Source organism: Argiope bruennichi, chromosome 11 (assembly GCF_947563725.1).
Source record: "Argiope bruennichi chromosome 11, qqArgBrue1.1, whole genome shotgun sequence".
NCBI lineage: Eukaryota > Metazoa > Arthropoda > Arachnida > Araneae > Araneidae > Argiope > Argiope bruennichi.
In genome coordinates this window covers 27,396,888-27,520,851 of record NC_079161.1, presented here as the reverse complement: position 1 = coordinate 27,520,851, position 123,964 = coordinate 27,396,888, and the positions used below count along the sequence as shown (strand labels likewise).

General features: G+C 29.7%; 1 protein-coding gene across 2 annotated transcripts; it reads right to left on the bottom strand.

The window, feature by feature from the left end:
* Positions 1 to 4,644: 4,644 nt before the first annotated feature.
* On the bottom strand, positions 4,645 to 106,123 carry LOC129956876 (uncharacterized). 2 transcript variants are annotated; one of them, XM_056068854.1, is made up of 11 exons: positions 105,993 to 106,123; positions 63,255 to 63,384; positions 28,941 to 29,074; positions 27,049 to 27,157; positions 24,473 to 24,822; positions 18,533 to 18,668; positions 16,802 to 16,935; positions 14,408 to 14,504; positions 12,635 to 12,876; positions 10,959 to 11,079; positions 4,645 to 9,950 (listed from the first exon to the last, which is right to left on the bottom strand). In XM_056068854.1, the coding sequence occupies exons 1-11, from the start codon at positions 106,039 to 106,041 to the stop codon at positions 9,716 to 9,718; spliced, it is 1,737 nt and encodes a 578-aa protein (XP_055924829.1). In that variant the 5' UTR covers positions 106,042 to 106,123; the 3' UTR covers positions 4,645 to 9,715. The 2 variants fall into 2 exon arrangements, with proteins under 2 accessions (XP_055924829.1, XP_055924830.1); XM_056068855.1 differs by having other exon boundaries at positions 18,533 to 18,659.
* Positions 106,124 to 123,964: the final 17,841 nt, after the last annotated feature.

Genomic DNA, 123,964 nt, shown 5'->3' with positions numbered 1-123,964 from the left:
TTTCTGGGAATAGAAGTAATAAAAGATCTTTTAGATTGTGTTGTTTGCATATAAATTGTGTGCAAAGCATTGAGTAAATTCTCCTCTTTTTTTTTTTTTTTTTTTCCCTTCTTTTTCTTGTTTCACTTTTATTGAAATAATTTGTTTTCTGGAAATAATTATAACCTAATTTCATTTATAGTCTTTGATGGTAAAGATTTGTATCTGAAATTGCTCAAATACTGTTATATGCCTTATCAAGTTGATATTGAGTGATAAATGGTGATTTACTTGATAATAAATTAACATAAATTGAGAAGCAAAAATTATTAATATATGCAATATTTATCAGAATTTTTAGGCCATAAATTTTTGACATTGTGTATCAAATTTTGTTGAAGCTAATACCAAATGCATTCTACTACTACATATTCCTGTGATCATTTCTGAGCTAAGCTATATCTTGTTTTATTATTATTATTATTTGTGATATTTTTAATCAAATAACGAGCTTTGAATGCTGTATTAGTATAACTTGTAAGAGTTGTTGCAATCTATTTTCTGCTCTATGTGTGTTACTTTGTGCTACATTAATACAAGATGCCTGTAAATGTGTTAATGTTAAACAAGAATGTTAAATAAAGTGCATGTAAAGTGTATATATATGCATAGATAATTCTGTTTACATATTATTTAGATTAATTATGTATTAACTAATGTGTTTAGAAACTTAGATTTTTACTCATTAATTCAGTGTTGACACTTATAAATTTTGATTTAATTTAACCCTTCATTAGAATGTGTGATCACTCGGATTATCCTGGATATATTTTGAGTTCTTGTTTGAAATATTAATATTTGTTTTGTGCACTTATAGCTATCTATTTTTAAAAAAAATAGAGATTATTCAAGATTTTGCTTTAATAGCCCATATTTCAACATAAAGAAATATATATTATTATTTTATTTTTACTTTAAACAATTATTTATATTGTAGAGTTCAGAACTAAGAAAAATTATGAATTGAATTTATTTTTAAAAAGGCACTGATAATAGCAACTTTTTAAATTATTGATACCAAATTTGTCAGGTTTTTTTTTTTTTTTTTGCATTATTTATTTTGTTTAATTCTATTTACTACTTCTTTTATTAAGGTGAAGTTCTCTTTCAATTTGAAAGATTTCTGTTTAGTTGCCAAATCCCATCATAAGAAACTTTAAGTAAAACTCTCCATCTAGATAAGGAAAGGAAATCATAAAGCAGAAGGCAAAAATAACACAAGATGCATTGATAAGTGATTATTGCCTTTTGATGAGTAATTACTGGAATTCTACTGCTATAAAAGTCAGTGAAACACTTTTTTCTTATTTAATTAATGTTTTCTCTTATAAAAAAAATAATGGTCAATTTATTTACATTTGGTACATATTTTTTAGACAACATTTTTGTTTGCCATTTAAAAATTTAATTCAATTTACAGAAACTTGCTTCATTGTTATTTTATGTAAATAGCAGAAAGCAGCTCAAAATATAAAAATATTCGATTATATGAGTGTTTGAATGTAAAGTATTTAAAAAAAAAACAAATATGTTTTACGCTTTTAATAAACAAAAATTGAGGATTAAGACATAGTAAATAAATGATGATCTATTAGATCATTGCATCTGATGAAGGGTGAAGCCACATTGCTTGTTTATTTTATTTATTACAATTTTTATTGTTTACAAATCAGGATTTTTTAAAATTTTTATTGTGATTTTTGTATTAATCCAGAGAGGAATTTAAATGTTCTGTTTAATTTTGTACAAGTTAGGAATTAATTAATTTTTTTTCTGTATATTCTGCTTAATATATTAAATTTTTTCGTGAGATGAATGTGCTGCTGTTAGTTAATTACATTTCTAATTGTTTAAACATTGTTTTGAATACATCAATACATTCTTCATACATATATATTTAATAATTTGTCTAATTTGCTTTTAAAAATTGTTATAAATGTTAATGTTTTCAGAACTTTCATTGAATTCATAATGTGCATGAAATATTGTTCTCCATAATGAACTATAATATACCTTCATTATGCAGAAAGTTATTCTCAATGTGGATGTGGATTTTTTTTGTTTGTTTTTTAACTGTTGTAACATGTTACAACAGTTAAAAAAATATTTTTCTTCTTCATTTAATGAATTCTAAATGTTGACTAGTCATATTCTGCAATGAAGAACATGATGTTTTCTACTCTTTTAATATTTATGCTTCTTATCTGTTTGCAACCAATGAGTATTAAATGAATTGTATGAGCTGAGAATTGTATGCTTAAATTTCTTTGCTATGGAAAAGGTAATTTTTTATTTTATTTTGTGTGCTTTTAAGTATATTGTTTTAACTTTTTCACAAGGTATGAATTTTTATTCTGTATTTGTTTTAATTAAAAATTCTATGGCTTATGAAAACTATGTTAATATTTTACTATTGTTTTCTAAGAATATTTGTTAATAAAGCCAATGTGCGATGACTTTAAAGATTTCTTTATTATTTGTACGGCTTCGTATTTAATCCGCAAGATATGTAATTCATCTATTTTAGTCTTTACTGATAAACCAACTTTCAATACAGAATAAATTGTAATATTAATTAATGACTAATTAAAACAATAATTAAATAATCAAAGGAAAGAAAAATTGTTCCAGAAATAGCTACACTTGCAACCAATTTAAAACGTTTATTTCTAATCAGTTATATATGTACTTAAAATATTACAGAGGAAATTTAAATATGATTTTAATATATACTAAAAATATTTAACTTTAAATGATAGCTCATGATAAAGGCATAACTTAGTAATCTTAATCAAAGAAAATTTCTTTCTAAAAATAATAGCATTAAGAAATGACTTAACTAAACACTTTTTTTTAACAATTATACTTCTAAATTTTTCAGCTTTTATTCTGCAATGTTTTTGTTTAAAAATGCTTTCAGTGTATGTCAAGAGTGTCAAATTCAAAATGAGCTCTGGTAAAATAAACAAGACCTAAATTACACTCAAAATTATATAATACATTTAATTTGTAATTAATCAACATACAGAAAAGAGCTATTTAAACCAATGAAAGAAAAAATGTTTCCATTACTGTTATTGACTGCTTTGCAGAAAAAATAGTTTCAGTAGTCATTTTTATTTGTCATTTTACAAGCGACTTTTTTTTTTCTTTTCTTTTTTTAACACTGGATTCCGAGAAAGCAGATTCAATTCGAAGAACATTGAAATTCTACAATTTGGTAATTTTATAACCATTAGAAAAAAAGTTTCATCACTTGCATTAAATACATTTTACATAAACAGTTTTTTTTTTTTTTTTTTAAAGAATTTACGCTTAATCTATCATATAGGCTAATTCAAAATATTTTTTATGAATTAGAATACATGAATTTTGTATTTAGATTTTAGAATTTATTATTAATATAATATTAAGTCATCAAATTAATTTTTACGCCAAATGTTGTGAAAAATAAATAAATAAATATTTTTGAAATATTGTGGAAAAAAATGCATTTATGATGGAAATGTTCTTAATTATTTCGATAACCTTAATCTCCCAGTGATCATAAATGAATAATTATTATTATCTCTCCTTATTTAATAAAAAATGCAACATATTTAATAGAAAAGGACCAAAAACCTTTCAATTAAAAAAAAAAAGAACTCTTTAGAATAAATAGTAGAATTTACAGCTATTGTAGAACTAGCCGCATTGCCAATCAGTTGATTCTCCGGTATTAATGTTTGTTAATATCTTCAATTAAATATTTTATGCAACTTTAATGCTTTATTAATTTCTTAAGCTTCAAATTTTGATAGTCGTATATATAACTCACTCACACTATTCTGAAGACCTTAAGCCGTTCTGTTCAAGGTACTATGTATCTCTCACTAATTTTTTGTTAGTTGCGATAAAATTTCATTTTTAATTTAAACAGCAGTTATTATATTTTAATCATGACTATTACTTTATTTTATCAACTCAGCCTACTATTAAAACTAAATGCGGTGGCCTGGTGGTAAGGTCTCGGCTTTGGAGCCGGTGGGCTTCAAGTTCGAGACTCGATTCCACCAAAGAACTGTCGTATAAGAGGGTCAGGTTTAAGTTTAATTCGTTGGGACCAAACGTCCTCCCGCTGGTGTGGTGTAGAAATTTGGAGAAGGGGTGCCAGCTCAGGTGTGTCCTCGTCATCTGACCGTGGTTCAAAATTACGAGGTCCGTCCCTAAATGGTCCTAGTGTTGCTTTGAAATGGGTCGTTAATATAATTAAATTAAAACTTTTAATATGTTATAAATCTTTAAATCCGATTTTAATTAAAAAATTATATAATGAGCGCCAGAAGAAAAATATAAGAGCCACATTTCTTAATTCGAATGTTTAAATCAATCGAATCTACATTGTGATTCCGTTAACTTTGAATTAACTGTTATTCTTTATTTGTACTGTATTATTTACTGTACTGTAATAATCTGCCAAGCTCATTATTATGAGCTTTTTAATAAATCGTTGGAGTGCTCCTATTTCCATTTAAAATTAAAATTATTTAAAAAATGTGTCTGAATGTCTGCAGATAAAAAAAAATAATAAATTAGTAACAAATATTTTTATTGATATTTTTTCGTATAATAATATGAAAACAAAGATTCAAAAACATATATATCGTAAATCACACAGACAACAAAAGTACAAAATGAAAACTGTCTCTTAATATATTATAGACATTGTCATGTCATTTATGTTTTACAAAATTAACCCAACACTAAAAGAAAACCAGAAATCTAAACAAAAGAAGAAAAAAAATCAAAATTTGAAGCTACGATCATAATATATATTATCTTCATTTGATAGTCTAAACCGTAGAAAGATAAATGATTATGCACAAAAATAAAATGTATCCTAATGAATGTCATGTAAATATGAATTCATGAATGTGATAATGAATTTTGGACGGAATCTTAGCTTATGAATCTTAATTTACAACCAACACAGTCACATAGCCGCGAGTTTAAAAGCGATAAGAGTATATATATATTCATGCATTGTAAAAAGTCAAAATAATAATTATATAAGAAAAACATTTTACGATTCTTTCACTAATGAATGGAAAGCTACGAAAGAGGTAACTATATTAGAAGCACTGTTTTTTTCAGAACAGATAATTCTTTTTTCAGATTCTAGTGACGCATTCTTATGAATTATTCTTCAAAACAAGCAAAAAGTATAAGAATTAAGCATTTGTAGAGTACTCAGAATGCAGTGATGCACTCTGATTAACTATTCCACGAATTACTGCAAGAAGTATTAGCAAAAATTGAATGAATGCATATAAATAGTATTCCCGAAAGCTTTTGGAAAAAACAGTTTTCAGGGCCATTTTTTTCATTAAATAGGCAAAGTAAAAAAAGGATTGATAACAGGGTCCCAGCCTTCCAGTATTTTTTTTCGTGCATTATTTTGAAAGTTACTAATTTTGAGATTTCGTTTAATTGTAAAAGTCATACAATATCGAGCTTATTAAAATTAAAATCAAGTACTGTTTAAATTAATTTTCGAACATTATTCCAGTAACTTTCCTAATTAATTACATTTGAAAGTGTTATGTTATTTTTTGTTTCTAAAATTAAATATGGTTCTTTATAATTAAAAAAAAAGTTCAATCCTACAATTAAATAGTACGCAATAATATTAAATATTATTCAGATTGTGCTAAAAAAAGTCTAATTGTTTTTATTTTATTATTTTTAAAATTACTTTTAAATTTCACATGTACATTTTTAAATGTTATATACTGGCATAATTATAAAAGCCATATAATATCGAGCTGCTTATTCAAATTAAAATCAAGTATAGTTTAAATTAATTTTGGAATATCATTCTAGGAACTTTTCTAATTAATTACAGTTTTAATTTTTTATGTCATTTTTTTTATTTCTAAAATTAAATGTGGTTCTTTATAATTTAAAAAAAAATTGTTCGATCCTACAATTAAACAGGATATAATAATATTATTTAGATTGTGCTAAAAAAGTCGAATCGTTTTTCTTTATTATTTTGACAATTATTTTCAAATTTCATCTGTACATTTTTTTTATACGTGATATACTGGAATTAACTTTTGAGACCATTATCTGCAATGAAACTTTTTGCTCTATCAGTTAGTTAAAATTTGATACTTCAAATTAGAAATTAAATTTTAAATAGATAGAAAATATATTTGGTTTTTAAATTTTGGAAAGTAAATGGGACCACGAAATTTGTATTGCTGAAAGATCCCCTAGAAGGTAATGTAAAAATGTACACAGTTTATGATACATAAAAAAAAAAATCTGAAAATCGTTTTAGAATTAGAATAACAAAACTATAACCTATTTCCTTTACAAACAAATCATTAAAAAAAAGATGAGATTCTTATGAAAAATGGATTTTGTACTTTATATGACGCCATAAATTTTTAATTCGAGGATGAAAATGAAATTCTAGGCAGATACATAAAAAAAAGTCTGAATATGTTTGAGATAGTTAAAATGCTTAATATTAAAGATTTGAAATTTTAAAACTTTCTCTAAAATAATTCTTAATTAATTTTTTGGGCTGAATCAGATTATTTCTCATCAGTTATAAAAAAATGTGTGTGATCAGGATTTCTATTAAATTTGTCATATCTATCAATTTCTACTTTAAAAAATGTTTGTGCTTTGTCTAAATAACTGTTCTAGAATTCATGCTACATGCATGCTTACAAAAATGCAATTTAGACTATAAATAACTTTTCTAGAATCATTAAAATCATGCTAAATTCATGCATACAAAGCTACATTTGGGATTACAATTTCTTTTCTAGAATCTTTGAAATTAGTGTTAAATAAATGCAATACAGCTGTACACTGGACCCTAGTTGTCTTTTCTAGAATTATTAAAATTTATATGAAATGCATGCACATAAAATTGAAATTTGGACCATAATCGTCTTTTCTAGAATCATTAAAAATCTATGCTAAATGCATTCACATAAGACAATGTTTGATATTCTGTGTTGTGGTTTCAATTAAAAAATGAAGATGCGAGAAGAATATAATAATGAAATACATGGAATGCTCACACAGAAAATACGCTAAAATGAAATTTGTGTTCATTCCCACTGGCAGTATCATTTTAAGAGATTCTGTTTGATCTTAAATGCTTAAAGCTTCAATCAGAATTAAAATGAAGCAATTTTATTAGAATGATTTTTAAGGGTTATCAATATTTTATTTGAAACTCTTTAGATAAGTGCATATTCGGACATAATCCAAACAAGTGTAATCCCAACAAGTCAGAATCCAGAAATGCTCACAATTTTAACACTGTCTTGAGATAGGAACTCTATTTCGATTGTTCAATGGAATATAATCTTAATATAATTATCATTTCTTTTGCAATGTGATGCTCTTTTGGAACCTCTAGCGTGGAGATCTTTTCATTTGCCTTCCCCCCAAACCCACTCTTCTTACACATACTTGCCTATAGTGACCAATAAAAAAAAAAGTAGTAGCTTTTGTTGTGTAGAGATGATAGATTAACAGACTTCCAAGCACAATGTAATAGTAAGTGCTCATTTGTAAATTTGTTTTTGCTTGTTAAGGTCCAGTGCATATATCTGATGTTTTGTCACTAATCATTTGTTTGACATTTTTACAATATTGGACATCATATCAAGGTAACTTGTGCACTACTCAACTATTTCCTACTCTCATAAATTCAACACTTGCAAATCAATGTAGTTGCCCCATAGGTACTGACAGCCATGACTGCAATCTAGTTCTGCCCTAATTTCTTTCTGGGCTTCTAGGGAAAATGCCAAGGAAAACAGTCACTAATAACTCGTCCGACATGCTGCGTTGTAGGAGGTATGTGTGCACTTTTCTAGTTGTTTTCAATGCACTTTAAGACACATATTGCTTATCTGATATTTTATCATTTATTACCTATCTGACAACAAAAAATTGGATGTATGCACCTGGATTATTATTCCAAAATATTGGGTAGTTATATTTTTCATCGGAAAACAAAAAAAACTGAAAAGCTACTAAATAGTAGCATTTTACATATAATTTAAAATGGTATTTAAAAAGTCATATTGAAGGTTTGAATATGGATATTTAATTCACTGGATTCTGGATTGTTCAGATTTCAGCTATTGGGATTATGATCTAAACCCACATATGGGATCTATAAATATCATATGAAGGCATTTTTTATTTTATTCACACTAAATTGATTTTAAAAAATGTTAACTCTTGTACATTCATTAAAGAATTTATCATAAATAATGTTATTTTGATAACAAGCATAAGAAATGCTTTTAAAGAGAATTGGAGCCCTAAACATAATCATTACAATAAAAATAAGAGATAAATTCAAATTTTCACATAAAGAGAAAATAATATTTTGTGAATGAAAATATCTGCAGTTGTATTAATTATACAAAATATGAATTTTTCTTTATCTAAATAGTTTGTAATATTTTATGAATTTTCACATTACAAATTCAAAATAAATGTATATCAACTCCGTGAAATAAACTGTTATAACTGAATATAGATGAAATAAACTGTTGTATTTATAAATTCTGTATATTTTTCAGTATTAAATTCTTTTTAGTCAAATTATTTCCTAAATAATCAGATTCTATACATTATTTGAACTATAAATGTTTTAAAATATCAATTTCTGAAACAAAAAATTCAAATACCTGTAGAACAGAAATTTCCCCTTAGACAATTCGCAAAATATTAAAATAAATAATTAAAAATCTTCTTGCTATCTTCACAACAATAAATAATTATTATTATAATTATAGAATGAGTTTTTTAAATTAGACTTATAAATTTACTAATCAACTTATCAAAGATAAATTCATGAACTACATAACATGATTTCAGCGGTTATGGGCCATTATATTCTCAGAATTCAAATGCTGAAAAAATCAGTGTCAATGTTAAAAGATTAAATTTGGCAATTTACTGCAAAATGTAATAGAAAATCCTTGTTGCTTAAGCCTGAAAGCTTAATATCAAGCTTAAATGATAAATTTCTCAAAAAAGTAATCACAAAACGTTCAGCTGCTCCAATAAATATTTGTCACAGCAAGTATGGATAAAAATTTAAAAGAAAAATGGTAAATGTATTCACAAATTACCTGGATATATATTTATTTTTTTTGTCTTTAATGTTTAAAAACTGGAATATAACATACAATATTCTTATACTTTCGTAATTTATTCGAAAATAATAAATACCTAGCAAATATATTTTTTGAATAAATTATAGTATTTCTATGGTTTCCTCAAAAAAAATAATAATAATAATAATAATAATAAAAAGTGCACACTTTTCATTTAAATTTAAATTATTTACAATGAGAACAAATTTAAAACTATGGGAACCATCAGCATATATAAGTGAAACCATTAGAAAAAAATACAATAAAACTTAATAAAAACACAGCCCTTTTTCACACAGGAAATATATGTACATATATTTTTTATATTTGTAAAATGGAATGTCTTTTTTACGTCATACTCACAGTATTATTTTAGAATTAAAAACCAATGTCCAACCACATTTCTTCAGATGATTTAACGAGTGTTCAGCTGACTGTTTTACCACACTCGAATATACATATATTTAACTTCTTTAACAATAAGTGAACGCTCATCGCCTGACAGAGACGAGAGCGGCCAAGACAGCAAGACAGGCGATCAGCAAGGTTATAGACGCTGGTCCCTGAGGTCCGGCGCTGCATTCGTAGTCGTAGATTCGGACACAGCTGTCGCTGGTCAGGTGGTGTCTGTATCCTGCCATCAGGGAATCAACCACTCGGCTACGTTCTCCTTGACAATAGCGGCGAGTTGCTTCGTACAGGCAGTTTCTGTACTCTCGAACAGAGCTGGAAGATAAATTCAATAAAAAATTAAAGAAGATTCGAACTTTTAATCCGAAATGTCGTGAAGGATTTGCAACTAGGCAGCTACCTAGGCAGAGAGAAAATTGGATTGAAAGGAGGGAGGGAGGAGCGCAAGTAGATCGATTAAAAAATATAATTAATTGCCAAATAAATCAAGTTACAAAAAAATGCTAATTCTATCAATTATAAAATATTTATGATAATATTAGAACTTTGTCAAGAGTAATTTATGAGATTCTAATCTGCTTCTCTTCCAAGAAGCGGATCGGGTTGATATTAAATCATTCGGGACTAAATATTTTTCCGTTGGTGTGATGCGGAAGTTTGGAAAGTAATTAATTACCCCCTCTCCCTCTTTTTTTCTGCGCTTCTTTCCTAAGCTGACGAATCGTCATTCATGTTAGCTCATGATATTCTAAAAATTTACTTTTCCAATTTCCAATTTTTAAAAAAAATTTACTTACAAATTACATTCTGATTGGATTGAATTGGAAAATAGGTTTTAATGGCACAAGAGCCAAACCTGTTCATGCTGCTCCAAACATGCAGTAAATACACATAAAAAAATTTATTATAATTTTAAGAAAGTCTATAGTAGGAAATATATGCGGAACTGGCATTTTGCATTACAATTAAAAATATTAAAACATCTAAGATAATTTGAATTCTTTCAGAGTGATATATTTTACACAAATGCAGAAAATAATTACTGGCAGCAATGGTTTAGTTAGATTTACTTTCAAGTGATACGAAGACGCAAAAGGGATCCAGTTTACGCTGAAAGTCTCCAGAAAGGCAATACTGGAAAAAAGGTTAGGTGCTAACTAGGAGTTACAAGTTAGCGTTGCCCAACAGAAGGTGTCACCTTTCCCTCTTATTACCAATCTTTGATTCTTAAATTTGACAAGTTGCACTAGAGGAAGTATGATACAGGAACAACTTATCTACGTAATAAACAAAGCGTATCTACGTAATGAAAGCATATCTTACCAGCATTGTATCTTCGTCCTCCTCTCGAAGTCGTTTTCAATGTATATTTCTCGTCTTTTCTCGTCCATATTGGTCTTGCACTGGTCAGTGTATGACTGTGCTCTGGACAGACACATGGCATCTGGAATGATGACGGAAAAACATAAATTAATAACGGAATAACATAAATTTAATATCAAAAGAACGGTATCATTAAAGTATTAGAGATATGTTTGAAGAAATGGAGAAAATGTGTATAATCTTATTGTAAGTTTTACTTTACCATTCTGCATAGTGCAATTTTTTGTATTAAATGCATGAATATGATTTCATCCTCTTTTAACTCTTTAATTACCAATGAAATTATTAACGACTTGCTTCACAGAGCCTTCTGATCTTACATGATATAGCTTAAGTCAGGTGCATGTATACGATTCGTATCGGACTTGTCGTTAGGTTGGAGTTTATCAGCAAGTTTGTTATTTAAAGTCGGATACACGTATGCGATTCGTATCGGATGAACCATTAGATTGGAGTTCCACAGCAAGTTTATAATTTAAATTCAAGTGCACATATGCGATTCGTATCGGACGAGTCATTACGTTGGAGTTTTTCAGCAAACTTATAACTTAAACTTACGTGCACTTATGCGATTCGTATAGGACGAATCATTAGGTTGGAGTTTAATAGTAAGCTTGTAGCTTAGTCAGATGCACCTATACGATTCGATCGGAAGAATCATTAAATTGGTGTTAAATAGCAAGAAAAGTTAATATTCAAGGAGAAAAAGTTAATCAACAAAAGTACTTACAAATAAATAAAACAACAGCAGTTTACCATTTTCTTCTAAAAGTTATTTTACCGATTTCTCTGACACTAAGACAATACTACGTTACACTCGTTCTGAAGGGCACATTCGGTCTTATTTTGCAGGAACATTTTACTTTGTCACGAATAATTCAGATTTACTTCTGTAAAATAATCACATATACTTTATGAATCCATTTTGAAAAGTATACGGGTTTCAGTAAAAACCAGTCTTCAGCTTGGTTTTCCCAAATCTAGAGTTAAAATTATTAAAAAAATCGCAGATTTAAATTTCTAGGAAATGCTATCCCCTACTAAAATTTATAAAAGTAAAAACGACCCCTTTTTAAAATGGCGGATTCAATTAGTCACAGTCATTTCTATTATTAAACAACTATACACATGTATTGTATTAGTTCTACAATCGTTTATTTGGCAACAAATTTGGTTGGTGATCTTAATGAGGGATTATATTACATCCTCCTGAAAAATCATGCTAGGGTCTATTTCTAAGGAAATACGATAGCCAATATCCAAATCATCCAGCAGGTAGGTGGCATTGCAGGACATTGTAATGGTTCAATATCGTTTTCCGGATTGGTACATTAAATGCTCCAGCAGGTAGGTGGCATTGCAGGACATTGTAATGGTTCAATATCGTTTTCCGGATTGGTACATTAAGGTTGCGAGGTCGAGTTACTTCCATAATGGGACATATCTCCTACGGGGAGGATTGTAACAGGAGATGGCCGTTAGGACTCAACATTAGTTTCCACCTCTGTGCTGTTAGACTACGGTCGTTTAACAACCCCAAGTGTCAACTGGTAGAACAGGAGTGACCATTTCCGTGAGCGGTACAGAGGATGTTAAGTTATTATCAGGGTCCTTACCTTCGTCTTCGAGATGTACGGGACTGAATTCACCTTGTCTGCCGTACTGGTCATCTTGCCTGTTATTCCTGTCCCACGTGTACGTGTTGCGGCCATTGCTCAATGATGACTGTTCAACGCCACACTGCCATGACATCTCTTGGGCTTTGTCCACTAAGTAGGCCCCCTGGTAGAGATCATCTTCCCGCGTGCAGCTTCGGGCGATTTCATCGGTCATGCACTCGCGGAAATTCAAAAAACTCCTGTTAATTGGAAAAAACAATATAAATATAAACATATAGAAATATCCCCTTGTTCCTTATAAGCTGTCTAATCTCTCATAAACAGAGTTTTTTTCTCTGGCTTTTTTTTAGTTTAGTTATATTGACGTCCCGTTTTAAAGCAACTTTAGGGCTATTTTGGGGACGGACGTCATAAATTTGAACCACTGCCAGATGACAAAGAAGACACCTGAGCAGGCACCACCCCTTCTCCAAACGTCCGCATAACGCCAGTGAAAGGACATTTGGTCTTGATGAATTTAATGTACACCAGACCTGCTTACGCAGTATTTCTACGGTGGAACCTTCTGGTCCCAAAGCTGAGATCTTACCACCAGGCAACCGCGGTCCCTCTCTAAATATAACTCAATAGTTAGTTTCTAAATTGTCAGAAGCATTTCTAATCGAAAAAATGCTTTAAATAATAAAAAGAATCATATTTTTCATTGTTTGAGTCAATAAATGTATTAGCGAAACGATTGAAATCTAAACTCTGGTGTATTACCTGGTCTTATCAGTCATAGTTTACATAAAGTATATCAGATACACTAATCTTTTAAACAAAGTAAATTTAGCAGATACGCGGCTGAGAAGTAGAAACTTTTGAATGTTTAACTTCGATTTACTCCATCAAGGGAATCAATTTTTGTACAAGAAATGAAGAAAGAGTGTCGTATTTCTAAATTGCGATATAAGAACAAAGGCATTTTTCCCTTCAATGATTTTACTACGAGATTCTGATAGGGATTTCTTTGACACATGTCGAATTGGACAAGGGAATCTTAGGCATCTTTAAAAGAATGTTTGTAAACATTAAGGGTCTTTATCCCTTCGTTCTTGGTGTAGGAATGACGGAGTCGTCAGTTTTGTTAAGCGCGTGTAGAATTAAATAATAATAATAAAAAAAAGTGGGAATTTGGATTAGAAAATAAGAGAACATCTTAGAATGAAATTAACATGGACTAATTTAAGATAAAAATTGGGAAATTAATTAGAATTTAAATACCGAGATATCATTACACACATCTTTATTATAAGTATAAATAAAGATGACCATTGTTAAACTATATTTTTCATATAAAGTTAAATAGAGAAAAGAACTAACTCACAAACGAATCCCCTACTCCTATCATATTAAAAAAAGTGAAACAACATTAGAACAGTTCATAAAGATAAAACTGTTTGTAACGATAAGTTTCATCCCATTGTAGAACAAAGCTTCTTGCTGCTTTATTACACAATATCATGAAAGGTATCTTGTCCGTGCGTGCGACTTCCTTTTTGCTGCTCAATCTTTTTCATCGCAGCTTGAAACAACTAATCCTTCCTTATTGGCGTTTTTCACATCATCGGTCTCACTTGGCCATGTTCCAAGCACGTTCTTGTCTTGGTTTGTTTACAATATGAACTATTTCATCCGTTGTCGCTTCGTACTTGTTCACCATCAATGGCTAGCAAGTTTTTAATCGTTACAAGTTAATAAATCCCAGTTCATTTGTTCATTCTGACTCACCTGCATGCTTCGTAATTGGCACCTCCCCTAGTGTTAGAATTAAGAGCCTCGCATCTCTGCATTTCAGTCGTCTTGTAGCAATTGTTCTCCTGCCATCCTAAAAATATAGAATAAAAGCACATGAAACAAAATGAGAGCATAGATGAGGATATAAATGGAAGACATCATCTTAATTAGTTTTGTTTTTTTAGCTGAAAATAATTTTTTTTGCATGAAAAATAAAATTGATTCAATAATATGCGGATACGGTTCTGAGTTATCAGGTTATTAATAAATGACAATTTGTCATCTTTTGAGAAGTATCTTTTATTCACTCTCGTGGAACGTCATTCGGCATATCGTTAACCAGCGGGAGTTGTCTCCACAAAACTTTCTCGCATACTCTGTACTAAACCTGTCATGCCAGAGAACGTCTTGCATGGCACTGGCATACAATAGTTGCAAAATATTAACTTTTGGCGTGAATTCAGCCTTTTTACTCAATCCATTGTGTCATCCTCGGTGAGGTATTTGGCGATTAATTCTTGGAATGCGTTAATAGTATTCAAAAATCGAATCTGTGCTTTTGACATGTTTTTCTCAACCGACTGAAACAAAGTTTTGACACAAGACTACACTTGTAGTCAAAAAACCCCACACCAAATGCCATAGATTTAAGTCATTGCGTTTTTGAATAATTGCGTTTGCATGTTTCTGAAAGTTCAGATCCAAAGACAGTCAATCCTTAATTGGAATTTGCTCACAGTTTTACAAGTGTCTATGCTATAGATGTTAAATCTGTGTACCGAATGTTATCTATCTAGTCTCTTCGTTTTGTAGTTATTATGTTAAATTATATTCGAACAGCCGTCAACTTCCACTGAACAGAATTTATAAAAATTGCAAATTTGGTGTAAAGACCGTATACCAAATTTCATCCGTCTAGCTGACGTTTCCTAATTATCTTTGCCACAAACAGACATAGGGACATAATGTCCAAAATGTGTTTTACGAACTCCGGGATGCCTGAATTGTGAAGATTCGTCAAAATCTCGAGTTTGAATTTTTTTGAAGATTACTATCTCTTTACTACGTATACGAGAAAGTAAAAAAGTACTCAAAAGTGCTATTTGTAAACCTTCAGATAATTCAAAAATTTTCGAAGAGCGGTAGCTAGAAGATACCAAGCCAGGATTATAAAGAGAATAGAATAAAACATTCCAAGCAAGACCCAGAAATTTCTTCACAATGGCCAAAAACATTTGTGGTCTAGGTTTATATTTATGAAAGAGCAAGCCCCCCCCCCCTAAAGACCGGCACCTGCTTCAGTTGTTGCACTACAGCTACATTTCACCGACTGAATTCATTGTTAGACGATATTAGTTTATAAGACACAGTTTTCTTTCAATCTTACTATTAACAAAGCCTAACTTGCCGATTTCTAAAGCAAATTTATTTAAGTACCAAAAACGCATGTTGTCTAGTGTTATCTTGAGGATGAAGTTATTTATTGTGTTACTATATTTAACACTGTTTATTAGGATACTATACTTATTGTTTGCTTGTCTACTATACGTAATAGATTTTTTTTGCCATGCACCAATATCTCGCAATAGATCATTCTCTTTCATTCCACCAATAGCAAAGCATAATCGTCTGAGAATGGATAATGGACTCTGGGATGGGAAGTAAAAGGTGGCTCATTTGAATGATTCCATGACAATTTTTGCTCAAAATTATGGCAGACGATACACTTAGCATCGTGTGATATCATTCATTAAAAAAAAATGAATAATTTTCAATACTTTGAGCATTAAATCAAACAGTGCACTTGCATTTCTCTTAGCTCAATGAAATACCCTAACATCAAGGCAATTATCGAAACAAAGTCGCATAAAATAATTATAAATAATCAGTCTAAACATTTCAAATTTTCAGTCGATTCCACAAGTGAAAATCACAGATTCCTTTTTTTCTTCTTCCCATCATCTGAGCTTCAAATATTATCAACCAGCAAATCATCAATAGCATTATTCATTTTTTCCAATCAAGAAAATAGCGAGAAATCGCATGAAATGAGTTCATGACTGTAAGATGATTTTTCTATTGATTCTAGATGAATTTAGAGAAATATACATACATAGTGCTTTGTAAAAGATACGCAATAAGTAGAATTATATAAATATAATTCCGCTTATTAGGCTTATTGACAATAATTTCATTATTGCGTATGAACCTGGTTTTCGTATAAACCTGATTTTCTTATTCGAATGAATATGTTCTATTAAAGAGACAGCAGCCTATTTGGTGAGGAAAAACTACTTATAATAGTATATAAATATAGCCATAACATATACTTTTATAGTTTCCTTTCCTATAAAAGGAAACTATAAGTTTTGAATGCTTTGTACTCACTTCCGTAGGTGTCGCAGTTTCTGGAGATGAAGTCTCTGGCTCTTCGGAAGATGTCATTGTCTCGGTCTCTTTCCTCTCTGCTTACGCAATTAGATGTCTGCCACATCAAGCAGTTGAAGTCGTCGCGCGTCTTTCTGTTTAACAATTTAATAAAGAAAAATTCATTTTTAAGGTACAAGAAGAACAATTTTAAGACATATTAAACACAACAATAATAGTAAAGAGGCTGAACCATGATTATAAAATTTCCAGCTGAAACACAGCGGACTGTAGTATAATATGAATTTGCATACAGCGAAACGAAAACATTGCGACTAATTCTCAAGCTATAAATAGTCTGCTATGAATGCATGAAGTATTAGCATGTTTATAATCCATTATTTCTTGTTTGTTTAGAAAAGTACATTTATATACGTAGACTATTCAATAAAGAATGACCAATAACGAATAATTATCAGGATTTATTCCCAAAATTTGATGGTATATTTTAAAATATTCCCTATTCCATGCAATGCATTTATCCAACTTTCTTCAAACTTACATCAGGGGCTACTTTTTTTTTTTTTACAGGCACTTCAAAATCTAATTTGTAGCTTTTACCACTATTGCTGACGGGATAAATTCTTACCTCGGATGTGTTTCTTCGAATTTGTGAAAAGAATAAAAAATCGCATTGTGCTAAATCAGAGCTATAAAGAGGATGAGGAATACATAAGATGCTAATTTTTGAAAGATAATGATGCAAAATAATAGAGGATGTCCATAGCCCAATGTAATGTAACGTAAACGACGAAAAAAAAATCATTATCTAAAAACGTTCCTCACCCTCTTTAGTTCGGTTAACCGCGGTTGTAGTGCAATACTATTACAAAAAGTTCTACGCTTTCACATTTAAGACTGGGATTCATATTGCAACACTTTTAATGTTCTAGACCAGTTACCCAACACTTTTAATGCTCCAGACCAGTTTCCCAACACTTTTAATGCTCCAACACTTTTAATGCTCCAGACCAGTTTCCCAACACTTTTAATGCTCCAGACCAGTTTCCAAACTCTTTTAATCTTCTAGACTCGTTTCCCAACACTTTCAATCTACTAGACTCGTTTCCCAACACTTTCAATCTACTAGACTCGTTTCCCAACACTTTCAATCTACTAGACTCGTTTCCCAACACTTTCAATCTACTAGACTCGTTTCCCAACACTTTCAATCTACTAGACTCGTTTCCCAACACTTTCAATCTACTAGACTCGTTTCCCAACACTTTTAATCTACTAGACTCGTTTCCCAACACTTTTAATCTACTAGACTCGTTTCCCAACACTTTTAATGTTCTAGACTCGTTTCCCAACACTTTTAATCTTCTAGACTCGTTTCCCAACACTTTTAATCTACTAGACTCGTTTCCCAACACTTTTAATGTTCTAGACTCGTTTCACAACACTTTTAATGTTCGTTTTACACTTATAATATTTCAGAATTACATCCCGTAATTAGATGCAAAATAGTGATGGATTTTTATGACCTCATATAATGTAAACTTAAACAAAAAAAAAAAAATTATTATTCGAAAACGTTCCACGCCCTTTTTAGTTCAGTTAACTGGGTTTCTACTATACTTCGATTACAAAACGTTCTATGTTTTCACATTTAAGACTGGGATTCATATTGCAACACTTTTAATGCTATAATCCCGTAGTAGTAAGAACAAAACCATAAGATGCACTTACCTGCATTTCTGGGAGTCTTGGTATCCTGCCATTCTGTTGTCGATGGTCCTGGACAAGGAGTCCTTGCACTGCTGCATCCTGTACCTGTCGCAACGCTCTTGCCGACAGCAAGTGACGTCCGAGCTTCCTGCATAGTCTGATCATGAAACGCCAGTATAAGTCCATAGAGACCCTTCACCACAATTTAATTAAATACCAGGTGCCTCAAAATGACCATCAATCTCCTATTTTTCTTGACTTGGAATGGCGGGCGAAGCCCTTCAGTATGAATCTCTGTTAGTGAATATGGCTCAGTGTGTAAGGATTTTAATTTATTCGAGCAAGTGTAAAATTTCCCATCCGATTAAGTTTTTGAATCAGTCGTAATTTAATGATATGCACTTAATAAAATCTATGCTCATTGTATGAATGTATTTTTCAACTGTTGCAAAAGCGCCGTGCAATGCACACTCAATGAAATTAGTATTTATTGTTAGTGTTATTCAATTGTTGCAAAAGGGCACTGTGGTACTTATATAAAGGGGTCTGTATTTATTAAGTCAATGTATTTTTCAGTTGCCGCAGATGAACCGATTGATGCACATTTAGAGAGATATATAATATTATTCAATGCATTTTCCAATTGCTGCAAACGTCCTAGTGATGCGGATTTAGATATATATTTATATATATTAAGCTAACATATTAATATATAATGTAAACCCTGACACTCACTTAGCAAGATCTATGCTTATTATGGCAATGCATTTTCCAGCTAATCTTAAATGTGGCGCGAGGTTACACGTAGCGAGATACTTACTAAGCTAACTAAAATTCAGTTGTCGCAGATGTATTGTATCATGTGAACTGAGTAAAGCATGCTTATCATGTCAATTCATTGTCCAGGTATTGCAAATTTATCATGAAGGCAAACTTTGGATTCTATGAACTCACCCCTCATGAAACAATACTTAGTTGAGACGGTTTTATTACAAACATCATCAGAGTATGGCATACTTATGATATCTGTTCACTTTGAGATAATATTGGAGCAGAGGAACAATTCAAAAAGCAAATATTAGATAGTAGTTAAAACACAAAGACCAATAGGATATTAGAAACCAAGATGGGACAGACTGAGTTCCTGTAAAGCGACGTTTCCGAAGATTAATTTATTTTGAAGACTGGCTTCTATCTGGAAGATCATATATCATTTGTTTTGATATGTAACGAAATGTGGAATCCGGATTAAGTTCTCCTTCTCTTACAGTTAAACTTAATAATTTTTTTTCTGATAGCTTCTTTTGTTTGATGTGAATTGAAGTGAATTGACTTCCTAAATTAAAATGTTTCAATAATAAATAAATATTGAAATAGACAATTAACCAGAGGAGGGGGTCGAGGAAATGGAAGATAAAAACAGGCGTGGGACTAATAGCCACATAAAAAAAAAGAAATATTTATAATATTTGTATTTATGAAATTAATAGGAAACTACGAAAATGATAAATTCGTTTGCTAATGAATATAACAGGAGGTGAGAAATCTTCAAATGTCTACAGATCCAAATGTCAGCATAGTATGCAAACATATCACAAGCATGGAACAAAGAAACAAACAAAAAATAAAAAATAGCTTCATAAACCCATGAATTGTGCCAAGTACCAAAGAGTAAAATAAATACGATTAATTGATAAAAAATGATTGATTGATTGATTAATTGAAATATGATTAATTATGCAAAATGAATAAATTCGATCCCGAAAAACTTGAAATCCGCGTTTTCGCGGAAATGTGTCACTTCTGAATGTGGGTTAGTAAGTACAGGCAATACCAAGAATATCTATTATAATAAAACAATAAAAGAATGTCAGATAAACAAATAGTTAGAAATTTGCACATATCAACGTAAAGTTATCTATAACTTTCTTGCACAAAAAATCAGATAAAATCACGTAATAGCACGTTCAGATTTGAAGGATTATATTTGCTGAGAATAGGCACCATTATTGAAAATACCTCTTGACAATTTTATATTTATTTATTTAACTCACCAGTTTCACATGCCCATATAAGGTAAAAGGAACATGGAAACAACAAGGTTAATGCAATATATCATAAATTATAACAGATTTTTGAAAAATATAAAGTGAAATCAAACTCAAAATACAGAACACTAACACAGAAATAATACAAAATAAAAAAAAGAATGAAAAATAACGAAACAGATATATAATCCTCAAGAACTGAAATCCAAACTCAATAATTTGATTGCAGATTTTTCTTGATATTTTACAGCATCCTCTGACCCTTACTGAAGAATTCTTTATTATTTAGAACATTCCAATTCAATTATTTGCATCATTATAAGGCAAACATTACTATTTATTCAATAACTATCAATATATTTGAATCCCGTCTACCATAACCAAGCTCTTGCTCAGAAAAACTCTCAGTTCCCTTCAAGATCTTTCTCGCACAAATTCAAACTACTGCATCCTCTTGTCTAGTTTTTATCGACTGTGGATAACAGCGTTACCGAGCTGTATGAACCACTCACCTTTTATCTACCTATAAAATATTTGATGAGAAAAAAAAATCATTTCTACTTTTTTGGTATGAGTGCACATACTCTAACGGAACAAAACATAAAATGTGGCGTTTACTTTTTTCCCCATAAACATAAAGCAAAAATGAGTTATATCACTTATATTCTACGCAAGACATCCTTGGGAATCTGGGAATATCTATTTTTAGACATGTTTAGCACATCATAATTATCTTTCTAGTTATGTGTCACAACGATTTTATTCTTCGGAAACCAACAGAGCGTCAACCAGGGTCTAAGTAATTTTTTTTAAAAAGAAAGCTAAAATGTGGTATTTTTTCAGAAGATTGCGATCATATCAAGGCACTTGGTACATGAATTTAACCATATAACAGAGGATATCCAAGAGTTTCGTTTTACGTGAAACGTTTAAAGTTGTACCAAAAATACGAAACAAAGTTTTTTGCAGTATTTTATTGTAAATAAGTTATCACACTTAACTATATGTTTACTAACCCAATAGTTATTTTCTAAACTGTTAGAGATATAAATATTTCTAATTAAAATGCTCTAAATGATTTAAGTAGTTCTATTTTATGTTGCTTCATTCCGATAAATATATTTCTGGAAAATTTCGATGTCTAAATTTTTTTGTAGTATTACTTCTTTCTTTATAAAATATTTTTGACACTAACATTCTAAAAAAAACCCCAACATATTTACACTTTCTGCAATTAGAATTGGTGATGACAAAACTGCGAATAATAAAGCCTTAAATGTCACTATTTCAAAATATTTAATGCCATCTGGTGGAAGATCCAACAATCAAATGAAGGCATTTCCTCAAGATGGCCATTGATTAGTTTAAAATTTGAAGGGGGAAAAAACGAAGCTTCATAATTCGGTCAACTTTGATCGTTAAAGAGAGGAATTTATTTGCTAGTGAGTCAAGAATATTTATACTTACATATGATGGTTTAGAAATTAACTATTGGGTCATAATTGGTCATATATATATCAACGCAAGAGCAAAAAATCAAGACACTGCTTGAAGACTTTATTTTTTCTCATAGATTTTCTGACATTTAAAATATTTTAAACTATAATGAGATTGATATACAAAATGAATAGTTTTTATTATTAATTTCAAGAAATAATAATCTTATATTTATAATAAAAAAGAGCTTTTCAATCAAGGGTCTTCATAAATATGAATATAAACACAAAAATCTAAAAAGTTTATTTTTTATTGTCTAAAAACTGTAGGATATCCTCTGTTATAAAATATTATTACTAAAAAAGCATTTAGATATATTAGCACATGAAATACAAATTGATAAAACTGATTTTTATCACAAAATATATTTTTATTATACATATGGGCGTCTATTTCAACACGTTTATTTTTTTAAATTGTTATCCGTAATAATAATAATACGAATCTGTTTATTCGGATATTAAAGCACACCGTTGATGAAAGAAGTATTTATAGTGTGTGCATCTTGGTGATTACAAAATATTTAGCATTATTCTTTAATATGTGATTATTTCCTTTAAAATATCGAGCATGATAATAGATTTTGCCCAAAACAAAATTTCATGAGATAAAATTCTTTTTTTTTTTTTTTTGGATTTAAAATATGCCAAAATACAATAAGCAATGAAATAGAAAAGGACTGGAAAGTTCGCATTAAGTAAGAATCATAAGGGTGATAACGATTAATTTCTGTTTTATCGATATCCAATGATATTCATACTTGCAGGTTATCTTCGATAAAAAATTAAAAATTGGTAGAGGAATAGATAATTTCCATTTCTAAAAACCATTTCAGGTATTTATTTCCCTTGTCATACTCTAAATGATTATGCTTTGTGAAAACAGATATTTTTTTATTTATTTTAATTTCCAACACACTTCTTTGCGATTCGGAATAAGTTCTGTAATCCTAATTCTGCTAGATAGCTGGAACTTTTTTCATAGGAGTCTTCTTTGTAACTTACTGGGCTTGTTTAAAATACTTAGTATAACAGAATAATTTAAATATTATATCAAAGTAACTAATACTGTCTAAAAAAAATCTAAAACCCAATTCAAATTTTAAATACAAGTATACAAGAAAACACAATAAAATAAAATTTTGGCTGAAATATCAATACATAGCAACCTCATGACTAATCAAGTTCTAATAAGTCTACTGGCACAAGATATTTTAGAATATTCTGAGTGGCAGCAATACTGCGGGAATATCGTAACTATACCGTAGACTATTTTGTGCTAATAGGAATTACGTGTGTACGATTTCAAATGTCCAACCATTTCTAAATGACAGACAATATTGTGAGAGTATCGTAACGATATTGTAGACCGTTTTGTGCCATCTGGGATTACATTTGTGATTCAAAGTCTACTCCAAATATCAAATACAAGTACTCTTTTACATCTCCTGATTCTACTCAATAAGAGGCATTTCAAATTTCTTACCATTTTTCTAAGTGGCAGATAATATTTGAAAATATAGTAACGATATTGTCGACCATTTTGTGCTAATAAAGATTACATTGGAGACGAAAAGTCTACACCAAATACAAGTATTCTTTTATATCTTGTAATTCTAATCAATTAAAGGCATTTCAGATTTCTTACCGTTTTTGAGGAGCAGACAATATTGTGAGAATACCGTAACGATGCTGCAGACCATTTTGTACTAATAGGAATTAAATTTGAAGCTCAAAGTCTACCCCAAAAACAAGCATATCTTGTAATTCTAATCAATTAAAGGCATTTCAGATTTCTTACAGTTTTTGAGGGGCAGACAATATTGTGAGAATACCGTAACGATGCTGCAGACCATTTTGTACTAATAGGAATTAAATTTGAAGCTCAAAGTCTACCCCAAAAACAAGCATATCTTGTAATTCTAATCAATTAAAGGCATTTCAGATTTCTTACAGTTTTTGAGGGGCAAACAATATTATGAGAATACCGTAACGATGCTGCAGACCATTTTGTACTAATAGGAATTAAATTTGAAGCTCAAAGTCTACCCCAAAAACAAGCATATCTTGTAATTCTAATCAATTAAAGACATTTCAGATTTCTTACTGGTTTTAAGGGGCAAACAATATTATGAGAATACCGTAACGATGCTGCAGACCATTTTGTACTAAAAGGAATTAAATTTGAGGCTCAAAGTCTACCCCCAAAACAAGCATTCTTTCATATCTTGTAATTCTAATCAATTAAAGGCATTTCAAATTTCTAACCATTTCTAAATGACGGATAATATTGTGAGAATATTGTAGTGATATTGTAGACCATTTTGTACTAAAATCGATTACATTTGAAGCTCAAAGTCTGCCACTAATACAAGCATTCTAATCCTAATCAATTACAGGTGTTGCAGATTACTCACCGTTCCTTCCATATCCATTGTTGTATGATCCTCCACTTGGGTATCTGTCATGGCTGTCCCGGTTCATGTCATATCTGTCCCTGCCTCTGTCATTACCGTATCCCCCTCTTCCATAACTGTCCCTCTCTCTGTCATTGCTGAAACGATCGGAATTTCCGCCGTATCTTCCGGAGTCGTACCTCCTGTCGTCCCTGGTCCTGTCGTAATCAGAAGAGGAGGTGCGGTCGCCGCAATTCCAGGCCAGATCCTGGGCACTGTCCACCAGATACTGCCCAAGGAGGCGGTCATCGTCTGGATGGCACCTGCTGCGTATTGTGTCCATCACGCAGTCATAGAACAGGTTGTACTTTCTGAAAATATCGAAAAATTTGAATTAATGGTTGAAAATAGTCCAAGTGTTTTCTGAAATTGCTTCTTAAGAATATGAAAAGGCTTAACTTAGAAATAAAGGAGAATTTAAAACATAACTGCTGTTTAATTATCTTGTTTCTAAATCTCATTTATAACGTGAAAATACTTTTAGATTGCCATATTTGAAAATTTATTTTTAGAATATCGATGCAGAAATGGCCAAAGACATTCAACAATGCAGATTACTGGATACAGGGCTATCAAATTTTGTAATTAGCTCACTTTTAATTAATTAAAAATCAATCAAAATTTTAATACATTTCATTAATTATATTATAGCATAAAATCCATATTTTCATCACTTTAAAATTAAAATCAAACAGCCTTTAGATTCAAAGCAATTTTATTTTACCTTTTTCGCATAATTAATTCTTAGTTTTTAATAAATTCTTCAAAACTGGTTTTTAACATACTTTATAATAATTCTTTTCATTGTTGTAATGAAATTCTGATTGTTTCATTAAATTGAAAGAATTCGCGTGTTTTTGCCAATGTCGAAGTTATGGGTTTTAAAAAATGCATAGAAAATCCCTAGAAACAGATCTAAAAATGTTTTCGTATCCTGTTTCTAAAGAAGTAAACGGCTTGGAAAACATCTGCAGTAAGGTTTGTGATTTACGATCGAACTTCCCATCCGTTTGTTCTATTGAGGCGTGAAAATCTTTTCTGCAACTGTACTTTCTCTCCAGCTTTGGTGTGTGAAATAGTTCGACCGAATCTTTGATTTCCTTTTTGGAAACTATAAAAATCATGAATAGAGGAATTGTTTTGATTTGCCAATTTAGAAGTAGTGTTATGGAATGCTTGAACTCATAGTTCTTAACCTCTGGACATTATAGTTGAATAAGGTAATTGCATGATAATGAGACTACTTAGTAATGGAATGCTTTCTGGAGGAAAGAAGCTGAAATCATAGTATCTAAAGTATATTATAGTATATTTGATACATGTACATGTACAAATGTATTTGTACATGTTAATATTGTACATAGTATAGTATATTTGATCAAATATCACTATAAATTTTTTTTCCTAGAAATGAAATGGGAAAGTCAATTCATGAGATACTACAATCACGTGATGACCATAGCTACGCATACCATCTAATATATAAGTACATCATGGTCTATATTACACACAGAACATACGCCTAATCTTTTACAATATATTACAACATTGTCTTTATATTTTGAGAATAAATCTCAAAATTAACAAGTAAAAATATGAGAAGTTTATTCAAAGATCAAAGGCCCAACAACATTTTAAAAAATTTCCACGCTAACAGTCTTAAGTTGTTAAAAGTAAGGACGGGTTATGAAATAGCGAGAGCCCGCGATTTCTTAGAAGCCTCGCAACTTTGAGAAACTAGTTATTTATGTTTTTCATTCATATACTAGCCGTCTTTAGCAACCAGCTTTTTCTCCTGACTTAACTTTCTTGACTATTAAATATATTAAACTGGAATGTATTTATTTGAAATTTTATCTTATTATTTGCTAATATTGTAGAATCTGTATTTAATGGAATTAATCTACTCAAAATTAATGAGTGTACAACTTAAAAAAATGTATGTATGACGAAATAAAAGTTGAACTAATGATCCTAATTAATAGTTAATGCCTAAAGAAAGTGATTTTTTAAATGTAAACTTTAGTGAACAATGAATTGAATTCATGGAACCATGGAATTAATTTAAATTATTCATATCATTAAAAATATTATTTTTCATTGTGTTTCAAATTAAAATTTTAAAATTATTAAAATTAGGAGAGAAATGAAACTGATGTGATTTTTTTTAAAAGTATGAGTGTTAAGGTATTGAATTTTTTTTTCTTTTGGGGTAATATTTTCAGATCGCATAGATGTAAAGCACCAAAAACTTATTTAACTTTCAACTGATTTATATTTCAATTAACTGTGGACATTCAAAAATTCGCAGTTACTATCCTTTCTCTTGAATAGCAGGTGTGTTAAACTTTATCATTCAAGAACAAAACCTGTAAACTTCAATAAGAGACAAAACAAAGGAGGATCTTTTATGTATAAAGATATTTAAAATGCTTCAAAAAATCTTGGTACAAGCTGTACAAAACTTCTAAAATATTGTATAATATCTTTGAGCTAGTAGGGTTTAATGCCCCGTCTATTATCCAGAGTAGTCTTACCTGCACGTCTCTGGATTGTAGGAGGCGTACTGCGTTCCGCCCAGTGGAAAGGAGCTTTCGCAGGTCTTCATACCCTCGCCCACATAGCAGGAGCTGTCCCGCCAGCTGGCTGTAAAAGAAAAATGCGATTGCAATGATTTTTTCAGATCAAATTTCACTCTTTGGTGCAGAAAGCATGTATAAAATGCTTGCAAACATGAGTGCATTCATTTTATCATTTTTTTTTTCCTCCCCATGCATACATTTTCACTTATTACAAAATATACTTTGGCAACGAATTGAAATGGTAGCACAGACCAAGTAAGCTAAGTTTAAGTTTATGTGGTTTCAAAAGAAATTATTATAAAAGCGAGGCTTATCTCTAAAGCACATTACAAAATAAATAATAACGAGAAGAGTAAAGTTAATGTACATTTTTCCAAACACATAGCACTTCTCTGTTGTATTTTCCCGATTTAGGAAATATATTGTTTCCAAAATACATCCGAATTAATTTGCAATAATCACTAATTTGACAGAATAACATACAGAGACATATTCCGATTCATAAACAAAAATAATATCTATTGCTATTAAGCATATATGAACATGGAAATAATTTCATATTCTGATTTCCAAATTATTTCAAACATGGCTGGCAAAAATTTGAAAGATTCAGGCACTCCAATTTCATTGATATCAAAAATCTGAGCAGCACTTGATCTCGATAATTTCCATTTGATTATGGTTAGGTATAGTTCTATACTTATGGGGGGGGTGTGAATGAAAGAAAAAGAATATTTTCCTTCTAAAGATTTAAAAATTGCAAATCTAGTTACGTACATCTATGTTTACTGAGCAGCTGGGTGAAAAATCAATTTCAAAATTTCAACTTTATGAACATGAAGTAAGTCATGTTAGAAAAAAAGTTATCTCGATTGCAACTCCAGTTGCATATGGTTCGATATTGAGTCTGTGTCTATGATTTAAATGAAAGAAAACAAAGAAAACTATCCTTCCAAAGACAGTCGCCAAAATTTCAAATATTTCTTTCAAATTTTATCAGATATATCTCTGTTTGCTGAAAGCTAAGAGATAAATGAATTTCAAAATTCTGTTTTTACAAACCTAACGCAAATGATGTCACAAAAAAAAAAAAAAATTGCAAGAGTACTAAATCTCCATCAATCACATTCGCATATGGTTAAAAATTGTTTTTTTATTAAAAAAAAATGGTTTAAATGAAAAAAAAAATAAAAAAAAATTGTTCTTTCAAAAATAGTTGTCAATGCTTCAAACCTTGTTTTAAATTTTGTCAGAAGCAGCTATGTTTGCTAAACAGCTGGATGAAAAACCAATTTCAAAATTCTATTTTTACAAATATGAAGCAATGCAGTGTCGGGAAAAAAATTACAACAGCAAAGTATCTCAAGTACTTCCATTTGCACAATGATTAAATATTGTTTCTGTACCTATGGCGTAAATGTAAGAAAACAAAAAAATTTATCTTTCCAAAAATAGTTGCGAAAATGTCAAATCCTTCTTTCAAATTTTGTCACATGCAGCTATGTTTCTAAGCAGCTAGGTAAAAAAAAAAAAAAAAAAAAAAAAAAACAATTTCAAAATTTCAATTGCACAAATATGAAGCAAGCAATATTGGAGAGAAAAAAAAATTAACAACACTGTATCGATAAGCCTACACCAACGATGTGCTTCGCGCACGGTGTTGGGGTGGTAACTCCGTACCTCAATGTATCGATAAGCCAAGTTTAAAATAGTTTTATTTCAAGCAATAAATTAAATTAATCTTTCGATGAAATAATAGCTAGGAAAGTAATTTGGATGCTTATTCGACCAGAACAGGTAGCGACACTTTAATGGAACTTCAGGGCGAGAATACAATGGTTGCTTACCTCCGGCAGAGTCGCATCCATCCCTGATATACCTCATGGCATTTCTCAGGGTATCTCCATTACGGTTGCGGTCAGTTTCGCTAGTTACACACCTTGTCTCACGCAGAAGGCAATTAAAGTCATCACGCACGTTCCTGTGAAACAAAACAAAGAAATTAGATTTATTATCATCGTTAATTGATGACATGAAAAATGCATTCATTTACAAGATGAGAGATGCACATTAATGATAGATTCATAAACTGTCACTATTTCCTTTGTTTGATTGGCTATTTATTTTGAATTGTATTATGAGATTCTCATTAATAAAAGAGCGGTAAGCTCTTGCAAGTTTTTTTATTGCCTTTTAACTTATAAATAATGCAAATTGAAAAATAGGTTGAAAATAATTGTATTACACATGTAGGAAGAAATTATGCTTATGAAAAAGCCCACGAAAATTGCATAAAAGGAAGAACAATTCTTACAACATTAAAATGAAAGAAAGAATGATTTCAACACTAATCAGTTTGTTAGAAATTGCAGCATTACAAAGATTAGGTGGCGCTGCAAGCAATCCTGTAGAGCCGTAAATAATTTCCTTGTTTTTCCTTCAATCAAGATGTGTGATAGTGAAATTATCAAACAATAAATAACGTGACGTGCCAGCTGTAGGAAGTGAATCGTTTTTGCACTTCGTCAACAGATTTTGGAAATGAAAATTAAGTTTGTTTCTTTTATACAGGATTTTTTAAAGACATAGTAAATTAGAAAGCTGAGATTATTCAGTTTATGAAAATTTAAATATGGCTTTTCAATAATGGAATATGGAGAAGCGTTTAAAAAAATGATTCGCTCAAAGAATATATAAAAGGATTTGAAGATATTTTGACAGAAGGCGCAAACATTCTTTACTTTTTGTCACTAAAAATACTCTTACTTTTTCATATTAATATTATCTGAAATAACTTATTAAGAGCAAATTGGATTGCAAATTGAATCTGATAATTTTTATTCTGGGATTTTCTTTAGTAATCTTCTAAAAACAAATAATTTTAAAAATCTTGCACTTACACAAATGCAGTTGGTGCGCCAACATTACTTTCGAAAGAGCATTTTAAACGCATTTCAATGGATAATTTAATTTCTTACATTTTCGTATACGAAGGAAAATAAAGTAGTTATTTATCATTAAAAAAATCCCTCAAAATTTCATAGAATGTTCGTTTTTTAGACTACCGTGAGTCGAAAATCATTTATGGAATTACAATTGTCTGTGGACATGATAGCTCGAAAACGAAACAGTATGTGGTCTTTTTAATAAAACTGTAAATTTCTTTAAAATTGGATTAGTTCAAAATCTCTTGCTGGATGACAGGCTTCCCAGCAAGAACATCAGCTTTCTGAATAAACGTTTGCAGATAATTCTCCTGAAGCTCAAATTCTCAGACAAAATGAAATTGGTCATATTTGTCCCGCTTACAAATTCTCTGAGCAAGATTCAAGAATTTTGCATTAATAAGGCCCTCACTTGGTATGTCTCGACGATCGAAACCTGATAGAATATTCTTCATTCTCCGTTGACATTTGTATTTCTTTGAAGTGGTTGTGTCATATTTTTATCTGAAAGATACCCCTCACACACACACACAGAGAGAGAGAGAGAGACAGAGACAGAGATTCGCTTCCGAAGGCTTATGAAATTTGCAGTAACGTTATTCAGCTTCTAAATTTCTTTTCAAAATTGAACATTTCAATGATGATGTCTTAAATGTCCTAAATCAGCAGATGTCTGCTGGCTATCATAAAAATCAGGCATATAGGCAGAAAAAAATTCAGGCATATATAGAAGAGTCGCCTCATACTTGCATCAAAACACACTTTCTGGTTTCATTTGTTTACGCATAAGTAACTGTGTTTGAATACTTTTTGAAGAAATCTAATAAATAGATTTATAGTGCATTATAATTATTTTAAATACTCGTCAAAAATAATTCCCTTTAATAAAAAAATAAAAAAAAATGAGATTTTAAGAGTGCACAAAACATGTACTTCTGATTTAAATTGTTACAATAATCGAAATTTTCTCTCGGCACCTGCTGTACATCTGCATGTCAAGTGAAATTACAAATGTGATATTAATTAACATATATAGAGATTTGTAATTAAATATATAAATTTGATAAATGTTAAGGAAATATTTTAAATCAAATTTATTCTTTAATTTTTGTTTGATGATACGACGAACGATTTTTTTATAACACTTTCATGCTTTGTAAACAACTGCAGTCTTAATTACAATTGAAAAAATATATTTATTGTAACATATTTATATATAACAAATAATTTAATTATATATAACAAATAATTCATTTATATATAACAATTAATTTATTGTAACATATATAACAAAATATGTTACAATAAATATATTTTTTCAATTGTAATTAAGACTGCAGTTGTTTACAAAGCATGAAAGTGTTATAAAAAAATCGTTCGTCGTATCATCAAACAAAAATTAAAGAATAAATTTGATTTAAAATATTTCCTTAACATTTATCAAATTTATATATTTAATTACAAATCTCTATATATGTTAATTAATATCACATTTGTAATTTCACTTGACATGCAGATGTACAGCAGGTGCCGAGAGAAAATTTCGATTATTTATGGTTTCGAAGAATGTTTTCCCGACCCTAAATACGTCAAAAATGGAAAAAAGTATAAAAGTTTATGCATTATTAAAAATAACCCTGAATCATCATTTCTAACAAAAACAGCAATAACATATGAATGATATCTTTGTTAGATAAAACCAACTGTTATGTAAATAGGTCTTGCCAACCTTTCATCAACAAGTCTGAATTATTTGAATTGCAAAATAGCAGCTGAAGGTCAAGGTAAAAAAGGACATTAGATGATTGTTGTGAGAGATTTTTCTAGAATATTTGTTTCCGGTTTTGATGCTATAAAAAAAGATGCTTTTTTTTTGTTCTTTTTTTATGAATTAAAAGTATTTGAGAACTTTACATGAATTCATTTCTAATTCCCGGTTTGAGCTCATTTCTTAAGTTCGAAATCTAAACAAAATTATTAGGTAATTAAAACTCTATAAACCTCTTTAACAGCAGAAAGCTTTCTTTAAAAAAAATTCTTTGGTGATATAAGGTTAAGTCCACATTCGTTATCTTTGCTGCTTTTTGAATTAGAAAACAAATTGTACATTTGCCACATAAACACTTTCCTTTTTTTTCTTTTTGAATTCATTTCTACGAATTAAAAAAGAACTTAAATTGTTTCACAGAAATTCGTTGAAGCATAAAGAAACAGACTTATATCCAAATATGCAGAAATCAAAAATCGAATTAAAATGCATGATTAATCTTTATATAGAAATATAATGCTATTTAAAAAAAAAAAAAAAAGAGCTAGCAATATGACAACAAACAAAAAAAATGAAAACTGCTTTTTCAGAAAGGATATTTTTATCTATAAAATATGCGGTTTAAGATATGTGGTTAAGACTTAAATTAATATTAATAATAAAAAAAAATCTGGCTTTGTAAAATTATTCGATTTTTTCATTCACGTCTAGGTCGTTGTTTTATTCTTTTTAAATAAAATCAATTTAATTTTATCTTTCGTCTTGTTTCACTTTTTTAATTATATGTTTCGCTATTAGTTGGGAAAAAAAAACATTCTTCAAATTTTCAGACGTATCTCTTAATGAAGTTTTGCCATTTAAAACAATTGTAAAACTAATCAGTATTTCACAATTTTTATATTCTTGCATGGTTTATTTCTAAAATCTAATTCAGTCCTCTATACGTGAACCATTCAAAAACATGCATTATCCCGCACCAGTTATTATTAGAAATACTCTACTGCACAGCTTTTATTTGCCTACACACGCTGATTTAAATATGCTTACATTTTTCTGTGAATCATCGGAAAACGCTGCAATTGAAGTTAGCTTCATTCTAAGGAATATGGTACAAAGTGTGTTGCCATTCCTGATAAATTTTATATTTCCTGTTTATTTTCATTTTAGAGTTTGCGTCGCATCTTATTCCAGCTTGGAATCTGGCAACGCAGTTTTGAATTAAATGGAATTATGTCGTGTTTATTTTAACAAAAGAAATTTTTACTTTAAATGTTCATCAATTGATCAATGTTTGATCAATTGTTTTCAACATTAAATGTTTGATCAAACAATCAAATGATTGTTTCAACATCAAATGTTTGATCAATTTCAGTCTATTTCGTCTATAAATACTCTGATCAATTTCTATCATTCATATGTAAATAGCCTCATGAAACTATCTTTTGTTGTGAAAAAATAAATTGATACTAAAACGAAAGTAAGAGGTTCAAGTCATAATAGCCTGTATCTGAAAATATTGCCATATTAATGCGTGTAAACGGGAGTATGAATCAGTCTTTCAAAATACATGTACTATAATTCTAATATGTTGACCTAATATAATGTTCACCTGTAATTACAGGAATATATTATTATTTATTAAAAAGCTTTTAATAAAAGCAATGATATATTGATATTTGGATCATAATGTACAGAAACCTTTGAAATAATGGACCATAATGTAAAAAAGGAATTATATTTATGTTTGGATCTTGGTATCACTAGAAAAGTGGTTTAAGATATTTTGAACAATATATTACTTATAGAGAGAAAGTATTCCTTATCTGTCTATAAGTATTATATTATTTATTTTGCTACTTAGATAATTATTTATCTAAGTTAAGAAGAATACTTATAGATAGATAAAGTATTCGTTCAGTTATCTATCTATATTCTATCTGAAGCGTTCAGAAATTTTATCTATTATTATGCTGCAGCAATGCTCAGATGCAAAAACTCAGATAATGCTAGTTTTTCCCAAGTATATAAGTATTTCCCAACAGAAGCGAAAATTCTTGTTCAATATAGTGCCAATATAAAGTCAATTAACAGGAGGGCAACTTTCAGTAAATAAATGTTCATTTAGTAAAGACAAATAAGAATTCCAGTTGTATATTTGTACTAGAAAACTGTAGAGGTATGATCAAATTAGTAATACTGTGGATTTCAAAATATTTTATTTATTAGAAAAAAAAACTTGTGTAATGTGTTTACCTACGTACTTTCATTCCGAAATATAACATTATATGACACTATCATTTCTCGACAAAATCCACATAAAAGAAATGTGAATGAAAGTTTTTTTTAATTTTCTAATCAGGTATATAATTAGAATATAGCCTCTTCGCTTGATGAAAGATAACGTCTATATTTAAGATATAGGTTTCAAATTTCCAATTTTAAGATAAGTTTCAATTTCATTAACATCACTTATGAGCAGTTTTTCTGGCACATATATATTCTTTATATTAATTTGCTGGATATATTCAAGAAAATACCCCGAACTAGCCAGTGGTCATGTCAAAGAGCAACCCAATCTAGCTGGAAGGAACAAATGACACTTGATGATATTGGGCACTTGCAAATAACAGAGGGCCCTCTACAGAAAACGCAGATTGGTCGAGAGAAAAAAAAAAACATTATATTTTACATTACACATTAACTTGTGAAACATTGAAAATTTTATTAAATGCATTAAACGTGCGTTAACTTTTTACATTAGGAGAGAACTAAAGAAAAGAGCTTTGACAAAACGTCCTTAATAGAAGATTTAAATGACTGGAATTTTTAAAGATCATTCGACTTCAAGAGACATCCAATTTCTTGGCCATCTGAGTCTGTGTTCTTGCCATAGTGAACAGACTTTGATCATATGATTTATAAAGCAGTCTTCAGTGCCACAATGACAAGTCAAACTTTGGTCAAAGAAATGGCTTTGATGTACAGAAAATACACCATACTCATTTTTGTTGAATGTTGGTTTATAAAATAATTTCTTTGCTGAAAACAACTATATTCAAGCAAGTTTTTAATTTCAAAAAAATGTCGTCCCACTTAATGCAACCAAGATTTAACAATGGAGGCTCCATAAAAATTTTCTATAAAAAAAAACATTGCTTTAAAAAATATCAAAATTTCGACCAATGCATTTAAATTTTGATTCTAACACTGGAAAATGCATATTTAAAAAGAACTGGAAAAAAAATGAGTTTGATGTCCGCTTGAATAAATACGGAAAACCTGCTATAAAAAGTTAAATTCTTCAGTTGAAGTTCAAGTACAGAAACAAAAAAAGAAAGGAAGAACAAAGTTCATCGTAGTTTGATTTTTAATTGTAATAAAGCAAAGCTAAAAGAAGTAATTATCACGTAAAAAAATAAATAAATCGCCAATGCATGATGAGCACGTGTCTTTTCTGTGAGATTAAAACTCTCTTCAGAGACAAAAATAAGAAAGGACATCGAGTCTCATCAGACTTTCTCTTAAGAAAATGGTATTTGAAGATAGCTATCAAACAAAAAAAGCCTTTCCACAGACAAACAAAAGATTTTGTTTGGCCTTGGGCCTACCGGACCGTGAAGGCTGTTGCAGTGGCCCACTTTCACCACACTGCCGCGAGTGGCGCTGTAGTGGGGTTGCAGGAAAGCAGGATAAGTATATGGAATTGGTATAATAGTGTATTTTGTAAAGAAAATAATGACATAAATACTGAATCATTAGGGATAAAAGTTATTTTCTTTTGTATCTGCCGTTTTTTGTAGCCAGAGAGGTTGATTGTTGCGCCTGTATTCCAACAATTTCAGAGCCCATTCGGAAAAAGCAATGTCTAGTTTTTTGCAAAATTGGGGGGGGGGATAATATCCATGCACCGCTAATATTCAAAAACTGATCATAGCTCAAAAAATGCCAGTTTAAATCGTTGGTAATTACCAATTTTGGTGTGAAATCAAAACTCTAATACGGATATCTTTCAAGCGAAGTGTTTCTATTAAATTATTTAAGAGATTTTTTTAATCCTTAAATATTTCGAAAATAAGAGAAATTTCCAATGAACACCTCATTAATTTTGATGACAAAATCTTTTTCCTGACAGTTTCACTAAGGATCGATTTCTTCACACAACTTATCATGATTCATAATTTTAACGTCACACTGGCTTAACTTTTTAATTTGATCTCTTGTGAGGTGGCGCTATAGTCGGCAGAGAATGCAATGCTAAATGACTTGAGATTAGCGTCTATTACGCAGTGATATCACTATCGCTTTCCTCATTACTATTAATTAAAATAAAAAATTAAAAGAATTTTAAGTAATTTTTAATTCGCATTTTGAAATGATATTCACTTGTACATTAATAAACCGAGGATTGAAATTTCACCTAAAAGTGCATAAGCATCATGACTTCAGTCAAAATGTATAAACGGGTAGACATCTTGTGTTTTCCTTTTATTAAAAGACAGAGAGACGGAAATGTTGATTTAAGCAAACACTATTAAATTTAATTGCTTATGCTTTGAATTCGATTATCCATGTTAAAAAATTTACAAATATACTAATATATAATTTCATTTACAAATCGATTTCTTTTTCAATAATGTATCGATAATCCGGTTCTTGAATTATTTTTTTATAAACACTAAAACATTTGTTTTATATCTTCCTTTGCTGATTTCTTTTTTCTTTGTATGCGGTATTTCTTCTTTCTTCTTTCGTTTTGTATCTTCCTTTGCTTCTTTGATTGGACAACAAATTTTTTAAAAAAAATTGATTTCTAAAAAATGAGTGTCGGTTTTTCTTTATTTTGATTTCATATGTGGATACAACATTGTTTGAAGAAACATGAGTAAACACATTGTACGATTTTAAACACTATTCGCAATATTGTGGAATACGCGATAACATATATACTGAGTAATAGATTAATGCCACACCATATTGTGCAAATTGTAATTTTCAATATTGTGCTCTGAGCTATGCTAATTGGATGAGAGACGAAAGTAATTAGACAGATTTCACGCATTAACATTGTATTCGATCTAGGGAAGAATTGGCTTGAAAATGTTCGATTATACAAGATACGTCTTTTTAATAGTCTATTAATCAGAAAAGCATTCAGTAACCCAAGAAAGATTACTGTTATTGAATACCTGTTAAAGCAGATAAAAACAAGAATTATCCCCAGGAAAAAAAAAAAATCCTTTCAAAGCAAGTGTTTGATAGGAACATAAAAGAAACAATGCTTGGTACATTCCATAAATACTCATTCAAACTGGTAGTTATTTAACAATTTGAGGATAACTGTAGTCTAAATTGATAATGTGTAGTCTAAAACGTATTGTCCTCAGGACAACAAACTTTTCTATTCACAAGAAAGTGCTTGGAATATATTCGCGATAACATGAGACGGAAATTGCTTACAGCCTGTTTTTTAAATGATAGGTAAAAGAAGAGAAACATATACTAATTCGTAAAATAAAATAATGAGTGTTTTTCGAAACTGGGATTACATATAATCGTTTTCGCATTTCATTTACCATTTCCCCTAAAACGTTTCCATTGCATAAAATAATTATTTGATTGACAAATGCCGAAAGAAAGTAAATAAGAAGGTAATATGGAATTTGAATTTTGTCACTAATAATTCAAATGAGTATTTACGTACTATTGCAATCATGTCAACTTCCAGGATAATTCACCAAATTGGCAACCTCGAATTCGCACGTGTCTAAAGCACTGAAGTGGGAACTTCAATACTGGCGACATTGAATTTTATCGCCAATATGGTTGCGATAATATATAAATACCTTCAATTATAACAATTATTACAGCCCATTTGAATGATGGAATTGTAATCGAGTTAGATGATTACACAGTTAAAATCAAACTATTTTAGATAATTATCTACAGTTGATTAGTACTACCTTGGCAATATGACTGAATTAATGACCCTTCGATTGTAATCATATTTGTAACTGACAAAAACAGGATAGTTGTATATTGTTATTAGAAAGAGAGCGAATACATATGGGGGAATGATAACAGCCAGTTTTAGAACTAAAAATAAAGTACTATAGAATGCAAGTTACGATGTATAAACTAAGTTTCTAGTTCGTTTTTAAATATTTAATAAATATTTTAGTTTCATATTTGCTTAAAAGAAACAGCTATTCAATTATTTAATTGAATAGCTGAATACATAAAAAAAATAACACAATGAAATTTTTATAATGTGATAATATTGATGCCAATAATTGTATTATGAGAAACTAATTGACTGATCCTAGGTATCTATTTTCTCCCATATCCATGGCACAAAATATGTCTATATATTTGTATATCCAAATTATCGTTATTATTATATAGTTTTAATTCATTAACTTTTATCATCATGGAGACAATTTTTAAAAACTGATAGTATTGAATGCGATGCAATTTATACAGAGAAATAATCGTTTTAAATAAGCAAATTATTATGTAATTACAACTGTAACTGCTTATGTATTCAAGGAGACAAAATACATCTGTCCAGAACACAGCCTCTTTAATTATTACACCTTGAAGTACGTAGAAATTGACGTCACCAAGAAAAAGAATATTCAAAGAGAAATTTACGCGGAAGCTTCAGTTACGGCAACAAAAATAAATTTTCAGTAGCAAGTGTAAACAACCCCAGCTTACTCAAGCGGAACATATCATTTTCCAGCAAAGCGGTTTCAAACAGTTTTTCAACCCGTACTTTTCACGTTTCAAGCGATCTGTAATGATACTGGTGAAATCATAACGGCTATTTGCTCCGTTGAGTTTTAACATTAAGGTCGATTTTCATACATATAATTTAGCGCCTTTTTGATATAAAAAAATGCTGGGAATTTGTTTAATTCGAGCTCTCGAATTCGTGCTTTCACGGTTTCATTATTTATGGGTTTAATGACAAAATAGGTAGTTCCCGATTATTTTTTTATACGAATTCCGCGGAGTGTACAAAATGTCCGATTTAATCATAGCCCAATACCTCATTCAGAAACCCTCAGAAATATATACTTCGATTTGAAATGATGCTTTAAATTATGTAAAAAGTTATATTTTATGTTGTTTGAATCAACAAAGGTACTTTTGAAAAAATTAAGATGCCTAAGTTTTAATACAGCTCACTAGCGCTAAATACCTTGTACCTTCAGTAAAATATTTTTCATACCCTACCATTTTAAACAAATTCAAAAACTGCACAAAATTGCTTAAAAGCCACATGCCAAACTTCATCGGCCTATTATCAACGCCTTTTTTAATAACCATGTTCACATATAGACAGATATAATTAACAAGCATAACTTCGCAATTATAACCTTATAAACTTAAAAACAATGTACTTACTACAGTTAAACAGTTACTTAAACAGTGTAATGGGCATAAAGTGAGAGACGCATCGGAATACGGTCCTGAACTACTTATCGCTGGGACTATTGTCCAAATTGATTCAACATCTGACAAATTCAAATGAGAAATGGCAGTGACTTTGTGAACAAGCTATCAATGGGAAACTAAAAACCTATGCTATTCTATAGGAACAAATAATTAGCAATTACGTGGAGTGGTCCCACCGAAACTTTCTCGCATATTCTGTACTAGAGGTGTTATTCTTCCATATTAGCATAAAATTGTGAAATTTCGAGAAGGCTCTGAATGTTATAATTGCTCAGATGTTTATTTTTGCATTTTAGTGTTTAGTACTTCATAGTATAGAAAAGAAAACTAGTATTTGTGAATTAACTGCATGTCATTGACTAGCAATATTAATGGAAAATAGATCTTTGGCTCAAATCCAGGGCTTTTACTGAATCTAGTTTGGCAATTTTCTGGCCGATTTATCGTTGATATGCGGTTAATACACGCATATAATGTATTCGATTCTATTTGGACAACTAGACAGATTTCCTCTGAATAGATTTCGTTCAAAATTCGACAAAAATCTACAAATTTGGTATAAAGATCATACACCAAATTTCATCCTTTTAACTAAAATTGTTTTCGAGTGTTTGTGCTCGAAGATAGACATAACTCCAAAAATGTGTGTAAATCTTCAAATTTGATGTAAAGACCATACACGACGTTTCATCCTTTTAACTCAAATAGCCTGAGTTATCATTCTTGAAGACAGACATAACTCCAAAAATGTTTTTTCTGAACATTAGAGGTCTAAAATGTGGAGATTCATCTGAATTTCGCGATGCAACTTTGTCTATTTTTATAGTTTTCTTTTGTATACTGTACAAAAAAATATATATATATATATATATTTTTGTACTATTATTTCTTGCGTACAAGATATAATAATAATATAGAAATTCGGAACATTTTTTTTTCAGAAATCTGGATCATTTTTGCAATCTTTGGACAATGAATCGAAAAACAACGACTGATCAATGATATTTGGCCTTTTTATCGTTATAAAAATCCAATACCGAAAAATTCATTATCATCAGAAAAATAAGAAACCATCTTTAGCCAAAACGTGAAGACAGACGCTATGGATTTGGCGACAAACCCCCTATCTTTCAGAAGCACGGGTCAAGTTCGGTTCAAACAATAGCGGCACGATTTTTCATTCCGTTCGACACCAAAACAACCGTGACCCGCTTCTTCATAAAGAGGCGGAACAGATTAGAGACCTGTCCAACGGTCAATGCCTACGTGCATCGGAATAGCCGGCATTTGAATATCGTTGAGCCAGCTGCAAATAAAATGCGCTGACACCAATAGCACTTTCATTCTTTTCCAGTGGGTGGTCTATTTTCTTCTTTTTTAGGTTAAGCGTGCATTAGAGTGAGCGATTAGAGGAATCGCCCGCATTATTAGCGGCGTAAAATTGAACAGTTTACTTGGCGAACAATTTTGCTCAAAACACTTTTTGCTAAATGTCATCAGTACAGTATGTATAGGAGATAGAGTTTATTCACTATTTCAGGATCCTTACTAAAGGACTTTTGGTGAATAAATTCTTGATTCCTTAATTTGCGAATTCTTTAGTCAGTTATTGTAGAGTTATAGAGCAGAACTATATTTTATTTATTACTGTTTATTAAAGGATATCTGGTTACACTGTACCAAATATATGATAGATAAACTGGTCCCTTTTAGCATATTAAAAGGTACTTAAAATTCTAAAATGTTTATTAATTTTCTCAAGGGAATAAAAAAAAAAAAATTGTTTAAAAACACTAGGCAATTTGAAGAAATTGCGAATGGTTTGGAACTCACAAACCCAGGGTTTCTGAGGGTTTCCACATTACTAGTTAATTCTGCAAACGGAAAGTGCTTTCATTCTTTTTTGTTTTAATTCAGATATACATATTGTTAAGAATTCTATAAATAGAATTTTGGCTTCTTTGCAAGCGCTTTGGCAACAAAATCTGGCGACATTTCTTGCAAATTAGCTCAGATTCTTCTTCTTTCATACTTTGCAAACGATTTTGTTCAAAACGGTTTTCTCCAAAATATCATCATTTCACTATGTATTGGAGATAAGAGTTTATTCAATATTTCAGGATTCTTACTAAAGGCCCTTTGAGGAATCAATTCTTGATTCGTTAATTTGTGAATTTGTTATTGGAAAGTGACAGAACAAGAACTATATTTCCTTTATTACTGGTATTTATTGTGGGAATTGGCTACTCAGTATCAAATATATGATAGATAAACAAGACAATTTTAGCATAATAAACGGTGCTTAAAATTCTAAAATGTTTGTTAGTTTCTAAAGGGAATAAAAAAATAAATTATTTAAAAGCACAGGACAAGTCTGAGGAAATACGAATGGTTTGGAACCAACGAAGCTAGGTTCCTGAAGGCACCCACATCATTGGCTGATTCTGCAAACAGCTGTAATTGGTTAATTCTGCAATTCTAATCCAGATATACATATTGTTATAAATTCTGTAAATTGGAAGTATTTTGGCTTCTTGGCAAAGGTTTTGGCAATAAATGAGGTGCCATTTCTGACAACTCAGCCAAGTCCAGCGGTAAAACATCGATTATTACATGTCATACTTACTCAGTTTTTTTTAAACCGACTTGAAATTAAATTTTGATGCAGAACTTCAATTGTAGTCACAAAATCATTCATCAAATTTCATGTATTTAAAGTCACTGCGTTTCTGCCTTATTGCGCTTTCATGCTTGTAAAACGATAAACCTCAGGTGATCAATACCTAGATGGATTTGGTTCAAAATTTGACAGATGTCTGTCTGCACTTTAGATGTTAAATTTGTGTACCAAATTTTATGTATCTAGCTCTTTTCGTTTTGTAGTTAGCGTGTTAATTTATATTCAGATAACCTGAAAATAAAGACTTTCCAGGAGTGGAATTTGCTCAAATTTGCCCAAAATCTGCAAATTTGGTGTAAAGACTATATACAAAATTTCCTCCGCTTAGCTCAAAGCGGATTTGAGTTATCTTTGTTACAGGCAGACATAATGCCAAAAATGTGTGTGTGTGTGTGTTTTTTTTCATGATTACCATAATTTCTCTATACATCGTGTACGAGAAAGTAAGGGGAAAAAAATGAGTAAATGTGCATTGCCCAACTACTATCAACGCATTTCAAGCCACTAATCTCTTCCCATACATTTTATGTTTCTGATGATTTGTCCAACAAAACTGCTGTGTGCACAAGTTCTAAGTCCTCAGCATGGCACCTGCTCAACTCAACATGGGCATCTACGCCTGGGGATGGTACATTTTTTCCACAATAAGAAAATACTACAGATTGAGATTCAAGGACAGCAGAAAGATGTAATTTTCTAGCAGCAAACATATTTGTGATGGTATTCCAGCAAGTTCAAAATTAGAGACATTACCGTCTTGCACTGGAAAGGAACTGGGAACTCAGCAGGGCGAGGTTAAATTTCCGGATTGCGTTTTCTGCATTGTATGGATTCGGCGAGGTTACAAAACTATTCTTGTTTTATTAACCTTGTAAATTTAATGAAATTCTTGCAATTTTTTTAATGTAAATTTTGTTGACCTTCCTTCCAATTTCGTCATTTCTGTGTGTCTACTGTTCATCTCCATCCGGCGATTCATTTTTTCCCCAAAAACCAAAAAAATTGAGCTGACTTCACAGGTTGTTGAATGACTGAAAATGAAGGTTCGTGATTACACACTATTATATAAATGATGTTCAAATCTCAAAACCTCAGGAAGATACGAATGTTGACATTTCCAGCCCTAAACTTTCATATCAATAAAAATAAATTGCTACCTTATAATTTATGAATGGAACAAACAACACACATAGCAAATAATGGATTGAAGCTATATTTATGTCTACAGTGATCATATAATTATGATATGATTCGCAAGGATAGACTCACTGTCTTAGGAAATAAGAATATTCATTATTTAATACCCCCTTAACCAATAAAAGATCTGATAATTAAGTAAAACTCTGTTAAAACTGTAAGAAGTTGAAGGAAAACCTTAAAATCTTGCAAACTCCTCTCTTAGTGAGCATTTCATAATCAGGAAGTAATTTTCAGCCAAAATCGGTAGCTCTAACTCCAATAGTTTGCACTGGAGAATGATTTGAACGTTTTTTTTCTTCTTAATCATGTATGTCACAATTTGCAGCTGATATGCTAATTTATATACAGTGTAAAGTTAAAAAAACATTTAATAAAAACAAAGGCTGAAGTTGAATGACCTTCGAAGGAAAGGGTTAGGCACAAAATCTTAAAGTTTCCGTCCGACCTCTGGTGAAGTTGATGATTCATGCTACTGGATTGTTCAAATAACCACACCCTTTATGTTACAGTATTAATGCTAGAAATCTCATTTAATACAAATCTCTACAAGAGACTGCCTACCTACCTTTTTCCTTTTAAAATGCAAATAGACTTAAGAAAAATAAATGGCCTGCGTGGGCGTTCGAACTTGATCTGACTTCGACCAGAAACAAGGCGTGCACACTCGTTTTCAATTTACGTGTGGCAATCGTATCTTTCCAAAAAGTTACATATGTTCAAAACATGCAACAGAAGAATGAACACCCATTTTTTAGTTTTAATTTGATTAATAATCTTTAGTATTCTGGATATATATATATACTGATATCCGTCCAATATACTGGACATCAACTTTAATCTTCTTCTATTAATTCTCTAATAGATCAAATTACACGTAATAGTTTCAGTTCATTTCCAGCTTTTACATTATTATAATCAGGAGTGATCATCCAAAAACGTTCTCGCATATTCTCTGATAAAGGTGATGTCTTGCCTGATATTGGCGTACAATAGTTACGAATTATTAACTTTTGCAGTGGATTTAGCATCTTTTTTTAATCTATCATATGACACTTGGCGAGATTTCAGGCGATTTATCTCAGGCATGCGATTAAAAGCATCATAAAACATCGAATCTGTGTTTTAGACGCGTTCTTTCCGACCGATTAGTACAAAAATTTAATACACATACATATAAACACATACTAGATTTAATAATATTTAAGTCATTACGTTTTTGAGTGATCGTGTTTACATGCTTCTGAAAGTACAGACCGACAGACAGTCAATTCCTCTTTGGATTTGGTTTAAAATTTGATAGGTGTCTACATTATAGATGTTAAATCTGTACGCAGAATTTTATTCATTTGATTCTCTTCGTTTTGTAATATCGTGTTAATATATATTCGAACAGCCGGACGGACGGACATTCTCTGAATGGATTTTATACAAAATTCGATAGAAATCTGCAAATTCGGTGTAAATAAAAAACCGCATGCAAAATTCCAACCGCCTAGCTTAAAGAGTTATTGAATTATCTTTGTCACAGACAGACAGACGGACATTTTCAAAAAAAAAGAAGTTTTTTCGAACTCAGGAAGGTTTAAAACGTGGAGATTCGTCAAAATCTCGAGTTCGCGTTTTTTTAAACGATTTCTAAACTTTCTGTATACTACGTATACGAAAAAGCAAAAATGCATGTAATGTAATTTTCATATAAATAATAAATCTTATTATTATAAATCTGTTTGAGTGTTTGTTTTTGGAATGGAACACATAGTTCTATTTCACATAGAATCAAATGGAAAAATATCTTTTCTCATTACGAGTTAGATTTGGGAACGAATTATGCTCGATAAACGAGGCTCCCGCCGTACTTTCTTTCCTATACTTGTTATACAGGAAATAAATGAATTAAAATACAGAATTGCTTTTTCCTTCTGTACTTGGTCTGATATCTGTTTCAACACCCAAAAACGGCAAGCCCACGCAATCAAAAGAAATCATTTCCTAATCGCGTTTTGTTTCGACAGCAGCTGTCGCAAATGTCAGCTGCGAAATCCGATTCCGACCTGTCGCAGCACAAACCACTCTGCGACAATGCAAGAGGAAGAAGACAATGGCACATGCAGTTGGCGGGAATTCGGGAAAGAGTTCGGAATTTCTTTTCGAAAATTTATCGCTATTTTTTGATTCGGCATTGCAATCATCTGCATGCAAGGACGAACGTCGACAAGACCTCGGACGACTTTTGTTGTCAGAGAATCGGTCTCTGTTGTCAGTGACAAGTTAGGCTCATCAATGAAGTCGACTGATTTTTTTTACTTTATTATTAACAGCTTTTCGACCAAGATGGATTTCTTTCTACTATCTTGTATATGTAATATAGAGAATCGCCAAAAAATTCAAAATTCGAGATTCTAAAGAATTTCGACGTTTTAGACAACCGAAAAACCCGTTTTTGGAAAATGTCTGTCTGTGACAAAGATAACTCAAAAATGCTTTGAGTTAAGTGGTTTAAATTTGGGATATGGTCTTTACACCAAACTTGCAAATTTCTATCATATTTTCAGTAAAACCTATTCAGAAGAAGTCCATATGTCCGGCTGTTCGAATATAAATTAACACGATAACCACAAAAGAACATAGCTAGATAGATAAGATTTAGCACACATATTTATCATCTATAGAGTAGACATCTGCCGAATTTTGAGGCAAATCCAACAATGGGTTGACTGTCTGTCGGTCTGTAGTTTTAGAAACAAGTAAATACGATTATTCGAAAACGCAATGGCTAAAATATATAAAATTTGGCATGGGAATTTGCGACTACAAGTGCAGTTTCGTGACAAATTTGAAACATGTTTGAAACGTTGAAAAAAAACGTGTCTAAAATACAAATTCGATTTTTGGATACTATCAACGCGTGGGAAGGATTAATCGCCACGGATGACCCGATAGATTCGGTGAAAATGCTAAACCCACACCAAAGATTAATATTTCATTACCATTGTACGTCAGCGCCATGCCAGGTGTTGTCTGCCATGGCAAGTTTACTAATGAATATGCAAGAAAATTTTGTGGAGACCTCTTCCGCTGGTTTAGTTTCTTGTATACAAAGTATGCTAAGAGAAAATAATGTAATCGTTAAAAATAATAATAATAAAATAAAAAAAAAACTCGACCTTTTTACGAATCTCTATGTTTGAGACTTACCTGAATCCGAAAAACACATTTATCGAATTATGTCTGTCTGTCTTTGAAATCTATCAACCAAAACACTTTGTGGTGCATAGTGACTGAAATTTAGTATGTGGCATTTGAATTCATTTTGTAAATTAATATCAAATTTTGAGTGGAATTCATTAATAGAAAGTCCCGTCTGTCCGAATTCTGGCGAACACTACAACTAAATATCTTAACGAATAAGATGGATAAAATTTGGTGTACAGATTTAGTATTTAAAATGTAGATTTTTATAAAATTTTGAACTAAATCCGTCAAGGAATTAACCGTCTGCCGATACTTCCTCATGGATGTAAATACGATTACTCAAAAAGGCAACAACTTAGTTAAATGAAATTTGGAATATAGATTTAGCAGCTAAAGTGTAAATATTTATCAAATTTTGAATCGCATGTGTTTTCATGCCTGTTAATGTCATTACTCAAAAATTCAACGACCCAGATAAACAAAATTTGATATGCGGTCCTATTATTTCGATAGTAATTGTGCGTCAATTTTAGTTTCAGTTGGTTCCTCAATGACCTGCCAGGAATTTCCCAACAATAGATCTCATAACTCAAGTCTAAAAGATGATCTCAAGTCAAAGTTATTATCCGAAGTTTTTTTTTCACAATGGAAACCTTTCTTGCTTTTGCGCATGCGCTAGTTGACTGATTTCACCAAAAGAAGGGGGATATATTTACTTTTTACTAAGGATTAAAACTTTTAGGTAAATAGATACTTGTAGGAAGACTACTTATTGCAATGGTTCTCATGACAAGACTTCGGAGAAATTTCTTCACTTCTTCACCAATTATGGTCCCTAGAATCCCCTATAACTAGAATAATTTTGTTTGGATTTTAACTGGCTTGGACTATGTTTTTGGAAATGCAAAACTCTCGGACGAGTTTGTAAATGGCCCATCCAGCTCAAAGTGGGTGGAAATTTCCATTTCGCTATAACTTTCTTAGTATTGAAGATAGAAAAATAAATCCAATTAGCCAAATTAGTGCTTCATTAAGACGGAAAACTCTTGTATTTAAAGTGTTCCGATAACTGCAATATCTTAGAATTTAGGGACTGAAAAGTGATTTTCGCATCCTAATTTTGACTGTTTTTAACATCAACAATTTATGTTACCAGATAGTAACTCAGAATATAAAAGGAATCTACCTTTGCCTTCTAGCGTGTTAAGGGAATTTTTATTTTTATTTTTATTTACTGACTTACAGCAAATTTGAAATATTAAAAAATATCAAAAATTATTTTTATCTGCTTATGTTTATTAATATTTTAAGTATTTAAAAAAATGTTCTTTTTTCCTCCCTGCTTATCACCGCTCTGAGGAGCAAAATCGTCCATAAGTGACAGGCATGGCTTTTTGAAATGAACATTGAGTCTACACGGTTCTTATGTTGAACATTTTTACAAATATTTTAAGAACTATATTTATTACTCAAATCCAAGCAATTAATTTTCTTTAACTTTTTTTTCTTGATGAATTAAAACATTTTTTAGCATTTATTATTTTTTATAATTGAGGTTTTGGACCCATCGTTACTAAAATCAATTTTAATATAAGTAGGTAAAAGTTACTGGTATAAAATCTTTATCGGGGCTTATTGAACAACAACAAAATAAAATCTTTTTTTTATTAACACTTGCCACAATAACACTAACATTCGAATCAGTTTCAAGGCCATAATAACAACGGAAATAGAAAAAGATACAATCAGTATTTTCTTTAATACCTTTATGTTATCGACTGCACCAATCGGGAAGAATTCGATACAATGTTTTCTTTTCTTTCCTTTTTTTTCCCTCGAAAGAATAAAATTGCTACGATTAATTTATCAATTTTCTTTATCGTTTTTACTTTCTCAGACCATTTCATTAGATGACAAAATAAAAAGACATTATATAATTATGATTTATCGGAAACATTAATATTGAAAGCATTATTATTATTATTCTTGAATAAATAACTAAAATACTTTATTGGATATGAATTTTAATAGTTTTATATTTGAGAACATAATGTACTTATTGTTCAAAACGAGGAAATATTATGAAAAATTGCTTTCAACAAAACCATTTGTTCAAATCTTTGTACCAGGAAAATAAAAAGCGGTCATATATTTACTTTTACAGGTATTCTAAAGTTTAATTTCTTGTTAAACATGGAACATCTTTAGGGTTTCGCATCAACTCCTCTACTCTACTGAGGTTATTAATGTGGCCAAAGCCGTTTATGACACTTTTGGACAGCTCTAATCCTATTGCACTACTGGACAAGACAACAACAACAATCTTTAGGGTTTCGTTTTATAGCCTTGGAATGCGCAATGAAATTGTGATAAATGCAAGAAAAATTAAAGTTTGAAAAATGATTAGTGAAATGTTTTTAAAAATATTTTATGGGATATATTCAAAGAGGGGAAATATTCAAAGTGAAAACATGTTAAAAAATTTTTATACAACATTTTAATGCTTTTATTAGCTTAAATAGATTATGATAAAGTATTTTTTACTTCCAGTAATTAAATATATTATTCTACTTCAAAAATTAAATTTATTTAATTCTTGTGAAATATATACATATTAACTGTTTTGACCCAACTATTCGTTTTACCAAGAAAATGTAATATAGATTAAATTGGTGGGAAAAATACACAATTACATTTGTTGTTGTTGTTGCTAATCTCCGTGGTCTGACTTAGTCAGACCAAATCCAAAAATCCGTTGACAAGAAGAAAGTCAAAAACGAGGAAGGGGGAAGAATAAATTTCTCTCCAATGAAGTCCTAAACAGTCTAGAATATGTTCAGCAGAGGCCTGATGTTGGCAGCATTTCGGGCAAAGAGGGTAAACTTTTTCACCCGGAGAAAAGAAAAGACATTTAAGGTGGCCACTGGCAAGGCGCGACAGGCAAGTGTTGGTTTTTCTATCACAAGGAAGAATTAAGGACTGGCCCGGTTTATTGGCAATTACAATTACATAGTATGCACAACATAGTTTCATATGAATAAAAAAAATGTTTTTTTTTTTAAAATTTGGATGGATTATAACAAATTTTACTTGTTTTAACTTCAAAATTACTTTTTATTTTTGTTTTAAAGTGTTTCTACCGTATGTTTGTACATTATTAAGTAGTTAATAAAATTGTTATACTAAAAGGAATAATATCGGTTCATATATTCGTCAAGTAATCTAAATGCACAGCGCCAATTCAAACTTGGATCTACTACGCATTTTTTAAGGAAAGAACAAAATATGTGACTTCACAATAAAATTTAAGACAAAAAGAAATTATATATTTCAGTAATAACCTTTCTTATATTATTGTAGTTATAAATCAACCCTAATATAAATTAAGTAATAAATAAAAAATTCTTTATATTAAATGTCAATCTCCCTGTATATTTTGTTTGCAATAATTAACATACTTCCGTTATTTTTAAAAAAAAGTATTCATATTTTTGTATAACTTCTTAAAAGGGCGTGTCCCACGCGTGAATCATTCAACTGCAAATACAAATTGTGTTTGTTAACATTTGCAATTCCGTTTACGATGATGATACAATAGATTTCAATTTATGTGTATTTTTCGAATAAATTGCAAAATATTGTAGACAGCATGAATTAAAGTCGGATTGTGACACTGCAGAACTTTCTGTTTCATTCAAGTTTCAGAATTTTCCGCAAATACTCCCATAATTCTATCTTCGTCCAACGTTCTATTCATCATCATAAACAAATTCAGAACCATGACGAAAACAATCTCTTCCTAACATCTAAATTCTTTTGTCTCTTTCGTTGGAACCTTGACATGCTTCGAAAAGTGACTGAGTTCTCATAGAATGCGGAAAAATCCGTTTCATTTCTACTATTGTACTTCAAAAATACTTCGGCAGAATCCGTTTTAAAACAAAAGAACTCATAAATTTTGCTTCTAAATGTATTTATTTAACCTTTCGATTTTTCAAAATTCTATAAATAATTTTTTTAAAGTTTCTAATATATTTCTACGAAAGCTTTGGCAACAAAAGCCGTTAGTCAAATGAAAATTTTCCACGTAAAGATGATGTGAAATAGACTTAACCTTATTTTTTAAAAAAATCTTCGAAGATGGCATTCATTGTGCCAATGGGGTGGCAGTCGTTTAATGGGGGGGGCGGGTAATAACTATTGAATTATGTTTAAATGATGTTTTGTAAATAGTTTTTACTAGTCAATTTTCAAGATTGGCGACAAGTCGCGCTTCTTTTCTTATACATGTGTTTTTTATTTTTCTGAAAGAATTCAATATAAATTTGGCAACATTGAGTGATGGTTGTCATGGAAACCTTATTTCTACTTTGCTTTTTTTTTATTAAAGAAGGAAAGAATTAATTGAATTGAATTATAAAAAAAAATGGAAAAAAGAATTACAATACGAGAAGAAAATTTTACTCTTCTTTGTTTATTGACTTTAAGGATCAATTAATTTTTAAAAAAAGAGACATCAAATTAGCAAGAATTTAGACAAAAAGTATATCTGAAATCAAAGAATGTGTATCATTAAAAAAAGTTTAACACAAAAACTACGTTATTTGATACATTACGGCTAAATAAGGCTTACAATATCAAATAAATAAATAACGACAAATGATTTTTTTACAAAGTTTCGCGTTGGCTGTTATATTGTCTTGAAATCTTCCGTTAAAAAGAATTCAAACGGCATCATAGAAATTCCACAAAAGAAAACTGTCATCTTTTTATTGCTCATTTCTTTTGTGATTTTCATAGCTAAAATTTATTTATGTATTTCTTTAATACTAAAAAAAGATTTTATTAGTAATCATAATCTGGCAATGGCTTCTGAAGGAATTGTACGACTTTTAAGGTGGGTTCACACGAGGCTTTTTATTGCGCGCAAACGTTGTCTCTCTACTGTTGTCCCTCTATTGTCCCCGTGTGAACAGTTGAGACAACGTGTCGGGACAATGGCTAATAGTTGTCCCGACGGGACAACCATTTGCCATTGTCCCGTTGCAGTCACGTGATTTTCCTGAAGTAGGCGTGACCTTCTATTGCGCGCAATAATAAGCCTCGTGTGAACCCACCTTTAAGGTGGGTTCAGACGAGGCTTATTATTGCGCGCAATAAAAGGTCACGCCTACTTCAGGATAATCACGTGACTGCAACGGGACAATGGCAAATGGTTGTCCCGTCGGGACAACTATTAGCCATTGTCCCGACACGTTGTCTCAACTGTTCACACGGGGACAATAGAGGGACAACAGTAGAGAGACAACGTTTGCGCGCAATAAAAAGCCTCGTGTGAACCCACCTTTAGAGTGAAAAAATTCTGCTAACAAAGAACTGCAGTAACATTGAGTTCTGCTAACATTGAACTGCAGTAACTATGCACTATGACGTAATAAAATCCCAAGCAGCAAAGAGAAGTCGCTAAACGATTGGCCAAGCATCGCATCCATCTGATATACGCCGCCCATATTTTGCCAATGTCACCTTTGCATTGGCGCGACATCGGATTCTGACCATATTTTTTTCTGTCGCCTCTGAAGATCGCTTTTTCATCGGGGCGAACTCCTACGGCGACTTAGTGAAAAAGACCGGCTCAAAGCAATCGGCCCATAGTCGCCTCGATGTCGGGAAAGTTGCTTTTCCTAGGTGGCGCTATGCGAACATATTTTAGAAATTTCCCATGAATCACCTGGCGTGTATTGGATTTTGAAATTCAACCAGCAACGCATACTGTCATTTCAAGAAACTTGGTAAGTGTAAAGTTTTTATTATTATATATTTGTAAATAATATATTATTTATTCTAAATAGTGAATAAAAAAGGTTATTTTTGTTGAAGCCGTTCGAACTCGTTGCTTACCTGAAACATGGAGTTGCACGTGATATTATTAGCGTTAGGCGTAAGCGACCATTATCATTTCTTTTCTTGTTTGTATTCTTTTCAAGTGATTTTATTTCTTATCTTTTTGTGTGTGTGTGTTCTTAAATTATTGCAGATATTTTTCCATTTCATTTACAATGCCTTTCCTTTTGTTAACAACAATTTCTAATGAAAAAAGTTTTTAAAAAATATTAAATTGCGTTCTTATGTTTTGGTTTTGCAATAACATTTGTGTTATTATTTTTATTTCGACATAAGGCTAAAAAAATAGATTAGCAGAATATATTTATTGTAAATTTCAAAAAAAAAAAAAAAAAAAAAAAATCTTTAAAACTTGCAATTATGTAGTTATATTTTAATACTCTTATGTGAATAGTTTATAATTATTTCACCTTTCATAAAATAGTAACATAAATTTTACACCCATTAGTTTATATTATTTTTCTCTATTGTCCTAAACATTATTATAATATTTGCCTATAGTTCATTATCAGATTGAAAACATTATTAAGCTTATGAAGTTCTATAAGACTTTTACTCCTTAATTACATATCTCCAATTGTCAACAAATATTTTATTTGTACTTTTAAAAGAAATGAAAGCTCAATCATTATTCTAATTAAGGAATATGTTTTTTAGGTTCATCAAATCTGCAAAAAGAAGAGTGAACTTGAAGAAAAAGTATATGTATAATTCTTTATATGTATTACCAGCAAAATATAAAATCCAGTATTCTATAGAATGCAAAAGCATTGTATATAATGCCTAAAACAAGCCAGTAATGTATGAAACAATTTGTATTTCATACATTTTCTAAGCATTCTATAGAATGCCAAATGACAACCTGGCAAAGTATGAAATACATCTCTCATTTAATAAAATAAAAATTTTGTGCAACCTTTGTTTCAAAACTGAAAATGCAATTAAAGATAAAATACATTTTAAAATTGATCTATAAATATAAACAAAAAAAAATTTCTCACTATTTGTTTGGAAACTACTGTGCAAGTTTCTATTCCTGACTTCAAAAAAGAGCAAAATATTGGAAGTTACAATTAATGTGACGGAATATGGTTTCTACCAACTTGGAACATCAGAAGGAAATTTAAAACAATTATATGCGAGACAATTATATGTCCCAATTCACTTTATATCCTAAGAACTTGTTTAGAATTGAAGTTATTCCAAATCACAAAATTTCTCTCTGGTCAGTTGCAATTACTCAGATCAGTGGAAGCAATCAAGGATTTATCAGATGTATGTGTTAAAGTGCCAAAATATGTAATGTCTTTTCGTGAAAAATGTAGTAAAACTTCAAAATGTTGTAATGTGATAGGCTTGAATGACAAGTAGGTAGATTTTAATTTCTGATTTTTTTATCTGAAAACTTATTTGCCTTAATTAGAAAGGCATAAATTTTGTTTTGTACAAATTTTATTTTTCTATATAATTTGAATAAATTTTTTTTAATGGCAACCTCATTATTTTTGCAGACTGACAATTCAAGTGATTTTAATTCTATTTAGCTTAGTTAATTTTCCTTTTCATTTACAATTTTTCTATGAAAGAAGTTTAATAAAATATTAAATAACATTTTTATATTTTGGTATTGAAATAACATTTGTGTAATTATTTTTATTTTGACATGAGGCTAAAAAAAAGTTTAGCAGAATGTATTTATTTTAAACTTTCTTTAAAATTTGAGATTATGCAGGCACTTTTGAGTACTCTTATATGAATAATTTCAAATTATTTCACATTTCATAAAACAGTAACATAAATTTTACTCCCATTAGTTTGAGTTTTTTTTTTCTTTATTATCCTAAACATTATTATAAAGTTTGCTTACACAGTCCAGTATCAGAACAAAAATATTATGCTTATGAAGTTCTATAATACTTTCGCTTGTTAATTACTCATCTCCAATTGTCAACAAATGTTTTATTTGTACTTTTAAATGAAGCGGAATCTCAATTACTATTATAATTGTTTTCTAGGTTCATCAAATGTAATCAAAAAGGAAAAATGAAATGTATAAATAAATGTATAATTCTCTTTATATGTAGCTGAAGATTCAGTTATACATATATATAATATTTATATAAATGTGTGTGGATTTTTAGAAATTTCAAACTCTTCAAGTATTACATAATAAATAAAGTTTAAATAAATTTTTTATAAATGACTTTGTGTCAATATTATTTATTTTTGTAAATTATAAGTCATAGTTTCAGGATTTTGCTTGGGTGTATAAGTCATTACAGAAAATTCAGTAAAAAATTTCAAGTAAATTATTATTTTACTTTGTATTTCTAAAATATTATTTAATGAAGGTCTTTATAAATAAATTGTTTTGCATAGTTGTTTTTCTTTTCTCCTAAAAATAAAGAGGGGAAAATAATAATTAAAAAAATATTTATCTAAAGAAATTTTGTATAATTGAAAGTAGTGTTTACATTTTTAGGTATGGAGTTTTTGTGAAATATTCAGAGTTAATCATAGATCAAATCTGGTTCTTGTGCCATGAAACAAAACCAAACTAATAGATTTAAAAAAAATTAGAAATTTGAAGTAAATTGTTAATTTGTGCTTGTAAAATGTTATCAATTGGACATTAGCTAACACTAACATTTGTAATGAGGTATAAAATTTCTACACTATAAGGTAACTTTGTAAGTTAATAATAAATAAGATTTCGTATAAGTGAAAGAAGTGTTGTATTTTTGTGCATGGAATTTTTGTGAAACATATTTTTCAAATATTCAGAGTTAATCATAGATCAAATTTGGTTATTTTGCCACAAATCTAAACCTCACTAAACATAAATTATGAAAATATTAGAAATTTGAAGTAAGTTATTAAATAAGAAGTAAGTTTGTGCTTGTAAATTGTTGTTTATTGAATATTAGCTAACACTAACATTTATAATGAGGTTTAAAATTAATGCAATATGAAGTAACTCTGTAAATTAATAGTAAATAAAATTTCCTATAATGGGAAGAAGTGTTCCATGTTTGGGTATGGAATTTTTGTGAAATATTCAGTGTTAATCATTAATTAAATTTGGTTCTTGTGCTACAAAACCAAACAACTAAATATAGATCAAGAAAATATTAGAAATTTGAAGTAAATTATTAATTTGTGCTTGTAAAATGTTGTATGTTGGACATCAACTGACACTAACATTTATAATGTGTAAAATTTCTACAACTTGAAGTAACTTTGCATGTTAATAGTAAATATAAGGAATTTTGTAGAATTGAAAGAAGTGCTGCATTTTTGTGTATGGAATTTTTGAGAAATATTCAGTGTTAATCAAAGATCAAATTTAATTCTTGTGCCATAAAACCAAACTAATCATAGATAATAAAAAAATATTAGAAATTTGAAGTAAATTATTATTTTGTGCTTGTAAAATGTTATCTATTGGACATTAGCTAACACTAAAATTTATAATGAGGTATAAAATTTCTTCATGAAGTAATTTTGTAAAGTCAATAGTAAATAGAATCAGTAAAATTGAAAGAAGCATTACATTTTTGTATATGGAATTTTTATGAAACATATTTGTGAAATATTCGGGGTTTAACATAGATCAAATTTGGTTATTTTGCTAAGAATCTAAACCTCACTAAACATAAATTATGAAAATATTAGAAATTTGAAGTAACTTAATAATTTGTGCTTGTAAAATATTTTCTATTGAAGAAACATATAATAGGAATTATATAATTTAGTGTTTTAAACTATTTTTAATCAATGCATTAAATTTTAGGGTGTTAAAATAGGAATTCATTATTCTTTAGGAATTATTTGTTGATTACTCACATTAAGCAATATAAAAGTGTGTATAGTAAAAAAAAAAATTTTTTTTAATAAGAATTATATATTTTTCTATTTCGAATTTAAAATAGCTTTTAAAAACAGATGATATAGGCAATATATGTAATACACCTACTTTTAAATTTCTAATATCAGTTAAAATCATTCTGATTAATTATGTAATTGAAACTATGATTATGTTAACATTTCTTCCCATGCATTAAACAATGAAAATAAACAGGAAATATCAATGAAGGAAATAAATCTTATATGTAGATAGATGTTCAGGGGATCAAATTTAAAATTATTTCAGATAATTTTAACATTTGTTTATTTTTTTAAAGAGCAGTAAAAAAATGTCATTTAAACATTTTATAGGGTAAGGTTGTGGTAAAATCTATGCTATAATAATAGTTAAAAAAAGTTGGAAGAATTATTAGAATGACATTTTCCATGAATTTTTATCAAAAGCAAGTATTTTATGGAATTTTAAATTTATCAAAATAAATAACAAACACTATTATTAATAGGTAAAAAAGAAAAGTAAACTATACAAAATTTTGAAAGTATGATAGTTTTAAATATTATGACACTAGTTTCTAGAGTTTGAGAAAATTGAATAACCATTAAACTAATATTTCAATTTGACACCAGCAAGTGTTCAGAAATAAATTGCCTATTGATTGGCATTTGGTTGCCCATTGCTAAAATACATGGGGAAATGATTGGTATTGGGTCGCCGATTGTTAAAACACATGGGGAAATGATTGGTATTGGGTCGCCGATTGTTAAAACACATGGGGAAATTATTGGTATTGGGTCGCCGATTGTTAAAACACATCGGGAAATGATTGGTATTGGGTCGCCGATTGTTAAAACACATCGGGAAATGATTGGTATTGGGTCGCCCATTGATAAAACAGGTCGCGAAATGCTTGGTATAACGTCGCCCGTGATTATAACAAGTCGCCAAAGGATCGGCAAATTCGTCGAAAACAAGTCGGGGCGGCCATCGCGCGGCGAACCGCCGGGGGACATGACCAATGTCGGGGCGAGATCGCCTCCGATCTCGCCCCAATCTCGCTCGTTCCGTGGGGCGATGCTTGGCCAATGGTTGGCCAACGATCTTTTGCTGCTTGGGAATGACGTCATAGTGCATTAGTGTTTTCAATATATTTTGCATTAATGAAGGATTACTTGGATAGATCAAGACAGAAGTTCACTCAAAACAGAAAATAACATAACAGAATATCGTTGAAAAAGAAAAATATATTAGAAAGGAATTAAAAACCTTATTTTATATCTTTATAGAAATCAAATTTATGGAGGGGGGATTTAATAAGCTGAAAATTAGTTCTAGACAAGAAATTTCATTATCCAAGTTCATCAGATATTCCTGATTGAATGAAGAGTTTGTATCTGAGGTTTCATTGTTCCTACAACAGCGATATAACTTACAATATTATTGTTTATAATTATTTATTAATAGCTATATAATGCTCTTTCTTATTTAAAATTCAATGTACGACAGTTATTGAACAAAAATTGTCTGTCTATTTAAAATCAGTTATTCTCCATACATTAACCCTAACCCAATTAAAAAAAATATAAAACATTTCTGTTACAGACTTGTTACGACATAAATTATAAATATTTCATTTAAAAGTAACTCACGAGTAGTTTTAAATTGTAAATATTATTTTGTAAATATTTGTTAATTCAGATTGGAGCAAGCATAATCTGCAAAATAACAGTAAAACAGCCTTCCATATTATTGATTTTAGCCATTTATTAGTGCTTTTTCAGAGCTAGTCTTATTTGAAAGTCCTTATATTAAAGTTACTAGAGAAACTGACTCGTCTTGATAAAATTAATTATTCTTGAATTAACCCTACGATCCCTTACTACCCTTATTAACCCTACGATCTCAAGAAATATAAAAGATTTCAGTTAATAGATTTTACAAACTATTCCTCCTGGGGGGATTAGAACAGGAAATGAATATTTCCGCTCCTTACCTAGCTGTTCCTTTCAAGGAACTCCATTTGTTGTAATAAAACAAGTATGAAGGGTAAAATAACAGTAAATCAATTTTTAAAATTGTTGCTTGTGGCAATTTATTAGTGTACTATTTTATCTGAAAGTTAATGTACGTAAGTTATTGCTGAAATTAACTCATTTTTATAGAATCAACCAGTCCTGGCACATTAATGATTGAAATAAAAAAAAAATTAAAAAAAAAACATTTCAGTTATAGATTATTAATTTGATGAGAAGGGGGGAGGGTTTGAGTCAGGAAATGATTACTTCCGCTGCTTAAATCTGCACATCAGCTGTTCATATTCGAAAACTTCCAATAATTATATTAAAACAAGCATGATTTGCAACATAAAAATAAACAGCTTACTAAATTGCTCAAAACGACAATATTGTAATACTTATTTTTATTTGAAAGCCGTTGTATTACTTTTGGTACATTAACATTAAAAGACATTAAATATAAAAAAATATGTAACATTTCAATTACAAACTATTCCACCGGAAGGGGGGCGGTACCAGGAAGTGAGCACTCTCGAATCGTAAGCCCACTCACATAATTGTTCATATTTATGAAATTCCGGCAATTTTATTAAAGCAAACATGATGTAAAAACAACAGTAATAAAATAAGTTATAATATTGTTTTTTTAGCAATTTATTAGTGCTTACGGTTATTTGAAAGCTGTTGTATTAGTTCTAATACATTAACCTTTGAAGATATAAAATATAAAAAAATATATAAAATTTCAATTACAAACTATTTTACCAGGGGAGATGGATGGTTCAACCAGGAAGTGAATATTTTCAATTCATAAACCTACACACACAGGCTGTTCTTAATCGAGAAATTCCAGCAATTATATTAAAACAAACATAATAAAATAAGTTGCAATATTGCTGTTTTTAGTAATTTATTAGTGCTTATTTTTATTTGAAAGCCGTTGTATTACTTTTGGTACATCAACCTTAAAAGACATTAAATATAAAAAAATATGTCACTTTTCAGGGGGGGGGGAAGGAGAGAATGTTGAACCAAGAAGTGAATACTTCCGAATTCTAAATCCACACACTTAGCTACTCTAAATTGATAAATTCCTTCCAGTATTCGTATTAAAGCAAATATGATGTGCGAAATGACGGTAATAAAATAAGTTGCAATATTGATTTTTTTTAGCAATTTCTTAGTGCTTATTTTTATTTCAAAGGCGTCGTATTAGTTTTAGTACATTCACTTTTAAAAGATATTAAATATAAAATTATATATAAAATTTCAGTTACAAACTATTCCACCAGATAGAGGGGGGAGGGTGAACCAGGAAGTGATTACTTCCGCTTTCTAAATCCACATGCCTAGCTGTTTTTTTTTTTTTTTTCGAGAAATTTCAGCAATTTTATAAAAGCAAACATGATGTGCAATATAAAAATAATAAGTTGAAATATTGTTGTGTTTAGTCCTTTATTAGTGCTTATTTTTATTTGAAAGCCGTTTTGTTACTTTTGATACATTAACCCTTAAAGATATTAAATATAAAAATATATACATTTCAGTTACAAACTAACCCACTAGGGGGGTTGAACCAGGAAGTGAACACTTCCGATTTCTAAATCCACATGTCTGCCTGCTCTCATTCGAGAGATTCCAATATTTGTATTAAAGCAAGTATGATGTGCAAAATAACATCTGGAAACGAGGCCACTGAATGTTTACTCAGCTTACACTCGTCTTGCAAGGCTGGGAAGAATTTCCGTCTTCTGTAAGTGTGGCACACTCAGTAACGGACTCGGATGTGTATCTAAATAGAACTGGATCAGCTGTTCAGCTGCCGTTTTCGAACATCCTAAAGTGTGGACGAAGGACGTTGGAGGCAAATAATTACTGGTTGAAACATAACTGAGAATTATATGAGGCTGTTTTTGGATTCCATGCACGTTTTTGCCAACGATACTTCAACAATAAAAGTCGGGTGTTTTTTTGTGTGTGTGGTGATATGGATCCTTTTTAACTAGTTTGTAGACAATATTTGATGGGTGGTAATAAAATCTTGCTTTTGAAGCTGTATTAATGTCATGGAGAGTGTAGAAGTTTTTAACCATTTCTTGATATCATCTGTTCTTAATAGGTAGGTTTAGATATATGTTGGATGTGTCATAAAATACTATTCGATGTTGTAAAAAACTAAAAACCAAAAGGCCTTCAGAAATTGGAACAATGAAAAAATATATTGCTTAGCACACTAATAATTGAAGCATTTTTCTTAGCAAGAAAAATAAAAGACAAATACTTCTTAAATTGTAACACAATTGATTTATAAAACCCAACATGTCTATCGTTCCAAATAAATTAATATCGTAATGAAAAAAAGTTATTCGGTTTCATTAATGATTTAACATGCAGAGAGCCCATATAAATGGACAACAGAAATACGAAGCAATTAGAATTCGTTACCACCATCCTTCCTTACAGGAACAAGTCTGTTACCAATACATTTCAGCTGTGCACAAACGATATTACATGATATTACGCAAACGATATAAAGAAAAGAAAAGGCAGCTCCTTTTTTTACTTTCGCGTATAACTAGAGTTCAGAGAAAGTATCGTAACCGTCCAAAATCTCGAATCCGATATTTTGACGAATCTCCACGTTTTAGACAACCCTATGTTCGGAAAACACTGTTTTGAAAAATGTCCGTCCGACTATATGTCTGTTACAAGGATAACTCAAACACTTTGAGATAAACAGATTTTTTTTTGTTGTGTGACTATTTTAAGCCAAATTATTGCGCAGTAGCTTCTGAGGGTAAAGACGCCTGAGCACCCGAGAGCAGAAGTCTGACTTCTAGCTCAAAAGAAGATGGCACACACACACTCACTTGCACAACCCCTTTTTACAGGGGGGCTCATTCACGCACCTTACACAGAGAACACTAGGAAGAGAACAACCATGCCCGAACCAGGACTCGAACCCGGAACGCCTAGATCACGGGGAAGACGCGCTACCCCTAGGCCAGCACGCCGGCGGTATAGGAAGTAAACATATTATTATCGAAACACAAAATTAAGATATTATTTATGAAATACTGTACAATCACCGATTTTCACTATCAAATATAGATAGAAATCTACTAAATGTGGTGTATAGTTCATATACCAAATTTAATCTGTCTAGCTCAAAGATTTTTATTCCCAGTCAGACAGACACAACTCTAAAAATGTGTGTTTTCCGACTCTGGGACAACGTAGCGATTCGTCAAAAATGCAAAGTTTTTTTTTTTTTTTTTTTTTTTTTTTTTTTAACGATACAGTACTTTATCTTTGTATACTTCGTACATAATAAAGTAAAAAGTTACTTTCCATAGAAAAGATTTCTTCTAGAGAAATGTGCAGCAGTTGCAATAATTCCCGAAGAGAAAAGCACGAATATACAAAAAAAAAAAAAAAAAAAAAAAAAAGAAGAAGAAGAAGAAGTGGGAGAAGATCACGGGGAAGACGCGCTACCCCTAGGCCTGGACGCCGGCTAGCTAAACGGATGAAATGAAACGGAAGCATATGATGCTTACACCAAATTTGTAGATTTCTGTCAAAATTAGAGAAAAATCCATTTAGAAGTCTGTCTGTCCGCTTGTTCGAATGTAAGTTGACACGATAACTAAAAACAGAGAGAGCTAAACATATAAAATTCGGGACAGAAAATTAATATTTATAGTCTAGGCACCTATCAAAATTTGAAACAAAACCAACCAATGGGATGACTGTTTGTCGGTCTGTACTTTCAGAAACATGCAAATACAATAACTAAAAAAAATGAATTATTTAAATATATCAAATATGGTATGGGATTTTGTGACTAAGAGTGCAGTTTGGTGTTAAATTTTTGTTTCAATTGGTTGGGAAAAAAAGTCTAAAACACAAATTCATTTTGGGATGTTAATAACCGCATTCCAGGAATTAATCGCCAAATAACTCGCCAATGACGACACTTTAGACTTAGTAAAAGTACTAACTCACGTCAAAGGTTAATATTCCGTAACTATTGTAAGCCATTTCTATAATAGAAGTTCTCTGGGATAACAGCTTTATTAGAGTATACGAGAAAAGTTTGGGGAGACCACAACCGTTGGTTTTAAATAAAAAAAATATGCAAATCATTAGTAATTGATTACTCTTAAAAACAAACTAATAGTGCTTATACATTAATTCATTATCATTCAAAATCAGAAATGATAAGGATAAATAATTTCAAAAGTACAAATTGTTTTTAGAGCCCACTCTTCATGAACGATTTTAGCTCAAAATAAGCCAAAAATATTTATAATTTTTTTTGGAATTCATATACAGTTTGATTTCATCACAATCGGTTTTATTTAAACAAAATTTAGTTATTTTAAGAATATTTATTTCTTAGGAAAATAATATCCTGAATTTTTCACCATAAAAACAAAGTAAAATATATGAGTTTCGCTTTTAAGTTAACGAAAGAGAATACATTATTCAGAAATAAATATTCTAGCATTATCTTAATTAATTTTAATGATATTCTAATGATTATCGTCATTTTTAGACGGAAGATACTGATCAATTATTATTTTTTCTACTTAACTGTTGAGAAGTATTTTAGATACAAATGCACAATCTAAATCTGCATTTAGAATTGTAATAAAATTATATACTACTCAAATAATTTTCAGTTTCACACTCATTCAATTTTTTAGATTTTAGAGTCAAATGCTCAATTCAACATTTAACTTTGATTATTATTAAAAATATTTCAAAGTCAAGTAATTTTCAACTCATACGCATGGTCAATTTTTAAAAGCCAGATTTATTTTACAAACAAATGCTCAATCTAGAGTTGCACTTTGAATGTTAATAAAAACCTTTTTAGATACAAATAATTTTCTGCTGAAACACACACAGTCAATTTTTAAGAAGCAGTAATATTTTAGAATCAAATGCCTAATCTAGAATTGCACTTTGAATGTTAATAAAAATATTTTAGAATCAATTAATTTTCAATTCCCACACATAGTTATATTTTTAAGAACCAGTACTAATTTACAGTCAGTTCTTCAGTCTAAATTTGCACTTTGAATGTTAAAGAAGACATTTTAAATTCAAATAATTTTCAACTCACATGCAATGTGCGGTCATTTCGGATCCTCTCAAGTCGTTGACGCGCCGTTGAATACTTCGCAGGATGCTGTCCTCGCATTGTCGCATGCGATCCCTCGAACATCCCCTTTGACCAGAAGTCACTTGGCACGCTAAAACAAAGAGGTATATATTTTGATTAGTCTTAGGTATTTATAACATTTCTCAATTTAATCAATATATCAACAACACATTGCTTGTATGTGTTCTTTGTAAACTTCAATTCTTTTAATCCAAAAATTCTTCAAAATCCTGTATTTTAAATTCAAATTCTTTCTGTCCGAAAATATAATACAGAACATGAATCGAAAACAATTTTGCATTTGGAAACTAACCATCACATTCTTAAAACTCACAAACAGAAAATTTTTTTCTAAGAGGGTGTAGTTTCTTTTGAAATTGAAAATATTTACAATCCACTGCGGAAGAAACTATTTATGATAAATTAATTAATTCCTTTTATGAAAATACAGTATTAGAATCTTTCGATAATATAAATAGATACATCTCAAAATTTGTATTTTGAAGCAGGTTCCTAACTGCATTACAGCCAATTCATTTTTGCCAAACAGACATCTTAAACTTGCAATCTTTATTTAAATTAGATTTTAATTTGAAACAAGATATCCGTATATGAAGGCGTTTCACTTTTAAATTGATTAAAGTATTTATTAATTTACATTTAAGCAAAAAAATTTATAGCTGTTTTTAATGTAATTTCTATAAATTCCAAATATTGTTTTAAAATATTTCTTCTTTAATAGCAGTGATGACAATATTTAGTGCTTAAATTAAGAGCATTAGGATTGGTTTTACAATCTAACTAAATAAATTCTGCCATTCTTAGATTTTATTGTAGCATTAAAAATAATCTGAGTAAAAGTAAATTTAAAAAAAAATAGTTAAATTCATAATGCAGCTAGCTTGTCAGGCAATAATTGATCTTATTTATTAAGGGATGTACAAAAAAGTAAATTAAATATTATATTTTTATGCACTTAAACGGAAGTAATGATTTGCGTAGTTTACAAAAGAGAGACAGCGAATCGTTTGCTAATGTTTAAAAAGTATATTGATAAAATTTTCGAATTATTCTACAGTTTCCTTTTGAAAACTTCTGAATTCATGTCACGCAATTTCTTAGCTTTGTACCCAGTATAATTTTGGGAAGAATTTTCGACATGATTGATATTTGATCACGATCAAATATCAATCGAAAATTACGCATAAAAATCACTATTATTGAAAATTATTATTATTCGCAATTAGTAAACTATTGGAAACGAATCTTACAAAGGTAAAGTACTTTAAAGGCTTTCGACAACCAGAGGGACTTGTCTCCTCACAACTTTCTCGCGTACTCTCTAATATAGGAGTTGGGATCCTTCCTTTGCATAAATCATGGACTTTGTGTAAGACTAAAAATGTCTCACATGGCATTGGAGAACAGTAGTTATGAATTATTGATATTTAGTATGAATTAATCATTTCGGTGAATCTATCGTGTTACCATTGGCGAATTATCTCTGGCATTTAGTAATAGGTACTCGAAAATCGAATTTATGTCTTAGATGCGTTGTTTCCAACCGATTGAAATCAGAGATTGACACAGAATTACATTTGCAAAATCTCAAACCAAATTTATTATATTCAAGTCATTGTGTTTTTTGAGTTATTTTTACTTGCTTGTGAAAGAAGGCATCGACAGAAAGCTAATTCTTGCATGGATTTGTTTTCATTTTTGACAGGTATCTGATCTTTAGATGTTAAATATGTGTACTAAATTTTATCCATCTAGCTTTCTTCGTTTTGTAGTAATGATATTAACTTATATTTAGACAGCCGAACTTAGACTTCTCAGGATGGATTTTACTCAAAATTTAATAGAAATCTACTTCACTTCAGAAGATTACAGAGCGAATCAGTGTGCAAGAAGACTCGAGACGTTAATGGAACCTCAGTCAAACACTATTTTTCGCAAACGTCTTCCTGAACTTTTTTCATCCATCATTAGAATATTACAAAAGAATGAATGTAGGGCCGGGATAGCCTGGTCGGTAGGGCGTTGGATTCGAGTCCCCTGGATTGCGAGTTCGAACTTCGCCGGCCGAAGACTCCTCGTGTGTGTGGTGGCTGGCGCACTTATAAATCTGTCGTGGTCACAAAGTCTTTCATGTCGAGAGTAATACCAGTGGGGGTACTGGATCAGGGGTTATCGTTCTCCGATTCAGGTCTAAATTACGATCTGTGAATGAAATGCTTGAATGAAGTCCGCCCCGTAAAAAGGGTTGTGACGCGTGAGTAGCTGAGTCGTACTCTTGGCCCTAGATGGCGCTACTGAAAAACAAGAGACGCATCCTTGGCTTAAAATCACTGACTTCTAAAGTCGGTGGGCTTGTCTATGACAAGTGCCATTAGAAATAACAAAAGAATGAATGTAGTGTATATAATGCAAACTATTTCTGTACCCACAATGACTTTCTGGAGTCAAATTGTGACAGAACTGCAGAGTCATGCTCTTGATGCAAATCGAATTCTCCACGCTATTTCAATGGCCATTTTATAGGAAGAAAATGACTAGTTAAATCTGAAAGACATGCGCAATGACGTTCATAGTGAAGTCACGATAAATGAGTTCTTTAATAATCTATACCACAGATCAAAATTTTATATTTAAGTCCAAATAAGAAGAGGGAAAAAGAAGATGGTGCCATGGTCATTATGAAGAATGACTACTCGCTGTCTCAACAAAGCGTTAAAAAATCAGACGAAGTTGCAGAAGACAATTGCAAATTATCTCATTTACAAGTAAATCCGATAATGGGTTTATTTTACGAGAAAAGTTGGCAACACCTTTGAAATTTCAAAAATCCAGAGGATTTAGTTGCAAATTATCTCATTTGCAAGTAAAGCTGAAAATTATTTATAATGAACTAACTGAATATTCAAGGATTATATCATGAGTCATTTATGACATAAATTTGCAGAATATTCCACCATTTGATACTAAAGAATCAAATACTGCAAAATCGCTTCTAGTTGAACATCGCTTTGAACATTAAACAAGCATTGTTAAATAATAACTAGTAAATAAGAAGATTCAGTTGCTATCAACGTATCTTCGAAAAGCTATATTTTCTTCCGTAATAATAAGTATCGAAAAAACCATCTCTTGTTTAAATCTAATTGCAATTTATTCGAATCAGAATCGGCTAGTAATTTATTTTAGAACCATTTTAAGTAGATATTTAAGATGCAATACTTTAATTTGAACTATTTTAAACCATTAAATTTTCCAAAATAAAACTTTAGTTGCAGTTTTTCTCAACTAAGTTCTTCATGGTGATTTATATATTTTACACAACGTTACTCTTCATTTTTCAAAAAGATATTATAAGAAAAAAATGGATCAATATTTTGGTTTCGGGATGAATTTCAGATTTCTTTATTAATTGGGAATTAATTCGCATTTAGAATAGACTTCAAAATTTAAAGAGTAGCAAAATTCCACACAACATTCCATGTCCTACAGGCAATGGATATAAGCTCTTAAAGTTGTTTGCGGTTGATACCAAATAAAATTGTTTCAAAAAAAGTGAGTTGTTTTTAATAGTAAGCAATTACAAGCAACTTTATATCATGAAATAAAGTTGTTTGTAGTAATTAATACAAAATAAAATTGCCAGCAATAGTTAATATGAAATAAAGTTGCTAGCCGTAGTAATATACGAAACAAAGTTGATAACAATAGTTAATATGAAATAAAGTTGCTGGCCATAGTAATATATGAAATAGAGTTGCCGGCAATAATTAATATGAAATAAAATTGCCTCCCAAAATAATAAACGAAATAAATTGCTACCCAAAGTATTATATGGAATAAAGTTGCTGGCAATAGTAATATACGAAATAAAGTTGGTGATAATAGTTTAATACGGAATAAAGTTTCTGCCCATAGTAATAGAGTTTCGGACAATCGTTATCATGAAATAAAGTTGATATGAATAGTTAATACGAAATAAAGTTGCTGGCAATAATTTATACGAAGTAGAGTTGCTAGCTATAGTTAATACGAAGTAAAATTACTGGCAATAATTTAAACGAAATAAAAATGTTGGCTACAGTTAATATGAATTAAATCTGTTGCCCATAGTAATACGAAATAAAGTTGCTAGCAATAGTTAATACGAAATAAAGTTGCTGATTTCAAATTGATTCGTAAAAATCTTGGTCCTATTTTGGAAAATCTCGCAAAGCTTGAAAACATTTCACTTCCTGATGTTTTTCATTTCTTTTTCCAGGGCATCGATTTCTTTTTTAGTGTCCAAGTTGTTGTCATGGTAACTCTTTAATGAGTCTCCAGATCTGATAATCATAGGATCCACGCAAATTTTTGAGCGCACGTGTGCGTGTTTTCGTTTTTTGCACGCACTCAAAAATTGGAACAAATGCGGTCGGCAACATATCCAAACTATATTTTGGTTTTCGAAAGTAATAAACTTCGGCCATTGCCAGACTGAATAACACAAATAATACGCAATGCACTGATCGACGTTTCAATAAATTTGCATTTCAAATTCAAAATGATAGGTAAATAAGACATAGTTTTTGTTCTGTTTACAAACAGCAGTTAAAGCTGAAAGTAATACCAATCGACGTTTGATGCAGTTCTAGTGTGTTAAAAACAGTACCTGGGAAACCAAGCTTAGCTGGGAAGGTTTTTTTTTTTTTTTTTTTTTTTTGTAAAATTTTGTTTTTTAGAGAAAATATTTAGATGCTTATCACAGCCTGATTACATATGAATATATTTTAATCTTCCTTAATATGAACTGGTTATTTAACTAAAAAAAATAACGAATGTACATGTACAGTTTAACATGTTATACGAATCGGTTAACACAAAAATTGCATTATTGCTACTGGATGTAAACCGAATATATTCATATTCGGATAATATCATATAGCACCCTCTCACAACATTGAGATGGCGCTCAAATTTGGCAACAAGGCAAGTACCACAAAATTCACAAGATGGCGCTATATGACATTGTCAGCATGCGAGCAGATAGAAAAAAAAAAGCTCCAATAGTTATAAAAAAGATTTTTTTTTGGGAAAAAAATCGCATTTTCTCAAGAAAAACACCTATACAGATAAACCTAAAAGGCAAAATATTATCTAAATACAAAATTTGACCCAAATCTTTAGAGCCGTTTAAGAGATACGCGAAATAAATTTTATATTTTATATTAAATATTTTATATTATATATATATATATATATATATATATATATATATATATATACACACATACAAGAATTGCTCGTTTAAAGTCATAAGTTAGAAAAGACCCTATATATAAAAAAAATTTATATTTCGACATTTTTCAGTTTTTAAATAGTTTTATACTCGTATATCGAAAAAAATATTTTTATTAAAAATTTATGTATTTCAGATTAATTTTTCTAGAAAAATTTTCTACTGAAGTTATTGTAAAAAAAAAAAAAGATTTATAATAAACATCTCATTATCTAGTTTAAATCCTAAATAATTTTCTATTTTTTATCTTAAAATATCCCATATTATTTTATTCTAAAATTCTCTCTTATTTCCTGAATCAAATTCCACTTTTTTTATTTAATTATTTCCAATTAGCTCCTTTAAAAGCGGATGACGAATACAGCTCTCAAAATTTCAAAGCATGACCTAAAGTAAAAGAGCCAGGGAAAAATTTTCACAAACTTTTCTCTTGAGTCCCAAAGTAAAAGAATCATTGGTCATCCAGTGTACAAACCACGCCCTTCAGTGTAAAAATAAACTAAATTTTAAGATGTGTTTTTGTCGACCAATAATTTGCAAAACTATGTTTTGCAAATGATTATGGCTATATTGATATACATAGCCATAACAGTATTTATTTATATTAAGATTATGAACATAAACTAGAAATTAATTTGAACCGCTTTGCTTGCTTTAGAAATCCAATTATCGCTTATTTCACATACATTGGACATGCATCGTGATATTAATTCTTTTCATGAACTTTGAATTTAAAAAGAAAGGGATCAATAAACACTGATCTTATATTCTTATATACTAAAAGGGATCAAATACTGATAAATACTAAAAGGGATCAAATACTGATAAATACTAAAAGGGATCAAATACTGATAAATACTAAAAGTGATCAATAAATACTTAAGTTGCATTTACAATAGAAGTGATTACAGATTAGCCATAAAAGGCAAAGATTTCGATGCTTTGAATTCGTAAACTTTGATATAAAATTATTTCACAAATGATATTTGCTCCTGTCCAAACCGGAAATGCATGTGCACCGGAAAAAACCTGGCTCTAGAAAGGAATAACAATGATCGAGCAAAAATATGAGTTAGTCAACGCCCATATATTTGTTCACTATTTTTTTGTCACGTGCAATCGATCATCTTGAAAAAAAAAACATCAAACGGCAAACACTACTTCCATTTCCTCAGTTTCTGAAAGATACTTAAATTCGCAAACGATTTCCACTGAAAGAAGCAATCAATGCTTTTATGACTCGAGATCCGACAGTAAATTCGAATCTTTCATTTTCAACGACGGTTGGTATTGTTGCGCGACATTTTACTGACTTGATTTATCCCACTTCTTAACAGGTGGTCATTGGAAAATAGATTTCCTTCTTCTGTTGACTCTATTACTTTGAGGGTTTAAAACATCATATTCATCGCCAATAAAATTTTTATTTGATTTTATTATCAGTTCATGTCCTGATTCAGCTTATTTGGGAAATCATACCTTCGGAAATTTAAAGAATCCACTTTCTACGATTGCTTTGAGAGTAACAGTTAGGATTGACGAAAACAAGATTGAGAACACACTGATCGTATTTACTCAACGCAACTGTTTAACACGTTGCATTTCCCATAAGCCAGTGCGCACGTAGGCATTTAATTAAAAGAGTTCAAAAACCTTGGAAAGGCATAGCAAATACAGAAGTATTTTTGAGTACCTCTTATTCGAAAGTATTGTAATCGTCAAAGAAAATTCGATAAATTTCCATATTTTAGACTATTCTTGAATAATAAGAAGAAAAAAACATTGAATAATAATAAGAAAAAAAAAAACATTGAATAATAATAAGAAAAAAAAAACATTGAATAATAATAAGAAAAAAAACATTGAATAATAATAAGAAGAAAAAAACATTGAATAATAATAAGAAGAAAAAAACATTGAATAATAATAAGAAAAAAAAACATTGAATAATAATAAGAAAAAAAAACATTGAATAATAATAAGAAGAAAAAAAAACATTGAATAATAATAAGAAGAAAAAAAACATTGAATAATAATAAGAAGAAAAAAAAACAATTTTTATTTTTCTCGTGTACAAAGAGAAAATATTGTGACCATTAAAAAAAAAGAAAGAAAGAAAATGGAACTTGAGATTTTGCTTCAGATTTCTACATGTCAGACTTTTCCGATTCCGAAAACATCTTTAAAATTACGTCCATTCGTCTGTAGCGCCTTGAGCTTGATGAATAAAATTTTGCATTTACATCAAATTCGTAGATTTATCATAAATTTTATAGGAAATTCGTAGGAATTTCTGTCTGAGTACAGGTGACCACGATATTTTTAAAGTACAAAGAACTAGACGGATAGGTCTAAATCTACCTACCCCACGACGACCCGCCTACCCGAAAGGGTGTAAGGCCTTAAAGGTCGTCGGGGAACTAGACGGATAAAATTTGACACACAAATTTAGCATCTAGATACGTAAACTTGAATCAAATCCATTTAAGGTTAATTCTCTGCCCGTCTATGTTTTCGCCTGCTTGCAAAAATGATAATTCAAAAATGTAACGGATTGGAAAAGTGAAATTAGTATGTGTAGGTATAGTTGCAATTCTATATCAAATTTTGATATTAATCGTTTGACAAAAAAACCTCCAAAATGCATAAGCGATTTTCATCATTATTCCAGGAAGCACCAAACGCTCATGGGCCATATTTTGATAATACAAATTTGAGTTCTTTCGGGAGCATGACCTCACCAGGTTAACATTTCTTTTTTTTTGGGGGGGGGGAGAGGAGGATATACCTTATTAGAAAGCATACGATAAAGTTTCAGGGAGACCATTTCAGCTTTTTGAAATTATATCTGTCTGTTGGTCTATGAGCACAATATCTTAGGTACAGAAAAAATTACAAATTCAGAATGTAATTTCGCATCAATGCTGCAGATTATCTATCAAATATTGGTTTAAATTTGTCAGCGAGCAATATGTCTATCCGTCAATGTTCAATTGAAGTCGGTAAATGAATTGCAGATAACAAATGGGTGAAACTAAGCATACAGGTTATAACTAGAATTTTAAATCTGTAATAAATTTTGGACTTAATACAGCAACGGGTCGGCTTTAAGTTTTAGCTATATTAACATCCCGTTCGAAATCAACACTAGGACTGTTTTGAGAAGGACTGCGTAATTTTAAGCTCCTGTCAGATGACGAGGACGAAATTTGAGTTGGCAACTCCCTCCCCCAAACTGCCGCACTACACCAGCGACAGGACGTTTGGCTCACAATGTCAGAGTTAACGTGCATTTGGGCCACACACGCGGCAGACCTTTAGTGGAATCATGTTTTAGACCTGGAGCACTTCCACACCGAAGCCAAGACCTTACCACTAGGCCACCATGGTCCTGTTAAGGGATTGTCATGAGTTCCTATGATCATAAAGCCATAAGGATTTAGGTAAATGAAATTTGGTATTTAGTCTCGTAATTAAAATTGCAGATCTTAATTGAAATTTGTATTCAAAATTCCAAAGTTTTTTCTTTTTTTTTTCTTTTTTTATGCATGTTTCTTTATCTGTACGAAATTTGTTTTCAAACCAATAATAAGAAGTCTAAATTTCAAATTTGGCATTCTTTATTATACCATGAAGCATAAAATGTTAAATCAACTCACGAACTTCGATGTGACATTTGAGGTTTTATCACTTCCTTTTATATCTAAGTCGTTTCTATAATGTCTATGTACATGAAAAAGTCATTTGCTGTTTCTGGGAACTGCTTCAGTACTCAATTTTCCTTAAGACTTTCTGTTTAATAATTACCAGTAGCTACAAAGAAAATCACCGACATTTTTTGTTTTCAGAAAGCGTATAGAAAGACGGTAGGATTAGAAATTTAGTGTTACATCCCCCCCCCCACTATGAGAAGAATTAAATTAGAGTAAAAATTAGACCAGACTGTTAGTACAATCTGGTCAAAAGACGAGAAACTTTACTGCGCTTTAGGAATTAGTTCGTGATTAAGGTCAGATGTTGCAATTTGCCATCTTCGTGACGAAATGAGAGAAAAATTCATGAATCGTCGTAGATCTCGAGTTGATGATTCACGAATTAAAAGCCTGGGTTTTGTAATCAGTTTGCGCTTCTGTTCTGAAATCTATTAGTCAGAGATATTAACGTCTCATCCAGACGTTCTATTCAGGTTATTTTGGACGTCTATTTCACAACTTCATGTTAAAATATAAAATTAAGACAACTAAAGAAATTGAAAAAGAAATTTAATTACATTAAAAAAATAACTATATTTTCCACTCAATTTTGGTGGCAAATTATTTAAAAAACATTTTGAATTAAAATTTTTACTTTCTAATAGACGCAGTGTAGAAAAAGTACCGTAATCGTCAGAAAATTGATGAATCTCCAATTTTTACAACCTCCTTGAGTTCAAAAAATAAATGTTTGGAAAATGTCCGTCTGTCTCCCTGTAACAAAGAAAACTCAAGCACACTTTTAGCTAGACGATTGGAATTTGGTATACGATCTTTACACTAAATCTGCAGATTTCTGAAAAAATTTGAGTACAATCTGTTCACAGGCAATTTGTTTGTCCGACTGTTTGAACATCGTATCACTGACTCTCCGACCCACCTAGAAGGCCTATGGACAAAAACATGAATTAACCGGAGCGCCGCTACAGCTACACTGGTGGGAACTGTGGTTGAGTCCTTAGGGATATCACCAGCCACGGCACACCCCTTCCCTAAGGAAGTACTTCCTGTCATCGTTGGGAGTAGCTAGATCTCCATGTTTTCTGTACCCTCCAGGGTGGCGAGAACGACTGTTTGAATATAAGTTAGCGCGTTAATTACTAAACGAAAAGAATTTAGAAAGATACAATTCGGTACACATATTTAGCATCTATAGTATAAACATCGATCAAATTTTGAAATAATTCCAACGGGGGGGTTGACCGTCTGTCGGTCTGTGCTTTCAGAAACATGTAAACGCGGTAACTCAAAACGCAGTGACTTAGACATATCAAATTTGGCTTGGCATTTTGAGGTTACAAATGTAGTTTTGTGTCAAATTTTTTGTTTCAATCGGTTGAGAAAAATGCGTCTAAACGCAAATTTGTTTTTAGGATACTATTGCATGCCAGGGATTAATCGGCAAATAACTCGCCAAGTATGACAGAATAGAATCTGTAAAAATGTTAAATTAACGCCGAAAGTTAAAAATTCTTAACTTGTGTACGCCAATTTCATGTAAGGCGTTTTTTGAAATGACAAGTGTATTACAAAGTATACAAGAAAGTTTTAGGAAACCACTCAGACTGGTTTTCATAAAGCATACGTTGAAAATTGATTATGTTTCTATGATCAGCAATGAAGCATTCTCAAATGACATCATTAAAAGTCTACGAAAAAATACATAAATTTTCTCATAAAATGCTATCATACGTGGCCTACAAATCGTTCTTATGGTATACCTTCGAATGGCTACAGTCAAATGCAAACAAATCACTATAAGAACGTTTCAGACTGCCTCAATGAGCGTTTTTATATTTAAGTCAATGCTTCGATAATTAATGAATGTGTAAATTAACATTAGAAATGCTCTATATAAGGCTCACCAGAAATTCCATTCACTCAACGGAAAGAAATTGCAAAATCAAGAAATAAGCTTCAAATGAAATTTAATCAAGAGAGAAATTAGATTTAACCATTGCCAAATGCGTAATCGTTATGAATTACGTAGAAAAATTTCTGGCTATATCTTCCAAAACTTTTATTTCAGAAAAATAATCTCTGCATTCGCTTAAAACTCAAAAGGTTAACTTTCAAATGTTATCAATTTCATTTCTATACAACGTTTTCTGTATTTTTAATATTTTTTTTAAATTGTATTACACAATTGACATCACTATTTTTAATATTAACATATTCAAACTCAGTCATCAAAACATTCAGACGCATGCTTTTGCCAATGTTAAAATTCAGATTTTAAAAAAAGGCTTTCTTTGGACATCAATTTTGAAGTAGGAGTTTCACTTCTGTTTTTATTTCGTAGTATTTTTACTTTCTAATTTGCTCGTTTTATAATTTGCTTTGTTTTTTAAATTGTTTCTTCAATTAAATTCATGTTTTTGGATCTTATTAAATAACAAGAACTTTTCTTTAAAAAACTATGCATCACAAATTAGTATTTAGCAGCCCAAAAAGTCAATCTAGGCAATCAAGCTGGTCGACAAAGGCGGCTATAATACAAAACGGAAATACAATACAAAGGCGGAAACATTATACAAAAGAAAAGTTTTGTAATCATCAAATCAGATTCCAGATTCTTATATATTACACTTCTACATGACCGAAAAATAAGTTTTAGGAATTATATCTGCCTGTCTGTGAACACGATAATTTTTTTAAAAATAAACGAGCTGCAAGCATTTTTATAAATTTTTGACCAAAACCGTCTGTGGAAAGTTTGTTCCATTCGCTCATGTCCATGTAAGCACCCTAGACCAAAAATAAAAAATAACTAGATTGATAACACTAAGCATATAATTTTATTAAAAGAACTGTAGAATTCGGAAGTTGATCTGTCGTTTTTTATATCTGCGATTACCTGAAAAAGATCATTCAGATATGCAATAATTTGCGATTGCGTGAAAGCGATCATTCGAAAACGTAACGATTTAGAAAAATGAAATTTGATATATGTCCTGACATGAATTAATCTTTTTGATGTAATTAATCTTTATCATATTAATTATAATCATATCTTCGACACAGTCGATGGAAAAAAGGACAGCCGAAATGAATATTCAATTTACATGAATAAATATTCAGCCATAATGAATATTCAATACCATGAAGCACTAAATACGTCATATTGAGAACATGACAAATTGGAGAGTTTCCGAAAAGGCAATTGCTTAGGGCCGATAGGGTGAGAAAGGATTGCAGGCAAGACGATTAAAAAATGTTATTAACCTAGCTGCCAAATAAATTTGTAAAATATTCAAATTTTAATTAAAAATGTTTGGATAAAATCAAGATTTTTTCATGCCCTTTTTATAAAATAATAAAATAAACATTTCATCAAGTATAACTGGCAAGGATTCTTTATTTGGTTCATTACATTACCTATTGTACTATTTATAAACATATTATACATAAAATATGAATGCTACCCAATCATGAATCATTATAAATTAAAAATAAAAACGCATAAATTTTCCTAAAATTAATTAACGAAAAAATAATCAATAAATTATTTATTTTAAGTATAAGATAAAAATGCGTTAAATTGTAAAATTAACCATTCTTTTTTAGAAAAAAAGGACCTCATAATCTGTACTGCTCAGGGTCGCGAAACGTTTTAATCTGCTACTAAAACTCACATTCACATTATGTATTTTTATGCTCATATAAAATTTTCATTCTTATTTTAAAACTAATTGTTTTAATGAGTTAAGATTAAGGGATTTATTAGCCATTTCAAAACTCGATTTAAAGAAAAATTATTGAATTCTTGCCGCTTGATTCGAATGGAATTTGGAAGCGAGAAATTGGAAGTACAATTTCTGGGAAAGACCCATGGTGGTTTGCGGTATTCTTCTGTGAACCTGGGGAAAATAAAAACCACTCAATTTTGCTTTTACTTGAAGTTTATAAATGCACACATTACAAATGGTGTGGTTGCAAAACTCGCTTGCGTTTCGCTTTGTTTGGTATAGTGTGTGTGTGTGTGTGTGTGTGTGTGTAATACGCTCTAGAAATAATTTCCTAATCGCTCGAATTCAGTCTTCACTGTAACTTTGAATTCTGATTTTCGCAAGCTTTCAGTTTTCCCATGGAATCAAAACGCTGAAGATTACACATTCCTTCTAAAACTTTAGAGACATTGAAGAATCTTCACATTTCCGATCTTCCCTAGTCCGAAAAACACGCTCTTGAAATTACATCTATATCCGCGTTTATTAATGTTAATGAAAATAACTCAAAAACACTTTCAGCTAAACGAATTCAATTCTGGTCCTACACCAAATGTGTGGATTTTCGTCAAATTTCGGACCGTGGAGAAGTTTGTCTGTCTGCCCCTGTGTAGGTGAATACGGTAGCTCAAAAACACAAATAATAAGATGGATGGTGCGTAAGTTTTTCGTAAAAAATATAGACGTGGAACAAATTTTGGACCAAGTTCATCAAAGAAGTAACATGCGAACGCAATAACACAAAAACGCAACGGGAAAGATGAATGAAACTTCTGTTAGTATGGATTTTATGATTGAAATTGTAATTCTGTACTGAAATTTGGGCTAAATGAGATGAAAGGAAGAAGTTTGAAACTCATACCTGGTTTTCTTCTTTATATTACGAACTGCTCATGCGTGGGATTCTGAATATGAAAGTGTATGCACTAGTTGCATTTAAAATCCAGCCAAAGGCTCAAAATATTTATGCGATGGAATTTAAGGAAATAAGACAGTTATTATAGAATATGCGAGAACGTTTCAGGGAGAGCATTCCTACTAGTTACCAAAAAAAAGTCCACCGAACCAGTTTTTTCTTCTACATAGTGTTTGTTTACCACTGCCCTTGTAAATTAAAGCATGCTATAATTATAATGACATAAATTAAAGAATGAAGAAAACGGGATATTTCTTTTAGGTTTGTACTTAGTTAATAAAACTAGCAGATCAATGGACGGTTAAAACTCGATCTGCTCGCTTAGGTCGGGCTGACATCAAGATATATTTTTGGTTTTATCTCTTTGTGTTCTGTTTTCATCTGAAACACAAATATGAGTTTCTGATGAAAATATTCCAAAGAGATTATTTATCCACATATATAGGGGCAAAATCAAACATCTACTTCAGATACTTTAAAGTTGCACTGACCGATCCAAGATGCCTCGTTTCTTTTTAATTTTAATTCTTTTTAATATTCAGTCTCTTAGCATCGGATAATTTTAATATAAATTTTAATATAAATCAATCTTGCTATGAATATATATTCCGCATTTCTTTAAAAGCAACTGTGCTATATTCGCACAAATTAAGCATACTTATTATTTAACGTAAGGGGAAAAAAAGTCAATTTTTCAAAGGCGCGAAAGTAAATAAAATATTCATTTCATTGAAAATTAAAGCCGAATTTTTATCATTTATCCCAAAGCAATTCATCCCAAAAAAATATTTTTTTTATACATAAATTTTACATTTTGTTTTTTCAATGATACAAATTTCATTTCCATGTAGTTTTTCCTACAATTTTTTATTGATTTTTCAATATTTAATAAATAATTGAATAGATGCAAGCTATTGAACAATTTAAAAATTAAGCAAAATTTGGGTATTCCGTACAATATATTCTCAAAATATTTTTTTCACAAAAAATCCATCATATAGTTAAAAAAAAATATTTTTAGTGGAACAAATTTTATATTCGTACAATTTTTTTCCGCATTTTAATAAATTTTTCAAAGTTCATTTTATGCCCAATTTGTAACAATACTTTTTATTACTGAATAACTAGAACACATACGAGGAACTATTACCAGAACACATTGGCAGAATTCTAGAAAAGCATTAAATGAAAGATTTAAAAGCAGATGATTAACAATTTATACCTAGAAAAATTATTGATTTATTGTTGTTGCTTATGACACTTGTCATAGACAAGCCCGCTGAAAAAGTCAGCAATTTAAATTATTAATTTGGTTTATTTTAATGTTTATTAGTTTAAAACCAACTATTTAATTGATCATCTCAAACTTTTATTAAAATCTTGCTTATATTTCAGTAATTGTGAACAAAATTGGATGGCAATTTTTGAAAATCGTCTGGTTGAATTGATATTCTTATGATATTATATATATTCAATTTATCAGACGATAAAATGATTTTACATTTTATTTTATACAAAAGTAACATTTTAATTTTCTGTCCAATATTTCGCATTAAAAATAAAAGTATTTTAATTCCAAATAATGCTGGGTATATTCAGCTTATTGTATTAGAAAATTAAATCTCAGAAATTCGCAAAATCAGCTTTTTAGAAAGATTTACTTTTCTATGAGTGCCAAAGAAACATTTAAAAGTTCCTGCAAATTATGTTATCGACATTCTAAAGTAAAAAAGAAGTTAAAATAAAGAAAAGAAGCAGAATAAATAAAATATCCGATAATTCAGAGAAGCGCGAGTAAGGAAGTTATGGTAATGAGATCTGATAGTAATTCGCGGAAACAGGTTGTTGAAGATAAGATTAAAAAAAAAAACCAAAAAATGCTTCTGCCTCGCTTTTCCCAACAAACCCGCAAACCGGTTGTACGAAATTATGTTAACGGCTAGTTTTGTCGAAGGTGTAACTTTATAATGTTATACTTTTTTTAAAAAAAGGAAAAGATTGCTAGTAGATTTGACGGAACGATTATTCGGGCTTTTTTGTGCTGTTGGTGTGGATGCGGTTTCACGTTTGTCTCTTTTTCGTGACGATGTATGATGATAAGGTTATTGTTATTTCTGAAATCGTTTTAAGAAACCGCATTATTCGCTTGTTTATTTCAATATTGGATTTTTTTCAAAATAAGGGTTTTTAAAATAGAGCATTTAATGATGGAAAAAGTTTATAAAACATGCTTTTTATTAGTATATCAAAAAGAAAATATTTTTTTAGTCAAAAATCAGAAGGTCAAAAAATTACAAAAGCGTGAGTCACTGATAGAAATGTTCTAATAAATTAGAATTTTAATCACATTTAAAAAATATTTTTAAATTTTAATGAATATTTGAGAATTTTAAATCACATTTGAAGTATATTTTTAAATTTTAATGAATATTAGAGAATTTTATTTCTTTAAGTACTTATTATGATTTAATTTTTGTCGAAATTGATTGAATCTCAAGCTTTTGCAACTTTTAAAGTAAGAATTTTGTTTAAAAAATTTAATTTTTATTATTTTCTGTTTTTTGGTATATATTTAATATATATTTTAAATTTTTCTGTTTTTAGGTATATATTTAATAATTCTTTATTATAGATATTGTGAATTTTTGTGGTGAATTTTTTCTTCATTCACTACGAAATTGAACTCTCAAAAGAGTTCTAAATTAAATCAAAATTAATTGAGTAAATGTTAATAATATTATATTTTAATATTTTTAGAATTTTATCATTGGAAGCAGACAATTTTATAAAATTTTATATCTCTAGCTTATAAAGATGAGAGTGAAAAAAAAAAATCGACGTCAAAATTTCTTTTTACAAATAATGTAATTTAGAAAAATGGAATTTTTTTTTTAAATAGCAAGTAAAAATAATAACTACTACTTCCAAACTTTCTACTTACTTCCCAAAATAATTTTTTTTCTAAATCTCATTCGTTTCCTAATATTTAGCGCAATATACGCGAATTAAATGAAGAAATAGAATGTTCCATTATCAACAAAAAATTCAATCAAACATTTTGACTTTTATGTATTTTCTAATATTTTATTGAAAATATGCGAATTAAAATAAAAAGAAATATAGATATTTACCATAACCTCAATTTTAAATTCATCAAAATTTTTCAGGCTTCTTTCATTTTTTTTAATACTTTGCGACATATATGAGAATTTAATAAATGTTTCAGACAATGAAATAATTATTTTATTCTCAAAAGAAAATACATCCATCATAAAAAGCAGGAAATGAAAATGTATGCGCTATTCATTAATATGCTAATATTATTCTAACCTAGTTTGTTATTTAAATTCTTAAAGTAAGTTAGGAAATTAGGTAATCGTTTTAAAACCGGTAAAAATTTAAAAATAAATATCTTTCCAGTATGATGGAATATTACTAATTTCATAATTGACGATTTTATAAAAATTTAAAACCTGGAAAATTCAAAGTTAAACTGAACAAGAATAAAAATTCCATTTATCGTGAAATTATAATTCAGAAAAACTGTCTGAAAATAAAAATGGCAAGAGAAAATGACGATTTTTAAATTTTAACAAATAATAAAGATTTAGTTTTAATATTTACCTGTTTTAACGAATAATAAATAAAACTCAATATATAAATAAATAATTTTAGTAACTAAAATGATTATAAAACCTGACAATTTTTAAAAATTGATAATTAATTTTGGTTTTTAATATGCAGCACTTTAAAACAATAGTTCAAGAAAACCTAAAAAAAAAAAAAAAATGGTACAATTTACATCGAATGACATAAAAATTCTAAAAACTCGGGAATGTTTATAGTTTTTTTTTATTTGAATACATTGTACAACAATTATAAATTCGAATGGATTAAGGTCTTAAAAAAATTATTATTCGATGATGATTCGCTAATTATTATTCGATATATCATTAACAAAAACAATTCAAAAATAAAATTATTTTTTCATAAATTTTAAACCTGATTACTAACTGAAAACAAAGTGAAATTCCGGAGAATTCGAATTAGCCAAATTCCGATGCGATAAATATTACAATATACAAAGACCTGTTTCTAAATGAAAAAATGGCTAACACTAAGTCAGAATAAATAAATAATAAAAACGCCAAAGCATCCGGAGTGTGTTTGACAGCTAATGTTGCAAAGCCGTGAGTGGGTTTACCCATTACATATACAGAAGAAAAAAAAAAAAGAAGGCCCCAAAACCCGCTGGTTTGTAGGGCGGTTTCATTTACGCTATGGAGGTTGATCATGATTTCGATCACAAACAAGAGGGTAAAAGAAAAAACGAATAAATAAATAAAATGAAGAATGAAATGCCAAGTTGTTAAAATTCGTGCATGCAAAGTTAGCTTGTTTTTCAAAGTTAAAAAAGTCTATATGCAGTTCATAAAATGAGTTCGACTTTCTTTTTATTCTAAATTTATAAGAATTCTTCTATATATATATACTATAGTACATTGTATAAGTTGAGTTAATTTAATCTATTTATTTTCTTTTTTATTTATTATTCTATTTAATTAAGTTCATTAATTTTTATTTTATCTACTTTTATTTTAATTTAAATTTATATTTATCAAATTTTGCGATACATTTTTATAACTATCCGTCTTTGGCGACAAATTTTTTTAGTCGAAATATTGGTTTTTCGGAATCCGAAACCATTAGTAAGGAATTCATTTATTTAAATTTCGATATATAATTTTAGAAGAATGGAAAACACGAATTCAATGGGATTAATCTAATACAAATTAAAGAGCCAGCAAATAAAAAAAAAATGTATATTCTACGAAATAAAAGATGAGGTGAAAATTCTTGTTCCGTGTTAAAATATTCATTAGAATTTAAACACTTACAAAAGCACGGGACTGAATGGCTTGATGAAAGATTGAAATTGATTTGAATTTCATCATCATAATAAAAATGTTGTAACACAGACTATGTATTAAAATAATTTTTAATTAACTAAAAATAGAGAGGAAAATGTACAATTATGAAATTTGTATAGATGAAACGATAATTTCTTGAGTTTGAAGTTAGGGTAAAAATTATTTTTCTGAGATGAAGCATCGGTAGATATAGTTGAAAAACGACCAAAAACTGCTTACTTTTTAATTAACTTATATTATCATCAAATCTTGGATTCGAACACTGACCTTCCTCTGACCTTGAAGAGGATTTTGATAAAAATTTAAGGTAAAAATGTCATCAAGATTGTACAAAACTGTAATTTTGTATAAACGAACGTAAAATAAATATTCATTTTTATATATAATGATATGGCAATTAAGTAAAAACATTAAATAACAAAATGCCAAAATGACTTGGAATGTTTCAATATCTTAAATACCCCTTATATTATTGCGGGAATTGAAATAACAATAAATCTCCCAAATAAGATATGCTAATCTTATTTGGAACTTCAATAATTTTGTATTTCAAGTGGTTAATTAACTGTATTTGTAATGCTACTTTTTCTTCATCAATAGTAGCATCTCGAGGTGAAAAGCATTCGAGTTCACGCACTCCGGCAACCCAACATACACTAGCATCATCGTTTCGTTTATTTTATAACCGGCATTAGTTACTAGAAAAGTATGAATAATTTTATGTGAGGCTATTTTAAAGCAACGTGGGGACTATTTTCAGAGGTACCTCATATTATTGAAACGATATCATACGACGAATATAATACATGTATCAATCATTTTAAAAAATTCAAATAAATAATTTGTACACAAATTAAATCTCAATATAATTTTTACTTTCTCGTATATGAGGTATGCAGAAAGAACTGTAACCATAAAAAAAACTTGAGTTCGAAATTTTGATGAATATGCCATTTCAATTCACCCCGAGTTCAAAAAATAAATTTTTGGTATTATGTCTGCCGGTTTCTGTCTGTCAATGAGAAAAATAATACAAAAGACGATAGTTCTAATTTTAAATAAGGAAAGTGTGTAACTGTAACAGTGTAAAAATTAGCTACTGGCTCATGATTAGTGAGTGTATTGACCATAAAATATTAAAAATGCATCATTTGTTTTTTGAATTTCTAGAATTGTTTATAAATACATTTCTCACGTTAACTATATTTCAAGAACTACTTCTTCACTTACTCCTAGATATATACTTCTAGAATTATGTACATTTCTGGAACTGTTTACATGCATCCTTTCATGAATTATGCGAATTCCTAGCATTGCTTCTTGAATTACTCCTAGATATGACTTCTAGAAAAATGCATATTTGCGGAACTGTTGTTTCTAAAAAGAACTCTTGTTGGAGATTATGGGGTAACATCAAAATTAGAATGACATTTCTCGAATTAAATATTCTTACTGTCTACAGAAACATTCGTGACAGAAAAATGCCCGAAAGAAGAATTATAACGCTTGAAGTATAGCAATTTATCTTTAAAAATTTTATTCTTTAGAAATTAAATTTAAAATTCTTTATTTGTTTTATAATCTTACTCTCTAGGATTCAGAGAAAAGAAAATAAAGTATGTTCGATGTTGTTTGCCCTAATTTAGTGCTATTGCCTAGTATACAAGATTTTTGTATTCGTTTATACTTCAAAAGGACTTCCATATCTAAGTAGATAATATATATATGTATAAATAAATATATCCTATAATTTCCTCGAGTGATTTTGTGAGTACAATGCTTCAAAGATATAAAAACCTTTTAAATTCAATTTTTACAAATAAAATATTTTTACAATTATCCAACTAAAAATCAAAATAAATTTCGCCCTTTACTTTCCTTTAATAACCATAAAACAATCTGGTTAGATTCAATGAATTTTTTTTAACTAAGATGGAACAGATTAAAATTAAATAATCTACTATTTATTTGATTTTATTTGAATGAATTTTATTGCATCAATTTCACGGTTTAAACAAATTAATTTGGAGAGATATGACTTAGGCTGAAAATCATGAATTTTGAGAGATTTTTACATCATTTTACTAGCTTATTACAAAACAAGAAATAATAAGTTGCCAAAACACGTTACGACATGGTTAAAAAAAAATTGTGTTATGAAAACAACTCCACAGGTAAAAGCAAATCAAACGAATATGTTGGAATAAAAATTTAGGTCACGAAAGTGCGACGTGAAAAATATATTAAACAGATCTTACAAAAGATCCACAGAAGAAAAATGATCTTGCAAGAAAGAAGGTTAACGACATACACACAAGGTTTGAAGCTGATGTATTTTAAAAAAAAATCTAAGAATATTCGTAATTTGAGTTCTTGGCTTATTTTTAGAACGAGACACTCAATGACCAAAGGATACTTGCCTCCGGGCGCTGTGCTTCTTTGTTCCATCTTCTGAAGTTAAAATGTATTCGCATGCAAACGATTTCTATCAAAGGTTAGTGTGCCGAGTGAAAAGAGGTTTAGATTAAATTGATTCGTGAATCAGAACGTTGATTGTAAGATAAAGCAATTTGTCTTTTTATGAGAAAGACGAATCACAATGGAATGGCAGACCCATTTTTATTAGTTTGTAATTAGCTGTTAAGACAAGCATCTTCATCTAGAGAACCGATTCAGTAGAGAAGAGTTCAGGTGTTATTTTCATTTTATAAGTAGTTTAAAAAGAAGTTTTAAATTTATTAATAAAAAATGAATACAAACATTTCAAAAATTCATTAAACTTTATTACAAGTTATTCTTTTTTTTTTCTTTCATTTATTTCATGTAATACCAGATTTCCAACCTCTAAAAGAGCAAACATATTTAAAAAAACTGTTTTTTTTCAAATAGTGTAACATAATTTCTCAGATGATAAAAAAAAAGCAAGAAATATAAAAGTATATTAATCTTAAACTATATTATAATTGTATAAATAAAATTTTAGAGACAAAAGCATTTTAAATTATATAAATTCTTTCAATTCATATAAATCATAGAAGCAGAACACGATTTATGATTTATTGAATTGTAAATAAATATCGTTTAACATTATTAAAATTCGCGATGAAAGAATTCTTAATTTTTACGTATCATTAGCTTAAAAAAATCGTTTGGCAGAATTTTTTCTTATCCACAAAACCCAATAATAACACGTAATTAATTTATACAGCAACAATGATTAATTTTTTCATACTCTTTTCAGAATATTCTTTAAAATGTTTTATCAACATTACACTGTGTATTCATGCAGACTCGTCCATGTTTGGCTTATTTAAATAATTAGGCAGTTTATTAATAGTTCGTATATCTAACACAAATTTGATAGGAAAAAATTTCATCAGATTCTTTTTTAATAACAAATATTTTTAATTTATTTTCCCGTATCCATTTATCCTTTTAGTGTTTTTTTAGCTAAAAAGAAAGTATATCTCTTACATAAAGTATCTCTCTTAGTGGTGGACTTTTAACCAGACTGATGAAGCCCTGGGAAGATACAGATAGGCCGATTTCAAAAAATTAGCCTAATTACTAAATAAATACATTTCCAAAAAAGATACAAATTATGAATTATAACATATTGAGATAATATTAGGTCTTTGTCAAATATGATTGATTAGATTCTCATTTGTTTCATTACGTTCACATAGTTATTACAGTACTTATTTACACAAAAGTCTATGTCAATAACATTGTCTAATATGTGTACTAATTATGAGTCCTAATAAATTTTTTAAATATACATTTGCACAAAGCTATCAAAAAAAAAATAGTTCAAAATATATCATTAACATGCCGATAAAATGCGTTAACATGTGAAACTAAATTAAACAGTTTATCAAAAAAAAAAAAAAAAAAGGTGTCGTACAGCTTATAGCCCACGATCACAACACGCCTGAATCAGCCACTTTCCCAATAACCTTTTAGAATAAAATAATTTTTAAAAAAATTGTGCATTATAAAGTTAATTATGTTATTTTTTATAATGTCTCTAACAAACAAAAATAAAAATTTAATTGAATATGATTTTATATTTAAGCAAACTACAAGTTTTTGAACCAATACGTCTGAACGATACTCTCTAGTTAGGCTCCAAACGATAGGTCTGAACGATACTCTCTAGCTAGACATATCCAAAATTGATCGTCTACTCTATCTGTAGACAAAACAGATGTAATGCTATAATTGCTACATCAAAATCGTTTTGTTTTGAACCACAGACAAAACAATATACATTTTTACGTAATCAAATGGAAGCAAATAGATGAACTTGAGCGTCCTACACCTATGTCTTTTTATTCATTCTATAGCATTCGTTTTTTTTTTTTTTTCGTTCTTTTATTTCACTAATAGAGAGCCCATAGTGCGTGAACTGTTGATAGCAGATGCTGGAAGATTCAAGCTTCAGTGATTTTCCCGCTTTTTACACTTTCACGGCAACAATTTTTAATCCCCCACGCCCTTCTTTTAGAATAATCTTAATGGAACAAAAATTGCCGTTCAAGAACGGAAACAAAAGTTTAAAATACTGTTTTTATGTCATTATTTCCAGCCCTTGTGTCAGAGTAAATCAGTTCAGATTTTACCAAAATATATTTTCCAAATTACCAGACAATCAAATACACCGATTCTATATTTTTTTAAAATATGTCCGTAAAATCGTATACAATTTCAAATACAAAATCATCTCGATTTTACGTTTTAATTATAGTATTTTTTGTTAGTCTCTTTAGACTTCAAATATTCACAGAATATTAAAATCCTCAAGTTCAAGTTAATAAAATTTTTATGCTTTCTTTCATTTACTCCACAATATGAGTCATGACTTTTCCTCAGCAGAAATTCAGCTCAACTCGTCATACTCAGGGGTTGTTTTTTTTTCAGAGGTCTTTAAAAAATTTCATAAATAATTTCTTATGAATTATTGTTAATTCTCAGATACGGAAACTTGAAAACCTTTTGTATATGCGTTTGCACGTGCACCAGGAAACGTTTGTTTTGCCGATGCATCTAACGGGACAAAAATTATAAATAAGACCTGATGAAGAATTTCGAAAATGCTCTTATTTTACTGAGTATCCATCCTTTGGAGAGTAAAATTGTTCAAAAGTACTAATCATGGGATCCTAAAACGAAAGCATTTGGTTACAGAACAATAAAAAAAAAAAAAATGTTTAAAATTGAAAAAAAAAGCATTAAAAAATCATCTTAGATGAAAGGATAAATATTTAGCCTTTCATCTAAGAATAAATATACAAGACGCACAAAACTAATTGATTTATTGATTGATTTATAAATTAATAATACCTTTGGAAATATTTTATTGACTCATTTAAATTATATAAATTATGTCATGGCAAACGATTTGTTTATCATTTTCAATTTATGCAGTTTTATTTAACAATATATGACATTATTACGATTTATTGTAGTTATCGACTAAGCATCATGTTTCTTTTTAAAAAATGATTTTTTAACTTAAAGATTTATTATTTAAATAATTTTTTAATATATTTCCATAAATCCATTCAGAATTATTACTCAAAACTGCGATAACTTTACCGATATAAATAATACTTAAAAACTAATTGCGTTTTTGTTTCGTAGACGAATTGTTTTTAATTTAAAAATGCGAAGAGCAAAATAAATCAAATTCTACAATTTTCATCAATAAATTAAATTTTTCGTAGATATTGTTTTTAATTTTAAAATACATAAAGAAAAAGAAATAAATATTTTTTTTTTACGTAATTTTCATCAATGCATTCAGAATTAATGTGTAAAACAAAGGTAATATTTCCAATAAAAATAATATGAAAATTGTAATTGTGTATTTATAGACATATTGTTTGATTAAAAAATGTGCAGGAAAAAGCAAACAAAAAAAGAAATTTTTTTAAAGTAATTTTCATTAATACATTCAAAATTAGCATGCAAAATAATAACATTTAATTTGATTAACATTTTTCTAATAACATTTCCGATGTAAATAATATATTGAAAACAAATTATGTATCACTCAATTGATATAAACTTGGCCAAAGAAAAAAAAAGAAAAAAGATGCAAAATTCCCGCCATATTGCCCCGCCAAACGATCACACTCAGTGCCCGCGGCGAAATCGGAATGTTTTCACTAGTTAAATCGGCGAAACAGGAAGTAGTTGACCTTGTCTACAGTAACCCTGAAATCGCTTGACTAATCAACTGCTGCCACGTGCGGAAAATAGGTAAACATATCGTAGTTTATATCACTGGTCACTTCCTATTCATTAAAACTTTGGATTTAGCAAATATTTCGGAGAATTACTGAATTATATGGATAAATAATAATTATATTGATGACAGATTTATTTTTTAAAAAAATTGAAATTGATTGAATTAAAATTCAAGATAATATGAATGTACTAGAAAAATGGCGCACTTGGAAATTATTTGTTATAACAATATTTACTACATTGTGCGTTAAATGACACTTTAAACTCTTCGCAAGTAATAATATATCCTATTTGCGCACTGAACTACTGAATATTTAAATTAGTTAAAACTAATTAGAGGAGGAAAGAAAACAATCCTCCAACCACAACCGACTATGTCAATTTTTATTTCAAATATTATTACATGACGTCATATCATCTATGGTTGCCTGTCCTCCTCCAATCAACATTTTCGAAACTACAAAACACTATATCACTGTCCATTCTCTACGGGGATATATCATCGACAAATCCGTTCAATCCCAATCACTACAGCGATTGTGCCAATTTTTGTTTCGTTTAAAAGTTCATAGCGCCTAGATAAGCCATCAACTGTCTGTGCCTCTTCCTCCATTTTCAAATCTCAAAAAGCTACGTTACTGTAAATTCTCAATGGCAAAGAATGATAACAGAGCTCAAGAATTTCAATCAATGTACCAATTTCGTCTATTTTTATTTCATATAATGAGTCCTGAAACTTAGATACCATTATCTCGAAAAAGACCAGTAATTGAAGACTTTGTTGCTACTGGCGATAAGCGAGGATCGAACTCGCAACCTTTGGGTTCGTAGCCGAGTAACAAGACCACTAGACAAAAGAAATTTCTCATGTCTCGTAGCTGTTATCTGGCTTATAAAGCGTCCCCATAACTTAATGTTTGATTAATAAAACACATTGTATGACGTTACATTGTACGGATGGATAAAATACGGGACAATGTGTCACGTTACATTGTACGGATGGATAAAATACAATGTGTCACGTTACATTGTACGGATGGATAAAATACAATGTATCACGTTACATTGTACGGATGGATAAAATACAATGTATCACGTTACATTGTACGGATGGATAAAACACATATTGTATCGCGTAACAGTGTACTGACGAGAAACAGTCAAACTCTACTGACGAGATTTTTAAGATAGAAAAAAATATTATTTCTATACAGAAGAATTACTATTTTTATCAAGAATAAACACTGATAAAAAAAATGATACTAACTGAAGCCAAATGATTATATAAAAGAAATTTGTGTTCTTAAGTTCTATTTATTAATTTAATTTCAGAATTATTTAGGTTTTTATTTTCAAATTCTTCTGTTGATTTAGCAAGAATTTCGGATATGAATATCAGAATCAGAATAAACCATACAAACCTTAATTGAGTTCAGATTAACAACTGAAACTAATGAGAAATGATTCTCATTATTTAATTTTTTTCAATCTTAGCTATTTGAATTTAAAAAAATCGAAACAAATAGGCTTACACCCCAAGATAAATGTTCTTGTGGAAAAGAATAGTAACTGGAAATACGACAGAACTATTAATAATTTCAAAAAAATATGCAAATGATTCTAAAAGTGAAAGTTCTTTTACGCTTGAAAAAATATATAATCTTTATCCCTTTCAACATATAATATTTCATGCCATTTAGGCATCATGAAATGTGGAAATAGCAGAGCTATCATGCATGTAAAAGAAATATAAAAAATACCAACCCCTGCTAAGGCAATTGCAGAATAAAGAAAAGATCATAATCAGCCATTTTGTTCTTTGACAGACAGAACACATAGTCGTTATAAAAAAACATAATTCAAGTAACAAAACAGGATACATGAGTGCTGATGTAGAATAACACTTTGAAAACTGCATAATAATGCTTAACGCTTCCTTTTATATCCATTTTATATATGATAATGCTAAGAATGCATTTTATAGCTGTCGTAAAATGAATGGTCTAGAATTTCAATAGGTATTAATATAAATAAAAAAAGTATGTTTTTCGAATGCCAAATAAGTTGGTTAAAGAACAATAATTAATGATTAGAATTTTATTTTTTGATATTTTATAAACAGGATGTTTACTTTAATTGTGGCTCAATAGCTAATTTCTAAATCGTTTGAGCTAGGCGTGTAAATCCAATTGGAAAAATGCTGCAAAGGTAGTCGTCTCAGTCAATAAAAACGATACGAAATCTAAATTACGTAAATTTCTATATAAAGACTTCCTGTTGCAATGCTTCTCCTAACAAGATTTCGGAAAAAATTCTTCAGTTCTTTATCGATTATGATCCTTACTCTACTACTCCAAATTACTCTAGCTATTCTTTTCACAAGATAGAGTAATTTTGTCTGGATTTTAACTGGCTTGAAATATGTTGTTAGAAATGTAAAAATCTCGGGAGAGTTCGTTAATGGCCCATCTAGCTCAAAGGAGGTTGAAATTTTCATTTCGCTATAACTTTCTTAATACTGAAAATAGAAAAATGAATTCAAATAGCCAAATTATCGCCTCATTAAGACGAACAACTTTTGTACGTAAAGTTTTTCGATAATTGGAATATCTTAGACGTTAGGGGCTCAAAAATGATTTTCAAACCCTGATTTTGACTGTTTCTGACATCTCCGTCTGGTTAACTCTCCTTGCTGTAGCTGTGGGGAGATAGAATCCCCAATTCACTTGAAACCGAATGCTTACTGACTCTCTCGTGGCACATGAAAACGCCAGAAATAAGTCTCGAGGAAGAATGGTACAAGAGAGTTGCATCGAATACCCTTTCACGCGGCAAGATTCACTCCATAGTAAAAAATCATATTCATAAATACCAAGGCCTCTTCAAAACTACACAATAACTGAGATCAAAATGCCACTTGTCAAATTAATTGTCAATTTAATTATTCTTGTCCTCTCCATTCAGTTATTACTCCACCAAAAATTGAATACAGTTGTGTAGGATTTGACACCGATGGGATTCTTCGGGAGATCCCTGGATGGTTTGTCGTCTCTTTCTTTCTATTTCTTTTTCTTCCTTTCATCTTGTGCTCATCCAACTGGTTAGATAACTTAATGTTATAGGCACCGGGGTACAGGATGGCGTTACGTTTCTAACATCAACAATTTATGTTGCCAGATAGTAACTTAGATGTAAAGAATTTTGCATTTTGTTCTTAGTTCTTATTAATTTTTTTTAAAAAATTACTCCTTTCTATTTTAAAATTGTTTTTTCTCTAATTTTTTAGAAATGTTTTCTTTTAATTTACAAACAAGTGGTTCAAAAGAATGCTATATATAGAGAAAATTTTATAAACAAACGAATGAGTTTGCACAGTAGAAAATAGAATATCATTAACTTACATTAAAACAGTGAAAGCAAATAATAAAAGAAGTACAAATATTTAAGCTTCTTTAAAGTTATGAAATGAATTTATTTTCATGAAAAAATTACAGTAGAAATATTTTTATTAAAAATTTCAAACAATTTAGTTATTAGACACATGTTTGGAACAAAAACCTAATTTCATAAAACAATGAATTTTGCCGAGATAAAACTCAAAAAGAAAATAAATATTTTTAAATTGAGCAATAAAAGGAATATACATAAAAAGTGCTTGAAATATTAAAAATATTACAGAATTATTAAATAAATGAAAATTAATCGATCTCAAGAACAATAAAATTCGATTGCAAAAAAAGATTAAATCTGCTTTTCGGCGAAAATGTGTCATGTCTGATTTATTTAAATGCAGGAAAACATTTTTAGATTAATCATGAATTATTTTTCTTATTCTGTGCTTTATCCACTAAAAATAACCTAAAATAAATAGATATTTGGCCTTAACTTTTATATATGTTATTTGTTTTATTCTTACAAAAGTCGATGCAAAGGTTTGAAAATGCTTGAAATTTCTTTTCTTAATTAAAATTTTGATGCATGATAGCGTTGCCTTGAAAATTGTCATTGCATAAAATAATCTCAGAGCTGAAAATTTCTTCATAAAATGTCTTTTCCACGGCTGAGTGATTTTTCGCTTTAAAATAAAAAAAATTTAACACGAGAACTTTCGTACTCGAGTAAGAAACGGATGTTGGAAAAAATAGTAAAATGAATCCATTTCTGTTGCTTTTTTAAAGCATATGGGATTTATAATAAATCCTTTGTCACTATAAAATGTTAAGCAAAAGGATTCTTATAATTAGGACTCTTTTGCATGCCATTATAGTTAAGTTGATCAAATAAAAATTATTTTCTCAATGTTGAAAGCAAATACATATAAACAAAGTTGCAATTCTTTTAACGCGAAATAAAATAAATAAATCTAATCGATTTTTACATGATAGTGTTTATTGGCTGATATTTAACTGTAAACAGCAACTTAATGAAAAATTCACCTAAAACAATCATTAGGCCTCCTGTTTGACCTGGAATTATCAAACTTTTAGTTAGACTTTCAACCAAAAATCAACCAAAATTTTAATGTTTTCATAATGACTTCAGAGCATATTATCGCACAAAAAACGTTTTTAACCCACTTTAAAAATATAGGGGGAAAAAAGCCATTCAGTTATACTAATTTCATCTTCTTATTATATTTAACAAAATTTTAAGAATAATTTAAGAAATTTTGCAACAATATCTTTCATTGGAAATAATCTTTTTCTTGTTTTAATAATTGGATTTATATTCATGAACGTTGTACCGATATTAAATACTTTCTTTATGTACATTGCTATTTTCATAAATTTTAAAAATAAATCAATGATAGATGAGATAATATCAATCGTAAACTCTTATAATATTATATGGTTTAGGATTAGAAGTTCAAATGTTTAAAAATACTTCTAGAACGCTAGATGTGTTGCCACACCAAACTTCATTTTTTAAAAAAATTTCCTGAACGGCTAAAGAAAAAGATTATATAATATTAAATTTTTGTGAGTGTAAAAAAAAATCATACATTAAACATCTGAACAATCACATAGTCTAATTCATTGTTATATGCTTTATTTAAATTATTTTCTTAATTTCGGATTGAAAATTTAATTTTCGAAAGCTTCTAATTAATATCATAATGTTATCAATTTTAATTTCGAATAAAAAAAATTTAATTTGGGGACAACTATCACTTTTTAAATGCAATGAATGACCAAATTTGAATGAAGCAAAAAAGACTTGGAGACAACATAAATTGTAACTGATAAATAAATCGTTTGCAACGACTTATTTAAATAATGTAAATGATTTAATTGTTTGAGATGGCATAATTAGCGTATAAAATATATATAAAAAATCAATAATATGTTTTTATGAAAGGATATATTCTTTTTAATGTTTTTTAGAAGTCTCTCACATGTCTAGTGGACTTTTGATGAAACAATTTTCACACGGAAACTTAAATGAATTTAAAGATGGCGTCCTTTTTAAATATTAATCAGACACGTATTTTTATGGTTCAAATTCTTAGATTGGCACTCTAAGACAAGAGAATTACTGTCACATGCTTGGATACTAGTCATTATACAATTCTCAGTTCTAGAAAAAAAAAAAAAAAAAAATATTTAAAAAAAATATTTCTAGCAATTCTTGGAAAGTTTCTAATGTATCCTAAACATTTTTTAGAAATCTCTTGAATGAATTAAACAACAACAAAAAGGTAATTTATGCAATTTTTCGTTTAAAAAAAATGTGAATGTAAGTGCATTTTTGATAAAGCGAAAAAATATTAATGTCTTTCAGAACATCATACGCTAGCAAAATTGGATTTTTAACTTTGCTGTTAATTTAATACAAATGTAAGACACGTTTACAACTTGAACTTGATTCGCCTTGTCAAAGTGTATAATGAATATAAAATTTGTCGTGTCGAAGTTAGATACAATGAAACAAACTATACAACTAAAGTATAAACTTAATAATATACTAATATAATTCAATATATATATAATATTCACAAATAACTGTAATATAATAAACTATAATATATAGCTTATTTATATTTTATAATGATATAAATTATTCATATACAAAATAATTATATAATAATTTAAGTTGTTTTATTTTTTTATTACATATCCTCCAGTTAGGATGCTTTTATTCTAAATTAGAAAATGCTTTCATATGCCCATGACATTACCAAAGACCAATATCTGGAAAATATCGCTATTCTCCCATGAATATCAGCATTCACATAGTCGCCATTTGGCATTCATCGGATACGAATGTTGACATCCGCTTATTTCGATCATTCAGGGGAACACAAATGTTTTGTTAAATCTTATTTATTTGGAAAATGTCAGTATTCTCCCATGAACGTCAGCATTCACATAATCGTCATTTGGTATTCATCAGATGAGAGTGTTGATATTCTCATATTTCGGTCATTCATAGTAACGAAAATGTTTTGTTGAATCTTATTTATTTGGTACAATGCCTTAAAAACTTGAAAGCTGGCATTCGGACAAAGAAAGTTGGCTTTAAATCAACCATTATATATATATATATATATATATATATATATATATATATATATATATATATATATATATATATATATATATATATATATATATATAAACCCAGCAAAATAAAATTCTTCGCGTTAGTAAGAGAAGAAAAAGAACAATGCTTATAGAAAAAAGTTTAAAAAACATAATAAAGATTCCATCGAAGAGTGTTTAAACCAGAGCTAGCATCATCCGCGTAAAGCTTTGCTAAACAACGACAGTAATGTTGCCATTCGTCAATCACTAACTTCACCTCGGAATTCGAAGGCTATCATTGTGCGAAGGACAGGCAGATTCAGAAAAATGGCGTGCACAGCGGAACTCGTGAAACGTGAAGAATGGAAAGGGGGAAAAATAACCATTTTGCGTGACAGCCGTCTTCCTCTCCGTTTCGTATTTATTTATTACGTTAGCAAACAAAAGAATATGATTATTCAGGAAATCTCTATCGATTTTTTCATCGTGAATCAGTCATTTGATGAATATTTTCAGAATGAAATGGGTTTGATGAAATGCAAAGCTTATTCTTAAAAATGCAAATAAAAAGTTCGATGTTAGTTTTCGAATAAAATATTTGACAGATATTCGAAAGAATTAGAAATTAAAGTCAAAATTCGTTGGAAAGAAAATAGTGCTAAAAAAGAGAATAGAATAAGGAAACTTATTTCTACTTTTTAAGTTCGTTGTTCTTAACAGTTCTTTCTGACAAAATCCTTTTATTTACTACAGCAATAAATTTTATCTCTATTTAATAAAAAATAAACACTACAAGCATTTTGCAATTTTTTCGAATTAAACAAAACAAACAAAAAAAAAAAAAAAGGAAGAAAAGAAAAAGGAAACGCAAGAATTTAGTGAAAAAAATCTCTTTGATAATTATAAATCGTACTCTTTTAATTAAACAATTTGTATCTTAATTTCAATTTAAAGAGCACATTTTTAACTTATATATCAGGCTAAAGTTACAACGAAGCAAATGAGGAACTTGCTTACCGTGAATAACTGGCGATCTAACTTGGTGTCTTTTGAATATAAAATAATAATGAAAATGAAAATAATAAAGGAAGGGATTCTATTTATTTAAAGAAAAACATTCGAGATAAAATCATGGTCATTTATATTACAATTCATCGTTCTGTTTCAATTTAGAACATTTTTAGCGACTGTAACTGTTAACGCAATTTATTTTTATACCTAAATCTATGATACGAATTCGGCCACGAAATAAAGCAAATTTAAATTTAAAATTTTGTTTCCATATAAAAATTTCTATATGAAAAGAGGATTTGCTTATCTTTTATAATGGTACAAGATTATATTTATTTTCAAATTATTTAAATCCCGTCATATTTATTTCTGCATTCTTCAGACATATTTGATCTAAAAAGAACAAAAGATCGAAAAAGATCTGTAGAAAACTATTAAATTTAATAAAGACCAATTTCTCTAACCCTATATAAGAAAAAAAATTCACATTGCTAAGTGCAATGTCATGCTAATAATAAATGTTGTAAATTTATTCCAATTATTGTTGAGATTCAAAAAAACTAATTAGAAAAAAACATTAAAGTTTAAAATAAGGGACATTAAATTACTTTAAAAAGAAAAACGCGAATAAAAATTAATAATTTATTCAATGGAAAATTCCCTTCCTGTTTTCGTTTATGGATAAATTTGATTAACAATAATAAGAAAATAATGCGATACAATTCAAACGTTCGAAATGGAAAATTTTTTATTACATTATCTGTTTGACGTAATGAAAAAACTTGTTTTTATCTTTTTCTTGATGCTAACCTTCAGAATTTAGTTATAAATATTTACACTGGGAAAGAAAAAAAACAACAACTCAATTCTTGAAGGGTTTTCTTCCTATTCCAAGCGTTTGATAATTAATGCTTTTTATAAATGATTTTTCTGGAAGAATCAACGGCAATCAAATTAAAATTAGCATTCGAAATCACTCTAATCCTTTTCAATGCTGTAATTACTTCTAATTTACTTGTTGCACAGCCAGTTGATCAAAAGGACGAAGCAACCGAGTCGTTAAAACTTACGGGATTCGTTGTTTATGATTGGAAAGAATGCACCACGCCCGCTTCCGCTTGAGAACCTGTGGTTACCTCCAGACGATTGTTAATGTAACTAATTAAAGCAAGAATAAAAGTCGTTTGCAATCTAATGACACAGCATTTTAAATGATCAGAATAAGAGATGAAATTTGCTGACAGTAATTATCATTAATTAATTAGAAAAAATTTAAAAGGAATATGATTGAAAATAATTTCTGCTATAATTAATTGTTAGGTAATGACTTTTTATGTCAGAACTCGTATCTTTATTCGTTTCACAAAACATTTGATGAAAAAAAATGCATAAAAATCGTTTGCAGTCTAATGCATAACATTTTAAATGAACAGAATAAGAGAAGAAATTTGCTGACAGTAAATATTATCATCAATTAATAAGAAAGATATTAAAAAGAGTAGGATTGAAAATAATTTCTGCAATAATGAATTACTAGGCAATGATTATTTTTTATGATATCAGAACTCGTACCTTTATTCGTTTCATAAAATAACATTTGCTGAAAGAAAATGAATCCTTTTAGTATTGTATTAAAATAAGTGAAATAATTGGGTGCTGCCTTGAACACAAGCTTTTTTTTTTAAATTAAATTTACTTTCTTTTTATAACTATGAATATTTTTCTCAAATGACATTCTACATTTCTAGGGAACATGTGAATAAAATTTTAAAACGCAAAATTATAATTTGAAAAATGGTATTATTCTACATTTACAAGTTGTTGGTTTATTATTTCACAAACGCATAAAAAAAAAACCATTTGTTTTCGAACTTTCTGCGTTAAACCTTTTATTATTTGTGACAGAATATTATAAATATATATAATAATAAATAGTTTATTGTGGCTGCAAATTTGAAATATTTTTCATTTGAATTTATTCATGTAATAAATTTTTTCCTTTCGCAACAGATCTCGGACTGCTTAACGGCTAATTTTTTTTTACATCTTTTCTAATAAAAAAAGAAATTGCGCGTTTGTGTGTTCGCACTCTACAGGACAAGCCTTTATACCTTTAGCTAATAAATTCGGCACATATTTTGGTGGTTTGGAAATGTTCTAAGGTGCACATTTGTTTTTTTTTTTTTTTTTTTTTTTTTTTGTAATTTTAAACTTTTAAAAAAATAGCAAAATTCTGACGTTCTTCCAGGATTACTGCTGAAATACTATAGTACAAAAATAAATCTTACACCATCATAAAATGTAAAAAAATTGCAACTTTTTATCTATTTTTAATTTTTAAAATTTGTTATATTTTACAAAAATACATTCTATTGTTGAAGTGAAAATCGCTTTCTTTTCAGCTTTGTTACAAAAATTCACTTTCTATCTTTTCTTTTCATTGCTGATATTTAAAATATCTATGATAGAGAAACTCGACCAATCAAACGTCGATTTGTAGATAAATTAAGACCTGAAGATATGGCTTTTCGAAAATAAGATGATTTCTATTTAAAATATGGCTTAGGATAAACATTTTTAAATGAATTACCATTACAATTAAGATTTTATTTTTACCAGTAAGTAATGATGAAAATTTTTAAAGTGCGTTCATTTTTAAACATTGTTGCTCTTTCTTGTAATATGTATAAAGGCATATTATCATTCTTGCAACTTGAAAATGCATTTTTACTGCAGTATACTGAAATCTTGTTGAATCAGAAAACTATTCAGTGAAAATTTCTCTAGAATAAAGTGCAAATAATAAAACGCCATTGCAAATCTTAGCAACTATTAATCCCGGCGGGCAATTTAGTCGCCAAAGATGGTTCAATTATAATTCATCTGTTTCCAGCACGTTTTTGAAAAAAAAATAATAATAATGGCTTTCTTTTTCGACTTTTACTGAAAATACAGCTAATCCGTAACACGCATTTCTTGAAAAATTATGCTCAAAAATAACTTTTCTTACTAAGCGTATCCAAAGTCTCACAATGGATAGCTTATACTGAAGCAAAAGAACGATCATTTCATTTGTCATGTTTACAAGTCTATTCATTCTTGTGACGTAAGCAGCATTTCTACTGCTGCCAGACTACCTTTCACAATTTTGGTAAAAAATGACTTCCTGTCCACGCTGAGTTATTGTCCGCATTAAGATTCAGTGCGAAAGTGAAATCAACTTTTATGTCAGCAAAATCTTTTTTTTTTTTTTTTTTCGCTTAGATGAGTTGGCAATTAATTTCGAAATATTACTGCACGTCTGATGGCATGACGATATAAAAATTTCCTTAAGAAATTAGATCGACTTTGAAAGAAAGTAGTACCTCAGAAAAAAATTAAATTTTTTTTCTGCAGATTTCAGCAAAAAAAGTATCACTAATAATTTTAATAATAAATCGGCGAAAGTTATACACTCCTTATTTTCATATACAAAAACAATATGGCATATTTTGTGTTTCAGAATACAGTGAAGAAATTTGAATAAAAATTTTAAGCGTCTTCTTTTCCACTTATGAAAGCAAAAAATTACTTGAGATTTGTAAAGAGGCTGGAAAAACCACAAACCGAATTACATTTTTACTTTCTCGTATACTGTAGTATAGTGAAAGTATAGTAATCTACAAAATAATTCGAACTCGAGATTTTTAAAAATCCCCACATTTTAGATTTCCCTGAGTTCGAAAAAAACATTTTGAAACAAACTGGACGGAAGAAATTTTGTATAGGTCTTTAGACCAGATTTGCAAATTCCTTTTAAATTCGAATAGAGATCTTGGATATTTTTCCTTTGGCCGACTAAGCCTCAAAATTGAATAACTGATAGATAATTTTGGTGTTATGGCAACGTAACAAATTTCATTTATCTAGCTCAGAATCATCAGGTTAACAGAAAGATTAAGAGACAAATACACAATTAACCTGACGAAATGCTTGGACCAAATAATGATACGGATTTACTATTGTCAAGATAAAATAAAATGCTAAATTGAATTCATAGACCTCGCTGCGTTGTTGATTTATGGATTTCACATGCACGCGCAGAGACAGATAGTCAGACTTCACTCTTTAATAAACTCGAATAAAAATTTTAAATATGGTGTTAAATCACGAAGACAATCTCATCCATCTAGCTCATTTCAATTTCCTCCTTTTCAAGTTATCAGAGTGGTCAGAAATTGACAGATGCACAAAATCTCAAAAATGTGTTATTTTGGACACAGGGAATTCCAATAGAATGAGATGTACCATAACCATCTGATCGAATTTCTTACAAATTACAATATTCTCTCTTTCTCGGTTCAAGAATCGAATCTCAATCCTAGGGCAAAATCAGATTAAGGCAATTCGAAAATAACGGACGGTAGAGGCATAAAAAATAAATAATAAAGAACATTAATTATTGGAAATAAAATAGGAAAAGATATACTGTGTTAACCTAGATAAAATATGTGCTTTAAAAATAGTTAAATACATAGAAATATCATACAAATTATATATATTATTTAAAATGCCAAATGAAAAAAAGTTGAGCAAAATTTAACAAAAATCAATGAAAAAAGATTCAATGAAAACAGCAAACTTTGTTTAGTCTCTTAAACTGGTTCGACACGATACGATATCATTGTAGTTGGCCTTCTAGTCCGCTAAGTAACGTCTACAAATAAGTGGACACCTTCTGAGCTGACATCATCCAACTTGCATTCTATAATTAATCAAGCCAAGGCAGTTATCACCATTAGATTTAACGTTTTAAGGAAGCATGGTTCGAATCTTTCAACTTTCAATCAAGGATATGAAACCGACTGAATTTGTTAACGAAGATGAATTATTTGTAATTTCTAAACTCGAAACCTGTAAACTTAAAGTTGAAAAGGTCAAAGATTACGACCTTTTCCTCATTTTAATTAAAAAGTTATTCCATATCTATTATATAAGAAAAAAAAAATGCTAATATTGCGTTTTATTCGCTTCGTAATTGGTAGATAGCCAGTCACCTGATACATGACATTTGAGGTTTGTTTTATCATGATTGTTTGAAATATTTAATGAAAATTGTTATGTCGTAGTAAGTATTTATATTGCACTTGAATGTGAAATGGTGATAAAGAAAAGCTTTAATTAACACCAAATTAACAGCAAATGAGTTTAAAACAATATTATTTATTAAGTCTACTTTTAGACATACCGTTTGTGGCAACACTGATGAATAGCCTTCCGATTTTTTTAAAAAAAATTTCGAGTAAATTTCTTTTCGGAAAATATACGTTTTCATCATGGAAAAATTAAATTTCCAGTACTGAACAAGTGACCAGTGGAGTTCAAAAACTTACTAATTTCAACTGACGACCATCACGTACACAGTATCGGACAACATCAGAGTTGGAGAGCGATACATTATATTTTTTACATTACGGAGAGTACATTTTTCATTTTTAGGATGATACATAATGTTATTTCTGGTGGTACAATTTTTACAAAAAATATTAAATAACCAAAAGGAATACATAATGGTGCTCTTTTTAACATTTTTTTTAATATAGGTACTCGCATTGTTCGAATAAATACACGAAGAAATTTTTCGCACATATTTTAGACAAATTTATTTTATTATAAAATATAAAAATATCAAACTATTATAATATTTTTGTGCGTTCTAAAATGATCATCGTCTCTAAATAATCGAATAAGATTAACTATCTTCGAAAAGAGCCAAAACATAGCCTTCCCTCGATCGCTTCTTTAAAAGCGCCAGTCTGCATGTGAACAAAAATTTAAGTAGCAGACGATAATATATTTTTTATGGGAAATAAAAAAACTTTGAAGCTTGAGTATCTTATTTGGAAGCAAAATTTCAATTCATATTTAAATTTAATTAATAATCAAATCATCAAAATACTCAAATATTGTATTGTTCAGTTGAGTTCAGCGTTAAATTTTAAAATATCAGAAAGTAGCTGAAAAATCAATAACAAGATTTCATCTTTAAAAACATGGTAAAAATCGATTTAAATAAGAAAAATTCTTTACATCTTTAAAAAAAAAAAAAAAATGGAAATTTAGAATACAGAATAAAATACAAAAAAGTTTGTAACAATTATTTTTGTTATTAGAATTGTTTTGGAAGCGTTATCATACAGGTTTTTAATTTCTTTCGGTTCCCCTCCAGTTTTCGAAAGAATCCCCTTCCCCCTTTCGGTTCAAAAGCGAACAGTGACTCCAGTTCATTAGGTCAGTGTTACCTCTCATCTTTGAAACCGGTTTTTAACACGACTGAAAACCGTTTTTCCTTTCCATCGAAACAATTAACATGTTTGTAAACATTTGTTTTCTCAAATGGCAACATTTTCAACAATTCTTAAAGAATAAAAAATCAATCTTTTTTTAATTTAATACACAAGCCGTTCTGCATCTTTGATTGTATTATAAATGAAAAACAAGTTTTGCAGTTCATAATTTACTGAAGAAATACAAATGTTCTGTATTTTGTTGGAAACTTACATTTTTTTCCCCCTCGATGTCCGGCAAATCCCAAAAGCTTTTATCGAATTTTATGCTTAGTTCGGCTTTTCTGTCAGAACTTTAAATCAGGCTGGGCAATTTATTTTTATTAAACATATAAGTGATAAAGTAAAATTTGATTAATTCGAATATTTTAATTCTAATTTTTTCCGTAATTCGAGCTTTTTTCCCCTCTTGTCTATTGGAATTTCCTTGTAACATAACCCTATTAACAAAAGAAAATATATAATATTTAAACGGTGTATGACATTCTAAATGTTGGACAATATCATCAAGCTATCGTAATAATATTGGACTTTTTATACTAATACAGAATATTATATCTATAATTTGAACTCATTTTGACTTGTACGAAGAAAAAAAATTGTAAGAAACTGTATCAATTTCTGAATTATGGTCTTCAGTTAAATGCGACCTCAGAGGGTCAATACAATTTATTTATTTATTTTATCGACATGATTTTAAGTACCATAGTGACTTTTACAAAACATAAATGAATAACTTAATGTTTTTCCCTAGGATTATTCATTTTTTTTTTTTGTAGAAAATATTTGATTAAAGAAAGTAATAAAAATTTCTCATTTTATAAAAGTGTTTTGAACATTTTAGATATAAATTATGTTACATATTTTGAAGTTCTTTTATATAACTGTTATGTTATGTTTTATATATTATTTGTTAAAAAAAACTTAATTTTCTTAATAATAACAACAATTTCCAACTTATTAAAATTGTTTACTGTTTCTTTGATAACTATGTATTGCTAATTTTCATAACTATCAAACAAACAGAAGTATAAAAACTAAACATTATTCGATACATTTATTACAAAAATTTTCATTTCCTCTCTGTGTATTAATTCCAATTTAAATGATTTTCTTAAAATTTAATGAATAAGTAAATTAAATAAAAACAAAGTTAAAAAACCAAGTAAAACACACACACACACGAAAAAAAGTATGAAACATATTATTGAATCCATAAAAAGGAAGTAAAGGTACATTCCATTAACCTAAAAAAAATGAAAACTTTAAATTAAATAAAGACGTTTAAGAAGTAGAGGTATTTGTCTATTTATTTAAAACTCTAAAATAATAAAAGTTGGGGCAAAATTTAACAAAAATCATCAAAAAGGAACTCGCTAAACTTGCCAGCCTTTTAGCAGCTATCTACTTAGCCGATTAGAGAATGCAAGCCATGGTGAACCTATGCATGAAAAAGATGCAAAATTTCGTTGTCCCAAGTGCTCGCATTCGTAAAAACAAATAAAGCATTAATGATATACAACAATCTTTTTTATATTTTTTAGAAATTTTATAAAATGCTTCAATTTCTATAATGGAATTTCGAATTATTATTATTATTGTCTTATACCTAATGTCACATTAGCTCCCAAAATAATTAGCGAGAATCACGCAGGTAGGTGCATGATAAAGTTTTTGGACACACAAGGCTGCTAAATGCAATTCAAAATGACTTTAAAAATGAACTACTATTAATTAAAATTGATTTCCTCTCTATCTATTTCTACAAATAAATAAATAATACTTTTTATTTTTTTTTAAGCTGACATTTTTAAACGCAGTTTTCAATAAAAGTCACTCTTCATTTTATGCCGAAAAAGCACTTTTCCAATCTATGTAACACCTGGTGCTTTTATTTAAAAGAAAAAATACATTTTTATGGGATAAAAATAAAAATAAAAAAAATATGGTAGACATTTTTATCAATAAATGCAAGCTAAGGCAAGTTACTTCAATTAATAAACAACAATCATAAAATTGAATTCGAATCGATTTCTTATGTTCGACTGGCATAAAATAAACCGCGTTTTAAAATAATTACAACTTAAAAAATTTGAGCGAATTTTTTTAATTACAAATCAGTTCTCCATTTTATTAAAAGTGGATTGAAGTTGAATTTTCTCATAAGACCTCAAATACAAGTTGTTTTTTTGCTGGCAAACATTTTTAATAAATTTTAATTATACTTAATATTTCATTTCAGTCATAATGATTTCAGCGATTTATTATATACCGAAAGAATCCATTCATTTAAATTATTCTTCTCACTTTTTCTGCTTATTTTTTATAAAAAATACTATAAACAAGTACGAAAATGCCATAAAATAATACATTTTTTTTTTTTTTTGAATAAGTAATTTACACTAACAGCTTTTCTTCATGGTTTAACAACAACAACAAAATGGCGATCAATAATTATTTCCGCATCTTATGTATGAAAGGATTTTATAAGAAAATTATCGTTTGCTGAAAACTACATCTTTCACTCAACAATTAAAAAATAAATATTACAGAATTATGTTTTTTTTTTTTTGGTGGCTTAGCTATGAAAATATATGACAGCTAATAAACTTGCTTTCTAACGCTGAAAATAAAATACTGAATTCAGTGAAAAAGATTTTCAATTAATTGTTCCCTATTTTAATATAGAAATAAAATAGTCATTCGAGATATGAATAATTTAAAAATAATTTTAATCAAATTTTATCATTTAAATATATGAAAGATTTTACAGCCTCAATTAAAAAAAACATCAATGGCAAAATTTACTACTAGTCCATTAAAAGATCACATTTTTAAACACTCGTAGAAAGTGCCCCTTTAAAAAAAAAAAAAAAAAAGTGGGGGGGGGCAGATGTATGCTGGCTTGCAACGAACAACAGGTGAAACAAACAGATCACATTTTTCACTGTTTCGAAATCTACTTCCGAAGAAAAAGCATTCCAAAACAAATAGGTGTGGCTCACTTTTGATGTATATATGGATTAATAAATACCCGGAAATCTCTAAACGAAATGTTTAAAATGCAACACTTAAATGAGAATTAAATTTTTAAAATTTAAAAAATAAAATTCATATTGGTCATTTTTAGAATTTAAATAAAAAAATGCGAATTTATCTTAAAAGCATTTAAACTGGTATTTATCCAATTTCTTGAATTTAAAAAATCGTTTTTTTACTTCAAATTGAAAAAGTAGCATCATTTGTTTTATTGCTTTCTCAAAGCGAAGGAAAAAAATTTTTATATATAAACCGTTACAGAAAATTTTTTTAAATTTATCAAAAGGAACTTGAATGCCCCGTTCTAATAAAAAAAAATTATAATTAATTACTGTAATATAAACTAAAAATTTATAATATATTAAATCGCACATATATTGGTGAAGATATTTTTATTAAAATAAATGAATCGGCGAAGAACTGCGACAGAAAACAGAACAAAATGAAAATGAGGTTAAAGGGCGTATGCCGCAAGTGTGCGCATGTGCACCAAAAGGCTGAAGATTTCTCTCAATACCATTTTTTTAACGTATAGATTAATTAATACCTCTATCCAAAATTAAAAGAGAACGAATATTTTTGTTTTACACGATTTCGTTTATTTCTGTGATATAAATACTATCGAAGCAAATAATAGAAGTTTTAAAAACAATAAAACATTTTAAAATATTTCTTGAAAAGGTGTTTTGTTATTTTAAAGCTACAAAAAAAAAATTGATATAATAAAACTATTATGATACTTCCAAAATAAATCGATTATATATGATTTTGGTTGGATTCGAATCGAAGATTTAGAAATAGAAGAAAACTCGCGCGTTTCGCTGAAAACAATCCCAATTAATGAAAACATTTTTGTTTTGAAAATCAAAACAAACGATTTATAAATAGGATAGTTTCTGAAAAGAAACTTATTAAATTACTTACCAACGGCGAAGATCAAAAATAATTTCGCTATCATGATGGTATCCACCATTCCAATTGCGCAAAAAAAAAATAACTGTCCTTCTGACAATTGTTCTCAGAACACTAATCATAAACAGAACGCTCAGAAATCGCATTCGGGTTCTCTGTGTGACGTCACCAGCTGTTTCTTTTGTTTCTTGTTTGGTCACGTGCGTTTCGGCCAATCGGATCAGTCAGCGGCCCGACGCATGCGCATGAGGACGCGGATGGCACATAATTTGTACCTAAACCTACGTGAAAGGGAAAACTGATTTTCTACATAAACACAGTGGTGATGCAACCAACAGGTTTGGCCGAACTTTCTCTGGGTGAAAATGGTTTGCTTAAAAATTGCTGAATTGGGCCTCCAAGTTTTGGCGGGAAATATACGATCTATTTTTTTTTTACCCCTCCTTTCTTTTATAAGAAGATTTCCGATCATGATAAAGATAGCTGAAAACATTTTCAGATTTTAACAGTTAAATAACATTAACTTAGATATTTGGGAAAATCCCAATTTCGAACTCTGTTTCAGATTGAAAAAATTATACAATTTTGCTTTTAAATTATTAGAAAATTAAGATTAGAATGAACAATTCCAGTCTATGATACATTGTTTTAAACTGAAAGAATATCCCGATTTTTACATATGAGTGGCTAGAAGACTTGGATTACCGGGGCAATAACCAGGTTTTTGATACTTTGTTTCAGAGTGAAAAAAATGTATCTAATTTGGATTACCTTGGGTTAATTGGAACAATCCTGGTTCTTGATATTTTATTTCAGATTAAAAAATGTTCCGATTTTAATGACATTATGATGTCAACGGTCTTGGCTCCATCAAGAAGGTTCGTGCATACATTAAAAAGAGCATGTGCAAGTGTATAAAAATGATACGACTTTGATGTCTGTCACAATTTGAGATCTAAAAATCGTTTTCTGAGGAAATTATGAACATCATGCATAAGAAATGCAATGTTTTTTAATGGGGCTAAAAGAATAGTAAGGTGATATTTAAATTTATTAATTATTATCACTACAAAGAACAAAAATTTTTTAAACATTTATTTAAGCCCTTGATAATTGCCATGCACATATTTTTTCCAACATCTTCTGAATTAAAAGTGATCCAAATAACTTATTCCCATAATCATTCAAGATGCATTTAAATCTATAACAAAATCTCATTTTTTGCAGTATCTTTAGGTTATTTTCTTGAACCTTTTTATCTATTCCTATATATTTAATAAAAAATTTAGAAAACTTAATTTATATGCATATCCATCTATATTATATGTAACATTCTCACTCAAAGTGTCACCCCCCCCCCTAGATAAATTATAAAATTGCGAAAATATGAATCAAATTCACAGGCATCTGAGGAACAATTTTCAGACTGCAACTGATTTTAAATTAATATTATTGAAATTTTATAAATTTATAGCAAAATACTGAAGCAATCAGGGTGGTTTATGTTTATTGTGTAAATATAATTTAAAATACTTCATTTGGTGTAATAAAATGTATTTCATCAAATTTAGATGAAATTACTAAATTAATACTTTTTGTAACAAAGAACTATTCGTCGAATGCAACAAGTGCATTTTAATTCTTATAAAAGGAATGCTTGGTAATTTTTTGCTTACTTTAATGCTAAATAATTTTTCGCTTAATTGTTTTAATAATAATCTTCTAGTTTTAAATTAATTTTCTAGTTTTAATAATAATTTTCTAAATTGTGATTTTATATTTTCTATTATTTCTTGCACCTCATGCTTTTGTGATTTTCGTTTGAATATCCCGATCATTGACAATTTTTCTTTTTTCCCTTTTTAATATATTAATAAAAGCGTTTTAAGTTTTCATGAATTCTTTATTTTTAGTTTATAATTTTTAATACTTTCATCAAATAATAATTTCGAAAAGTGACATCGTCTTTCTTTTCCGACTTCCCGAGATGTTTATTATGCAAGTATAAAATTATTTTTACTTGATGGAATAAGATATATTTCATCAAATTTTACTAACATTATTTAATTAATGCTATTAATAAGGTGGATGAGCAAGTGTTTGCCAAAGGCGGCTAGTTAGGATTTGAAAAATTTAAATATTTGTCCTTATTGATTTTATATTAAATTATATTTGCTGCTCAATTTTTCTCTCCCCTATAAAGATTCTATTGGCAAGGACAGGGTTGCTCAATTACATCTCCTTTTTAAGTTATACGAAAGCTATTTTTGGACATTTTGGACAATGATGAGATAACTCGAAGATACCCAACCCGCTAATCTGTTCTCCACACTTCTACGCCACAGTAATGTGGAAACGTTTGATCGTCGACGGCAGAATTATGTAACAAATGCAGTGTAATCAGGTACTAAATTCGAGATGTGTTCCTATTATAAGTTGGGAGTACTGCTGTGAGATGGAAATTTAATATTTGAAGTGAGTTGGCGAAAGAAAATGCATTCTAAAAGAGAAGTTTAGTTTAGTTATATTAACGTCTCCATTTTTAAAGCAACACAAGGGCTATTTTGGGATTGACCTTGTAATTTTGAACCACGATCAGATGATGAACGACACCTGAGCTAGCACCCTCCTTCGTCAAACTTCCACACCACAACAGCGGGAGGCTGTTTGCCCCTCTCCCCCCCCACACACACACGGATTAAACGTGCACCAGACCTCCTTACACGACGATTCTTTGGTGGAATCGAGTCTCGAATCTGAAACCTTCCTGTTGCGAAGCCGAGACTTTACCACTAGGCCACCGTGACCCCTAAAAGAAAAGAAAACAATTAAAATACTATCTTTATTCATGATGGCGAAATTGCCTCTGCCTATTTACATCCGCCTATAAAATATAAGTTGTTGCCACTCTATTAAAACAAAGTAATAATTACAAAAAAAGCGTATAAAAATGTTTCATCATGATTCAATTAAAATAAAATATTTAATATTCACAAAATCGTTCTTTTTTTTTTTTTTTAAGTTTGAATGTCCGAATGAACATGCAATTGGTTTTAAATTAATTTCCAATTATTCCCAAATGATCTCTGAGAATCGTGGCTAGGGATAGCTGCTCTGGATTGGAGAAAACCGTTCAATCACGTCACTTAAAGACTCCCTGAAAAATTAGATGCGACAATGTTCGATTCGCTACTTATTTCTATTTGAAACCAGCGGGTCTGAAACTTTCTCGAACCTTCCTAATAAAGGTGTTATCCCTTCTTCCCAACACAAAAATTGTGACCTTGAGAAAATTGTGAATTTCCCGAATTTTCAGATTTTTATTTGTATAATCCCTCATGGTAACATTTTGTGCTACTTAATATAATCGAGTAACTGAAATAATTTCCGCACCAAATCGAATATACAATTTGAACGCCTTTTTTTTCTCGAATTATAAGCCGATACAAAACTACAATACCAGATACGTTACCACATTTTTATTTTATCTAAGTCGTCGCGTTTCGTAGTTAATGCGTTTGTTTGCAAAACTGTGTACCAAATCGAGCAATTTTATTCTTCAATTCATTACGTTTTGTAATTAGGGAGCACACTAATACATAGATGAACATTCCGTTAAAGGATGTCGTTCAAAATTTAAAAGAAACATAATTTATATTTCGGGCTTAGCGAGATCTAAAGAGTGGAAATTCGTCAAAATCTCGAGATCATAATTTCTGAAGATTACAGTGCATAATTTGATTGAAGAAAAAAATATTTGCTTGTAAATTTTTATTACGTATATGCCAATATGGTATTATAATGAATGCCTACAGGTGTTTTCTTGTTAAAAATTTATTTTGATTAAGTTTGATATTTTTTGCAAATCATTCCATGAAACAATCAACGGGAGTGGTCTCCAAGAAACTTTCTCGCAAACTCTGTAATGTATATATTTGTAGTATTAATCATGGTGTAATTCAAAAATTCATCCAAGTAATATAATATTGTATTCACCACGCATTATAACACTGTTGAACAATAAATACGAGAGAACGTATTAGAATTCGATCTTCGGCAATTTTTCGGCGATTCATCGCTGGGATACTGTTAATTCACAAGTACCAGGAAAACGAATGCGCATTTTAGACGCATTTTTTTCTTATTGATTAAAACCAAAATCTGACGCAGAATTACAATTGTAGTAACAAAAAAAATCGCATTAAATTTAATTTACTTAGGTCATCACATTTAGAACTAACATGCACATGAAAATAAGAGCAATAAACGGTAAAATTATATTTGATTTTAATTTTGATATATATTTACACATCAGATGTTAAATCTGTGCACCGAATTTTATACAACTAGCTCTTTTCGTTTTGTAGTTACTATCGTTTAAATTGTACTCTGACATGCTTCCTCTGATCGAATTTCGTTCAAAATTTGATAAAAATTACATAATTGGAGATCATATCCAAATTTCATCCGCCAAATTCGAAACTTTCTTGTGGTATCTTTTTCACACACATAATTTCAAAAATGTATTTTTCGGGCAAGGAAATAGGTTTGAAATATTATAATCTACAAATTTGGAGTTAATACCCCATACCAAATTTTATCTGTTCATCTTAAGGTATTTTTACTTTCTCGTATACATTATATAGAGAAAATATTATAATGACCAAAAAAATTCGAACTCGAGACACTGAAGAATCACCACGTTTTAGACTACCCGAGTCAGAAAAACAAATTTTTGAAAAATCCCCGTTTGTCTATCTGTGACAAAGATAACTCAAAAAGGCTTTGAGTTACACAGATGAAATTTCGCATACGGTCTTAATACCAAATTTGTAGTTTTCTCTCATAATTTAAAGTCTGTCCGTCCGGCTATTTGAATATAAGTTAACACGATAATTACAGAACGAAGAGTGCTAAACAGATAAGCGATAAGATAGCGTAGATTTAATATCTATAATGTAGATCTATAAAGTTTTCGGCCAGATTCAATAAGGGGTTGACCATCTGTTGGCCTGTACTTTCAGAAAAATAAACGCAATAACTCAAAAAACGCAAAGACTTAAAAACAAATTTGGTATCGGATTTTGTGACTGCAATCGAAATTGTGCTAAATTTTTGTTTCAATCGGTTGAGAAAAACGGGTCTAAGCCACATATTCGATTTTTGGAAATTATTAACCGCATGCCAGGATTATTAATTAAATTATTAATCGCCAAATAACTCGCCAAGAATGACGCGATATATTCAGTTGAAAATGCTATATTCCCGCCAAAGGTTACTATTTCGTAACTATTGTACGCAATTGCCATGCAAGTCGTTCTGTGTGATAACACCTTTATTAGAGAGTATGCGAGAAAGTTTTGGGGAGACTACTCTCGTTGGTTGTATTATCATTTTCACAGATAGACAAATAAAGAAGCGTAATTTCAAAAAAGTGTTTCTCAAATTTATGGAGGGCTGAATTGAATAGATTCGTCAAAATCTCGAGTTCGAATTTTGCTGACGATGATATTTACATTTTAAATATTTTGTATTAAAAAAAATCTTAATCAATATGCTCGGCATTTTCATTCATATAGCGGAAAGTGTTTTACAAAATTAAAGCTTAAAATACAAATTATTTTCGCAATGGGATATGGGGTCTAAAGAACAGAAGGTGTTTCCTGTATCGAACTCCAAAGAAATGATCATTGACAACGTTGACATGATGATGATGTGTCCGTGTTACCACGGAAAGGGGGTGCAGTAGCTTCTGAGGATAAAGACCCTTGAGCACCCGAGGGCAGAAGTCTAACTTCTAGCTCATATGAAGAAAGCACACACACTCGCTTGTACAACCCCTTTTCACAGGGAGGCACATCCACACACCTCAAAGAGAGAACAACCATGCTCGAACCGGAATTCGAACCCGGGACGCCCAGATCACGGGGAAGATGTGCTACCCCTATGCCAGGACGCCGGCGACAACTTTGACATACATGAAGAGATTAAATACCTAGTAGCAATTGCCTGAAATTTTACAAAATTATGTAATTTCGATATTTTTCATCTATCTACAGAAAATATTACAGCATAAATTTGATTTTACACATTATAGGTATACATTTTAATACTGAGATGAAATTCAAACCGTTTTTGCTCATGATTCGTTCTTTTTTCATTGTTGATTGAAATATTTTATAGCGTGATTTTCTTGCTGAGTTTAAATCTAAGGAAGAAGCAATATCCTTCCAATTATCAGCAATTTATATGAGAACACAGAAAGAAATATTCTAGTTATCAGTAATTTGTATAAGAAATCAGAAAATAAAATTTCTTTACCATTAAAAAATAACGTGCGACTCAATAGAATTCCCAGATGCTTAACTTTTTTTTTTTTTACTGTCACTGAGATGTCACGGAATTCGACTCGAATAGGCAAGTACCTCCCCTTTATTAAGAGCATCAAAAATATGAAGTGCATAAGAGTTTTAATTGAAATTAAACACAACCGGTGATTCCATCAAAACAGCTGGTCAAAGAAGGCGGCAAGTAAATTATAGCTCTAACATTTTTCTAAATCAAATATCATGTTCATGCTATCCCGGAAAAAAAGTCGGAAATATTTGTCATTTCTTGCAGAAATTTTCTTGTCTGTTTTTCTTACGAAATGTTGAAAATAGATTACGAGATTGCATTGCTTGTTAACTCTTGAAGTACGCGAATTTAAAGGAGATGAAAACACTAATTGCACAGAATTTTGTCACAGTAAAAAATGGGAAATAAAAATTCTTTCCGATCATTTATCATAAGACATTACTCAAAATATGAAAATTACATTTTAGTGAGTTATTTCTTAAAAACATCTAATAACATGTTATTTTTAATTACAAAACATTTTATTTACTCAGAATACAGCGACATACCATTATGATCAACATATATCGTACCATAAAAATTCACTACATCATATAATTCACCAATCATTATCACACAATTTACTGATGCGTTTTAAGTTGTATAATTTTTTTTCACTTATTTACGCCAAGCATTGCAACTGAATGTAAAAGTTTGGTTAAAATATTAAACTTATTACTATGATTAATTTGAGCTTTCCGAGATGATAAAAATATATTCCACCATGCATAAAAAGCTAAACAAAAGTTGGGGCAAATTTTAACCACATAAATCCAAAGAGTTATAATAAACAATATCAATCGCAAATATCGTATGCAAATACTGCTTACATATACGGTGGGAAATAGGATCCAGTATCACCAAATCTATGGAGAATTCAGAGGGGCATACCATCTGAAATGATACACGCTTCGTATGCCATTACTCATGGAGTTGAGAAATACTTTATTGTAATTTTATAGTTAATCTGTATACTTTTCTTTTGCTTAATTTATTGAAAACATTTCTCTGTAAAAGACTCGTTGTGCTTTTCCGATCCAATGACCTGCTTTCAAAAATGACTTGACCTACCTTTAAAATTTGCAAACGTCATTTAATGACATTCTATATTTGCCTTTTTCAAGAATTTACATTTGTTTCAAAAGGTTTTTATTCCAGTTCTGCATGGAGGAATACTTGACAATTAAATCTACCTCGTTTCTGTACCTTTATTCAGAATTTTATGTTGGAGAGGCAATAAACATGAAGAAATTAATCTAAATCTCGACAGTATGCATTTCGAAATACTGGGAAAAAATAGTGTGAAAAAACTCCTTGAAATTAATTAAAAGTGGGGGCGAGGGGATAAGCTGATAGACATCTATGTAAACATAATGCAGTCATCATTGTCAAAATCATGGTATATATATGTGAAATTTTTTTAATTAAAGTTTCGCTTTGAAATAACCTTAAATGCAAACTACTGGAGAATGGGTCATGGACAGCAGATCATCTTTTTTTAGTTAAAAAAATAGAAAAAAAAAAAAGAAAAAAAAAAGAGTGAAGCAAGACAATGGAGATACGAAAATATTGAGTTGTTTTTTTAAATCGTTTTCAAAACCCTTTATAAACCATGTTCAATGCGTAGTCCCCTCCCATTTTCTGAAAGTGAGTTAAATCCCTTTATTACCTTCTCAAGAGCAGCTTTTAGAATATTCGCAGGAATGTTACGATTATGTCGGTGTATTGAATTTTTCAATTCCACAAAACTATTCATGTTAATATAAACAGTAGCCATGAGATAATCTCTAAATAGAAGTTATAGTAATTCATGACTGGTGACCCGGCGGTAGCAATGTCGGAGGTTTGTCGGCGTGAATATGGATATCCCATGAAATAGTGATTAATTAACTGCATGGCACATGCACCAGTGTGAAATTCTTAGTCTGCATAAAAATAGCGGTGTCTAAAATACCATTTTACTGAATTTCATGTATCACAATATGTTTTGATATCAACTTCGAGCGAGTAATAGTACCTAGTTAGTCTTTTAATTTATGAATGATTATTTTAATATTACGCAATATTGAAACCAATTTTCACAAATTCACCGCCAGTTGGCATTCCTTGCATGGAGCCAAAATTTAATTAAAATTATTGAATGCTTGGGAGTTAAGACCCTATAAAGCTCAGTAGGGACCCTTAAGCATTATAAATTTTGGGGACATCATCTTTTATTATTACGACTCCCGTAACTTCATAAATCCCAAAATTATAACTTTATTAGTTTTAATTTAATCTTCTCTTTAATTTTTTCTTCTCTATACGATGAAGCGCAAAACTCATGTGGCGGACACTGAAAATAAAAATCTGAGCACTCACCTAATTTGAACTATATCTCATTAACTTAATGTGAATTACCTTTATATTTCGTGTACACCACCATTAATCAGATGTCTTTCTTGTACTTCTAATTGGACCCCCCCCCCTCTTATATAAATATGCGAAACATAGGCTGAAATCCTCTACGTTAAAGAAAAAAATTTCAAAAAAGGAAAAAATAAACTGTTCCGAAGTAATTAAATTTATCAACTTCACTTTGCTTTGAAATTTAAAATATATACTCTTAAGATTACACTTTATGAATAATAAAAGATGCGCCCCCCCCCCAAAAAAAAATATACTATGTCCAGCACATTTGTTGGCATTTCGCTGCGACAGAATTAAAACAGCAGAAGGTAAAAAATACACAATACTGAGGCTGATGGAGAGGGAGAGAAAACTGCGGGAGTATTCTCTCAATGGCTTTCTTACATACTCTCTCATAAAGATGTTATTCCGAAGGACGCCTTGCATGGCCTACAGAAGTTACGAAATATTAACCCTTGGTGTTAATTTAGCATTTTTACTGAATCTGTCGTGTGATCCTTGGCGAGATTTTTTGGCAATTAATTTTTAGCATGCGGTTAATGGTATCCGAAAACTGAATTTGTGTTTTAGACGCGTTTCTCCCAACCGACTGAAACAAAAAGTTGACACCAAACTACACTTGCAGTCATAAAATGCCACACCATATTTGATATACTTAAGCCATTTGAGTTATAGTTTACATGTTTCTAAAAATACAGACTCACAGATGGTCAACCCTTCATTGAATTTGGCTCACACTTTGATACTTGTATGCAATACAGATGTTAAATAGGTATACCAAATTTTATTCATTTAGCTCTTTTTTTTTTGCAGTTTATCTTGTTAACCTATATTCGAACAGCCGGATATACATACTTTCTCTGAACGGAGTTTGCTGAAAATGATAGAAATCTACATATTTGATATAAAGACCGTATACCAAATGTTATCCGTCTAGCTCAAAACATTGAGTTATCTTAATCACAGACAGACTGACGGACATTTTCTAAAAAGTTTTTCTTGGAGGTCTAAATCGAGATGATTCGTCAAATCTCCAGGTCGAAATTTTTTACTATTATAAAACTTAATCTATACCAAATATAGGAGAAAATAAAAGGTAACACTGTAGTAATAAATTCATGTTTATAAATAAGCCTTATTACAGGAAGTGTACACTCTCAAGAAACAGCAGAGAAATTGACGAAATCTTTCTTGATTTCGCCAACAGTAGCGACAATTCTATAAACGATAGATTTCAATTTTCATGTAGCTCCATTGTGAGGTAATTTTTAAATAAATAAACGGAAATCTATGACTTTTTTTTGTATCTGCACAATCACGCTCACTATTAAGCGACTTTCCGCCACCTGCCGTCTTATCCCACCTCTACTTCTAAAGCTTCAGTCAAGAAATCAGGAAAATATAGGGCAAAAACCCTTAACCATCAAGCAAGTTCTCGCAAAAATTCACAAGGCGGAAATATTATTTATACTTGCAGGAAAACTTACTGGGCACCTCTAAATGAAGATTCATGACCTATATCTGACCTGATATGGAATTTGCCTCGGCTTTCTCTCATGTTGTTTCTCTATCTAAAACTCTTGTTACCATTTTCGGACAAGTTCGTGTTCTTTTTAACAATCATTACTTTTATTACACAATATTCATGTTAAAATCAAAATCCTTGTCTTATGTAACCATGGAAGAAACGTTAGTTCTTTGCAAATGCAAATTTTTCAAATAAGCCATTTTAGCATTTGGAAATTGGTTCCGACCTTCGTACGTGTGAGACATTTTGTCTGAGTTCAAACTGATCATCTCTTGCCCTCAGTTGTGAAAAGGGATATATACTGCATGTTTAATCTTATGGACATCGTCATTCTGGATAGCATCGAGCATTCGGTCAGTTCCAAGACACCGATACTTCAATTATGTAGACCTCTCAGTACAACAATTAGTTGGCGTTGAGGAGTAGAAACAAAACTTTTTTTGAAGTGCATCAAGAAGATTGTCTCAAAGTCAGCCAAAAAGAAAAAGGCATCACAGGTAATTATAAACTTTAACTTGAACAATTTGATTATATCCTTTAATCCAAATGGAATCTGCTTTTCCAGTCCTTTCTATCTTCTACTAACTGTGCTTCAATGAAAGACGTAATTAAACGTACAGAAGATTTATACCAAAATCACGAAGCAAGTAAGCATATCTATGCTATGTTAAGGTTACCTCGTATGGTAAAACCAGAGAAAATTCGATTTAAGTAGAATTTTAGGTCCGGTGTACACGTACGAATAAAAAAAAAATCTAAAGATGAAGGATTAATCCGAGGAAATAAAAAGTAATTTGTTAATGCCAATCTAAACCAAACTAACAACCCTGCAAAAAAAAAAAAAAAAAAAAAAAATTGCGCCACAAATTGCTCTCCTTAGGAAATGTGAAGCAATTACCGAACATTCGAAACATCATGAAAATAAACGAAGTTCATAAAATTAGCTCCAGTGCTAAAATAGCAATCTTATTTATAAATGTTTATTGTAATTCAGTAAACGGCCATGGAAAAGCCTGCCTAAAGATCTTGAACAAAATCTTGAATACTACGTTGTACATTCTAGTGTCCCAAGACCTACTAAAGGATTGATTAATGGCCAGCCTACAGATTTTCCTAAACTTGAAATTAAGGAGACCAAAATTAAAAAATGTTTCAGAGTAGTAGCTGTTAAACAATTTAAAATTAAAAAGCCTCTACCGGTTTTACATTTTATTTGTTTACATTCATAGAGCATTGCCAACATATATGACCTAGAAATATTTAACAAGATTGCAAAAATAGAAAAATATGTCTGGAAAATAATAGGACACGTTTTTGTTAAAAATTTGCTCACCATAGTGAAGGATGCAAATTGCAAGATGATAACTCTAATGACCAAATAAGGGAGCTTAAAATTTTATATACAATTATGCAAAGATTAAATCCATTATTTCGAGGGAAAAAATAACTTTGTCTCGCTGCTCAGAAAACTTGAGTAAAATGCTAAAATTAAAATTACTAGTGGTGTTACCCAAAAGATGGCGCTACAAGTATGAACGAACTTGCCATTAGAAATCAGCAGAACGGAAGATTTGGCTGATTTTCTTTTGAAAATTTGACTTAAGTCTATCCAAGGAATTAAGAAAGCTCATCAAAATATCTCAAACAACAAGCAAGTACTCGTAAAGATACGGAAGATTGAAGACGTAGTTTATTCCTGTGAAAGAAGTTATGAAATACTTTTAAACGAATTGCTAACACCTATGAACTAAGTCAGACATGATATTTGTCTCGGTAATATTTTAAGTCTTTATTCCTCCTTTCTTTTACTTCCAAAAAAACTTATACAATATAAATTAGTACTATTTTTCAATTTTTAAAAAAATTAGCATTGTCTAAATTTAGTTTCTAAAAAATATACGTCATTTAGTATAGAAACAACTTTTGGAAATGGAGATTATAGACTTTATGATTGGAGTCTTATTACGAATATTCCACAACCTGAAACTCAAGTAATGCTGACATAGCCAAAAAACTTGCAATTTTTTGCGTAGATAGAATAGGAAAATAGAATTGCGTAGAATAGGAAAATAGAGATTTCCATTAATCGCTACTAAAAGACTAGAAAGCAGCGCCATCTGATGGGATTCACGAGTATTTAGCTAAAGAACGTTTCCATTCGAGGTTTTAATAATCCAAAACATTATAAAGTCTCCTCAATTATTTTTTTAAATTTTTTTTATTTGAAACAAATTTTAAGCAAACAGGAAAAATATGATTTTAATGTTTCTGTATTGTCGCTTCCTTCACCATGGGGAATTCAAAGCGCCCTCTACCAGCTCGTTTTTATCGTTAACCTTTTACCAAAAAATAGACTAGTTTGATGTGTACCTTCCGTTCTTATTAGACTAATCTTTTTTAAATATTCGGTATATTTTAGTGTTTTGTAACAATTTGCATATTTAAAAACGAAATCTTACTAGCAAAAATATTTTAACAACTTACACTCGGATACCATTATAACATCAAAGCACTAGGATTTCAATGAGAGCTTACTCTTTATTTTTTTAAAAACTAATCTGTCTCTTCTCTTATCAGAAATACATAATTACATTAAAAGGGAAGAGTATTTTAATTAGTGTATGGTAATTAATTAGCTAATTAGTCTGAATTAATTTTTGAAAAAAGACGATAAGTATATCCACATGAACAAGATTGATTCTACATATTTCAAACAATTAAGACATCGTTCAAGTTTGACATTGAATAGAATTCTATATGTAACAAATTTATAAAAATATTTTTACATTAATGAACTGAAAAATAAAGAACATTTTTTTAATGAAAGATAAGCTATAAAAAAATATTAAAGTCATGAAGCAACGATAGAAATATTGAAAATAAATTTAAATTTGAGTCGTGTTTAAAATATATTTTTAATTTTTAAAAAAGTGTTTGTGGATTTTCTTTCGTACGATTCTTGTTATTCCTCCTTTTCTTACAGTATAGTTTTCAGTGTCTCAAAACTTTTGCAATTTTCTTTTGGCCTCCAAATCTTTGGTGAAAGATGATCATTTTGTTGTTGTCGTGTGACAAGTGCAATAAAATTTAAAAAAAAAAGGGGGGAGAGGGGCACAATTAGATTGGGCCGAAAGCATGCAGAACAGCCTTGGCCACATCTTCAGCTTCATCGGAATAATGAATATTCCTGGTGCAGTCAATGTCTATTTTGAAGAGGGTTAAAATAATAGAACGGCAGCTAAAAATATGCTCTGGATCCAACTTCACGTCTGGACAGTGTCTGCATTCTTCATTTGGTGAAAGATCAGGCAGGCCCCTCAGGTGTCCTGTTCCGAGTCTTACAATTGTGGTGGTGATGTCTCTTGTAATTTAGATTTGCCAGGGAGAATTTCTTTCGATTGCACAGAACCTCTATCTCGCCACGGCATTTGCATCCAAAGCAGTGGTGGATAGAGGGGTGGGTTCCACTGCTCTGGCCTCTTTGATCATCTGTCTTAAAAACAGATGATGATTTTCTGCTAATCAATACAATGTTAAGAGTTTGTTTCAATATACTTCCTTTTCATTGTTTTTTTCGATATTTAAATATATTTTAATTTTTTTTTATCATAAATACAATTTTTTTTTTTTAATTCTGTACCAGACACCGCTTCTGATAGCAAAAAACAAACAAAATTTCAAAAAATTTTCTTCAATTTTTTTCTTTTTATAGGAATTAATTTAAGCATTTCCTCTGTTGATTTATTTCTTAAGATTTCCTCTGTAGATATATTTCTAAAAAGGCTTCTTTTATCGTTTATACCACACAAAAAATATTCGCGATAAGTACAATACCTTAAATAGACTCCTGGCGATGCTTTCTCGGCTATCAGTTTAAAGCCAGGACATATGATATCCAGGTCTCTTCACAGAGAAGAGGAATTTCTTCTCTGTATAGTATACATTTCAAATTCAAGGTAAAATGTGGTTTTAATTGCTCAATGTGTACATGAAAAACGTAATTTTAATTTTTACTCTAAATTTAGATAAACTTCCGATTTCAAAAACATTTTATCAATATTTTTACTTAATCACTCTTCGGGACACTTATTTGTTAATTCTATAAAACCCCAAAATTCTTATAACTTATCTACAATGCTAAAGAAGTCCTAATGATATAAAACTGAATATTATTTCGATACAAAATTAATTCATTTCATAGAATGAGACATGGTATTGATTAATAAAGATATTTAAATAATTTCAAGTGACTCGATCAAATGCATTGCAGATTTGATACTTCAGTTTTTGAAATACTGAATTTGATTTTATAAATTTATGTTATACACAAGCACATTTAACCATTTTTATGTATGCAATTAAATGAAAATCTCTAAACTTTGCTATACAAGGAGTAATTCAAAATTCGCATTAATATATATATTACTAGGTTTTAGTTGAGTCGATTAACGAAGCCTATGTACCAAAACAGTATTTATAAAGTCCAGTTATTTTATTCTAGCACAGTTAAGAGGTTTTTTTTTTTTTTTTTTTTAAGAATGATTACTTAGATAAGCGCATCCCCTTTAAAAGACCGGTTTCCAAGTATGTCAAATATTGATTAAAACAGCTTATAAATGTCATATTAAAAATATAAATGGATAAAAAAACGCAGTAAACGAAAGATTGACATTGAACGCGGTACAGATTCTCCCGTCTCCCTCCAAAAAAGAGGGGAGGAAGAGAAAACATTAAAAAAAAAATCCCACGTATTTTCCCATTGTGATAATTTTAATGTTTGCCAACGAATTCTAAAACACTCCGAGTTTTTGCGCATGCGCAAGTGTGCGTTTAATTCAGCAAAATGGGGGTGAGAGGAAAGATGGAAGGAAGAGATGTTTATGTTTAACAATAAAATAAATTCGAATTATTCGCAGACTAAATAAAAATAAAATAATAAGGTCAGAAACGACACGATACTCACATGTGAAAAAAAGAAATGAACGAAAAAGTATCTAATAGAGCGGGAATCAAGGTTAAAAAATGACGAAGAATTCCGAAAATGCGCTCCTCCTTCCGCGTCTCACCCCTTAGCGAGACAGAATCGTCTAAAAGTGGTAGTCCGATTTCAAGAACACTTTATATTGTTGAATGTTTACTCATTTGACAGAAAAAAAAATCCTTACCATCCACGGAAGTTAAACTATATTTTTTAAGCGTCATCGAATCAAACCATATAATTTATAAGCTCTTACAAATACCAAAGTTGCTTTTAAAAAGGGGATTGTCTTCAAGACGAGAAACGATGTGAACCTCATGGCGTTTTTCTCTTAAAATTGGAAGCGTTCTTGCTAAGCAGTGAAACCTGTATTTATACGAAACGGACATTTTAATGCGTGCAATGTGCACGAGAAAGTTACAACACGTAGCACTTTGATAAGAAAGCATTCATAACCGAACCGTGTCAGCTTTAAACCCTTTGGGTAAACTAGATCAATGTAAAAAAATAATAAGAACTTTTATACGATGGAACTTTTACAAACTATTTCATAATATAATGAAATTCTCACATTTAAATTAAACTGGCCTTCGATTAATTTTTAAAAGCTCATATTATTTACGCTTTACTTAATGAAATTTGTTTTACTCCTACTGAATGAATTCCATGAAAGTAATTCCCAATAAAAGAATAATTTCCACTGGCTTAAGTTTAATTCAATTATTAACTACTTTGGTGAAAGGTGGTAATTTAAATATTGGGAATAATTTGTGAGTAATAACAGGAGTTCTTTACGGGCATTCAAATCGAATTGCTATCCATTATTTTCACGATCGTGAAAGGCGAGATTCAGAAAATGTGGTTAACCCTTTAAAGGGCCATTTTTTTTCTAGTCATTATGTTAAAATGTTTTTAGGCTTGAAATTAGATTAAGAAAAGGGATTTATTTAGCTTATTAGATAAATTTAATTTTATTAATTATTTTGGTTAATTAATAACTAAGTAACAAATAAAGACACATCATTTTGTTTGAGATAAAGAATAGAAGCATCTAAGTTTATGACTTACTAAAAAAATGTGTCTGAACTGATGCCAACCTACATAATTTCATACAAAGATTGATAAATTTGGTGGGAAGCATACTTCCCACGGCCCTAGGAAGGGTTAAAACGCAATCTCACGCGAAGTTGAAATTTTTTATATATTGTTTCATATTTCCGTAAGGGCAAATTATTAAATTTATTTTGATTTATTGTTTATTCGACGATTTAGATTATATATTGGTTCTCATTTTCCAAAAGTGATTCAATTCTCACCTGCAATAATCACTAACAAAAAAAAAAGCATTTTGCTCTCGAGTGTCATGCATTTTATTTTTACAATGCGATTTGAAATAAGAATCTGGTTAGAATATCACCCGCACCTTCCATTTAAATTTAGGAATAATTATCTTTTAAAAATGTATGGGAATATTTACTTTCCAAAGCGAGATCTAAAATATATCTAAATTACAATGCAGTGTTTTGGTACTGTTTCATTTCTCTTTAATTTTGAAGAAACGTTTTATCAATACATGCATCATTTATATATTCAAGTTTTAATGTAAATAAAATATTTTTGAAGTATGCCCTGTCAGGTTTCATATCCTTTTATAAATATAATAGGCAAAGCAGTTTTCAATTTTATTTCAAAAATTTAGAATTCATAATGATTAGTAGCGTAAGAGCCAATGCAAGATTCCAAAGACAAGAAACGGAAATAGTTCTATTTTTACCAAGTTATTTTGCAGGGAAGAATACATTTCTTTTATTTTTAAAATATTTATACTGTGTCATGTTACATTGACTGTAAATATGCTGCAATAATGTAATTCAAAGATTTTAGTTATACAAATATTCAGCAGTAAATTGAAAGCATCTTAACATTGGACAGAAATGCCAAAGGTCTCATTTGCTGAAAAGCATGAAACCGCTGAAATATTTGGGATTAAATTATTAATTTCTTTCATTTCTATAAAATGACTTATGTTAAATTTAGAAAAAGAATTTGGAGGTAATCGATTTTTAAAACTCCTCGACGAAATGTTAAAATCAGATGATTTGGGCATATAGTTGAAAAAATCCATCACTTTATAAAGTTACATATTTTCCAAGATACCAGCAAGACTTGACGTTAATTAAATTTGTGCAATGAACAATTCATTTATTGGATTTTTTTTCTTTGATTGAAGCGATTTAATAACTAAATTAGTACTGAACAAAGAGGTTCCAGTGTTTACTCTTAAAATAAGATTTTGAAATGAGTACAATAAGACATTACATTTGCACATTAGAATGTGGAAGATTTTTCTTGAGAGAAGTTAAATATAAAGTATAAGCTAAAACTGAAAGTACAGTATTTGTTCCATATCAAGGACTGTTGGGATATTTGATACAAAAATAAAACATAATAATGAATCAATGAAATAACGATGTTCAATGCCCTATAAATGTAAAATAGATTCGAATTAAAATTGTGAAATTAATTTTTTAAGTGCTGTGAAGTATCTGAAAAAAGTTTGAATTAAAAATCTCTTTAATGATAAATATATGAATTATTTAATTATTTATCGAGTATTATTTTAATATTATTTTATCATTAATCGAGGAAAATATATTTCGTGCATTCTTCTTG

Coding starts and splice junctions, on each gene's coding strand:
- LOC129956876 (XM_056068854.1), bottom strand. CDS start 106,041: ATGGTGGATACCATCATGATAGCGAAATTATTTTTGATCTTCGCCGTT. Junction 63,385..105,992: donor ATTTTTGATCTTCGCCGTTG/GTAAGTAATTTA, acceptor TCTTTGTTTTAG/CGTGCCAAGTGACTTCTGGT. Junction 9,951..10,958: donor AGGACGAAGATACAATGCTG/GTAAGATATGCT, acceptor TTTATCTTCCAG/CTCTGTTCGAGAGTACAGAA.